Source organism: Triticum urartu, chromosome 3 (assembly GCF_003073215.2).
Source record: "Triticum urartu cultivar G1812 chromosome 3, Tu2.1, whole genome shotgun sequence".
NCBI classification, from domain to species: domain Eukaryota; kingdom Viridiplantae; phylum Streptophyta; class Magnoliopsida; order Poales; family Poaceae; genus Triticum; species Triticum urartu.
In genome coordinates this window covers 268,184,728-268,328,906 of record NC_053024.1, presented here as the reverse complement: position 1 = coordinate 268,328,906, position 144,179 = coordinate 268,184,728, and positions in this window count along the sequence as shown.

The following is a 144,179-nucleotide window of genomic DNA, read 5'->3' as shown; positions in this document are numbered from 1 at the left end:
GCGCGACAGCCTCGGCGTCATCAACCCGCCTCTCAAGAGAAATCAGCTCAGCACGGGCGGAGGCCAAGTCCGCCTGCGCCGTGACCAGGGCGGCGGCGTGGCCTCCTCACGCCTCTCCGCCTCATCTGACCTGGGCCGGAGAGCGGCGGTCCTGCCCGCTGCCATAGTTCCCGCAAGCTTTAGCTTCAAGGCGTGCTGACCTTCAAAATCCGCGCGAACCTCGGCCACCCGGCGGTCGACTTCCTCCTGGACTCGGGCCTCGCGAGCCCCGACGGCATCCTTCGCTTCGGCAACTTGACGCTCCCTCATCTCCAGTTGCTCAAGCTCGAGGCTGCGCTCCACGGCTTCCAGAGCCAGCGCCTCTTCCGCTTTCGAACCTCATCTTCCTCGGCAGGCGTCCCCCTTAGTGTCTCGAGGGCGGCCTTGTGCGCCTCCACTTGCTGCTCGAGGGATGCACTCCAGTCGTGGAGCTCCCACGCGTGCTTCTCTGCAGCCTCATGACGGCGGTCAGCTTCACGAGCCTCCTCCAGAGCTCGGGAGCAGGCTTCACGGGAGGCTGCAAAGGACGCCTCGTCCTTCGTATTGTCCAGTTTACGCTGGTGTCTCCCGAGGTTGATGGCCACCTTCAGCTTGTGCCGCTCCTCCGCCAATCGAAGACCCTTGGCCTCAAGGCGTGCGTCGACACCCTCAAGTTCTGCGCCAAGTTGGTCCATCGCGCCCATCGCCTCCTGGAAGAGCTCGTGACGAACGACGCTCCGCCCACGCTCGAACTCAAGCGCACGACCCATCTCGCCCTCTGCTACATGGGCTGTGGGCGACGCCCAGCATGGATCGTCTACTCTCGGCAGGGTGCTGGGGGCTGGCGCGGCCCCTGGCGCCGACCGGCCCTCGCGAGGGGCCCAAACTGGGCAGGTCCCGCTGCTTGAAGAAGACCCCGGGAATGGGGACAACCAGCTGCCGACCATGACCAGGGGAGGAGCCCTTGGCACGCCTGCTGCGCTCCGAGCAAGGCCGCGAAGAAAGGACGACGAAGGCCCAAGCTCGGGGCGCCTTGATGATGAACCGACCGCCACGACTGACACCACGCCATATGCGGCGCCCGAACCTGCGGCACTGGAGCTTGGTGGGTGCGACGGGATGAGAGGGAGCTCCTTCTCAGGATTCTTCACGGCCTCAGCAGAAGGGGTCCTGAGGGGACAATCGTCAGGGAAGGAAGGCGGCACATAGAAGATCACCAAGATAAGATACTTACTCCTCAACAGCAATGTACTTTCGTTGCTTCAACGGCCCGAATGTACCGCTGCTGCTTGGAGATCCTTTCCTCTTGCGGAGCTCCTCGAAGTCCAAGCAAAGCCAGCCGAAGCACTGAACGTGGCGGACAGTGTGGGTAGTAGCCGGGGAAGTGCTCAAGAGGACAGCGTCAGGGGTGCCTGGCTGCACAGAAGGGCCGAGCGCCGTCTCACCATGACCTCCCGAGGCCTCCGAAGTTTCGGCCTTGGGAGTCGCATGCTGCATCGCCTCAGCTACCAGCGACCCAGGATCACCGGATCCTGAGGATGATGCCTCAGGAGCCCCGGGCGGCATCTGCACATCAGCGCTCGAGCCGCCACCCTCTGGTGGCGCTTGTCCCCCCATGCCCACATTCAGGACGAGCTCGACAACAACAACCAAGATGGGAACCACGCTGGCAGGGTTCTCACAGGATCCCACCAGGCCGTCCGGATGCAGCCCCCACTCTTCGAAGGAAGGCATGCCAGCAGCGAATTCGGGTCTGTTCCTGCATCGGTAGAGAAGACAGTTCTTCCCAGGCAAGTCGTCCGGCAAAGAGACACCTGTCAGGACCTTGAGCACCGTTTGCCGCGCCCCATGGGGGAGCCCGGACTCCTGAAGCCTCATGTGGTCCTGATTGTTGAGCAAGGTCCACATCAGACGAGAATGGCGTTGATGTGGAGCGACCCGGCGCTTGATGAACTCCTTCTCCACCATCGGCGCGGTCATGCCGCGGTTCTTCAACATCCTTAGCCTGAACTAGACAGGGGCAAGACGGGGGCTCGCGAGCCTCTCATGGCCCCACCCAGAGTGGGGAACGGCGGGCCCTGACGGGGCCTGGAGCACAGGGCTAAGCACACCGGCATCGACAAATACCCATCGTGTCCGAAACTCGCGCGTCGATGGACGACGCTCGAAGTCGATCCCCGCGCCAGTCGTCACAGCCACGGCCTAGAAGCTTACGTACCCCGAGCTTTGCCGGGGATCAGTCAGATGCAGCGAGAAGAAGTGGCGGAGAAGGGCCACGGAGGGAGCAATGCCCACCGCGTTGTGCATCGCCATCGACGAGTAAGTACCTTGCCTGGGGCCGCGCCAGCCCCCAGCCCCCAACAGGGAGATGGCGCGCCACTTGATGCTCCACCCGCAGCCCCCGAGGTGGAGGACGAGATGGGGCGAGCATTCAAGGTCGAGCGTGGGCGCAGCGTGGTCCGCCACGAACTCTTCCAGGAGGTGATGGGCGCGATGAACCGCCTTGGTGAAGAGCTTGCTGGCGTCGACTCTCGTCTTGAGGCCAAAGGTCTTCGGTTGGTGGAGGAGCGGCGTAAGCTGCGAGTGGCCATCAACCTTGGCCGTTATCACCGCGACCTCGAGAACGCGGAGGCAGAGGCGTCCCTCAAGATTGCCAATGAGGCCCGCTCGTGAGCTTTGGAGGAAGCTCACGAGGCCGATCGCCGCCGCGAGGCTGCGGAGGAGCGCGCGTGGGAGCTCCAGGCCTGGAGCGCGTCCCTTGAGCAGCAAGTCAAGGCGCGCGGGGCCGCCCTTGCGTCGATGAGGGTGATGCCTGCGGAGGAAGAGGAGGTCCGGCGGCGCGAGGAGACGCTGGCCCTGGAGGCCGTGGAGCGCAGCCTCGAGCTCGAACGACTGGAGACAAGGGAGCGTCAAGTCGCTCAAGCTAAATATGCCGTCGGGGCCTGCGAGGCTAGAGTCGAAGAAGAGATCAATCGCCGGGTTGCCGTGGTTCGTGCTGATTTGGAGGGCAGGTATGGCTTGAGGCTGGAGATCGCTAGATAGGAGGGCGCGGGCAGGGCTGCCGCCCTCAGGCCCAAGTTGGACGAGGCCGAGAGGAGTGTTGAGGCCACAACCGCCGCCCTGGTTATGGCACAGGCAGACCTGGCCTCTACCCGCACCGAGTTGCTTTCCCTTCGGAGAAGAATTGACAACGCCGAGGCCATCGCTCGGTAAAACAGAGAGGAAGTGCTCCAACACCGAACGCTGGAGCACGAGCATGCTCCTATGCTTCAAGACCTTCGGAACAAGGCCAACACCGCCCTGGGATATATCTGCGACGAGAATGCCCCGACCCCTCACTCAAGTGACTACGCCAGCCACCTGACCTTCTTCACCAAGGTGGTGACGCGCCTGGAGGCTCAATCTTCCAGAGCTCGGCATCTTGTGGAGGAGAGGGGTCGTGGCCTGCTTCAGCGCGCCTTCTCCCGTGTATTGAGCCACCTTCTGGACGCCGACCCTAACTTCGACTTTGATGCCGCCATTGCTCCTGTGCCCATTGCCGTCCGGGGCGACTTGGCGCGATGGGTAGAGGATCATCTTGACGCGTTGGTCAGGGCCTTCACCTCGGAGAACGATGGGGTCATGGTCGTCGCAGACGAAGGTGACGTGGTCAATGACAGCGATGGGGGCGGCGACGATTCCGACGAAGGTGATGACGATGCGAGCAACGCGTCGACAGACGACGTAGCGAGCGATATCTCTTGCTGATCCCATATTCTCCTATTGTTTTATTCTGCATGCAAAACTCGGGCGTGGCCCTTGGAAAACTTGTGAGAGCATTTTGAGAGGGGGAGCCCCTCGTGTAAGCAAATCGCAGTTTTTTAGTTTCCTATGCGATGTGGGTATGTGTCCTCGTGAGCTCGTGAAGATAGGGGTGAATTTCCCGACGTGAATTACCTTAGTCAGCACTTGCTTAGGGCTGGGTCGTGAGGCGATGAGTTCCTGAGAATCCTGCGGAGCTTATCGCCCTGTTTGAAGGGGGGCCCGCAAGGGGTGAGCACCAGGCGTAGTGCTAGCGCGTGCTCTGCGCGGTCTGGCTCGCGAGGAGCTTTGCGAGGGAGAGGCGACGGACATGATCCCAAACCAAACAAGATCCAGAAGGCGAAAAATGGCTCGAACGAGAAAAGGCACCCCCCGCGCGCAATGATAAAAATTCAGCTTCAACTTAAGTCTAGAATCAGAAAGCAAAGCGACAGAAAGAGAGATCCAAAGCAAAAGGACGCGTCCCGCACCTAGTCTAGTCTTCAAGTCTTCAAGTCTTCTCACCAGCGCGGAGCTAAGTGCTGTCCACTAGGCGTGGGAGGGAGCCCCACGGCCTGAGGCCGGCGCTCCTGAGACTCCGGGCCGTGTACAGCCCCAACTCATTATTACGTGAGAGTGTCACGGGCGGCGAGCTTCATAGGCACCGAGCCTTCTTCGCAGGTACCGGCCTTGCTTCATATCGCCAGACGAGGGCCCCACCTTGCGCCACTCTTGACCTCCTTTGAGCCGATCGGAGACCAGGACGACACAAAGGAGGGAAAGAGGACGCCAGTGGTTTCCTCGGCGACCACGGGTCCTCTACCGGGGGAAGGGTCGTTGAAGCCACCCCGGCAGAGGGCCTACCTTCGGTTGTCCCCTAGTTTTGCGTGCCTTTGGGAGGGGCCTTATTCCTGGCTCCCTCTCGGTGGCCCCCAGCGTGTCTCCCTTGTTGAGACGGGTGCCGCCGTGCCAGGGTCGTCGATCGGTGCTGCAACCCGATTCATCTGTATCCCATGGTTAGCATAAGCCTGTTCCTGAGAGTATAGCGGTAGCCTGTAGTTGCCGTCGCCGGCGCGATCGCTGTGGTTCTCCGCTGGCTCTTGGAAGGTTTCAACTCATAGTGCTCCTTCTCCCCAATCTTCTCCAATGAATGAGCCAATGTCGTCCTCTGGTGTGTACCCTTGGTCCATCATGCGAGGCACGTAGGCTTCCGGGGCCGTCACCCCAAACACCTCGTCGTGGTGCCCCACGCTCCATGTTGCTCCGCCCATGATGGCGTCCTGGGGATGATGATATGGCATCCGGCCGGGATCATGGGGGGTGAAGGTTGCGCTCGTGCTTGTCGAGGGCGGCATGGGGGGGGGGGGGGGGGGGGGGGGGGGGGGGGGGGTTGGAGCCCCCTATGCCGCCAGCCGTGCTGATGTTGTTGAAGCCCCCGGGCATAGTCGATGGCGCGCAGATGTGGTGAGGCTCGCCGCGCGACCTTGCATTGGCCTGGGGGAGTTGATAGCTGAAGGGTGGCGCTCCCGACGCCGCTGCGTACAGCAGTTCAGCAACACGCTCAAGCAGCGTGTCCCGGCCGCTCTCCATCAGCCTGCATCGCAGCAGCTCCCTTTCCACTGTGAGTGCCGCCCGCATGTTCGCTTGCTCCCGCCGTGGGTGCGGCGCCGTTGAAGCGGCGTGACTCGCTGCTCTCGCCGCGGCTCGTGCTTGCCGCGGGGTGAGGGTGGATGATGACTGGCCGCGCTGTCCACGCCCGGCGGAGCTTGGTGGCGCCCGCGCCGCCTGGGGTGCGAGTTTGAGATCTTCATGGCAGGCGGCATCGTCCGGGCCGGCCAGGCTGCCCAGCGGTCGGACCCGGCTCTTGGGTCGCCAGACATCGTTGGCGCTGAACGTCGGAGAGCTGATTGGCGGAGAAGAGGCTCCGACGCACCCCTACCTGGCGCGCCAAATGTCGGATGTGGGGTTCCGCCCTTAATGTTCGAACACTGGGGTGCCCGCGAAGACTTTCCCTCCTACCAATCTACGCTCTAACTCGCTAGGATCTTGCGGACGAACTCGACAAACTCGCAACATAGAAAGACACAGGGTTTATATTGGTTCGGGCCAGCATTGTGGTATAATACCCTACTCCAGTGTGGTGGTGGTGGATTGCCTCTTGGGCTGATGATGGATAGTACAAAGGAAGAACTGCCTCCTGAGGTTGAGGTGTTCTTGTGAGTATGAACTTGTGTGTCTCTTCTCTCTAGCCTCTCCTCTAGCTAAGATGATGTTCCCCCCATCCACTGTGGTGGCTAGTCCTATTTATAGAGGCCCTGGTCCTCTTCCGAAATACCAAGCGGTAAGGGAGCCAACAATGGCGGGCTAATTTGAAGGGGGACAGCTAGTACAAGCTATCCTAACAAAAGTAGTCTTCGCCTGCACAAAGCTCTGGTGGTGACGCTGCTTTGGGCTCCACGATGACCTCTGTCTTGCAGTCTATGGTCTTGGTCTTGTTGCACCGGAATGGCAACCTTTGCCTGATGCATCGGTACTCCGCGGTTGCGCTTGACCCTTTTGTACCAAAGAGGAAACAAGGACGCTGTGTGCGCTGGCGCCCGCCTGGTGCCGATCGTCATGGCTCACGTCACGAGAGCCTCGTGAGGTTTGCCTTGCCTTGATATCTCCGGTCCTCGTGAGCCTGCCTAGCTAGGCCACTCCAGAGGAGGTCTTGCGTCGTCCGCCTCATGAGGCTTGGCACCTCGCGAGGGTCTTGGATGCTTTGTTGGTGAAGACGGGTCATACGGCCTGCTGGCTCAGCCACGCCGCGGGCCGCAGGCAGGCAAGTCTGTGGACCCCCGTTCCCAGAACACCGACAGTCGGCAACTGATTCCGATCCTCACGCACACAAGCTCACCAAACACAAGAACACCTCGACCTCAGGAGGCTGTTCTTCCCTCTATATTGTTCATCATTAGCCCAAGAGGCAATCCACCACCACCACACTGGAGTAGGGTGTTACACCACAACGGTGGCCTGAACCAGTATAAATCTTGTGTATTTCTATGTTGAGAGTTCGTCGTGTTCCTCTGGGAAATCTTAGAGAGCTAGGCCGTGGATCGATAGGGAGAAAACCTTCGCACGCACCCCAGTGTTCAAACCTCAAGGGTCTGCCGGAACCCCAGATCCGACATTTGGCGCGCTGGGTAGGGGTGCGCCGGAGACTCTTCCCCACCAATCAACCCGTCGAAGCTCTGTGGCCCAGATGTCCGGCGACCCAAGGGCCGACTCCAACCAATGGGCAGTCTGGCCAGCCCGGGCGGCGCCACCTGCCCATGAAGATCTCAACCCCGCGCTCGAGGCAGCGCAAACGCTGCGGGGCGCGGGCGGCACGGCCAGGCGTTATCCACCCCACTCCACGACAAGCGCGAGCCATTGCAATGGCCGCAAGCCACGCCACAGCAACGGCGCCACACACCCGACGGGAGCAGGAGAACATACGGGCCGCGCTCACGGTGGCACGGGAGTTGCTGCGGTGCCGGCTGATGGAGAGCGGACGCGACGAACTGTTGGAACGTGTCGATGAGCTGCTAGATGCGGCGGCATCAGGAGTACTGCCTTTCTACTACCTGGTTTCGTCCCAAGTCGCTAATGGACCTCATGACGGGCCAGGCCGCGGCCGCGCGCCCTCGGGAGCGCCCGGGGGCTTCGCCATCACCAGGGCGGCCGGCAGCGCCGGGGGCCCTGTTGCCCCCGCGCCGCCTCTGAAGAGCATGGGCACGAGCGTTGCCCCCCATGGCCCCAGAGAGGCGTCGCGCTATCACCCTCAGGACGCCGCGCTGGGTCAAGCGACGTGGAGCATGGGGCACTACGGCGAGGTGTTTGGGGTGACAGCCCCGGAAGCCTATGTGCCCCGCATGATGGACCAGGAGTACATGTCGGACGGTGACCCCGGCTCGTGAGAGGAGGATGCATTGGGAGCTGAAGCCTTCCAAGAGCCGCTGGAGATCCCCGCCAACCGTGTCGTCGACAACAGATACATGGTACCACTAGTCCCTCAGGAGCAAGCTTATGCTAATCATGAGTCATAGATGAACCAGGCTATGGCACCAAATGGTAGCTCCGACACGGCGATGCCTGCCTCGACAGGAGAAACCCACTGGGCCTGCACGGAAGGGGGCAGGAGCAAGGCCCTTCCCTGAGTCGCGGGGAGCAAGGCAACACCCGAAGGTAGGCCCTCTACCGGGGTGGCGACCGCGACCTTTCCCCCGGCAAAGGACCCGTGGTCGCCAAGGGCGCCGCAGGCGTGCCCTCTACCCTCGCTGGGCCGTCCAGGCTTCCGGTCGTCCTAGCGGCGGTAGAGGGTGGCGCAAGGCGGGGCCCTCACCTGGCGATATGAAGCAAGGCCGGTTCCTGTGAAGCAAGGCCCTGTGCCTGTGAAGATCGCTGCCCGTGACACTCTCACATAATAATGAGTGGGTCTGTACACGCTCCGGAGTCTCCGGAGAGCCGCCCTCGGGCCTCGGGGGCTCCCTCCCATGCCTAGTGGTAGCACTTAGCTCCGCGCTGGTGAGAAGATGTCGAAGACTAGACTAGGCGCCAGACATGGCCATTTGCTTTGGATCTCTTTTCTGTAACCTTGCCTTCTGGATTTGGATTTAACTTGAAGTCAATTTTTTATTTGATGCACGCGGGGGGATGCCTTTTCTCGTTCGAGTTATTTCTCACAGTCTCGTTCTTGCCTTATTTTGGAGTTCGTGCCAGTCGCTCCCCCCTCACGGGCCCCTCGTGAGCCAGGCTGAGCATGAAGCACATGAACCACACGTGTGTCGAGCCATGGCGGCCGCTTACTTGTCACACGGCCCTCTCGGGCACGGCGACAGACGCATCAGGGGTTCCTCAAGAGCCTACAATCCCTCAGGCCAGTTTGGGCTTACGAAAGCTAAGGTAAAACCGTAACGAGACCCTTGTCCCAGCGTGCTAAAGCTCATGAAAACGCAAACTCATTTTAGCGGGAAAGGATAAAAACTACTATTGTTTACATTAGAGATGTCAATGGGGCCCCATACCCGCCAAACCCATGGGGATTTCATCTATTAGGGGGTGGGGATGGGCGAAAAAAATCCCCATGGGGATATTTACAAAACTAATTTATTCCCCATAGGGTACAACGGGGATGGGGATGATATCCTATTCCCCAGACCCAATACCCATCGGGGACCAGGTTAGTAACTGTGACACAGCGGTCAACCTTAAAATATTCACAAACAAACTTGCGAAAACAAAAAAAGCTCTGAAAAAACCTTAAACCTATCTCACGTCCTCACCTCAGCTGCCACCATGACCAAGAAGTAAGTACGACCTAGATAGGCATTAGCAAGACAAGGACAACACCATTTATTTATGTTGATTATAGGGTGTCATATTATGTATATGAGTATTTGTTTATGGGGATGGGGACCCTAATGGGGCCCCGTTCCCCAGTGGGGCATGGGTATGGGGAAATTTCATCCCCAATCATGTAAATGGGGATGGGGATGGGATGATAGGGAATAGATGGGGATGGGGATGTTGTAGGTATCCCCATAGGGGATTGTCCCCATTGACATCCCTAGTTTACATGAGGGGCTCCCCTCTCAAAATGCTCTTACAGTCTTCTAGGGCCACGCCCAAGTTTTTACAGGATAAATAATAGGGAAGCAGGGAATCAGCCGGATACGTCTCTCGCCGCATCCCCCATGTCATCTTCAGACGCGCTGCTGGCATCGCTATCACCATCGCTCGCGTTGCCTCCGCCTTCGCCGGTGTCGATGACGCCATCATCAACCACTTCGCCTGCATCCGCCGCAACCACAACCCCGTCATCGTCAGAAGTGATGGCCACGACCAGCGCATCCACGTGGTCTTCAACCCACCGTGCCAAGTTGCCCCGGATGGCTTTCGGCACGGGAGCGATAGCTGCATCAAAATCGAAGTCAAGGTCAATGTTCCAGAGGTGGCTGAAGACGCGGGAGAATGTGCGCTCGAGCAGATTGTGACTTCTCTCCTCCACGAGCTGGCAAGCCCTGTTAGACCGGGCTTCCAGGCGCGTCACCATGTTGGTGAAGAAGGTCAGGTGACTGGCGTAGTCATCCGAGTGGGGAGGCGGTGCATTCTCGTCACAGATGAAGCCCAGGGTGGCATTAGCCCTACTCCGGAGACCCTGAAGCATGGGGGCGTGCTCGCGCTTCAACGTCCACCGTTGAAGGACATCCTCCCTGTTTTGCCGCGCGACGGCCTCGACGTCGTCAACCCGCCTCTGAAGAGAAAGCAGCTTGGCATGGGTGGAGGCCAAGTCCACCTGCGCCATGACCAGGGCGGCGGCCGTGGCCTCCTCACGCCTCTCCGCCTCATCTAACCTGGGCCGGAGAGCGGCGTTCCTGCCCACTGCCACAGTTCCCGCAAGCTTTAGCTTCAAGGTGTGCTGACCTTCAAGATCCGCGCGAACCTCGGCCACCCGACGGTCGACTTCCTCCTGGACTCGAGCCTCGCGAGACCCAACGGCATCCTCCGCTTGGGCAACTTGACGCTCCCTCGTCTCCAGTTGCTCAAGCTCGAGGCTGCGCTCCACGGCTTCCAGAGCCAGCGCCTCTTCTCGCTTCCGGACCTCATCTTCCTCGGTAGGCGTCCCCCTTAGAGCCGCGAGGGTGGCCTTGTGCGCCTCCACTTGCTGCTCGAGGGACGCACTCCAGGTGTGGAGCTCCCACGCGTGCTTCTCCACAGCCTCATGATGGCGGTCAGCTTCACGAGCCTCCTCCAGAGCTCGGGAGCAGGCTTCACGGGAGGCCGCAAGGGAGGCGTCGGCCTTCGCATTGTCCAGTTTACGCTGGTGGATCCCGAGGTTGATGACCACCTTCAACTTGCGCCGCTCCTCCGCCAATCGAAGACCCTCGGCCTCAAGGCGCGCGTCGACACCCTCAAGTTCTTCGCCAAGTCAGTCCATCGTGCCCATCGCCTCCTGGAAGAGCTCGTGACGAACGACGCTCCGCCCGCGCTCGAACTCAAGCGCACAGCCCATCTCACCCTCTGCTACAGGGGTTGTGGGCGATGCCCGGCGTGGAGCACCTTCTCTCGGCAGGGGGCTGCGGGCTGGCGCGGCCCCTGGCGCCGACCGGCCCTCGCGATGGGCCCAAACCAGGCAGGTCCTGCTGCTTGAAGAAGACCCCGGGAACGGGGACAACCAGCTGCCAAACTTGACCAGGGGAGGAGCCCTTGGCACGCTTGCTGCGCTCCGAGCAAGGCCACGAAGAAAGGACGACGAAGGCCCAAGATCGGGGCGCCTTGATGACGAACCGACCCCCACGACTGACCCCATGCAATATGCGGCGCTCGAACCTACAACACTGGAGCTTGGCGGGTGCGACGGGATGAGAGGGAGCTTCTTCTCAGGAGGCTTCATGGCCTCGGCAGAAGGGGTCCTGAGGGGACAATCGTTAGGGAAGGAAGGCGGCACACAGAAGATCACAAAGATAAGATACTTACTTGTCAACGGCAATGTACTATCGTCGCTTCAATGTCTCGAAGGTATCGCTGCCACTTGGAGATCCTTTCCTCTTGTGGAACTCCTCGAAGTCCAGGCAAAGCCGGCCGAAGCACTGAACGTGGCGGCCAGTGTGGGTAGTAGTTGGGGAAGTGCTCAAGAGGACAGCTTCAGGGGTGCCTGGCTGCACAGAACGGCCGGGCGCCGTCTCACCACGACCTCCCGAGGCCTCCGGAGTTTCGGCCTTGGGAGCCGCGTGCTGCGTCGCCTCAGCTACCGGCGACCCAGGATCACAGGATCCTGAGGACGATGCCTCAGGAGCCCCGGGCGGCGTCTGCACATCAGTGCTCGAGCCGCCAGCCTCTGGTGGCGCTTGTCCCCATGCGCCCACATTCGGGACGAGCTCGACAACAGGAACCAAGATGGGAACCACGCTAGCAGGGTTCTCACGGGATCCCACCAGGCCATCCGGACGCAGCCCCCACTCTTCGAAGGAAGGCATGCCAGCAGCGAATTTGGCTTTCTTCCTGCATCGGTAGAGCAGACAGTTCTTCCCAGGCAAGTCATCCGGCAAAGAGACACCTGTTAGGACCTTGAGCATTGTTTATCACGCCCCAAGGGGGAGCCCGGACTCCTGAAGCCTCATGTGGTCCTGACTGTTGAGCAAGGTCCACATCGGATGAGAATGGCGTTGAAGCGGAGTGACCCGGCGCTTGATGAACTCCTTCACCACCATTGGCGCGGTCACGCCGTGGAACATCCTTAGCCTGAACCAGACAGGGGCAAGATGGGGGCTCGCCAGCCTCTCGTGGCCCCACCCAGAGTAGGGAACGGCGGGCCCTGACGGGGCCTGGAATAGAGGGCTGAGCACACCGGCGTCGACGAATACCCATCGTGTCCAAAACTCGCGCGTCGATGGACGAAGCTCAAAGTCGATCCCCACGCCAGCCGTCACAGCCACGTCCTGGAAGCTTACGTACCCCGAGCTTTGCCGGGGATCAGTCAGATGAAGTGAGAAGAAGTGGCGGAGAAGGGCCACGGAGGGAGCAATGCCCACGGAGGGTGCCGGGGATCAGTCACACACGAAGGCGAAGACAGCGAGGAGAGTCATGGATTCGGGGTCGAGATGCAGCACATGGATCTGGTAATGTTCGAGCACCGCTTTGAAGAAGGTAGAGAAGGGGGGGTCAGGCCTGCCCAGAGGACATCAATGAAGATTGGGACCTCGGTGACTGCCTGAGCAATACGAGCACGAGACGCAGGCCAAGCCACCGTCTCCCCCCACTCATTGAAACTGGTGGCGAGCACGGGGGCACCTTGTCCATGGCCTCGTCGTTGAGCACCAAGGACCGGCCGACTGCAGGCTCGGCGGCTGGAGGCGAACCAGGCGAGGACAGAGGCTTCTTCCCCTTGTCTGCTTGTTTCGATGCCATGGCAGCGAAGCAGGTGGCATGCAGCTCAGATTGGAGAGGAGGAGCAGAGTCTCGAGGAAGCAAAAGGACCAAGGGAGCAAGGCTTGCGCATTATGAGAATAACTGTGTGGGTTGCGAGAGCCGCATAGCCAGGCGGGTTCAAAGGCAGCGTGGTGAAGCGGAGATGCCCACGTCCAATCAACCGCCACGCGTCAACCGAGGCCGCATGCTTTGGGGGCCCGCGGCGCTCTGCGCTTGACCCTTTCGCTTCGCCTCGAATCCAAGCCCGAGTGCGCCTCGGGCCCGGGGGCTACTGTCGGCGTTCTGGGAACGGGGGTCCACAGACATGCCTGCCTGCGGCCCACGGCGTGGCTGGGCTGGCAGGTTCATACGACCCATCTTCATCGACAAGACATTCAAGACCCTCGCGAGGCGCCAAGCCTCAAGAGGTGGACGACACCAAGACCTCCCTGAGGGGCGGCCTCACCAGGCTGGCTGCCGAGGAGCGGAGATATCTATGCAAGATGCACCTCGCGAGGTGTTGGGAAACGTAGTATTTCAAAATTTTCCTACGATCACGCAAGATCTATCTAGGAGAAGCATTGCAACGAGTGGGGAGAGTGTGTCCACGTACCCTTGTAGACCGAAAGCGGAAGCGTTAAGTAACGCGGTTGATGTAGTCGAACGTCTTCGCGATCCAACCGATCAAGTACCGAACGCACGGCACCTCCGCGATCCGCACACGTTTAGCTCGATGACGTCCCTCGAACTCTAGATCCAGCTGAGGCCATGGGGGAGTTTTGTCAGCGTGACGGCATGTTGACGGTGATTATGATGTTACCGACGCAGGGCTTCGCCTAAGCACTACGATAATATGATCGAGGTGGAAATCTCTGGAGGGGGCACCGCACACGGCTAAGATCAACTTGTGTGTCTATGGGGTGCCCCCTCCCCCGTATATAAAGGAGTGGAGGAGGGGAGGGCGGCCTCCTAGGGCGCTCCCCAAGGGTTGATTCCTACTCCTACTAGGAGTAGGGTTCCCCCCTTTCCTAGTCCAACTAGGAGGGGGGAGGAAGGGGAAGAGGGAGACAAGGAAAAGGGGGGGCCGACCCCCTTCCCCAATTCGGATTGGGCTTGGGGGGTGTGCCCCACCACTTGGCCGCCTCTTCCTCTCTTCTACTATGGCCCATGAAGGCCCATTAACTCCCCGGGGGGGGGTCCGGTAACCCCCCGGTACTCCAGTAAATACTCGATACACCTCGGAACCATTCCGGTGTCTGAATATAGTCATCCAGTATATCAATCTTCATTTCTCGACCTCGACCATCTCGAGACTCCTCGTCATGTCCGGGATCTCATTCAGGACTCCAAAATACCTTCTGTACATCAAAACACATAAAGCCAAAATACCGATCATCATCGAACATTAAGCGTGCGGACCCTACGGGTTCGAGAACTATGTAGACATGACCGAGACTCATCTCTGGTCAATAACCAATAGTGGAACCTGGATGCTCATATTGGTTCCTACATATTCTATGAAGATCTTTATCGGTCAAACCGCATAATAACATATGTTGTTCCCTTTCTCATCGATATGTTACTTGCCCGAGATTCGGTCATCGGTATCATCATACCTTGTTCAATCTCGTTACCGGCAAGTCTAATTACTCGCTCCGTAATGCAACATCCTGTAACTAACTCATTGGTCACATTGGTTGCAAGGCTTATAGTGTTGTGCATTACCGAGAGGGCCCAGAGATACCTCTCCGACAATCGGAGTGACAAATCCTAATCTTGATTTATGCCAACTCAACAAACACCATCGGAGACACCTGTAGAGCATCTTTATAATCACCCAGTTACGTTGTGATGTTTGAAAGCACACTAAGTGTTCCTCCGGTATTCGGGAGTTGCATAATCTCATGGTCATAGGAACGTGTATAAGTTATGGAGAAAGCAATAGCAATAAACTAAATGATCATAGTGCTAAGCTAACGAATGGGTCATGTCAATCACAACATTCTCTAATGATGTGATCCCATTGACAACTGATGTCTACTACACAACCTTCTTCTTGCAGACGTTGTTGGGCCTCCAAGTGCAGAGGTTTGTAGGACAGCAGCAAATTTCCCTCAAGTGGATGACCTAAGATTTATCAATCCGTGGGAGGCGTCAGATGAAGATGGTCTCTCTCAAACAACCCTGCAACCAAATAACAAAGATTCTATTGTGTCCCCAACACACCCAATGCAATGGTAAATTGTATAGGTGCACTAGTTCGATGAAGAGATGGTGATACAAGTGCAATATGGATGGTAGATATAGGTTTTTGTAATCTGAAAATATAAAAACAGCAAGGTAACTAATGATAAAAGTGAGCACAAACGGTATTGCAATGCTAGGAAACAAGGCCTAGGGTCCATACTTTCCCTAGTGCAAGTTCTCTCAACAATAATAACATAATTGGATCATATAACTATCCCTGAACATGCAACAAAGAGTCACTCCAAAGTCACTAATAGCGGAGAACAAACGAAGAGATTATTGTAGGGTACGAAACCACCTCAAAGTTATTCTTTTTGATCGATCTATTCAAGAGTCCGTAGTAAAATAACACGAAGCTATTCTTTCCGTTCAATCTATCCTAGAGTTGGTACTAGAATAACACCTTAAGACACAAATCAACCAAAACCCTAATGTCACCTAGATACTCCAATGTCCCCTCAAGTATCCGTGGGTATGATTATACGATATGCATCACACAATCTTCGATATTTGGGTTTTGTTTGGCCAACTTGATCTATCATCGGTGCGCGTCGGTCCTAAACAAATGATTTTTAACCCCTTTCCGCGATGGCACTTTGAAGCGTCGCCAAGTGAGTGCGTGCGATAAGGTGTCCCTCCCACACCGCCCAGAAATCATCGGGGATAGGCCCTCCTAGGACCCAGGCCGGGGCCATGTGCGGTCGGGCGAGGCATCGAAACCCTATCATTTCCGTAGGTATGTACATCCCACACGGTAATCCGAGAAAATCATTTCCGTAGGTATGTACATCCCACACGGTGAATCCCAGAAAATCATTTCCGTTCATATGTATATCACACATAGTCAATCCAAGGAATACATTTTTGTTCTTATGTACATCCCACACAGTCAATCAAGGGAAAACGTTTCTGTTCGGATGTACATCCCACATGGTTTTATGTATACACTCGCGTGTGAAAGGTGTAACTATCACACACGGTCTGCCTTGGTTAACTGTTTGCTTTCATTAACTACATCACACACGATTTGATGTAGAAAACTGTGTGGCATTGGGCTAACCATCACAAGTGCTTTTACTGCCAGAACCATTTGCAAAGTTCCATGACCATCTGTTCTCTTTTTATTTTTTCCTGTAATTTATTATTATAATTCAAAATTTTGAAACACGAAATGTGCAATTCAAATTCTCGGCACAATGGTTCAACAACGAATCCTTAAATAAAGTTGCGAGTACAATATGTTCAGTAATTACTGAATTAGGCAGCAATTAACTATGATGAACCACAGTATTTAAAGGTGGTAAAGGTGAAGATACAAGTGTATATCATTTTGACTACCGACAGTGTTGAAGAAGCGGAATTCCCATAATGTGCCTTCCTGCATGCCATAAGCACGAACCACTTTTGTCCAACCCCTTGTGACGATCACCCGCCCATCCTTCACCGCCTTCAGGAAGACTTCTAGAGCATTATCATGGTAGCATGAATTATATACTTTAACCTTAGTTGCCTCCGCTCCGGTCATGTAGTTTGCAAGGTAATCATCAGTAAGTAGCTTTGGAAACCCCTGAAAAGAGAAAACTATTACATACTGAGGTCTAATAGAGTAATTGAAGGAAATATGCCCTAGAGGCAATAATAAAGTTATTATTTATTTCCTTATATCATGATAAATGTTTATTATTCATGCTAGAATTGTATTAACCGGAGACATGATACATGTGTGAATACATAGACAAACAGAGTGTCACTAGTATGCCTCTACTTGACTAGCTCGCTGATCAAAGATGGTTATGTTTCCTAGCCATAGACAAATGAGTTGTCATTTGATTAACGGGATCACATCATTAGGAGAATGATGTGATTGACTTGACCCATTCCGTTAGCTTAGCACTTGATTGTTTAGTACGTTGCTATTGCTTTCTTCATGACTTATACATGTTCCTATGACTATGAGATTATGCAACTCCCGTTTACTGGAGGAACACTTTGTGTGCTACCAAATGTCACAAGTAACTAGGTGATTATAAAGGTGCTCTACAGGTGTCTCTGAAGGTACTTGTTGGGTTGGCGTATTTCGACATTAGGATTTGTCACTCCGATTGTCGGAGACGTATCTCTGTGCCCACTCGGTAATACACATCACTTAAGCCTTGCAAGCATTGCAACTAATGAGTTAGTTGCGGGATGATGTATTACGGAACGAGTAAAGAGACTTGCCGGTAATGATATTGAACTAGGTATTGAGATACCGACGATCGAATCTCGGGCAAGTAACATACCGATGACAAAGAGAAAAACGTATGTTGTTATGCGGTTTGACCGATAGAATATGTAGGAGCCAATATGAGCATCCAGGTTCCGCTATTGGTTATTGATCTGAGACGTGTCTCAGTCATATCTACATAGTTCTCGAACCCGTAGGGTCCGCACGCTTAAAGTTCGATGATGGTTATATATTGAGTTTATGTGTTTTGATGTACCGAAGGTAGTTCGGAGTCTCGAATGTGATCACGGACATAACGAGGAGTCTCGAAATGGTCGAGATGTAAAGATCGATATATTGGACGACTTGTTCGGACACCGGAATGGTTTCATGGAGTTTCAGGCATATACCGGAGTACCGGGGGGTTAACGGACCCCCCCGGGAGACTAATGGGCCTATTTGGCCCTAGTGGTGAAGAGGCGGGGCGACCAAAGGGCAGCCGCGCGCCCCCTTCCCCCCAGTCCGAATTGGACAAGGAGGGGGGGCAGCGCCCCCCTTTCCTTTCCCCCTCTCTCTCCTTCCCTCTCCTCTCCTACTCCCACATGGAAGGGGGGAGTCCTACTCCCGGTGGGAGTAGGACTCCTCATGGGGCGCACCTAGGGTGGCCGGCCCCTCCCCCTCCTCCACTCCTTTATATACGGGGAGGGAGGCACCCCTTGGAGACACAACAATTGATCTCTTGGATCTCTTAGCCATGTGCGGTGCCCCCCTCCACCATAATCCACCTCGATAATATCGTAGCAGTGCTTAGACGAAGCCCTGCATCGGTAGAACATCATCATCGTCACCACGCCATCATGCTAACGGAAGTCTCCCTCAAAGCTCGGCTAGATCGGAGTTCGAGGGATGTCATCGAGTTGAACGTGTGCAGAACTCGGAGGTTCCATGCGTTCGGTACTTGATCGGTTGGATCGTGAAGACGTACAACTACATCAACCGCGTTGTGCTAACGCTTCCGCTTTCAGTCTACGAGGGTACGTGGACATACTCTCCCCTCTCATTGCTATGCATCACCATGATCTTGCGTGTGCGTAGGAATTTTTTTGAAATTACTATGTTCCCCAACAGTGGCATCCGAGCCAGTTTTTATGCGTTGATATTATATGCAAGAGTAGAACACAAGTGAGTTGTGGGCGATAAAAGTCATACTACTTACCAGCATGTCATACTTTGGTTCGGTGGTATTGTTGGATGAAGCGGCCCGGACCGACATTACGCGTACGCTTACGCGAGACTGGTTCTACCGACGTGCTTTGCACACAGGTAGCTGGCGGGTGTCAGGTTCTCCAACTTTAGTTGAACCGAGTGTGACTACGCCCGGTCCTTGAGAAGGTTAAAACATCACTAACTTGACGAACTATCGTTGTGGTTTTGATGCGTAGGTTAGAACGGTTCTTGCTCAGCCCATAGCAGCCACGTAAAACTTGCAACAACAAAGTAGAGGACGTCTAACTTGTTTTTCCAGCGCATGTTGTGATGTGATATGGTCAAGACATGATGCTATATTTTATTTTATGAGATGATCATGTTTTGTAACTGTGTTATCGGCAACTGGCAGGAGCCATATGGTTGTCGCTTTATTGTATGCAATGCAATCGCCCTGTATTTGCTTTACTTTATCACTAAGCGGTAGCGATAGTCTTAGAAGCAATAGTTGGCGAGACGACAACGATGCTACGATGGAGATCAAGGTGTCGCTCCGGTGACGATGGTGATCATGATGGTGCTTCGGAGATGGAGATCACAAGCACAAGATGATGATGGCCATATCATATCACTTATATTGATAGCATGTGATGTTTATCTTTTATGCATCTTATTTTTCTTTGATTGACGCATTATAAGATGATCTCTCACTAAATTTGAAGATAAAAGTGTTCTCCCTGAGTATGCACCGTTGCCAAAGTTCGTCGTGCACAGACACCACGTGATGATTGGGTGTGATAAGCTCTACGTCCATCTACAACGGGTGCAAGACAGTTTTGCACACGCAGAATACTCAGGTTAAACTTGATGAGCCTAGCATATGTAGATATGGCCTCGGAACAATGAGACCGAAAGGTCGAGCGTGAATCATATAGTAGATATGATCAACATAGTGATGTTCACCATTGAAAACTACTCCATTTCACGTGATGATCGGTTATGGTTTAGTTGATTTGGATCACGTGATCACTTAGATGATTAGAGGGATGTCTATCTAAGTGGGAGTTCTTAAGTAATATCATTAATTGAACTTAAATTTATCATGAACTTAGTACCTGATAGTATTTTGCATGTCTATGTTTGTTGTAGATAGATGGCTCATGCTGTTGTTCCGTTGAATTTTAATGCGTTTCTTGAGAAAGCAAAGTTGAAAGATGATGGTAGCAATTACACGGACTGGGTCCGTAACTTGAGGATTATCCTCATTGCTGCACAGAAGAATTGCATCCTAGAAGCACCGCTAGGTGCCAAACCTGCTGCAGGAGCAATACCAGATGTTATGCACGTCTTGCAGAGGAAAGCTGATGACTACTCGATAGTTCAGTGTGCCATGCTTTACGACTTAGAACTGGGACTTCAACGACGTTTTGAACGTCATGGAGCATATGAGATGTTCCAGGAGTTGAAGTTAATATTTCAAGCAAATGCCCGGATAGAGAGATATGAAGTCTCCAATAAGTTCTACATATGCAAGATGGAGGAGAATAGTTCTGTCAGTGAGCATATACTCAGAATGTCTCGGTATAACAATCACTTGATTCAACTGGGAGTTAATCTTCCGGATGATAGCGTCATTGACAGAATTCTTCAATCACTGCCACCAAGCTACAAGAGCTTCGTGATGAACTATAACATGCAAGGGATGGATAAGACAATTCCCGAGCTCTTCGCAATGCTAAAGGCTGCGGAGGTAGAAATCAAGAAGGAGCATCAAGTGTTGATGGTCAATAAGACCACCAGTTTCAAGAAAAAGGGCAAAGGGAAGAAGAAGGGGAACTTCAAGAAGAACAGCAAACAAGTTGCTGCTCAAGAGAAGAAACCAAAGTCTGGACCTAAGCCTGAGACTGAGTGCTTCTACTGCAAGCAGACTGGTCACTAGAAGCGGAACTATCCCAAGTATTTGGCAGATAAGAAGGATGGCAAGGTGAACAAAGGTATATGTGATATACATGTTATTGATGTGTACCTAACCAGAGCTCGCAGTAGCACCTGGGTATTTGATACTACTTCTGTTGCTAATATTTGCAACTCAAAACAGGGACTATAGATTAAGTGAACACTGGTTAAGGACGAGGTGACGATGCGCATTGGAAATGGTTCCAAAGTCGATGTGATCGCCGTCGGCACGCTACCTCTACATCTACCTTCGAGATTAGTTTTAGACCTAAATAATTGTTATTTGGCCAGCATTGAGCATGAACATTATATCTGAATCTTGTTTGATGCGAGACGGTTATTCATTTGAATATGAGAATAATGGTTGTTCTATTTATATGAGTAATATCTTTTATGGTCATGCACCCTTGAAGAGTGGTCATTTTTTGATGAATCTCGATAGTAGTGATACACATATTCATAATGTTGAAGCCAAAAGATGCAGAGTTGATAATGATAGTGCAACTTATTTGTGGCACTGCCCTTTGGGTCATATTGGTGTAAAGTGCATGAAGAAACTCCATACTGATGGACTTTTGGAATCACTTGATTATGAATCACTTGGTACTTGCGAACCATGCCTTATGGGCAAGATGACTAAAACACCATTCTCTGGAACTATGGAGCGAGCAACTGATTTGTTGGAGATCATACATACTGATGTATGTGGTCCAATGAATGTTGAGGCTCGCGGCGGGTATCGTTATTTTCTCACCTTCACAGATGATTTAAGCAGATATGGGTATATCTACTTAATGAAACATAAGTCTGAAACATTTGAAAAGTTCAAAGAATTTTAGAGTGAAGTTGAAAATCATCGTAACAAGAAAGTAAAGTTTCTACGATCTGATTGTGGAGGAGAATATTTGAGTTATGAGTTTGGTCTACATTTGAAAGAATGCAGAATAGTTTCGCAACTCACGCCACCCGGAACACCATAGTGTAATGGTGTGTCCGAACATCGTAATCGTACTTTACTAGATATGGTGCGATCTATGATGTCTCTTACTGATTTACCGCTATCATTTTGGGGTTATGCTTTAGAGACGGCCGCATTCACGTTAAATAGGGCACCATGAAAATCCGTTGAGACGACACCTTATGAACTATGGTTTGGCAAGAAACCAAAGTTGTCATTTCTTAAAGTTTGGGGTTGCGATGCTTATGTGAAAAATATTCAACCTGATAAGCTCGAACCCAAATCGGAGAAATGTGTCTTCATAGGATACCCAAAGGAAACTGTTGGGTACACCTTCTATCATAGATCCGAAGGCAAGACATTCGTTGCTAAGAATGGATCCTTTCTAGAGAAGGAGTTTCTCTCGAAAGAAGTGAGTGGGAGGAAAGTAGAACTTGATGAGGTAACAGTACCTGCTCCCTTATTGGAAAGTAGTTCATCATAGAAAACGGTTCATGTGACGTCTACACCAATTAGTGAGGAAGTTAATGATGATGATCATGAAACTTCAGATCAAGTTGTTACTGAACCTCGTAGGTCAACCAGAGTAAGATCCGCACCAGAGTGGTACGGTAGTCCTATTCTGGAGGTTATGTTACTAGACCATGATGAACCTACGAACTATGAAGAAGCGATGGTGAGCCCAAATTCCGCAAAATGGCTGGAGGCCATGAAATCTGAGATGGGATCCATGTATGAGAACAAAGTGTGGCTTTGGTTGACTTGCCAGATGATCGGCAAGCCATCGAGAATAAATGGATCTTCAAAAATAAGACGGACGCTGACGGTAATGTTACTGTCTATAAAGCTCGACTTGTTGCAAAAGGTTTTTAACAAGTTCAAGGGATTGACTACGATGAGACCTTCTCACCCGTAGCGATGCTTAAGTCTGTCTGAATGATGTTAGAAATTGTCACATTTTATGATTATGAAATTTGGAAAATGGATGTCAAAACTGCATTCCTGAATGGATTTCTAGAAGAAGAGTTGTATATGATGCAACCGGAAGGTTTTGTCGATCGAAAGGGAGCTAACAAAGTGTGCAAGCTCCAGCGATCCATTTATGGACTGGTGCAAGCCTCTCGGAGTTGGAATAAATGTTTTGATAGTGTGGTCAAAGCATATGGTTTTATACAGACTTTTGGAGAAGCCTGTATTTACAAGAAAGTGAGTGGGAGCTCTGTAGCATTTCTGATATTACATGTGGATGACATATTGTTGATTGGAAATGATATAAAATTTCTGGATAGCATAAAAGGATATTTGAATGAGAGTTTTTCAATGAAAGACCTCGGTGAAGCTGCTTATATATTGGGCACCAAGATCTATAGAGATAGATCGAGACGCTTAATTGGACTTTCACAAAGCACATACCTTGACAAAGTTGTGAAGAAGTTCAAAATGGATCAAGCAAAGAAAGGGTTCTTGCCTGTGTTACAAGGTGTGAAGTTGAGTAAGACTCAATGCCCGACCACTGCAGAAGATAGAGAGAAAATGAAAGATGTTCCCTATGCTTCAGCGATAGGCTCTATCATGTATGCAGTGCTATGTAGCAGACCTGATGTGTGCCTTGCTATTAGTTTAGCAGGGAGGTACCAAAGTAATCCAGGAGTGGATCACTGGATGGCGGTCAAGAACATCCTGAAATACCTGAAAAGGACGAAGGATATGTTTCTCATTTATGGAGGTGACAAAGAGCTCGTCGTAAATGGTTACGTCGATGCAAGCTTTGACACTGATCCGGACGATTCTAAATCGCAAACCGAATATGTGTTTTTGTTAAACGGTGGAGCTGTCAGTTGGTGCAGTTCTAAACAAAGCGTTGTAGCGGGATCTACATGTGAAGTGGAGTACATAGCTGCTTCGGAAGCAGCAAATGAAGGAGTCTGGATGAAGGAGTTCATATCCGATCTAGGTGTCATACCTAGTGCATCGGGTCGAGTGAAAATCTTTTGTGACAATACTGGTGTGCAATTGCTTTGGCTAAGTTATCCAGATTTGACAAGAGAACCAAACACATCAAGAGACGCTTCAACTCCATGCGGGATCAAGTCCAGGTGGGAGACATAGAGATTTGCAAGATACATATGGATCTGAATGTTGCAGACCCGTTGACTAAGCCTCTTCCACGAGCAAAACATGATCAGCACCAAGGCTCCATGCGTGTTAGAATCATTACTTTGTAATCTAGATTATTGACTCTAGTGCAAGTGGGAAACTGAAGAAATATGCCCTAGAGGCAATAATAACGTTATTATTTATTTCCTTATATCATGATAAATGTTTATTATTCATGCTAGAATTGTATTAACCGGAAACATGATACATGTGTGAATACATAGACAAACATAGTGTCACTAGTATGCTTCTACTTGACTAGCTCATTGATCGAAGATGGTTATGTTTCCTAGCCAGAGACAAAGAGTTGTCATTTGATTAACGGGATCACATCATTAGGAGAATGATGTGATTGACTTGACCCATTCCGTTAGCTTAGCACCTGATCATTTAGTATGTTGCTATTGCTTTCTTCATGACTTATACATGTTCCTATGACTATGAGATTATGCAACTCCTGTTTACCGGAGGAACACTTTGTGTGCTACCAAACATCACAACGTAATTGGGTGATTATAAAGGTGCTCTACAGGTGTCTCCGAAGGTACTTGTTGGTTGGCGTATTTCGAGATTAGGATTTGTCACTCCGATTGTCGGAGAGGTATCTCTGGGCCCACTCGTTAATACACATCACTTAAGCCTTGCAAGCATTGCAACTAATGAGTTAGTTGCGGGATGATGTATTATGGAACGAGTAAAGAGACTTGACGGTAATGAGATTGAACTAGGTATTGAGATACCGACGATCGAATCTCGGGCAAGTAACATACCGATAACAAAGGGAACAACGTATGTTGTTACGCGGTTTGACCGATAAAGATCTTCTTAGAATATGTAGGAGCCAATATGAGCATCCAGGCTCCGCTAGTGGTTATTGGCCGGAGAGTTGTATCAGTCATGTCTACATAGTTCTTGAACCTATAGGGTCTGCACGCTTAAAGTTCAATGACGGTTATATTATGAGTTTATGTGTTTTGATGTACCGAAGGTAGTTCGGAGTCCCGGATGTGATGACGGACATAACGAGGAGTCTCGAAATGGTCGAGACGTATAGATCGATATATTGGACGACTATGTTCGGACACCGGAATGGTTTCGGGGAGTTTCGGGCATATACCGGAGTACCGGGGGGTTACCGGACCCCCCCCCCCGGGAGACTAATGGGCCTATTGGGCCCTAGTGGAGAAGAGGAGGGGCGACCAAAGGGCAGTCGCGCGCCCCCTTCCCCCCAGTACGAATTGGACAAGGAGGGGGGCGGCGCCCCCCTTTCCTTTCCCCCTCTCTCTCCTTCTCTCTCCTCTCCTACTCCCACATGGAAGGGTGGAGTCCTACTCCCAGTGGGAGTATGACTCCTCATGGGGCGCGCCTAGGGTGGCCGGCCCCTCCCCCTCGTTCACTCCTTTATATACGGGGAGGGAGGCACCCCTTGGAGACACAACAATTGATCTCTTGGATCCTCTAGAGTCGACCTGCAGGCATGCAAGCTTGAGTATTCTATAGTCTCACCTAAATAGCTTGGCGTAATCATGGTCATAGCTGTTTCCTGTGTGAAATTGTTATCCGCTCACAATTCCACACAACATACGAGCCGGAAGCATAAAGTGTAAAGCCTGGGGTGCCTAATGAGTGAGCTAACTCACATTACTAGAGGTAGAGGCACCTCTAGAACACACAAGTTGATCCACGTGATCTATTCCTTAGCCGTGTGCGGTGCCCCCAGCCACCATAGTCCTCGATAATACTGTAGCGGATGTTTAGGCGAAGCCCTGCTGCTGTAGTACATCAAGATCGTCACCACGCCCCGTGCTGACGGAACTCTTCCCTGACACTTTGCTGGATCGGAGTCCGGGGATCGTCATCGAGCTGAACGTGTGCTCGAACTCGGAGGTGCCGTAGTTTCGGTGCTTGATCGGTTGGATCGTGAAGACGTACGACTACTTCCTCTACGTCGTGTCAGCGCTTCCGCAGTCGGTCTGCGTTGGGTACATAGACAACACTCTCCCCTCTCGTTGCTATGCATCACATGATTTTGCGTGTGCGTAGGAATTTTTTTTGAAATTACTACGAAACCCAACAACAACACCGCACGCCAACTTTCATCCCATTCCGAGAACATTTTCCGGCCACTTATAAAATAATATTTCGGAGGTGCCGCGGGCGCGTGCGAGTGTGTCTGGGCTCAGAACGGACAACGGAGAGAGCTAGGAGGACCCGAACGGATGCAAGTTTTGAAAACATGATGATGCAATGCACATGATGACATGATAAGATGCAACACGCAAGCAAATGACATGGCAACATTGGCGAATAACTAGAAGACACCTGGCGCATCGGTCTCGGGGCGTTACAACCTAATCCTAAACCTAACCCTCTTCCCTGCCCGATCCCATCTCTCCCTCTCCCTCGTCTCCACCCCGCCGCCAGAGAGACCCGATCGATCCCCATCTCCCTCCAGCGCCCGACCTCCTTCCTCCGTCAGCTCCGCCCCGCGGCTTCTCTCCCTCCTGCCCCGCCTCCTTCTCCCACCAGCGCCGGCACGCCTGCAGCTGCCATGGATCCCGCAGAACCAGGCCACGGCCCCGCACCATCTCGTGGACCGTGCCCCGCGCCACCGCTTCTCCGCCTCGTCCGGAGCTCCAAGTCCGCCGGCCACCGGTGCTGCTGCCAGCTGCCGCCCCGTCACCACGCGGTTCTCCTCGCTGCACCTCCTCGAGCTGGAGCCTCCACCTCCGTCCCCATGGCGCTGTGGCCCCGTCGCTTCCCCGCCTCTCTCCGCGCCAGGGACTCGAGCCCTCCACGCGCGTCACCGCCTTGCTGCCTTCCCCACCATCGGCTTGCTACCTCGCCGGACCTCCTCCGCCTCCAAGGTCGCCGCTGCTCTGGCCGCAACCACCTTCGGCCTTCAACCCCGACGCCCGACTCGGCCATCTTCGGTTGCTGCCCCGCTGGCCTCGTCGCCCTCTTGTCATTGCCAAGACGTGGCAACCAGGGAAGCCCAAGGCCGCCTTCGTGGTTTTCGCCAAGTTCGTCCACCGCCAAACGAGTCGGAGATCCATCGATGCATCTCCGTGTGGAACCTGACAAGTACCCCTGGTTTCCCCAAGAAACACACCGCAAGCGCCAAGTACCTCTACCGACGACTCCGAACATCTACAAAATGTGTACCACTATGCGGGATTCCCCAGACGCCAAGTTCAACGATACGTCAAGTTCCTCGCCATGACCCTGAACATCTACAGAAACTCGTGCAACTTTGAACGTGAATGACTACCGTTGACCCCAAATTACTCGGATTCATCAAGTTCCTCTTCGAAACATGTACCACTACCGTCCGTGGATGAATGCTTGTGATGTGTTGTATGAAATGCTCGCGTTTGCACCGTGCCCGACGTGTTGCTTGCATGTTCCCCGTTGCCATGCCATGGTCTCGTGGGAACCCGGTATCCGGGATCACCCCACCATCCATGCATGACATGCTCCCGTCACATTTCCTTCTGCACCGGTATCTCCATGAGCTACCGGAACTGGTATGTTGTTGTGGCATCATTTTCGGATTCGTTGCCGTGGCACCCCTTTCGTTTCTGCCACGATGACAAATGCTTCGTAAAATGCTCTTATCAACATTTTCATAAATATTGCACAAAACTTGCAAATGTCATCCGCGTCATGATAACAACATCAAGAATGTTTAAATTGTTGTTTGCTTCATTTGCTAAATGACATGAGGATTTACCGGAATTGTTGTTTGATGTTTCCGACCTCATTTAAAATGCCTAAATATGTAGTTTACTTTTGCCTCACCTCTTGCCATGTTTAATAACATTTAATATTGTTGGGTACATAAACGGGAGAGAACTAAATAAATGAATGTGGTGTTTCTTCAATATACAACTTTTTGCATATTGAGCTCCACCTAACTTGTAGTTTTGTTTGTGCACTTTTCCATGCCATGTTTCATTAAATCGGACATGCATCATACTTGTTTGTGCATCATGCCATCTTTATGCTTGTGTGTTTACCATGTTGCTTGGTTCTTTCTGGGTTGCTTCTCTCATTAGCTTCGGTTTCGTTCCGGAGTTGTGAGGATTCATTCGACTATGTCCGTTTGTCTCCTTCATGGACTCGTTCTTCTTCCTTGCGGGATTTCAGGCAAGATGACCATACCCCCGATATCACTGCTATCTTTGCTTGCTAGTTGTTCGTTCGATCGCTATGTCGCACTACCTACCACTTATCTATATCATGCCTCCCATATTGCCATGTCAAGCCTCTAACCCTCCTTTCCTAGCAAACCGTTGTTTGGCTATGCTATCGCTTTTGCTCAGCCCCTCTTATAGCGTTGTTAGTTGCAGGTGAAGATGGAGTTTGTTCCATGTTTGGAACATGGATATGTTGGGATATCACAATATCTCTTATTTTAATTAATGCATCTATATACTTGGTAAAGGGTGGAAGGCTCGGCCTTATGCCTGGTGTTTTGTTCCACTCTTGCCGCCCTAGTTTCCTTCATACCAGTGTTATGTTCCTTGATTTTGCGTTCCTTACACGGTTGGGTGTTATGGGGACCCCTTGATAGTTCGCTTTGAATAAAACTCCTCCAGCAAGGCCCAACCTTGGTTTTACCATTTGCTTCACCACCACCTACTTTTCCCTTGGGAGTCGCGCTCCTGAGGGTCATCTTTATTTTAACCCCCCCGGCCAGTGCTTCTCTAAGTGTTGGTCCGAACTAGAGTCCTTTGCAGCGTGACCACAGGGAAACTTGAGGGCTGGTCTTAGTTGTACGGAGCGCTCATCCAGTGTTGCCCTGAGAATGAGATATTTGCACCTCCTATCGGGATGTCGGCACATCGGGTGGCTTTGCTGGTCTTGTTTTACCATTGTCGAAATGTCTTGTAACTGGGATTCCGAGTCTGATCGGGTCTTCCTGGGAGAATGAATATCCTTCCTTGACCGTGAGAGCTTGTGATGGGATAAGTTGGGACACCCCTGTAGGGTTTGAACTCTCGAAAGCCATGCCCGCGGTTATGGGCAGATGGGAATTTGTTAATTTCCGGTTGTAGAGAACTTGACACTTAACTTAATTAAAATGAATCAACCGCGTGTGTAGCCGTGATGGTCTCTTTCTGGCGGAGTCCAGGAAGTGAACACGGTTTTGGAGTTATGTTTGAACGTAAGTAGTTTCATGATCACTTCTTGATCACTTCTAGTTCACGACTGTTGCTTTGCTTCTCCTCTCGCTCTTATTTGTGTATGTTAGCCACCATATATGCTTAGTGCTTGCTGCAGCTCCACCTCACTACCTTTTTCCTACCCGTAAGCTTAAATAGTCTTGATCTCGCGGGTGTGAGATTGCTGAGTCATCGTGGCTCAGAAATACTTCCAAACAGTTGCAGGTGCCGATGATACTAGTGCAGATGATGCAACTGAGCTCAAGTGGGAGCTCGATGAAGATCGTGTTCGTTGTGTCGTTCCGTTTCCTTTTGATCAGTAGTGGAGCCCAGTTGGGATGATCGGGGATCTAGCATTTGGGGTTGTCTTCTTTTACTTTGGTTCCGTAGTCGGACCTTGATTGTATTCTGGATGATGTATGTTTAACTTGTATTTTTGTGAAGTGGCGATTGTAAGCCAACTTTTTATCCCTTTCTTATTTAGTACATGGGATTGTGTGAAGATTACCCCTCTTGCGACAAACCTACCATGTGGCTATGCCTCTAAGTCGTGCCCCGACACGTGGGAGATATAGCCGCATTGTGGGTGTTACAAGTTGGTAATCAGAGCCATCCCCGACTTAGGAGCCCCCTGCTTGATTGAATCGCTGATGTTGTTGAGTCTAGAACAAATTTTTTGAGTCTTAGGATTATATATATCGGAGAGTAGGATTCTTTTTACTCCTCAGTCCCTTCGTCGCTCTGGTGAGGCCTCCTGACGTAGAAATTTTGACTCTTCTCTCCTCAAATTTCACGATTTTTTTAGGATCACGCTGGTATCTTGGAATCGTTCCGATGGTTTTGTGATGAGAACATTGTTCTTGGTGCCTCCTGACATTTAGGGGTTGTGGCAGTGTCCCGGGGAGTTGAGCTCCGAGGTGTTGTCGTCACAATTTTATCGTTGCAGTTCTGGAATACCTGAGTTCGCCGACATCGAAAATCTCTTTTATGCAGTTGTTGGTGAGATAACCTCGATGCCACCCAGTACTGGGGCGGGAGTTTGGGAGTATTGCCATAACTCGTATAATGGATGCTTTTCGAAGGTTGAGGTAAATGATTTCCGAAGGTTTCTTGGTTATGTGTTGAAGGATGGATACAGCTAGATGTAGGATTTGCTAGTTTTGGGTGAGATATTATGCTTCCCCTCTATCCGCAACACCTGATTGCATAACCAGAAAGTTTCGGGAGTTTATAAGTGGGAATTCAAGTATACCGTAGGATGTCTTTCCAACAAACACATGATACGATATGGGATCTACCATATGTTTGTTTCTGGCTTATTCTACAAGCAAATCCTTTGTTTTGTTTTTCAGTTGTGGTATTCGAGTTGCTTCGAAGTCAAATGTTGATTCCATACCTTTCCTAAGCGGTGTTCTCATATTCCTATGTGAATACAAATCCTTCTTGATCATCAAGATTTTCATGTCAATTCTTTCAACCGGTGCGATTCTCTTCAAGGTGATCCTACATTTTTCCTATTCGCAAGATCCAATCTCAGTTTTCGTCAACTGTATTTGTTTCATCCGTATCCAAGTTACCTTTGTTTTCCCGCCCTCCCACCCTGGTTTCTTCAAGGACTCAGATTACTTAATCAAGTATCCATTTTATTCATGTGAAGTCTCTTCATTCTTTTAAATCAATGTTCTTATCCGGTGGTTCTCAGGAAGATACTAAGGGAGCTTCAAGTTCACCATTCTTCGTTCTATTTCTTTTCCGGTGGATTCAATTCAAGCTTTGTCGATCATATCCTCTCCTTGTTTCAAATGTTTTCTCATGCCGATGCACCTCTTAATCATTCACCTCTCGCTATTCTATTGTTCTGGAGTGCTGAAGATATCTCAAAAGATTCGGGTTTCCATTCCTAATTCCATTCAAGTTATTTCGTGGTTGTCACCTTATTCAAGCCATTTAATTCAACCAGCGCATTATCCCTTTCAAATCGTCAACAGTGTTTCTCTTGAGTGGGCCCTAACCCACAGGTCTTTTCCCAGGATCTTACCTGACTCTTCTAATTTTTTTCCAGAGTTATTTTCAGATTCATTTCAAAGTTTGACGTAAGAATGAATTGTCATCAGTCAAATGTATTTCTCCAAGATCTTTCAATTTCTTTTTATCGTTGGTTCAGTCTTTCTAATTTTCATCCTGGAGTATCTCAACAATTCATGATGGTGTTTCTCATCGTCATTCTCTACATTTGAAGACCGAAGAAGAGTTTCTCTCAAATCTTGGTCCGTTCTCTCGAAGATGCGTAGTTCAAGCTTGATGCCATCTTCTCATAATTATTTCTGATTATGAGAATTCTTTTCACCCATCCGGAGCAATTCAGGAGTCATTTTAGTTTGATTCTCTGAAGCCCATCATCTCAGAATTATTCATTCCAGCTTTCAGCTCTCGTTCTCCAAATCTTACCGGTGCATCATTCAAGTATTCTCTAATCAGCTCAAGATATCTATTCGTTCTCATGCTTCTAAATTCCTCCAAGTATCTTCATTCATTTTCCAATTCTTCTTGATGAATTCTGCCTTTGCTTCGTTCGTTTTCAAATTCTTATGGCGGTTTGTTTAAGATTCCTCTTCCTATGTTCTCATATCAATTCATTTCGTTCTTTCCAATCCTACCGGTAGATCGTTGAAGACCTTTCTCAACTTTGCGCTATATCTCTCTTAATCCTTTCTATGAGAATAAGTAGTATGCCAAGTCTGTTGCTTGTCATCTATTTAAATTGGTGAAGGATAAGCATAATGTAATTCTTATTCTTGTTTCATCGAGTATATTCAACTCCTTATTCCGGAGGCTAATCAAATTCTCGTTTTCAATTGTTTCATCTTTTCTTTTACTGGAGTTCCAAGCTCTCATCATCACGAAGATCCATCTAATCATTGCAAGGCCTCAACCTTATCCTTTTCATCCTTCATTTCGTTTGATCATTCTTTTATTACCGGAGTTCTTCATGGAGGTTCTACATGGTGGTTCATCAAGGATTTAATTCCTTCTCAGAGTGTTCATCGAGATTCTTTTCAGAGGAGCTCAAGTATTTTTCATCTTGCATTCTGAAGTGCAATTCTTTCTACCTTATCTTTTGAGGTGGTGTTATGTCACTCTTGACAATTTCCCTTCGTTTGTCATGTTTCAACAGTGTCAAGAATGAGATAGTTATACCCATCAATTCCTTCGAGCATGAGCTCTTCTCAATCATACAATCTCTTCATTGGAGTTATCTTGGGTTATATTTCACCTAAAGCCTTCCCTAAGGAATGTTACTATTGTGGTGCTTATCAACAATCCAAGTTTTCCTCCTATTCTCACGATGAAAGAAGTTTTCATGTCTTCATTGCTCTCAAGCAAGCAATTGATTCCATGAGTGGCTGAATTTCACCTCAAATTTTGAGTTGTCTTCCATAAGCCCACGTCAAGTTTATCCTTTCGTTGATGTTAATCCAACAACTCCGTTGTAACCTTTCTTGGAAGGGTGCTTTCCAAGCTCAATTGTGGAAGAAGTTGTCCTTTTCTTCTTCATTCGATTATTCCAATGATACATCTTCTATTATTTCTTCCAGAGGCATTGTGATGTTGCTTTCTTCACCCATCATCCCATTTTTGTCAAAAGATCATGTTCTTTCCTTTTGCTTATCCATTCAACCGGAGTGTCATGACCTCTTTTCAAGTTCTTCCCATTCTGTCAAGTTTTGCCTTCCTTCTCAACCGGAGCGCTATCTGAAATCTTTCTTACCCCTTGCGCCATTCTTTCGATAGTTTCGGAGGCATCATCTTGTCAAGTTCATGTCCAATTCCTTCCATTTACAGTGGGAGTGTTGTCCAAATAATATCATTCTTATTCCTTCTCTATCTTGTTTAACCAGAGTGTTGTGTCTATGATTCCACTTCTAACCGGACTCTCATCCAAGTTCTTTCATTTTGCCAAGCTCATATTCTTTAACTTCCTTTTCCAACCAGAGTGTTGTCGTAATTGATCCTTAACGTTCCTTGTGCATCTCGTTTCTACCGATGTGCTTGCATCTACTTCTTGTCCATTGTAACCCTTTTTCTTATGTCTTTCGACCCACAAGGTTCCCGTAATGTTCCTTGTTCCTTTTTTATAACGGAGTGTTTTCGAATTTGTTCATCTTCGTTGTATTCTTTCTTTCAAATTGGTTAACCTCTCAAGGTTCATTGGTTTCAATCTTTTGTCAAGAAGCAACTTAGTTTACCTCTCATCTTCCTTTTCTGCTTCTCTCTGGTGCCATCCTAGATATCGGGACGAGATCTTCTTGTAGTGGTGGAGTGTTGTGACGCCCCAAGTTCGACGCGCCAGGTGTCTTCCAGTTATTCGCTATTGTTGCCATGTCATTAGCTTGTGTGTTGAATCTTGTCATGTCATCATGTGCATTACATCATCATGTTTTCAAAACTTGCACCCGTCCCGGTCTCCTCGTTCTCTCCGTTGTCCGTTCTGAGCCAAGACACACTTGCACGCGCCCGCGGCACGTCCGAAATAGTATTTTATAAGTGGCCGAAATTTTTTCTCGGAATGGGTTGAAAGTTGGCATGCGGTGTTTTTATGTTGTAGGTAGGCCGCCTGCCAAGTTTCATCGCATTCGGAGTTCGTTTGGTGCCCCAACGGATAACTATAGCGGCAGTATAGCCGGTCTATCGTCGGACGTTTCCAGTCTCCGGAAATAGTCGCTGGGTCTCTCTCGCTTCTCTCCTCTGAGCCTCGCCACAGCCCAACCTAACCATCCTCACATCCGGAGCCGTCTGATTGTTATCGGAGGGCCCTGAAACCCCTCCTAACCATCTGACCCCTCCTTGCATCAGTGCATCGACCCCCTCGCGCGCGTCCGGAAGTTGTCCGAACCCGAACCGGGGAGTCGTCACCGTTGGGTCCGGATCATCCCCAAACATCTACAAAACATCTCCGTTTTTTATTTGGACTCCCTAGCTATTTATTAGCGATCATCCGATTGCGATCGGAGGGACGAGGTAGCCCCTAACCTAATATGTGATGTATATATTCGTCCACTCCAAGTCCATTTTGGACAACCCTAAAATTCTTCCCTTGTCCCATCACGCCGCCGCCACTAGCTCCACCTGGTCTCTCCTTCCACCTCGGGATCTTCCCAGCTCCAAATCCTCCCGCAGCCAACCATCTCCCTCGTTTTCAGTACGGCCCAATCCATTGATCCACCCGCACCCCGCTGCACCCCGTGCCCTCGTTCCCGAGCTCCATCGAGAGCAGCTGGAGCCCCCGCAAGCCACTGCTTCGCCTCGCTGTCCTCATCGTTGGCCCTCGCAAGCGTCGCCCCGATCCAGGCCAGTGCCCCGCTTCCCTCTCCTTCCTTCTCCCCATCTTGTTTCTCCTCCTCCTCTCATGGCTCTCTCTCCCGTGGATCGCAGGAACCCCGTCGCCCACTGTTCGTCACCTTCCACCACGGATCCACGCAATCTTCGACCAGATCCATCGAGTCCCGCCGCCTCCTGCCGTTTTCCCGCACCATCAGAGGTCCTATCAGTCTCCGCCGCCTCGCCTGCTCCTTCAAGTTCCGTCGCGCCACCCTGTTCCTTCCTGCTCATGCAAGGGAACGAGGAGAACGACGACACCGTGCCCCTGCCTCGCATTGACCAGCCTTGCCACGTGGACCGCACCGTGCGTGGGCGTCCTTGCCTCCCCAAGGCCCAGCACCCCTTCGCGGCCTGCCAGCCTCTCCACCAGCTGGGGCTCAGCCCGATGTGAGCAGCCGCCGCCCCTGTGCATTGTTGGGCCGGCCTCTGTCTTGGCCCGTTCATGTTTTTTCCCAGATCTACGATTTTCCTAATATTGCAGAGAACGCTGTTTTACAAAAAAACCCAAGCATTATGCATTTTATAACCCACAAACGGTGCATCATATTGAAACAAACTTAATATGAAAAATGCTAAGAATTTTATGTATATAAATAATTTGCTACTTTCAACCATGTTTAAAATGTTTAAAATGTTGTTTGTTTAATTTTTGGTTCTATGCCATGTTAAAATGCTTTAATTCATAACTAAATAATGGTAGCTCCAAACTTAATAAACTTTATATGTAAATGTGGTAGAAAAATGCCTAGTTTAACATGGTGTACTTGTTTTGCATGTTTAAAAACTTTAAAATTATGTTTAGGGCAGAACAGTACCAAAACTAAAATATGCACGTGAGGGTTTTTTCCGGACTTGTTGTTTGTTATTCCCGGCCTCATTTAAATTTGACTAGATAGTTAGTTTACTTATGTTTCACCTCTTGCCTGGTTTAACAACATTTAATATTGATGAGTACATAAACAAGATCGAACTAAATAACTTGAATGTGGTGTTCCGTCAATATCCAACTCGTTGCATATTGAGCTCCACTTAATTTGTAGGATTGCTGGTGCACTTTGCCATGCCATGCCTCATTAAACCAGACATGCATCATACTTGGTTGTGCATCATGCCATGTTCATGTGATGGTTGCTTACTATGTTTTTTTCTGGTGTTGCTTCTTTGGGTTAGTTCCGATAACGTCGCATTTGTGAGGATTCGTTCGACTTCGCCCATTTGTCTTCTTCATGGACTCGTTCTTCTTCCTTGAAGGATTTCAGGCAAGATGACCATACCCTCGAAATCACTTCTATCTTTTCTTGCTAGTTGCTTGATCTATTGCTATGCCGCGATACCTACCACCTGCTATATCATGCCTCCCATATTGCCATGTCAAGCCTCTAACCCTCCTTTCCTAGCAAATCGTTGTTTGGCTATGTTATCGCTTTTGCTCAACCCCTCTTATAGTGTTGTTAGTTGCAGGTGAAGATGGAGTTTGTTCCATGTTTGGAACATGGATATGTTGGGATATCACAATATCTCTTATTTTAATTAATGCATCTATATACTTGGTAAAGGGTGGAAGGCTTGGCCTTATGCCTGGTGATTTGTTCCACTCTTGCCACCCTAGTTTCTGTCATACCGGTGTTATGTTCCTTGATTTTGCGTTCCTTACACGGTTGGTGTTATGGGGACCCCTTGATAGTTCGCTTTGAATAAAACTCCTCCAGCAAGGCCCAACCTTGGTTTTACCATTTGCCTCACCACCACCTACTTTTCCCTTGGGAGTCGTGCTCCCAAGGGTCATCTTTATTTTAACCCCCCGGGCCAGTGCTTCTCTAAGTGTTGGTCCGAACTAGAGTCCTTTGCAGCGCCACCTTAGGGAAACTTGAGGGCTGGTCTTAGTTGTACGGAGCGCTCATCCGGTGTTGCCCTGAGAACGAGATATGTGCAGCTCCTATCGGGATGTCGGCACATCGGGTGGCTTTGCTGGTCTTGTTTTACCATTGTTGAAATGTCTTGTAACCGGGATTCCGAGTCTGATCGGTTCTTCCTGGGAGAACGAATATCCTTCGTTGACCTTGAGAGCTTGTGATGGGCTAAGTTGGGACACCCCTGTAGGGTTTGAACTTTCGAATGCCATGCCCGCGGTTATGGGAAGATGGGAATTTGTTAATGTCCGGTTGTAGAGAACTTGACACTTAACTTAATTAAAATGAATCAACCGCGTGCGTAGCCATGATGGTCTCTTTCCGGCAGAGTCCGGGAAGTGAACACGGTTTTGGAGTTATGTTTGAACGTAACTAGTTTCATGATCACTTCTTGATCACTTCTAGTTCACGACTGTTGCTTTGCTTCTCTTCTCGCTCTTATTTGTGTATGTTAGCCACCATATATGCTTAGTGCTTGCTAAAGCTCCACCTCACTACCTTTTTCCTACCCGTAAGCTTAAATAGTCTTGATCTCGCGGGTGTGAGATTGCTGAGTCATCGTGGCTCAGAAATACTTCCAAACAGTTGCAGGTGCCGATGATACTAGTGCAGATGATGCAACTGAGCTCAAGTGGGAGCTCGATGAAGATCGTGTTCGTTGTGTCGTTCCGTTTCCTTTTGATCAGTAGTGGAGCCCAGTTGGGACGATTGGGGATCTAGCATTTGGGGTTGTCTTCTTTTACTTTGGTTCCATAGTCGGACCTTGATTGTATTCTGGATGATGTATGTTTAACTTGTATTTTTGTGAAGTGGCGATTGTAAGCCAACTCTTTATCCCTTTCTTATTCAGTACATGGGATTGTGTAAAGACCCCTCTTGAGACAAACCTACCATGAGGCTATGCCTCTAAGTCGTGCCCCGACGCGAGGGAGATATAGCCGCATTGTGGGTGTTACATCTGGGCTCATCATCGCTTCCTCATAGTTCGTACGTTCATCATGGTCAAGTAACATGACCTCCAAAACAGGATTACCATACCACTCTGGTACGGATCTTGCTCTGGTTGACCTATGAGGTTCGGTAGTAACTTGATCAGAAGTTTCATGATCATCATCATTAACTTCCTCACTAATTGGTGTAGGAATCACTGGAATTGATTTCTGTGATGAACTACTTTCCAATAAGGGAGAAGGTACAGTTACCTCATCAAGTTCTACTCTCCTCCTACTCACTTCTTTCGAGAGAAACTCCTTCTCTAGAAAGGATCCATTCTTAGCAACGAACATCTTGCCTTCAGATCTGTTATAGAAGGTGTACCCAATAGTTTCCTTTGGGTATCCTATGAAGACACATTTCTCCGATTTGGGTTCGAGCTTATCAGGTTGAAGCTTTTTCACATAAGCATCGCAGCCCCAAACTTTAAGAAATGACAACTTGGGTTTCTTGCCAAACCACAGTTCATATGGTGTCGTCTCAACGAATTTTGATGGTGCCCTATTTAACGCGAATGCAACTTTCTCTAAAGCATAACCCCAAAACGATAGCTATAAATCAGTAAGAGACATCATAGATCACACCATATCTAATAAAGTGCGGTTACGACGTTCGGACAAACCATTGTGCTGTGGTGTTCCAGGTGGTGTGAGTTGCGAGACTATTCAGCATTGTTTCAAATGAAGACCAAACTCATAACTCAAATATTCACCTCCACGATAAGATCGTTGAAACTTAATTTTCTTGTTACAATGATTTTCCACTTCACTATGAAATTCTTTGAACTTTTCAAATGTTTCAAACTTATGTCTCATCAAGTTGATATACCCATATCTGCTCAAATCATCTGTGAAGGTCAGAAAATAGCGATACCCGCCACGAGCATCAACACTCATCGGACCGCATACATCAGTATGTATTATTTCCAATAAGTCTGTTGCTTGTTCCATTATTCAGGAGAACGGAGTCTTAGTCAAGTGATTCATAATCAAGTGATTCTAAAGAGCCCATCAACATGAAGTTTCTTCATGTGCTTTACACCAATATGACCTAAACGTCAGTGCCACAAATAAGTTGCACTATCATTATTAAACTTATATCTTTTGGCTTCAATACTATGAATATGTGTATCACTACTATCGAGATTTAATAAAAACTAGGACTGATGCACGTGCATTGCAACGGGACAGAAAATTGTCACTCACTAAAATTTAGTAAGCATTGTATAGAACTTCATCCATCAGAACTTCATAACAAGTAAGAAGAAAACCACTCAGGTTCTTTGCTTATCGCACTTCACAAACACGGTACATGCCACACACAATAAATGAGTATATGACTGATTTGTGCACCATATACAAGTCATACATAATCACAGTTCCTATGAAAATTACTACATATGCGAAAACCCTCTATATCTACATCATTATTCTATCTATGTAAAAAAATATACAACAATGATCACCATGTACAATATGGCCATACAACAATCTGCACCTCTTTCTTCTACCATATTCTATCTATCTCGGTCAACTGTACAAAAAATACGTACAACAAAATATAGGTCAGTTTTATCTACACAACAATTTGTACGCACAGTCATATTTATCTATCTTCTATTCCTGCAAGTATGTAGTTATGCACATACTTTTCTTCATACAATAGCAGAAGGTCGCATTATATTCATACAACAATGGCAACATAGAGCAGCCTCCTCTCTACTATTTGATTTTTCATCAGCTTTCCACAGCATGTTTAGCAGCTTCTGCTTAGTGTAATCTAAAAATTATTTGGAGAGAAATACAGCTTCATCGGAAAGCGAAATAATAGATATACAAAGAGGGATATTCTTTTTATTGAGCAACAAAAAGAAAAGTTATCCTGACAGAAAAAATGCCAACAAATTTACTTGCTGACACGTTTGCAGCGGTACGATCCCACGGAATAGATATTGTTCAAGTAAGGTCATTGCTGGAAGGTTTATCCACAAAATATCTGACATCAGATCCTCACTTGTGAGTAAATTAAGAAGCTTGTCACTACCACAGAGAAACTAAGTTGTCAACATCAAAGAGTTTCCTTTTCACTTTCCTAATCAACCATCCAAACAAATCAAAAGTAAATCTATAAATTTCATTGAACTAACCAAACACTGATAGGTCAAGTAGTTGAAACAATAATCTCTTTATGTCATAGATATCCAACATATATGCTTCTATCGTTGATGCCTAAGGTCATGAACCATGATGGATGTCCGATTTGACAGTGCCACAGATTAGAAAGAAAATCTTGCTAGAATGAATATTGTAATCTTACGCCATGTAAAATTACTTTATGCAAAACCTCCTCTCATAACTTGATAATTTTAAATGAATAATCTCATCTTTGTATTAGTTTGTTGGAATTCTGAAGATTGGGGCTAATTTCTAAGATCTTGAAATTGTCTCAAATGACATGGTGCGCATGTGAAAAAGCAACATATATTTGCTAATTTGGTTTAACAAAAACTGTAAGCTATGCCAATCATGCTAAACAACGCATGCTTTGATGCGATTAGACATTGAGCTCTGGCCTCTAGAAAAAAACCGAGTTGCCCCAAACATATACCATACAGGCAACCTCATTAAGTGATATGCCACATAATTAATAAGAAAATTAATATGAACAACCTAAGCCAACATGCCGTAACTAAATTAAGTATGAGACAAAATTAATACTGCTGTCAAGGGCCTATATTTCGTAGTTGATTGGCTGGAAATTCATGATTTTATTTCTTACTAGCCAATGGTTTTCTTACTGCACAAAATGCATCCCATATGAAAATGAATACCGAATCCAGATAGAGCTCCAGTTGACAACAACTTGCATCTGCTCTTTTGTGCCTCTTTGTTGGCTACAACATTACAAAATATCTATGTGTATCCTACTACAGTACATATGAATAGAAACAACTCAACTTGTCATGTGTTGAGAATAAATAAGGATGTAATACCTAACAAGTAGGTGGAATAGCTTGCCGCTCATTGCACGCCTTTCATGAGGCAAGAATAGCAAGAAAAATAGTTTCGAAACTCCGAAACAACAACTGCCGTATGCCTTTTCAAAACACCATCGAATAATGTGCATGAAAAAAGAAGTTCAAAAGATCAGGCGATACTCAACTGGACCCAGCAAAAGCTAATTACTTATACAATATAGTGGATCTGTTCTAATGGCTATATAGTAGCAGAGGTAATTAGGCAGCAAGATAGTTATTACTGTACCTGGAATTAATGTTGGATGAGGTCCACCGCAGGCTGCATCAGCTGTTCTGTATCCGTTGTTGCCGCCGTTGAGACGGTGTTGATTCCTTGCAGTGATGGCTTGCTGATATAAATCCCCTATTTTCCAAGAAAGAAGATTGTAGACACTGACTGATGATCATACCTTGCAGTGAGAGAAGTACTTGTTCATCTCCTCGCACTTGCAATAGGAAGCTTCTCAATATTCTCAGGTTTTCTCAAGCACTATATGAGGCTGTGAGCTATGAAAAACAATACTATGAAACATCAACAACGCTAGTCACTGTCAACACTTATCAATCAACAATATCCACTTTAAATGCAGGCGACGCATCCCAATTCTGTAAAAAACATCTTAACTGAGGAACTCGGCTGGTTGTGCTACAAGAGGAACCTGCTCGCAATCTTCATCAGTAATTTCTGCTGCAAAGTCAATCACTTACCTACTATCGCATATGCATTCCAACAAACACTGGCTGTGCACCACCCAAACAATCATGACAGCTAGCTTTACACCATCGGAGTGGCATGATGCATGGAACAGGAACGGTCATAGATGCGAGCGATCCGGTGATTTGTTCCCATAGCAGAGACATCCGAGACCACGCCTATGCGGGGCCTGTGTGTCCGGTGCCGACTGAGGCAAAGCAGTATGGAAGTGAGGGCCACACTAGTCTAAGTCGTCCCACCTCCTTCTCTTCTCTCCATCTCACCTCCTCTCTCTCCCTCGTCTCTTCTTCCCAGGAGGCCAAGCTGCCAGGTGTCACAAACAATTTTCATCAGACAAAAGCAAAGTAGTTGTACAGTATGTAAAATATGGCAAAAGGTGTGTGCACACTGAAGTAACTATCATCAAGTTTCAAGTTATGTAAATTCGCATCACAACTGTTTATTCATGAATTTTCAATCTTGGAAAACCGATTGTCCTATTCATCTCGGACTTGAACAAAGGTTGTTAGACAGAGGTTTCAAATGTTATTTAATTCACTATGACTTCAACACTCTAAATTTGCTTACACATGAAATGAACTTGAAACAACATCCAACATGATAGAAACACAAACAATACATCAATGATTTGGACTATGATACTTGAGATAAATTATACGAGTATTTGATCAATAGCAGATTATTGGAGGATGCAAAGTTTTACTTGCCTATGAGTGGGCATAGGAGCGAATGGTGAGGAATTTCAATGGCGTCGAGGTACCAAATTTTTGCAGCGCCAGGCCGCCACTATATTACTTGTGGAAGCCTCGCAGATAGAGGTGGCGCCTGACCCGCTTCAAACAATGGGGTACAACTCCTTTGCTAAATTAACCACTGTTAGATAAATTCATGTACTGGGAATTTACATGATGGATTGATGCTAGGTCAGAACTTGGAAACCGAGCCTCAATGGTTGGAGAGGAACACTGTCATGAGAGTTGGACATGTTTGATTAGATCGTACCTACTAAATAAACCATCATCAAATAAAATCATGTACTGGAATATACATGTTGGATTTCTAAATTTGAAAACTGAGTTTCAAAGGTTGGAGATGAACATGAGGACAGCTGGACACATTTGATTGGATCATACATACTAATCAACCACCATTGAATAAAAATCCTAGTACTGGTCTTCTCCTTTTATTCCAGATTAACGTGGGGATGCTTTGGAGTGGGTAATCATCATAGATATGGAGATAAACAAAAAGTGTGCAACTGATTCCAATTTACAGAATGTTCTAAAGTATCTAATGACAAATAACTGCAGGGACCTGGAAAATAGAAAATCAAGTTAATAAAAGTTATCTACATATAAGTTGTAATTTTATTTAATAATTGAAGTCTTGATTTAGTGAGACAAACTACAATGGCCCTAACACTCGGCTTGAACTACACTAATTATGATTTATGAATGAACAAAGATCAATTCCAATTGTCTAGCCGTGAAAGACCATCTCTACTTTTGTAGTGCTCTAGCTCTAGAAAAGCATTCCATCATAGTTGTACTGATTCTCGTTAGTAACAGCAAAAGCTAATCCCAACCGAAGAGTATAATATAGTTGCTGGGAACCTGCTAGTACACATCCCAACCGGATCGAGCGTTGCCCGGGGTAGGCCGGCTGGACGCAGAGGTGGCTGGGGTAGACCTTGGCGCTTGTGCTCGATGCGCTGGAGGCGCATCTCCCTCGAGCACATGACGAGGAGGCAGGGGACGAGCTACATGAGCTCCATTTGGAGGTCATGGCAGGTTGGGCGGCGCTGGATCGGGTAGAGGAGGTGGAGGGCGCACGGATCCGGGAAGGAGGCACCGGATCTGGCCGGTGGAGGTCCTGTGGTGGCGTTCGAACGTCCAAGGTGAGCTCGAGGATTGGGCATCCATGGTGCTGTCGCTAAGCTCCTAGAGAGAAGGAGAGGCAAGGAGATTAGATAGAGATAGGAAAGAGAAAATGCAGGGGAGCGGCGTTGTGACGTAGGTGGGTCGCCGCCGGTGACACCGTTCACCGGACGATGGGCGAGGAGGCCGGCGCGGAGGCGCACGGGAGGAGGAGTTCAGGGTCGGGAGCTCTGCGGGCGCTGGTGGTGGCAGCGTATGTGCGGCGGCACTCGGGCCTGGGCGGGCCGGATCTGGGCTCGAAGCATTTTTCTCACTTTAAAAAGGACCACGGGTTGAATATCGAAAACTACAGGGACTTTTCTACAGATTGACGATGACAGATGACCAAACGTAATAGCTAGTTTATTAGTAGGTAAAGATAGACCACTCATGAAGGGTGCATGACCATAAAAGATATTACTCATATAAATAGAACAACCATTATTCTCTGATTTAAATGAATAACCGTATCGCATCAAACAAGATTCAAATATAATGTTCATGCTTAACGCTGGCACCAAATAACAATTATTCAGGTCTAATACTAATCCCAAAGGTAGATGTAGAGGTAGCGTGCCGACCGCGATCACGTTGAGTTTGGAACCATTTCCCACGCACATCGTCACCTCGTCCTTAGCCATTCTTGGCTTAATCCGTAGCCCCTGTTTCGAGTTACAAATATGGGCAACAGAACCAGTATCAAATACCCAGGCGCTACTGCGAGCATTAGTAAGGTACACATCAATAACATGCATATCGAATATGCCTGTCACATTGCCATCCTTCTTATCCGCCAAATACTTGGGGCAGTTCCGCTTCCAGTGACCAGTCCCTTTGTAGTAGAAGCACTCAGTCTCAGGCTTAGGTCCAGACTTGGGCTTCTTCACTTGAGCAGCAACTTGTTTGCCATTCTTCTTGAAGTTCCCCTTCTTCCCTTTGCCCTTCTTCTTGAAACTAGTGGTCTTGTTGACCATCAACACTTGATGCTCCTTCTTGATTTCTACCTCTGCAGCCTTTAGCATTGCGAAGAGCTCAGGAATTGTTTATCCATCCCTTGCATATTATAGTTCATCATGAAGCTTTTGTAGCTTGGTGGCACTGACCGAAGAACTCTGTCAATGACACTATCATTAGGAAGATTAACTCCCAGTTGAGTCAAGTGGTTGTGGTACCCAGGCATTCTGAGTATATGTTCACTAACAGAACTATTCTGCTCCATCTTGCAACTATAGAACTTATTGCAGACTTCATATCTCTCAATTCGGGCATTTGCTTGAAATATTAACTTCAACTCCTGGAACATCTCATATGCTCCATGATGTTTAAAACGTCGTTGAAGTCCCGATTCTAAGCCATAAAGCATGGCACACTGAACTATCGAGTAGTCATCAGCTTTGCTCTGCCAGACGTTCATAACATCCGGTGTTGCTCCTGCAGTGGGCTTTGCACCTAGCGGTGCTTCCAGGACGTAATTCTTCTATGCAGCAATGAGGATAATCCTCAAGTTACGGATCCAGTCCATGTAGTTGCTATCATCATCTTTCAACTTAGCTTTCTCTAGGAACAGTAGCACGGTCCATTTATCTACAACAACATAGACATGCAAAATACTATCAGGTACTAAGTTCATGATAAATTAAAGTTCAATTAATCATATTACTTAAGAACTCCCACTTAGATAGACATACCTCTAGTCCTCTAAATGATCACATGATCCATATCAACTAAACCATGTCCAATCATCACGTGAGATGAAGAAGTTTTCAATGGTGAACATCACTATGTTGATCATATCTACTATATGATTCACGCTTGACCTTTCGGTCTCAATGTTCCGAGGCCATATCTACATATGCTAGGTTCATCAAGCTTAACCTGAGTATTCTACTTGTGCAAAACTGCCTTGCACATGTTGTATGTGAATGTAGAGCTTATCACACCTGATCATCACGTGGTGTCTCAGCACGACGAACTGTAGCAACGGTGTATACTCAGGGAGAACACTTATACCTTGAAATTTAGTGAGAGATCATCTTATAATGCTACCGCTGTACTAAGCAAAATAAGATGCATAAAAGATAAACATCAAATGCAATCAATATAAGTGATATGATATGGCCATCATCATCTTGTGCCTTTGATCTCCATCTCCAAAGCACCGCATGATCACCATTGTCACCGGCTTGACACCTTGATCTCCATCGTAGCATCGTTGTCATCTCGCCAACTATTGCTTCTACGACTATCGCTACTGCTTAGTGATAAAGTAAAGCAATTACATGGCGATTTCATTTCATACAATAAAGTGACAACCATATGGCTCCTGCCAGTTGCCGATAACTTTGTTACAAAACATGATCATCTCATACAACAATTTATATAATCACGTCTTGACCATATCACATCACAACATGCCCTGAAAAAACAAGTTAGACGTCCTCTACTTTGTCGTTGCAAGTTTTACGTGGCTGCTACGGGCTTAGCAAGAACCGTTCTTACCTACGCATAAAAAACCACAACGATTTTTCATCAAGTGTGTTGTTTTCACCTTCAACAAGGACCGGGCGTAGTCACACTCGATTCAACTAAAGTTGGAGAAACAGACACCCACTAGCCACCTGTGTGCGAAGCACGTTGGTAGAACCAGTCTCGTGAACTCGGTCATGTAATGTCGGTATGGGCCGCTTCATCCAATAATACTGCCGAATCAAAGTATGACATGCTGGTAAGTAGTATGACTATTATCACCCACAACTCTTTGTGTTCTACTCGTGCATATAACATCTACACATAGACCTGGCTCGGATGCCACTATGGGGGAATGCAGTATTTCAAAAAAATCCTACGATCACGCAAGATCTATCTAGGAGATGCATAGCAACAAGAGGGGAAGAGTGTGTCTACGTACCCACGTAGACCGAAAGTGGAAGTGTTTTAGTAATGCGGTTGATGTAGTCGAACGTCTTCACGATCCAACCAATCAAGTACCAAACACACGGCACCTCCGTGATCTGCACACGTTAAGCTCGGTGACATCCCTCATACTCTTGATCTAGCTGAGGCCGAGGGTGAGTTTCGTCAGCACGATGGCGTGTTGACGGTGATGATGAATTTACCGATGGAGGGCTTCGCCTAAGCACTACGACAATATGACCGAGGTGTAAAACTATGGAGGGGGGCACCACACATGGCTAAAGATCAACTTATGTGTATATGGGGTGCCCCCCTCCCCCATATATAAAGGAGGGGAGGAGGAGGCCGGCCCCAAGGGGTGTGCCCAAGGGGGGGGGGAATCCTACTCCAAGTAGGAATCGGTCCCCCCTTTCCTAGTCCAAGTAGGAGAAGAAGGAAGGAGAGGGAGAGGGAAAGAGGGGCCGCACCCCCCTCCCCTAGTCCTATTTGGACTCCCCTTGGGGGAAGTGCCACCTCTTGGCTTCTTCCCTCTATCTCCCCTAAGGCCCACTAAGGCCCATTACTTCCCCAGGTGGTTCCGGTAACCCCTCTGGCACTCCGGTTTTATCCGAAACTATCCAGAACACTTTCGAGACTCCTAGTCACGTCTGTGACCTCACCCGGGACTCTGAACAATCTTCGGTACATCAAATCACATAACTCATAATACAAATCGTCATTGAACGTTAAGCGTGCGGACCCTACGGGTTCGAGAACTATGTAGACATGACCGAGACTCATCTCTGGTCAATAACCAATAGCAGAACCTAGATGCTCATATTGGTTCCTACATATTCTACAAAGATCTTTATCGATCAAACCGCATAACAACATACGTTGTTCCCTTTGTCATCGGTATGTTACTTGCCCGAGATTCGATCATCGGTATCATCATACCTAGTTCAATCTCGTCACCAGAAAGTCTCTTTACCCGTTCCATAATGCATCATCCCGAAACTAACTCATTAGTCACATTGCTTGCAAGCCTTATAGTGATGTGCATTATCGAGTGGGCCCAGAGACACCTATCCGACAATCGGAGTGACAAATCCTAATCTCGATCTATGCCAACTCAACAAACACCATCGAAGACACCTGTAGAGGATCTTTATAATCACCCAGTTACGTTGTGACGTTTGATAGCACACTAAGTGTTCCTCCGGTATTCGGGAGTTGCATAATCTCATAGTCATAGGAACAGGTATAAGTTATTAAGAAAGCAATAGCAATAAACTAAACGATCATAGTGCTAAGCAAACGGATGGGTCTAGTCCATCACATCATTCTCTAATGATGTGTTCCCGTTCATAAAATGACAACACATGTCCATGGCTAGGAAACTTAACCATCTTTGATTAACGAGCTAGTCAAGTAGAGGCATACTAGGGACACCCTGTTTATCTATGTATTCACACATGTACTAAGTTTCCGGTTAATACAGTTCTAGCATGAATAATAAACATTTATCATGATATAAGGAAATACGAATAACAACTTTATTATTTCCTCTAGAGCATATTTCCTTCAACTAGTGCCCTTACTCAGGTTAACTTGCTCCTCATACTTGTTCTAGCTATCACTCTGATCATACATTTCTGACACTGCAAACTGAGAGCTGATCCTGTGAATAGATGTAGATGAGGTAGAGTGGATGAGCATCACAAAGTGCAGAGATTTTGCAAAACAAAGTCAAAAAACTTAGTTTTAGTTTTCCACAGAAAGCATTTCGGAGCTACCAATTTGTTAAACTCGGTGCCACCGAAGCAATATTGGAGTCTGAACTAGAGAGATCGGTCAGACCGAGACATAGTTCGGTGAGTCTGAGATTGCTAGGGTTTCACAGAGAGTTGAACTCGGTCGCACCGATTTGCAAGTTTCGGTCAGACCAAAAGTTACAAGTGCAATGGCCTAAGACAAATCGGTGAGACCGATTTCTACAACTCGGTCGGTCCGAGATGAGTTCGGCAGAAACCTAACCCTAAATTTTCGAATCAAATCTAATCTAAAGGGAGCTTTTGCTGGATAGGATAATCTCATCTGTGGTAATAATCATGGCATTGACTTTGTGCTAAGAATCGGAGGAAAAGATTGCATAAAGCATGGAACTCATACCCTAACTTGGCGACGAGCTCGCTACGGCGGCAACGACGGTGAAGATTCCCGTTGATTGCGGAGAAGACCAGCGGCGTGAGGTCGCTGGAGATGAGGAGATGATCCGGAGACGCGAATCGGCAGATCAGGACATACGTGGGCGAAGAGGTTTTGGAGGAATTTCCAAAATTTGGCCCATGTGTATTTATATCCTGACCCTGTCGGTGTGACCAAATGGAACAACTTGGTGGCACCGAGATGCAGAATTGCAAGCGGTTACTGCAACTCGGTGTGACCGAATGGTTATAATCGGTTGCACCGAGATTTAAAACCTAGATCACCGAAAGGGATGAATCGGTCAGACCAAAATACACAGAGAGGTTTTGGAAGTTTAAGTCTATGACGAATTGGTGACTCCGAGTGCTCCTCACCCAGAGGGTTCAAATCTAACTTGATCAAACTTTGTGATGTATCATGAATAGAGTTTGAGACGAGAAAAGCATATATAGCTAGAGGAAGTTCTTAGGCATTCTTGTCCATCCATTTGGCAAAAGAAAAAAGACCAAACGATCAAAATAACAAATGGATGTCCTTGAATGGGAAAAATATGCAATCAACATGCTCACACAATAAAATGGCAAATGAAATATGTGGCAAAGCATGCACAAACACTCTAGCATCTATCAAGCAATTGACAATGACTAGGTCATCTATATATGAGTATATTGACTGAGGAGTCAAATGAGAACATTTGATCGTAGGTCATACTCATCGTTTAAGCGCAAGTGGGGTTACGACTTTTACATAAAGCATTGTTGTGTTCACATCATTTAGAGTTGCTTTAGCTCAATTCTTAGAGTAAAGCCCCCCCTAGATGTGATATCCCCCCTAAGAGGGATGAACTAACCTTGGGTTTTGTCGATGATGACTTCATGTAGATATTGAAGATGTGGATGCTCAATGTTGATTGAGATCATTTGGAGCAATCCATTGCAGTGAGTTGCACTTTCAATACCTACATGGGTGAGTCCCACAAGGAACAAACAAGGATATCCATAGAAATAGAGTGAAGTACACACAAGATGATGTCCATGAAAGCATTAGGTTACCTTGTCCCTTGTCTTACCAACAAGAGGGTTTGTGACTCCTTGAACTAGTGCAAGATGTGGAAGTTGTTTGCACTTGTTCTCATCAAAATGATATGAGTGAAGTATGTTGGCCGAGTCACCCTCAAGAACTCTCTAGTTCTTCTTCTTCGGGATCCACATCAACTTGATGGGAATCCTTGGAGTTGTAGTCGTACTTGATGAAGTAGAACTTGATGTAGTCTTGGGAACCCACTTGACCAAGGCCTTGGGAGCTTCTTCAAATGCATCAATCTCCTCTTGAAGCTTGTCCTTGCCTTTTTTCTTGTGGTCTTGTGGTGGAAGATCATCTTGAGCTTGTGTTCCTTTGAAGGAAGTAGGATCATACTTTTCTTATTGAGGAACAAACTTCATCTTGGGGTATTGATCTTCTTCCCACTCAACTCCATTGGCATTGAACATTCGTTCAAAACCAACACCTTGATTCTTCTGGTGCCTTCCTTGCTTGCATACAGTTTCCTCAAATTGCTTAGTTCCGGCAAAGCACTTCTAAACACATTTCTCTATAATTACCTTTAATAAGCTATTTTCTTGCTCAAGTTTAACTTGGCTAAGAGAATCATTAGTGGAATCAAGAGAACTACTAGAGGCAACAATATTGGATTTAGCATGATTATTGCTACTACTAGATGGAGAATATTTCTTACTCTTGTTGCTAGATTTTACTTGTGGCATGTAAGTAGACAAGAGTAAACGGTTGGCAATGTAAGAAGAACTTTTCTTAAAAGATCTTCATTGATTGCTTTTAAGAACCCGTGCTCTTGCTCTAGGTTGAGCTTTTCAAATCATAGCTTCTCATGAGTCTTTAAAGCTCTCGATGATCTTCCAAGGTAGTTTCATGAGCTAATGATGTCGCTTGAAGCTACATCAGTATTTCCCCAAAGAGGAAGGGATGATGCAGCACAGCGGCGGTGGGTATTTCCCTCAGATATGAAACCAAGGTTATCGAAACAGTATGAGAACCAAGCAACACAACGTAAACAACCCCTGCACACAAATAACAACACATCGCAACCCGACGTGTTAAAGGGGTTGTTAATCACTTTCGGGTAACGTCGCCAGAAACGGCGTGTGACGGGAGATAAAGTTGTGATAGATTGAAATAATAGGTTGCAAATAGAATAAAGTGCAGCAAAGTATTTTCGTATATTTGGTTTAGTAGATCTGAAAATAAAGGAAAATAAAAAGGTAGATCGCAAAGGCAAATATATGAGAAAGAAGACCCGGGGCTGTATGTTTCACTAGTGGCCTCTCTCGATAAAAATAGCAAACGGCGGGTTAACAAATTACTGTTGGGCAATTGATAGAACCTCAAATAATTATGACGATATCTAGGCAATGATCATTACATAGGGATCATGTCTAAGATTAGTATACCGACTCCTGTCTGCATCTACTACTATTACTCCACACATCGACCCTATCTAGCATGCATCTAGTGTATTAAGTTCATGGAAAAACAGAGTAATGCAATAAGAACGATGACATGATGTAGACGAGATCCGTGTATCTATATGTCGGTAGATATAGATCTCGTCTTTTTATCCTTAGTAGCAACGATACATACGTGTCGGTTCCCTTTCTGTCACTGGGATCAAGCACCGTAAGATCGAACCCACTACCGAGCACCTCTTCCCATTGCAAGATTGTCGGATCTCGGGTTTCGGCAAAACCCTCAAGGTTCTAACACTGGGGGTGCGCGTGAAGATCTCCCCCTACCAACTCACGCCCTCAACCTCGCCACAATCTCTAAGGCAACTCGACGAACTCGCAACACAAGGGACACAAGATTTATACTAGTTCGGGCCACCGTTGTGGTGTAATACCCTACTCCAGTGTGGTGTGGTGGATTACCTCTTGGGCCGATGATGAACAGTACAAGGGGAAGAACAGCCTCTTGAGGTGAGGTGTTCTTGTGCTCGGTGGGTGCGAGGCTAAGGATGGAATGGCTCCGATCCAAGATGAGGTCGATCCCCTCGATATGGTGGTGGCTAGTCCTATTTATAGAGGCCCTGGTCCTCTCCTTAAATAGTGAGCGGGAAGGGAGCCAACAACGGCCAATTTGAAAGGGGACAACTAGTACAAGTTATCCTGACGAAAGCAGTCTTCGCCTGCCAAAGGCTCTGGTGGTGACGCCGCCTTGGGCTCCATGGTGACCTCCGTCTCGCGGTCCTGCTGGTCTTGGTCTCATTGCACCGATATGGAAACCTTTGCTTGACGCCTCGGTACTCTTCGTCTGCGCTTGTCTCCTTAGCACCAGAGAGGAAACAAGGACACTGTGCGCGCTGGCGCCCGCCTGGCACCCGCCTGGTCTCAGCCGTCATGGCTCACGTCATTGGAACCTCGCGAGGTTTGCCCGGCCTCGATCTCTCCGCACCTCGCGAGCCAGCCTGGTGAGGACACTCCTGAGGAGGTCTTGTGTCGTCCCCCTCCCGAGGCTTGGCCCCTCGCGTGGGTCTTGAATGCTTGTTGGTGAAGATGGGCTGTACGGGCCCGCTCGCAGAGCCACGCCTTGGGCCACAGGCAGGCAAGTCTGGGGACCCCCATTCCCAGAACGCCGACAGTAGCCCCCGGGCCGAAGGCGCGCTCGGGCTTGGCTTCGAGGCGAAGCCAAAGGGCAAGTGTGGAACGCCGTGGGCCCCAATAGCCTGCGGCCTTGGTCGAGGCGTGGCAGTTGATTGGACGTGGGCGTCTCAGCTTCCCCACGTCGCCTCGGCAACTGCCCGATTCGACGAGTCCCTGCTGCATGAAAGGAAAAAACCATCATTACCTGTGATCGTGGGGGCCGCTGGTTGGCCTTCTTCTGCTATAAATGGGGAGGGGGGCAGAGCCCCCATCGCCCATCTCTTCCCATTCCGCTCGCTTCTCCCCCTTTGCTCCATCGCTAGTTGCGACGCTAATGGCACCATCGAAGAGGTTCTCTGCCGCGGAGAAAGGGAAGGCTCCTCGCGAGGGGCCCAGCTCTCCAGTGCCCAAGCATGGACGCGACCGTCCCCGCAAGCACACCGCGACCCTCGTCGCGGCCCCCCGCAGCCGCGACGGTGCCGCTTCATGTGGCAGGGGTCGCTCCGGTCGTGGCAGTCCTGTTAATGAAGGGAGACGTGTCGTGGTCACGCGACCTCCCCTGCCGCGCTTCCACTCGGCGGAGGTGCTGCCGGAGTTTGTTGTCTGGTCAGAGAACCCGGCCGACAACTGGCATCAGCTCCCGCGCTTCTTCGCCGACGAGCTGCCAGCCCCAGGTCCAGGCGGGCTTTGGCTACAAGCGGATGGCTGCTGCAGCAGGGCTTCCTGGGTCGCGGTTGAGGTCTCTATCTCGGACAACATAGCCCTGGCCCGTGGCTGGCACACGTTTTCCCGCGCACACGGCCTGGGCCGGCGGTGCACCCTCCATTGAAAGTACGACGGTGACGCGACCCTCTACGTGAGGGTGTTTGGGGAAGATGGTCGCCGCGCTGGGTGCTTCCCTGAGGTCAACAACGGCGAGGAGGTGCTTGGCCTTGGCGATGGTCTTGATGAGGATGAGGGCGAACCCGCCCTTCGGGCCGACCACGTCTCGTCCAGCTACGGCGGCTCTTCCTCCGGCGACAGCTCTAGCAGCGGTGGTTACGACCAGCCGCCACGCTGCCATGCCCGCTTCGAAGGCGGCAGTGGGTCGTCTCATCGCAGCACCTCCGTGAAGCGCGAGGAGGGGTCTGGCTGAGCTCGGGACGGCGCCAAGAGCCTGCCCTCGCGGATCCCTATAGGGGCACGCGCCACTTTTATTCCGTTCTTCCCTTCATTCATGTATTAAGAAAGAAGCCAGTATGGGCCCCTAAGGGGCGTGCAACGAACTATGATTCCTCGATTATTATGCTATGTTTATCGCTCCTGTGCTATGTCGCAACATCTTCGTTTTATGTAGGGATAACTTAGCTTGACTTGCTCGGAGTAGTCTCCTCCTCACGAGGCACTTGCTCCCTGGTGCCTGCCGAGGCCTCCGTGGCCTGGTAGGCGCTTAGGAACTGCAAAAAATTCTTTAAGAGGCTTATCGTTCACCCGAGCCTTGGTCACAAGCGCCGCTGGCCTTGACCGAGTGCTTTGTATCATGGTACCCGAGGGGCACAGATTAGGAGAGGTGCGCCAGCTTGTGGGCTCGAATGAGGGTGCCTCGCGAAAAGCAGACGAAAGGCAGAAAAGGAGAAACGCTCACGAGGGCACCCGTCCAGCCCCCTCGCGAGGAATGCGAGAGAGAGTACAGGCTAAAGTGAAGATGGAAACAGAGGCAGAAGGCGATGTAACCAAATCAGCGAAGAACACCAGAAGCAAACTTCAATTAAAAGAGGGGGAGCCAACTACGGAAAGCAAATGAAAAGCCGCGTCTGGCACCTAGTCTAGTCTTCATGTCTTCTCACCAGCGCGGAGCTAAGTGCTGCCACTAGGACGTGGTAGGGAGACCCCGAGGCCCGAGGGCGGCACTCCTGAGACTCCGGGGCATGTACAACCCCACTCATTATTATGTGAGAGTGTCACAAGCGGAGACCTTCATAGGCATGGGGCCTTGCTTCACAGGCGTTGGGCCTTGCTTCATGGGTAGAACTTTTGGAGGTGCTGGATGTTCCAGGCGTTCTGGATGGGTACCCCGTCCTGTGTCTCCAGGCGCGCGGCGCCAGGCCTGGAGACATGGACAACCTTGAACGGGCCCTCCCACATGGGTGAGAGCTTGTGCAGCCCTTCCTTGGAGAGCACCCGCCTCAGGACGAGGTCACCCACCTCGAGCATCCTGGAGCGGACACTGCGACAGTGGTACCACCGTAGCGCCTGCTGGTATCTTGCCGCCCGTAGTGCATCTTCGCGGCGGCGTTCCTCCCACAGCACGAGGTCCATCCCCCGCGTGGCGTCCTGTTGCGTCTCATCAAACGCCAGGACCCGTGCAGAGCGATGCTTGACCTCGTGAGGGAGGACCGCTTCTGCTCCGTAGACGAGGAAGAACGGGGTCTCCCCCGTGGGCTTGGTGGAGGTGGTGCGGATAGACCACAACACGGACTGCAGCTCATCGTGCAAGCCCCTACCACAGGCTTCGAGATTCTTCTTGAAGGTCCTAGTCTTGAGGCCTCTCAGGACCTCCGCGTTGGCGCGTTCAGCTTGGCCATTGCTCCGGGGGTGCGCCACTGAAGCATAGCAAATCTGCGTTCCAAGGTTAGCACAGTACGTTCTGAAGAGATTACTGGTGAACTGCGAACCATTATCAGTGATGATGCGGTTAGGGACCCCAAAACGGCTCACGAGGCTCTTGATGAACTTGACCGCAGAGCCAGCTCGGATGGCGCGGACGGCTTCCACATCCGCCCACTTGGTGAACTTGTCAATGGAAACGTAGAGGTATCAGAAGCCCCCCGACGCTCGAGGGAACGGGCCCAGGATGTCCAGTCCCCAGACTGCGAACGACCACGAGAGTGGAATGGTCTGGAGGCCCTGAGCAGGCTGATGGATATGCTTGGCATGGAACTGGTAGGCCGCACAGGACCTCACCAGCTCAGCTGCGTCGTTGAGCGCCATAGGCCAGTAGAACCCGCTGCGGAATGCCTTGCCGACGAGGGTTCGTGACGACGACTGGTGCCTGCAGTGCCCGCCGTGTATGTCGGCTAGCAGCTCTTTCCCCTGTTCCCTGGAGATGCAACGCAATGAAATGTCATTTGGCCGCTTCCTGTATAACTCACCGTCCTGGATGCAGTATCTCGTGGCTTGGCGGGCCACACGCTTTGCGTCTTCCTCTTTCTCCGGCAGCGTCCCTTGCGTCAGGTATTCCTTGAATTCCTTGGTCCAGCATCCCTCCTGGGCTCGAGCGCCAAGAGCAGACGCGCTCCCGAAGTCGGGCCGTAGGCTAGGGCTCCCGCGGCAGGTGGCTGCGGGAGCTCCTCCCGAGGCTGCGCTTTCCTTGAAAGCGGTGGTGTCACTGATGGTTGAAGAGCCGGTCCTCGAAGACTCCAGGCTCTTGGGGCTGTCGCTTGGATGCCCTTCTGGCGATGTCGTCGGCTTCCTTCTTGGTTCCCCGGGGCTCATGATGCAATTCCAAGCCCATGAATTGCTTCTCCATCTTGCGTACTTCCGCGAGGTATGCCTCCATATATTCGTCCTTCGACTCGTATACCTTGTTGGAGAAGTTGATGAGGAGCTGCGAGTCACCCCTGATGGTGAGACACTTCACCCCCAGTGCCGCCGCAGCCTTCAGGCCGGCTATGAGGCCTTCGTACTCTGCAATGTTTTTGGAGACCTTCTCGCCTTGCTGAAAGCAGAGCTGCACGGCATAGTAGAGCTTGTCCTGAGTGGGCAAGATGAGCATTGCTCCAGCCCCCGCACCTTGGCGTGCGAAGGCACCATCCAAATACATGACCCAACCATAGGGCGCCTCGCTTCCCGGCGAGAGGGACCAGTCCTCGCCTATTTCAAGCGCCGGGGCGTCCGTCCATTCTGCCACGAAATCGGCGAGCGCGGCTCCCTTGATGACCCTGGTGGTGCTGAACTCCAACTAGAATGCCTGCAGCTCGATGTTCCACTCGGCGGCCCTCCCGGCGGAGTTGGGGCTCCTGAGCACCCTCTCCAGTGGGTAGGCTGAGACGACCTTGATGGTGTGGCCTTGTAAGTAGTGCCGCAGCTTACGTGAGGCCACCAGGAGCGCGAGTAGGAGTTTCTGAGGCATGGGGTACCGTGCTCTTGCATCCCGCAACAGCGTGCTGGCGAAGTATACTGGGTGCTCGATGAGGGTAGGCGCGCTGATGAGGCTTGCGCCTTTCGGGAGTTGGGGTGCCTCCTGAGGTGGTGGAGCCCCCAATGCTTGATCGCTTGTCGGGGCCTTTGCGGGTTCGGGGGCGTCGTCATGCTGAGCTTGATCCTCTGATGTCGCTGTTGCAGCCCTTCCGGCACCCTCCTGGTCTTGCGTCGTCTCTGCTGGTGGCGTCGCTCAGTGCGTTGCGCCCTTGGCTTGGTGTTCTTCCTGAACCGCCACTAGAGCCGCGCTAGCAGAGTGGGGAGTGGCAGCAAGATAAATCACTAGGGGCTCGAGAGGTCGCAGAGCCACCATCACTGGAGGGCTGGTCAGGTATATCTTGAGGTCTTGAAATGCTCGGTCAGCCTCCGGGGTCCACTCGAATGGGCCCTTCTTCTTCATTAGCTTGAAGAAGGGTAGGGCGCGTTCTCCCAGCTTGGAAATGAAGCGTCCCAACGCAGTCACCCGTCCAGCAAGCTTCTGCATTTCCTTAAGGGTTTGCGGTGGACTCATGTCTTCAATGGCCTTGACCTTCTCTGGGTTTGCCTCGATCCCCCTGTGGGACACGAGGAAGCCCAGCAGCTTGCCGGAAGGGATGCAAAACATGCACTTCTCCGGGTTGAGTCGCAAGTCCACCTGGCGGAGGCTTTGAAAGGTCTCCTCCAGGTCTTGGATAAAGGTCCTTGTCGGGTGGTAGGTGCGACATATGCCAACGGGTGGCTTATCATTGTGGGAGCCAGTAAGACATCGCCGGTGCCTGGAAATGGGATGAGGCGAAAACATGCACGCCGGTGAATCTTACCCAGCTTCGGGGCTCTCCATGGAGATAACACCCCTACTGCTGCTCTGTGGGGCCTCCACATGATCACTAGACGAACAAGGGGCTACACGATGCTGCTGGAGCTGTTTGGTGTGAGGAGGAAAAAGGGCACGGCTCGCTCTCTTCTTCTCCTTATGTGGTGTCTAAAACTAACAGGGATCCCCCTTGCATGGGTGCCCCGGGGGGTTTATATAGGCCTACCCCCCAGGGTTACAATGGTAATCCGGCTGGGCGTGGGGCCCAGCCGTCTGTGTCTACACTCGCCGGCTTCTGCGCCGGCTGCTGGGTCCCGCCGGCTGCCGGCTCCTTGGCCGACAGGGTGACCCCACTGTCCAGGGCCTTGTCGGCGGCTGGTTACTGTTGCTCAATCCTGGTGACGAGGGCTTCGCCGAGGTGGGCGTGGCTACAGTGCCGCCGTCCGGCGGGTGATCGCTGTAGCCTCACCGCGTCTTGTCTCCTTAATGGGGCGTCTCCTTCGAGGGAGGTGGCTAGCCGGCTGTGGGGAGCCGGCTCTGTCTTGGGTCGACTGGGGGAGGCCTGGCCGCCTTCGGGTGTCTCTCTGCCCGAAGGGGCCCACCGCCTGAGGGCCGCGCTGGCAGCCCGTCATGGCTGACATCAGGGTCAACATGGCAACAGTGGCGCGCCGGACGGGTCATGGCCACCCGTACGGCGCACTATGCCAAGCGTGCTCCGGGATTCGGGGGTGGCAGGCTTTACTGTAGCCACACCCTGTCACATCGCCGTTATGTGGATGCAGACTCCAAGGGTGCAATCTTGACTGCTTTGTGGGAGCCAGCTTCTTGGAGCCGGCCTTCTCGCGGCCGGCTTCTCGAAGCCGGCCCTCCCGAGGCTTCCTTCATGAGGGCTGGAGTCGGATCGTCTTCCGATAGCCGGCCTGGGAGACAGCCGGCGAGAGGAAGAGGGCCCCAGGTCTTGGATCCTTGAGGGCCGGATCGGCTCGTAATTTTTCCAGAAAGGCCAGGGGGAGCCGGCTTGGCTACCCGTGGTCATATACTCCAACAGTCCTCGCCTCCCGAGACTTCACCACGATGTCGTCGACGTAGGCTTCATCGTTCCTCTTGAGCTGCCGACCCATGGCTATGTGCATGAGCCGCTGGAATGTTGCGCCTGCGTTGCGCATCCCGAAAGGCATGCAAGTGTAGCAGTACACCCCACACAGGGTCAGGAAGGCTGTCTTCTCCACATCTTCTACCGCCATCTTGATTTGGTGATATTCTGAGAACGCATCCAGGAAGCACAACAAGTCGCACTCGGTCGTGGAGTCGACGATCTAGTCGATGCGTGGAAGAGGGAACGGATCTTTAGGGCATGCCTTGTTGAGGTTGGTGAAGTCGACGCACATTCTCTCCTTCCCGTCTTTCTTGGGCACGACGACGGGGTTTGCTAGCCACTCGGGGTACCGAACCTCGCGAATGACACCCGCAGCCTCCAACTTGCGGGTCTCTTGGACGATGAAAGCTTGCTTGTCCGTGGACTGTTGCCTTACCCTCTACTTTACAGGGCGTACATCGGGGCACACCTTCAGGTGGTGCTCTATCACCCCTCTTGGGACCCCTGCTAGCTGATCGGGCTCCCAAGCAAACACTTCCTTGTTTGCGCGCAAGAACTTCACCAGCGCCTCCTCCTAATCAAGCTCAAGGTTGGCACCTATGGTAGAGGTTGCCCAGGAGGACCCGTCCTCCTCGACTGGCACTTGCTTGGTTTCTGCCTTCTCTTGAGTGAAAAACTGCTTCTTCTTGGTTGGTGCGGCTCCCTTGGCCTTGGAGGTATCCGCGTTGGCGGGCTGCGCTATCGTGGCGGTCTTGAGTGCGAGCTTGAGTGTCATCAAGGCTTCCTTGGTTCCCCCAACTACTGTGAGGACACCCTCTCTCCCGGGCATCTTCATGAGGTTGTAGGCCGAATGGGTCGCTGCCATGAACTGAGCCAGGGCCGAGTACCCGAGGATGGCGTTGTACGGGAGGCCGATGTGGGCGATGTCAAAGTCGACCAGCTCAGTGCGGTAGTTGTCACGCGTGCCGAAGGTCACGGGGAGGCGGATCTGCCCCAGGGAGCGGTCAGAGCCTCCACCAACCCCTGAGAAAGGCTTGCAAGGGCGAAGCCGCTCGAGCGGTACATGAAGAAGGCTGAAGGCCTCGATGGAGAGCACGTTGAGGCCGGCGCCTCCGTCGATGAGCGTCTTGGTGATGGACATGTGGCAGATGGTGGGCGTGCAAAGCATTGGGAGCGCACCCGAGCCAACGGTGGAGACAGCATGATCCCCTGAGTCGAAGGTGAGGTCGGCCTCGGGCACAGCCCAGCCCGGCGGAGCCCCCGGGCGCTTGGAAGTGGCGCCGATCTGGCGAAAGAACGGCTTGGCATGACGATCCGAGGGTGGTGCTTGTGAGCCGCCAAGGAGGGTCGCAACCGCGTGGTGCATCGGCGCTGTGTAGAGCGCAGCGAAGAGGCCGCGCAACTCCTTCACTACAAAAAAAGACACATCCATGACATTTTGGGCCGAACGAAATTTTTTCTGTCATATTTATGATACTTCTATGAAGATAATTGTGACAAAACCCAGTATCATCATAGATGTGGTGGGGTCCTACTTCTATGACAAAAAATCATGACAGAAAATGGGCTTTTGTCCTGGGCGGGCCGGAGACGCAGCTGCATGACATCCTTTGGGCCGTCCATGACGGAAAAAACCGTGGTAGAAGCCAGGGCGCAGAAAATATCGGGGAGTCCCCGGTTACGGTGGGTGGTCGGGGGCCGAGCGATGCACGTTTCTCTGGTACGTACGCGCGTGTGTGCGAGGCGTTGGGTTCTAACTGAACCCGAGTGAGGCATTGGGCTCTAACTGAACCCGAGCGATTGCACTGCAGGCTACGCATTATTGAACCCGAGCGATCGATTGATGCCTGTTAACTGAACCCGGTCGAGCGATTCATTCACTACTGCTGCTAACTGAAGCCGATCGATGCTTCCTCTAGATGAACAGTGAGCGTTGTGGGGGGGGGGGGGTTGGATGAACAGTTCCCGGTGGGGGTGGATGAACATGACCCCGTGGTGTTGCCTCTGGATGAACAGTACCACGATCGATCGAGCCGGTTGGGGCTGGATGAACAGGACCCCGTGGAGGGCAGGATGAACATGACCACCCCGCGGAGGGCAGGATGAACAGTAGACGGTGGAGGGCAGGATGAACAGTAGCATGTGGAGGGGTAGTTGAACAGGAGCCCGTGGAGAGGGCTGGTTGAACAGTAGCCGGTGGAGTAGCGCGCGGTGGAGGCTGAATGATAGGAGCCCGTGGATGAACAGTCGCATGTGGAGGCTGGAGGAGGTCGACGGTGGATGAACAGTAGCCCGTGGAGGCTGGAGGGGGTCGACGGTGGAGATGAACAGTATCCCGTGGAGTCCCATTTTGCAGTACACCACACCACTCCCGATGAACAGGACCCCCGTTTCGACCGTAGCGCTCCAACACAAGTCCGTTTCCTCCGTTTTGCGGTACGCCACACCCCTCCCGATCAACAGGACCCCCGTTTCGACCGTAGGAGGTCCGTTTCCTCCGTTTTGTGGTACGCCAGACCCCTCCCGATGAACAGGATCCCGTTTCGAACGTGGCCGGTCGAACACAAGGCCGTTTCCTCCGTTCTGCGGTATGCCAGGCCTCGTTTCCATCGGCTGTTCCGTCCAAGCCCTCCCGATGAACACGATGACGCATTCTGTTCCGACTCAGTCGGTTGGCTCCCCATGAACACAACGATGACGCTGTTTCTCTGTTCTGACCCAGCGATGTACACGAGCCCTGGCCGTATGTATGCGCGAGTAGGCATTCGAGACCCTGCCCGTATGTACGTACGTGGCCGTATTTTCTTTCTTGCAAACTGGCCGATGTACGTACATGTACATGCTACGTGCGCGCCTCTACGACGACATGTGCGCGCCTCTACATCGACCAGTATGTACGTACACGTTCGCGACCAGAATGACAACGCTACGTACGCTTCGACCTGGTGGGTCCCGACTGTCAGGCACTTCCTTGCGTGCGAAGATGTAGCTGGTGGGTCCCAGCTGTCAGGGGGGCGAATCGTTTTTTTGCCCGAACGCACTTCCTTGCGTGTGAAGATGTAGCTGGTGGGTCCCAGTAGTCAGGGGGAAACGTTTTTTTGCGAAATACGGTGGCCCGTCCGGTGGGTCCCCGCTGTTAGGTGGAGGAATAATTATTTTGCGCGTAATAAGGAGGCACTTCCTTGCTGCGGCCGTGGACCCAGCTGTCAGCCTCTCCACGTACAGTCCACGTCCAATGGAAGCCGTTCCTTGACCACATTGACCACGCCGCGCCGAGAGCACCAGGGCGGTTGACAACGGCGAGGCCCAGGAAGGGGACGACGCGGAGCCGGGGAAGGCGCGGTAGTGGAAGCCCGCGCGGAGAGGAGTACGAGGGTTCAGTGGTTCGGCTGTGGTGTGAGGCTGCCGTCGCCGCAGGGCCTGGCCAGCGGTGGGAATAGTAGGGGGCGGTGAGGCCTCCGCGGCAGCACAACCGGCCACGGGAGGCAGGAGCATGCGGCACGACCAGCGCTGCTTTGGGCTGCTGGAGCAGGAAGACCAGAGGTTGAATAAGCACAACGACCATTGGATGGACATCGTACGGTCACTAGAGCTAGAATCATTCATATTGGTAGGCCCACAAGTCAGCCTCCCACCAAGGTGGGTCCCAACTAGCAGGGGGAGTATTCACTTTTTTGTGCGTAATAAGGAGGCACCTCTGGTGGGTCTGAGCTGACAGCGGGGGGAACATTTTTTTCACGAAATACGTTGGTCCGTCCGGTGGGTCCCAGCAGTCAAGGGGGAAACGTTTTTTTCGCCAAATACGATGGCCCGTCCGGTGGGTCCCTGCTGTCAGGTGGAGGAATAATTATTTTCCGCGTAATAAGGAGGCATTTCCTTGCGGCTGCCGTGGACCCTACTGTCAGCCTCTCCACGTACAGTACTCTCCCGATGGAAGCCGTTCCTTGACCATGTTGACCATGCCGCGCCGAGAGCACCAGGGCGGTGGAAGATGGCGAGGCCTAGGAAGGGGACGACGCGGAGCCGGGGAAGACGCGGAGTGGATGCCCACGCGGAGAGGAGTACGAGGGTTCACTGGTTTGCTGCGGTGTGAGGCTGCCGTTGCCGCAGAATAACAGGGGGTGTGGGTGAGTAGAGGGATGGCCTGGCTAGTGGTGGGAGTAGTAGGGGGCAGTGAGGCCTCCGCCGCATCACAGCCGGCCACGGGAGGCAGGAGCACGAGGAATGACCGACGCTGGTTTGGGCGGCTGGAGCAAGAAGACCAGAGGTTGAAGAAGCCCTACGGCCTTTGGATGGACATCGTATGGTCACTGGAGCTAGAATCGTGCATATTCACTAAGTTGACAAAGCCCTCCGTCCCCTTCAACTTAGTAGGCCCACAAGTCAGCCTGCCACTATACTGGGTCCCAACTAGTAGGGGGAGTATTCATTTTTTGTGCGTAATAAGGAGGTACTTCCTTGCATGCGAAGATATAGCTGGTGGGTCCAAGCTGTCAGCGGCGGTAACGTTTTTTCGTGAAATACAAAGACCCTTTCGGTGGGTCCCAGATGCCAGGTGGAGGAATCATTATTTTGCGCGTAATAAGGAGGCATTTCCCTGCGTGCGGCCATGGACCCAGCTGTCAGCCTCTCCACATACAGTCCACTTCAGATGCATGTCAGTCGTTGACCACGTTGACTAGGCCCTGCCAAGAGCACCAGGGCGGTGGACGATGGCAAGGCCTAGGAAGGGAACGACATGGAGGCAGGGAAGACTCGGCAGTTGTTTCCCACGGGGAGGGGAGTACGACTGTACGAGGGTTTGCTGGTTCGTCTGCCATCGCCGGAGAATAACAACGGGTGTGGGTGAGTAGAGGGATGTCTAGGCCAGCGATGGGAGTATGGTGGGGCGGTGAGGCCTGCACGGCAGCACAGCCGGCCGTGGGAAGGAGAGAGCAGGCAGTCCCGCCGGCACTTGTTTGAGCGGATGGAGCAGGAAGAGCAGAGATTGAAGAAGCAGACGGCCGTTGGATGGACATCCAACAGTCACTGCTTGTGCGTCAACCTTTTCTTTAGGAGAGCCTCAAATCTGTGGAAAACATCATACAACCCATCTGCCATTATTTCTAACAATTTACAGCCCATTTGCTAATTCTTAAGGTTTTTTTCGAGCCCATATTCTCTTTGTTAGCATTACAGCCCATATTGTGGCCACGGTTAAAAAATTGTACGAAATTTTGCATATTTCGGTGTGGTCCGAACAATTTTTAATCCCGAAATTTAGAGTCACATTCAAACTGATTTAAAAAATAAATGTATATCAAGATATAATCCAACAAATTGTCCACACATAAAAATCAATGCAATTTAAAATCTCGAAATAAAAAAAATAAATTTGAAACTAATTGCCGGTTTGATGTGATTTAAAAATGTACAACCCATTTCTCATTACTGATAGGCCATTTTCTCGGCCAGCCGAATGAAGCTCTCCTCGTCTTGAAAGATTTGCAGCCCAACAGGCCTGACAAAGCGACATAATTGGAAAATCACAAAAAAACTGGGTTGTGGCCGTGGACCCAGCTGTCAGCTTCTCCACGTACAGTACTCTTCCGATGGAAGTCGGTCGTTGACCACATTGACCATGCCGTGCCGAGAGTACCAAGGCGGTGGACGACGGCGAAGCCTAGGAAGGGGACGATGCGGAGCCAGGGAAGACGCGGCAGTGGATGCCCACACTGAGAGGAGTACGAGGGTTCACTGGTTCGGCTGCGGTGTGAGGCTGCCATCGCCGTAGAATAACAGGGGGGTGTGGGTGAGTAGAGGGATGGCCTGGCCAATGGCAGGAGTAGTAGGGGGCGGTGTGGCCTCCGCGACATCACAGTCGGCCACGGGAGGCAGGAGCACGCGGCACGACCGACGCTGGTTTGGGCGGCTGGAGCAAGAAGACCAGAGGTTGAAGAAGCACTACTGCCATTGGATGAACATTGTATGGTAACTGGAGCTAGAATCGTTCATATTGACTAAGTTGACAAAGCCCTCCATCCCTGTCAACTTGGTAGGCCCACAAGTCAGCCTCCCACGATGCTGGGTTCTAGCTGGCAGGGGGAGTATTCATTTTTTGTGCATAATAAGGAGGCACTTCCTTGCATGCGAAGATAGCTGGTGGGTCTGACCTGTCTACGGGGGGAACATTTTTTTCGTGAAATATAGAGGCCCTTCCAGTGGGTCCCAGATGTCAGGTGGAGGAATCAAAGACTTGAGAAGGCGTACAGAACAAGCTAGTGTACCAGTAAAGAGACGTTGCTGAGTTTTAGAAAAAAGAGAGACGTGCTCCTGTAGCTGGTTCAAATACAAACCTAGACTATGACTATATATGGTGCTATACTACTCTGCAAGTAATGAAACTGATATATTCAACGTTCACTTCTCCTCTTCTCTACTTACTCTCCCTAGCATCAGAAGCTCTGGCCGCAGCAACCATGTCCTTTGGCTGCTCGTCCACCTGCTCTTCAGCAGGCAACAACCAAATATGCGCCAAGTCACCACCCGTACCATCGCCTGTGGGTCTCATCACACCCCCACCAGTACGTGCACCGCAGCCGGTTGCTCATCGCAACCCGCTGTCGTTGGTGTGGTGCCGCTGCAAATCACGCAGAGTCATCCGTCTCGTCTCAACCACAATCCTCAACCCTGGCCGAGTCTTCTACAAATGCCCTAATCATGGGGTTATAATATGTTTAAGTGTTGTTCTGCTGCTTTCAGTTGCTGATTTTTTAATAGTTTGGTCGAGGGTCTTCCAATTTGATTCGTGCAGAAAAGGGAAGATTCGTGTGATTTGTATTTCTGGGAAGTTGCTGATTCGGGGGAGTGCAACTACGCTGATTATTTGGTTAGCCGAGGAATCCCAATACCACCAGGTTGGGGTGTTCGACAAGTACCTGAAGGAACGTCAGAAGAGGAAGATGGAGAGCAGAAGGTTAAAGATGCAGTTTCTCTGATCATGGCCAAGCAACAGCTACTGAACGACCTTGATAACAATATGGAGACGAAAGAGCTTGTGAAGATAATGGGCAAAATCGATGTGCTCTGTAGGATGATTGTCTCTTTATTTGCAGTCTATGTAGCACTCCTGATGTATTCAGTGGCTATGATATGAGCACTTTGCTGAAACTAGTAATGAATGAAACCTGTGTAGCAGGCTGGGCGTAGTGTTGTGAACATCTAATGATTTCTATTAACGGAAATCAGGGGGTATCCCCTTTTGCTCATAAATAAATAAATAGCAGAGGCCCTTTTGGTAATAAATAAATAAATTAGCAAAGGACCTATCGGGTCAGCTTTGTTCTCATTCGAAGGCGTCGAGCAAATTGCAGTCCAATAGCAAACTATATCATCAAATTCAAGTTTCACAGCCAAATATGAGTACAACTAAACAACAATGTCATCATGTTTTAGTCGTCATACAATCACCAAACACAAATCAGCATACATAACAAGTGATGTTCTCACAGGAAAATACTAAACAACATGTTCATCAGATTTCAGTTGTCATAGCAAACACAATTTCACATAGTAGATAAAAAATGTCTTCTGACAGGCAAATATGACAAAAGCAATGTAATCATCATCCGCAGCAGCAGCGTCAACATCTTCGCCATGTGTATCAGTCTGAATCGTAATTCCCCACGGCATCATCTTCTTCTTCGTCCTCAAACGTTGGCTTCTTCTTGATCAACTCTTGTATGCCCATAGCACGACATGAAATCTTTTCACCGGCGTCATTGACGTGATGGTTCTCAAAGATATTAGGAACATCTATTTTATCTTGTACATCAGGAGCAGTGTAAGCATCATCTTGTTGTGCAACTTCATTAAACGAATTCCTCTGCTCAAACCTTTGCACTACTCTCCAGTCATCGCTACGTGCAAATGTGTCTTCCAAGACAAATGTCTGTGTTGCTTGATTTGCCAAAATAAAAGGCTCCTTGGTCTGGTACGCCCACCTTGACATTGATGGATTTGAAATAATCATCAGCTCTGGGTTTTGCGATCCTGGAAAACAGGTTATACCAACGACAGCACAACAAAACCACACATCGATGATCCTCGAAACTGGAGATATACTGCAACTGAACAATGTCTGTTATGTTAGCATACATTTCAGTTGTCTCTTTGCCATACGTATCCGTGCTAATGATGGCACTGTTTTGTGTCTTCTTGCCTTTGTCTCGTGCAAGGGTGTTTTAGCGCACATCTCCAACAACGCAAGATTCATAATGTCTTACCCGAGTATCAGGACCCATTGCTAGTGAGTAAAGGACATCATCAACTGCCTGCCCATCCTCCCGCATCTTCTTAACCTATGGTTAGAAAATAGACAAGCTGATCATCTTATGTACTCGATATATTAAAAAACCGACAGTGCAATTCAAAAGCTTACATGGCTCTTGAACCATTTCGCAAATCCTGCCATAACCAGTTTGTCAATGTTTCTTGGATTTTGCGGCAGTAACTCCTTTTTGTAGATGCTACACAACATAGTGATCGCGTCAAACATCTAAATATATGAGAATGTGCTGCAAGTTTAGTAGATTACGATGTATAAGCTGCAGTACTTAGCACTTACTTGATATAAGGTAGTATCTCAGGATAGTTATTCAACACATACGAAACCATTTTGTCCAAATCTTTAGGTTTGTCCTCTTGTCGACTCTTCCCTGTAACTTGAGCAGAATAATCGAAAACATTGAGCCCGGGATTGTCTTCATCCATGTCTTTGCTAAGCTGATTAGCTGTTTCAATGTATTTTGAGCAAAATGTCAACGCTTCTGTAGCAATGTAGGACTCTTCAATGGAACCCTCCGGTCTAGCTCTATTCCTAACATAGCCCTTGAAAGTGCCTAGCCGCCTTTCAATAGGGTACATCTAGCCATACTGTACTGGACCTCTAAGTAGTGCATCATCAGGTAGATGAACAACCAAATGCACCATCACATCAAAGAAGGCTGGAGGATATATCTTCTCAAGGTCGCATAGGATAGTTGGTATCTTGTCTCTAAGACGCTCCAAAGCATCTATCCTGATATTTCTACTGCAGAGTTCCCTGAAGAATTGTCCCAACTCTGCAACTGCTCTGTATAAGTCAGGGCGGCCCAATCCTCTAAGGATAACAAGTAAAACCCTTTGAAGTAGTACGTGGCAGACATGAGTTTTCAACCCTTGTACCTTGTCTCCATCTGCACTGACTCTCATTTCAGGGTTGGAAGCAAATCCATGTGGGAATCTCACACGCAACAGGACCTTGCAGAATTCTTTTCTTTTTACCTTGTCCAAGACATACACAGTTGGTGCCATATCCCGTGGTTTACCTTCATCTTGCATGTGCGAATCCTGTCTGATACCCAGGTGTGCCAAATCAATCCTAGATTTTATGGTATCTTTCGTCTTGCCTTCAATATTAAGAAGTGTGCCGATAATGATGTCACATATATTTTTCTCGATGTGCATCACATCAAGATTATGCCGCAGATCCAAATCTTTCCAATACTCCAAGTCCCACAAAGTGGACCTACGGGTAAACAATAATCTCTCTTCTGCCCTGCCACGCTTCCTTTTCCCGCTACCATTATTAGGATGGTTTCCTGGTGTAATATGCCTGACCTTCTCTAATTTCACTTGCAAATCATCGGAGGTGAGCCTCTTTGGCGCATCACGGTTTTCATGCTTTGCATTGAACACATGTCTTTGGTATTTTCTAGGATGCGGCTTGTCCTTGGCAAGGAAACAACGGTGTCCAATGTAACAGATCTTGCTAAGTATTGCGTATGACAGCGGACTCCTGTCACAACGAACACATGCATTGTAACCATGTGCCGGATAATCATGGATGCACTAAATTATAACAGCACCCCGAAAGAAATCAGCTGGTGGGCTGCTATACAGGTCTCGAGTGAGAACACCCCTCCATAGCTGTTGAAGTTCCTCCACAAGAGGCTCGATGAACAAATCAAAATCCTTTGCAGGACTTTTTGGACCTAGGATGAGCAAGGCCATCATGTAGTTTGATTCTTTGGTGCAGACATTTGGAGGCATGTTATAAGGGATAACAAGCACTGGCAACATGCTATATGTGGCACTCTGGTCAAATGGGTTAAATCCATCTGAAGCTAAGCCAAGTCTAATGTTTCTCGGGTCAGCAGCAAACTTTTCGTGCTTCTAATTGAAGCTTTTCCACTCACTACCATGTGATGGATGGCTCATTACATTCTGATCTATGTACTCCTGGTTCCTAGAATGCCACAGTACATCCTCTCTTGTTTCAGCATCATGAAACAACCTCTGCAATCTTGGTGTAATCGGAAAATGTCTCAGAACATTATGAGGAATCCTCTTCATAGCATCGCCATCTTTCCATCTTGATGACTTGCATTTCGGGCATTCACTTAAGTTGGCATAATCCTTCCGGAACAGAACACAATTATTCATACAAACATGGATCATACCATATCCAATTCCAACTGCACGAAGGAAATTCTTCATTTTTACTGTAGGTGTGTGGCAGCTCAGACGCATCTGGGAAAGCTTTGCGGAAAGTAGCCAACATCGCATCGAATGATTTGTTGGTCATCCGCTCAGATGTCTTCACCTCAAGAAAGGTGACCATAGCTGAGAATACTGACAACTTATTTCCTGGGGTGACAACCACATTGCATTGTTCCAACATGCGGGCCCATTGTTTTTCTTCTGCAGGTGAAAGTTCACGAAATGCATGAGCATTTCGTAGCATTGTTTCAATGTTGGTCAAACTCACTGGCTCCGGCACCACCTCCTCCTCCTCCTCTTCCACCTGAGCATCAGGCAGATCAAGATGGTGATCTGTTGCTTCCACGTAGTCAATAACATTGACGTTCACAGCTTCACCATGATGAACCCACCTAGTATATGTGACCGACATCCCATACAAGTGTAGATGATATTGCACAGTTGACTGGGGTCTTGTAACTGAATTCATACAACTGCTACACGGGAAGAGCACATTTGATTTCGGACCACCGTACTCAGCTCTGATAAAGTTCATGAAGTTTTCAACCTCCTCGACATATGCAGTGGAGAATCTTCGAGCAAAAGTTATCCAAGTCCTGTGCATCTGTTAGACATACAAATTAGTTCTTCTACTAGATATTACAGGAAAAACATATATGCTTTTTTATGAAGTCCAGAAGAAAATACCTAGGTCGATGTCTAAAGCTATGACAAGATATTTGGACAAGCAGATCTAAGTAACGAAATATGTGAAAAGCTAATTCAGCAAACAGATTTGAGTGGTAAATTATGGCAGGCTATTTCAGCAGTCAATGAGGCCGAGCACATAGCCATCGAACTATCGAAGGCCATCGCAACAACAAAGATCGAGTATAAAACGGTGTATAGCTATTTCACCTAACAGATTGGCTACTAGACCATGGCAATCTACGTCACAATAAATATATGGCAGGATATTTTAGCAACTAATCGGCCTTGGCATGCCATCTCAGCTAAGCAGATTGAGTGCAGAACAGGGCAAGGAAGCTTCTTAAGCAGAGCATATTGACTGTAAACTACTTCGACAAACAGTGAGATTAATAGCGTCTATCAGCTAACATTCAGCGCTACACCGACATGCACAGGGCCTCAGTCTAGAATGTGCATATCGTGGGAGAAGCTGACCGCCGTGCGTCTCCACACGAACGTCGCCAGCGGTGGCGGTGCTGACCGCCGTGCGCCTCCACAAGAACGTCGCCAGCGGTGGCGGCGCGGCTAGAGGACGGCAGTCTACGAGAGCGTACTATGGGAGCGAGAGGATCGCCGTGCGTCCCCTTGACGAAACGCGGCGCCGATGTATCGGCGTGGCGGGGAGGGCGGCTTTGGCGAAGAAAATGGAGTGGAGGGGGATGGGGGGTTTGGGGAATATTATTGGCTAGTTGGCCGAAGGGCGGTTGAATCTAGGATTTAGGGGGAATTTTTGGGTGGGGGGAGGATTTTCGCGCGGTGGGCAGGGGGAGTTTGGCGCATGGTCGGTTTCTCCAAGTGTAGTCCCACGTGTCAGTGAAGAGGCAAGCCGAAGCGCTTTCCGTTTGTGTGAGCCGTGTGCAGGACCGAACGTGTGTGGGGTGCAATGCGACCGCGATAGGGGTGATGTGAGTGTAAAGCCTTTTTTTCCTTTTAAACTAGGTGCTTCGCCCCCTCAAAAGAAACTTGTTGCTTCGCGCGATCCATCGATACTACTACTAGTAATCCGGTAATCCCGACTAAAACGGCGCGGTCGGGTCTTTTCCCGCGTGATATGCTGGGAGGTTGGCTTGGTTGGGTTTTTTTAGGACGAGTAATGGTGCACCTACGTAGTCCCAGTTACGTAATTAACATAATGTGAAACGTGTGAGCTGTTGATTGTAGATTGGGGGGAGGGAGGGGCCCACCACCATGAAAATAAGGGGAGGAGAGAGAGAGAGGCAATTTACGTTAATCCTTTCGTAGGTTCCCGTAGATGTAGAAAAATGTGAAATGCATGAATGTGCATTTGTAGATAAGGCCTTCCCTTGTTCATCCTTTTCTCCCACAAGATCTTGATCTTTCGTGCAACGCACGGGCATCTTGCTAGTACTCCTACAATATACTATATTATTGTGAAAGTTCATATACATCGGCCGAGATTAATGCAACCACGGCAGATTTTCATTACATTTTGAACTTTTATAGGACAGAAAATAAAAGAAACCCGACCCTAAACCTATTCTACGGCGGCGGCCGACGTCCTCCATCTGCGATCTCCATGTACGGGGGCGGGGTTCAAGACCCGTGAAGTGAAGGTGTGGTCTCCAGCGAGGAAAAGTAGAACACGGGAGACGGACCGGCCAGTTGGCACAGCATGCCCAGCCGCCTCCCATGCCCTACTCATCCTTGGAGGAGTCCCCGACCTCGGCGGTGCCGGACGTTGGACGGCGGCAAGTAGGACGCATGGCTGACGGTGCTCCCATCGTCGGCCACCAGCGTGGCCACCGCTTGTGCTGCGACTTGAGCGAGGGTGGCGACCTCGAGCTCCATCCCCGAAGACATGCTCTCCTGCAGAGCGTTCGCGCTTGCGGTCCTGGCAGATGTGGTGCCAGGTAGGAGGACGATGCGCTATGGTGTGGAGGTTAGCTGGGTGTTGCCACTTTAAGTAGCGCATTCCGGTGAGGCCAAGCGTCCTGGTGCGTCATTAAGTCGTCGGAGTTGGTTCCTTGGGCACCGAGCCTCTTAACGACGGCATACGGACGGACGGCATGAATGCGGGGGCAGCTGGCGCCGGCTGGGAATGCACCACGCGATGGCGCGAGGGACGAGGATTTTTGGTGTGCCAGGGTAGTCAGCTGTAGTCGTCGCAACGTTGGAGATGCCCTTTACTCACATGTGATCGACGCATGTCATTGAAAAAGCAAGACGACCTGGCATGGCCTCAGGTCCTGAGGATGCAGTTGGCTGCGCTACACCACTCCGCGGACGCGTCCCGGCACCCCGTGCATCCTCGACGAGCCGGGTGTTGGGGTGTGTTTGGATAGTGCCCAAAGTGCACCTTACCAAAATTTTGGTCATGACCCAAAGATTGGTCTTTGTTTGGATGGTTGCCATTTTTTTAGGTTTTGATCATGACCCAAAAATGGATGGTTGCCATTTTTTGGCATGCCAATGAACTCTAGCCAACTCTAGTTCATTTTTCTTGCCGATGTCGGCCAAATCATGGGCAACCAAAACCTCAACCAAAATTTTGGCTACCCAATGATTTGATGGGGCAACCTTGGGCACAAACTGAACATATTGTTGATCGTGCCACAACACTAACGCCACCCTCGGCACACTGAAACCGACCATGTCTAGCGACGATGAGCGTGTCGCTCATCGCGACCGCCGTGTCCAGAGGCGGTGCTAGAGCTGCGCCACATTGTTGGCCCCCATGACCCACATGAACGGTTGCCGGTGGCGAGGAGGTCGTGGGCCAGCTCCTCCATTGGACTAGTTTGCGCTACGTCGTCCCAACAGGTGTGCCCCACATGTCAGTTTCCCTGTTTTCCCGGCCATATTCGAGCGTCAGTGCTCTGCGTTGCGCATTAGGCCTTTCACTATGTAGGCCAAGCGAGACAACTTATTGTTTATTGGAGCCGTTCAAGAATAATCATGTGGCGTTTGCTTATTTCTCATTCTTGTCCAACCCTCTTCTCCATCGATCATGTCACCCTTCGGTCGAGTCCAACCTCCTGCATGCCTCATTTGAACATTCCGTAGAGTATCATTCGCATGTGGGCCTAGACCATGATTGAATTTCCAATGTTTATTTGTAATTTGTCCGACATGCATACAAAAAAACGGTTCATTTGAAGTTTCACTTTGCCTCCACTACGTGTCGCTTCGCGTCTTAGTTTTGACATCCCATTCGGTTCATGCCCCGACACATGTTGACAAGATCGATTGATGTTCAGAGATCAATTGTGTGTCGTGCAAGGAGATAAAGGCTTGGTCTGTTTCTATGATAGAAATGACCCGTGGGGGGTCTGTGGGGATCAGAGGGAGTATATTGTACATTCAGAAGCGAAACAAACGTATTGTACCCACCCTAGTCCTCTTTCAACCGATCTCCGGACCCCGAGATGAAATCAAGAGAGAACGAGTGGGGGCATGTGTGATACCTAAGGCGGATTCAAAATTTTGAATCGGTTATCATAGCATCCGCAAATCATATATAAAGGCTATTCAATGTTCGTTTCGTTTTTGAACGTACAATATACTCCCTCCTATCCTTTCTAGTTTACATATAAGTTTTATGTGTAGTCAAAGTATCTCTACTTTGATAAAAAAAAGTATCAACATTCAACAACGCCCAATCAATATTGTTAGATTCGTATGTACTCCTAGATTTGTACTCGAGATGATTTCCAATTTTATTTCAACCACGTGAATGTGCTTGTTCTCGCGCATGCTCTTCCTACTAGGATTTCGCCACGTATAGCCAGTCCAATAGTAACTTTTTTAAGCTCCCTGTCCAATAGTACTAGTGGAGTACTGACAACATCTGTACTAGAGTATGTAGTGCTCATAGTTGTACGCCCTCCTTCCAGATGTGGAAAAGTAAGGGGAGTGAGCTCTCATGCAAGAGCCTAGCTATATACGCATTCCTAGTTAAATACGTACAATAAATATGAAGAAAGAGATGGAGAGGATATGGAAAAAAGTACTAATACAATAGCCAGCCTTATAATTTTTTTGCAGGAAATAGCCAACCTTATAGCCCACACTACCGTATGAGTGCATATAATAGATGATGGCTATAGATGACATGGAAGTTCCTTATAGCCATCGACTGGCTATATTATTAACCATGCTCTAATGCATTTTTCAAAACCGCATTTGACTATTAACAAGATTAATAGTACATGAGATGTATAATGTGAAAATTATATCATTGGAAGCTCCTTTCACATATGTATCCCTGCCTTACCCTCCCTTTCGGTCACTTACTCGTGGACCCCATGCTTGCTAGGCCCCGCATGTCAGTTACTCAATGGGTTCGGCCACGTCAGGGGATCCTCATCCGTAGTATACTCCCTTTGTTTTTATTTACTCCGCATAAAATGACGCGGGTGGGGGAGGGGGAGGGACATCGGTTTGCTCTCAACTGCGGTCCCACAAGCGAGCGAAAACGCAAGACGAAGCGCTTTCCATTCGGTGAGCGACGTGGAGGGTCCAGCATGCCAGGCTGCAACACGAACGCGACAAGAGCGATGTATAATCAAAACTGATTGACCGGTCGTCACTGGAACCACTATTCACACCAGAACCTTCGCTGCTCGGCCTACGCCAACCACTGCCCTAATACCACACCTAATCTCCAGCCCCTTCCCCCACCTTTCGATCCCCTAGCCTGCATCAAGCATCCCCTAGTTCGCCGGAAAGCCATGGTGTGCCGCAAGATCACATACTACAAGATGCTGACGCCGGAGCACCGCGCAGAAATCGCGGCGGCGGTCGGCGCCAGAGACCCCCGTTCCTAAGCTCGCTTTGCGGCGAGCCAATCCCTGAGTTCTCTGGAGCCAAGCTACGAGGAGGAGGAAGCCGATCCAATGTTCATGGCAGAGGTCGTGACGCAGAAGGCCCCCAATGGGTATGAGATGATGGACGTCGACTTCGTGCCAGCGTCTGAGTCCCCCATGGTGCAGGCGGACCAGCGGTTCAACCTGGTGATACTAAAGGAGGAGTGGGAGGCAGAGGCTCAACTCGACGTGGAGCGCGCGCATGCCGCAGCCATTGAGGCTCTCCTGCAGGCGAAACTGGATGTCGTGGATGTGAACCGGGCGGCGGAGGCTCAACTTGGGGCGGAGCGCGCGGATGCCGCTGCCATCGAGGCCCTCCTGCAGGCGGAACCAGACGTCCTAGACTTGAACCGGGCGGCAGAGGCTCAACTCAACACGGAGCGCGCAGATGCCGCTCTCATCGAGGCCCTCCTGCAGGCGGAACCGGACGTCCTGGATTTGAACCGGGCGGCGGAGGCTCGACTCGACGCGCAGCGCGCGGATGCCGCTGCCATTGAGCCCCTCCTGCAGGCGGAACCGGACATCCTCGACTTGAACCGGGTGGTGATCTCGTCCATGCAGAGCGCTCGCACGCTCCGCGTGAATGAGTAGCTGGAGGTCGAGGACAACCACGGTGCGGAGACACACGTCGGCAGCTCTGGCTGGTTCGCGCCGGCAGCCAAAGACGACGAGTCCGTCTTGTTCCACGAGCAGTGATAGTTTTTCTTTATGTTGTTGTTTTTATGCATCTTTTGCTGTTAGTAAAAACATATATTGTTATGCAAGTCGCCTGACTTGGGTCAGTCTACCATTTCAGGTGGTTGGATGAATATCCTACGTCTCCTAACCCTTCTTCCTCACGTCTTCTTCTTCCCCAACAGACCACCGCACGGGCCGTACAGATACTCCCCAACATGTGGTTGGATAAACATACTCTATGAAAGAAAATTATGTGTCGGCGGTAGGATGGCTGAGTTTGGTTTGTTCACATGCGACAGCACGTGTCAGTGAGGGTGCGTTCCCTTGGTTGGGTTTGCGGCGTGCAGGAGCGACCGTGCATGTGAGGGTGCGGTGCGACCGCGGCGTGCAGGAGCGACCGTGTGAGGGTGCGGTGCGACCACGACAGCCGTCCGCAAGTGTACCTCCTTTTCATTTTGAAAACTTTAGGCAAGCTTGGCAAAAATGTGTGGCGAAGTATGGCAATGCAAGGCCTAGACCCAAACAGGATAAGTACGTAGTACTACGTACTAGGAGTACTAGTGTTAAAAAAGAAAGGCGGGGTTTTCCTTCGCGGGATTAATTGATATAAATCCTCGTTTCACGTGTCAATTAATGCGTATTTTTTTCTCCAAAGCCCAAAGAGCTAACCATCTCACTCCTCATCGCTTGATTAATGCAGCGCCATGCAAACCAACATTCTCACTTCTGAAGGAAATATGCCCTAGAGGTAATAATAAAGTTATTATCTATTTCCTTATATCATGATAAATGTTTATTATTCATGCTAGAATTGTATTAACCGGAAACATCATACTTGTGTGAATACATAGACAAACAAAGTGTCACTAGTATGCCTCTACTTGACTAGCTCGTTAATTGAAGATGGTTATGTTTCCTAACCATAGACATGAGTTGTCATTTGATTAACGGGATCACATCATTAGGAGAATGATGTGATTGACATGACCCATTCCATTAGCTTAGCACCCGATCGTTTAGTATGTTGCTATTGCTTTCTTCATGACTTATACATGTTCCTATGACTATGAGATTATGCAACTCCCGTTTACTAGAGGAACACTTTGTGTGCTACCAAACATCACAACGTGACTGGGTGATTATAAAGGTGCTCTACGGGTGTCTCCAAAGGTACATGTTGGGTTGGCGTATTTCAAGATTAGGATTTGTCGCTCCGATTGTCGGAGAGGTATCTCTGGGCCTTTTGGTAATACACGTCACTTAAGCCTTGCAAGCAATCCAACTAATAAGTTAGTTGCAAGATGATGTATTACGGAACGAGTAAAGAGACTTGCCGGTAACGAGATTGAACTAGGTATTGAGATACCAACGATCGAATCTCCGGCAAGTAACATACCGATGACAAAGGGAACAACGCATGTTGTTATGCGGTCTGACCGATAAAGATCTTCGTAGAATATGTAGGAGCCAATATGAGCATCCAGGTTCCGCTATTGGTTATTGACCGGAGACATGTCTCGGTCCTGTCTACATTGTTCTCGAACCCGTAGGGTCTGCACGCTTAACGTTACGATGACCGTTTCATTATGAGTTTATATATTTTGATGTACCGAAGGTTGTTCGGAGTCCCGGATGTGATCACCGACTTGACGAGGAGTCTCGAAATGGTCGAGACATAAAGATCGATATATTGGATGACTATATTTGGACACCGGAAAGGTTCCGGTTAAGATTGGGACAATACCGGATCACCGGGAGGTTATCGGAACCCCCCGGGAGGTATATGGGCCTTATTGGGCCTTAGTGGAAAGGAGGGGAAAGGAGCAAGGGAGGGGGCACCCCCCCAAGCCCAATCCGAATTGGGAGGGGGGCCGGCCCCCCTTTCCTTCCTCCCTCCTTCCTCTTCCTTCCCTCTCCTACTCCTAATAGGAAAAAGGGGAGTCCTACTCCCGGTGGGAGTTGGACTCCCCCCTTGGGCGCGCCACCCTCCTTGGCCGGCCCCCTCCTCCACTCCTTTATATACGGGGGCAGGGGGGCACCCCAGAGACACAACAATTGATCATTGATCTCTTAGCCGTGTGCGGTGCCCCCCTCCACCATAATCCTCGATAATATTGTAGCGGTGCTTAGGCGAAGCCCTGCGATGGTAGAACATCAAGATCGTCACCACGCCGTCGTGCTGACGGAACTCATCCCCGACACTTTGCTGGATTGGAGTCCGGGGATCGTCATCGAGCTGAACATGTGCAAACACTCGGAGGTGCCGTAGTTTCGGTGCTAGATCGGTCGGGCCGTGAAGATGTACGACTACATCAACCGCGTTGTTATAACGCTTCCGCTTCCGGTCTACGAGGGTACATAGACAACACTCTCCCCTCTCATTGCTGTGCATAACCATGATCTTGCGTGTGCATAAGATTTTTTTTGAAATTACTACGTTCCCCAACAACTTCTGCATGCATGCAGGGGATATTAATGTCCTTGGTTGCTAGTACGAGGCAAACCCCATCAATTTTGCCTCGATTAGTGTTAGTGGCCTTTTGCAAATTGTAATTTTGATATACTAGCCTTGTGTACAAAACAATGGAGGTAGTAACTATATTTGACTTCCTTCCCCATTGCGGTTGTCGGATCACGGGTTCTGGCAGACCCTTAAGGTTCGAACACTGGGGTGCGCGCGGAGATCACGCCTTCTACCTCCCCGTCTCGCAAAGATCTAGACTACTAAAAGAACTGCACGAGGGACACAAGATTTATACTGGTTCGGGCCACCGTTGTGGTGTAATACCCTACTGAAGTGTGTGGTTGGTGGATTGCCACTTGGGGCTGACGACGATGAACAATACAAGGAAGAACAGCCTCGCGAGGGTCTGTTCTTGGCTGGGGCGATGAACTGCTAGGAGGTGTTCAGTCACCCTTCTCTCTCTCTCTCTCTGGTTTCGATCCCCTCTTCTCTCCATGCCTCTACCTTGGGGGTGGCTAGTCCTATTTATAGGCAAAGGCCCTGGGCCTGTTCCCAAATATTGAGCGGGAAGGGAGACAACAATGGCGGGCTAATTTGAAGGGGAACATCTAGTACACTTATCCTGACTAAAGTTGGTCTTCGCCTGCCAAAGGCTCTATGGTGACGCCGTGCTGGGCTCCATGGTGACCTCCTTCTCGTAGTCCTCCTGGTCTTGGTCTCGTTGCACCGAAATGGCAACCTTTGCTTGATGCCTCGGTACTCCGCGGCTGCGCTTGCCCCCTTTGCACCAAAGAGGAAAGAAGGACGCTGCACGCGCTGGCGCCCGCCTGGCGCCCTGAGTCGTCATGGCTGGCGTCATGGGCACCTCGCGAGGTACCCCGCCTTGATCTCTCCGCCTCCTCGCGAGCCAGCCTGATGAGGCTGCGCCTGAGGATGTGCCGTGTCGTCCGCCCCGCGAGGCTTGGCCCCTCGCGAGGGTCTTGAGTCTTGTGTTGGTGAAGACGGGCCGCGCTGGGCCCCCATTTGAGCCACGCCGCAGGCCGCAGGCAGGCAAGTCTGGGGACCCCCATTCCCAGAACGCTGACAGTAGCCCCCGGGCCCAAGGCGCGCATGGACTTGGCCGTGCCGAGAGGCGAAAGGGCAAGGGCGAAGCGCCGTGGGCCCTAACAGCCTGCGGCCTTGGGCGCCGCGTGGCGGTTGATTGGACGTGGGCGTCTCCACTTCCCCACGACGCTTTGGTGACCGCACGAATTGGACAAGTCCCCTTCCAGTCCATTCCTCCTGGCTTCTCCTTCTTCCCGATCCTTGCTCCGTCTTGCTGCGATGGCTCCGATCCGCCGGTTCTCTGCAGCGGAGAAGGGAAAGGCTCCTCGAGAGGGGCCAGACCCGCTCCCGCCGAAAAAACGGCTCGCCCTTTGCAGCCGGGACGAGGAGAACCGTCAGGTGGTGGCGAGGCCCTGGTGCGAGCGGGCTCCGCCGGGGTTCCCGCTTCCCTTGTATGCCCACGTCGAGGGTGCCGACGGTGTCGATGCCGATCTTCGCGGTCGGCGCCGTCGTAGGCGTCGTCGGGTCACGAAGGCGTGGGTTGTTCCTCCTGGAGTCCATGCCGAGGGCTCCTCCCAAGAGTCCATGCTCCACGTCGCCATTCCTCTCCAGTCCTGGATCCGTCTGCCTCCCTTCTTCGCCTCCATCATCCCTCCAGGAGGGCCCCTGGAGCTTTGGCTGCAGCACGCCGGCTGCAGCGCCCTCGCAACTGAGGCAGAGGTCGTGGTCGCTGCCCCGGGCGAGGTCTACATGTCCCGCGGCTGGAGAGAGATTGCCCGGGTTTGCAGGGAAAGGGGCGTCTTCGCGGTCCACTTGGAGTACGATGGCGCTGCGGTGATGTTCTTCAAGGTCTTCGACGCGAACGGGCGCCGGCTGGAGTGTTGCCCCGGGAGAGGTGGCCAGGACCTTGCCCTGGTGAGGGCTAGGCCCGTCGACCGCTCCCTTGGCGGAGGTGCCGGAGGGTCCAGCGACTCCGGCGAAATCTTCGCGACTCCGGAGACGAGCGACGACAGCTACGAGCCCCCGAGTCGGCGCCGTTCGCGGAGCAGGGCGGGCTCGTCTGGCCGCCGCCGACCCTGATCTGGATGGGGTTGGCGCCAGCGCCTGACGGCCCATTGTTGATGATGGCATCTTTTGCAGGAGCTCGTGTAGTTAGTATCCCTTAGGATCCGTTCCCTGCGAGGAATCAAAATGCGCCCCACGGGGGCTTGTAAGGTGCCTGTAGTCCCGTTTGTTAATACATAACCTTTACTGCAGAACTGTGTGAGTTGCTGATTCCGTCTTAGCTCAGTTCTCCCTTTCGAACCTCGCGAGGGCTTGGTGCTCTGCGCCGACAGGTCCCAGTCCCAAGGCGGCGTCAGCCGTCGCTGGTATGCCAGGTCGCGATGCCGTGGTCAAGGCCAGGAGGTGAGCGACCCGGGGTCCGGTAAGAGCCCCTGAGTCGCGATGCTCAGGAGGTCCCCTTTGGCGCCCAAGCAGCCGTCGCTTGGTGAGAAAGGGAAGCAACGTCGCTAGTACAGAATTGCTTTAGGTGCGGTGGTAGTGCCACGATAGCCAGTGCTTTGGGTGGTGACTTATCTTGAGAACCGGGGATCGCCCCCAACGAATCGTCGGGTCCGTGGGGTAGATGGGACGGAGCTGCTCGGCGAGGTCCTCACGCGCCCCTTCTCCCTCGCCTTTGCTCCCCTTTCTGCTCTACGTCCTCGGGTCCCGGCCCTCGAGCTGGTCTCAGCCGTCGCTGGTATGCCAGGTCGCGATGCCGTGGACAAGGCCAGAGGGTGAGGGCTGGAGAGCCAGTAGGAGCCCTGAGTCGCGATGCTCAGGCGCCCCCCCTTTAACGTGCAAGCGGTTCGCGAGGGCGAGGGTGAAGGGAACTCCGTGAGGGCCTTGGCTAGTGCAGTTCCCTCCAAGGATCCTGTAGATTCATCACAGAAAGAAGATGGGGTTGCCATGGCAGTCATTAGTCGATCGTCAGTCGCTCAAGAGCTCGCTGGTTGGAGCAGGTGAGGTGTATCAGGGCACTCGTGAGCCAGCGCGGGACTCACGAGGCCCTACCTCTAGGTGGGCTGCGCCTGGCTCTGGGCCGTATCTTGAGATGTGTCCCTGCAAAATTTGGTTAGATGCCGGTACTCTACGTCCTCGGGTCCCGGCTCTCGAGCTTGTCTCAGCCGTTGCTGGTATGCCAGGTCGCGATGCCGTGGACAAGGCTAGAGGGTGAGGGCTGGAGAGACAGTAAGAGCCCTGAGTCGCGATGCTCAGGCACCCCCCCTTTAACGTGCAAGTGGTCGACATGGAGAAGAAGGGATGCCCCGGACGGGCATCAAGTAATCAAGCGTGATAGGCCAATGCATAGTTGGAAATAAACGCGAGGGAGATACACGCCGCTGGGCCTAGCCCGAGCGGCTTGGGGATGATGCAGCCCGAGGGGCGCCCCCAACAAGGCAAACTAACGACCGGAAAATAAAAGGGGATACACGCCGCAGGGACGGACCCACGCGGCCTGGGAGTGATGCAACCCTGGGAGGGCGCTCCCAGCCGGGAATGAAGCTTGAAAGATTTCACCTGGGGATGTCGTCGGCGAAGTGGCGTTGGTGCAGCAGACTTGGTGGGCTACGGAAGCCGATCCTCACGAGCCCCCAGGCCCCGGGGCCTCGGGAGGCTCCGGAGGCACTGGTGGGTCCTCGCGAGCTGCCTCCATCTCCGCCAGGGCCGCGAAACGCCTGTCTTCCTGAGCCTCCATGATGCCCCTCATGAGGCGCTGGTACGCCGCAGCCATGCTCGGCAGGCCGTACGGCATGCGAACATAGCTGTGGGGTGGACCCCCGCAGCACCCCACTTGCAAGGGCCAGAGGCGCTCCGTCGTGGCGATCTGATTGAGCCCTGGTACGTCGATGCAGACGCACAGCCCACCATCCTCGCCTAGATGTGGAGCCACAGCTGGTGGACAACGGCAACCTCTCATGATCCTTGACTCCTGTAGTTCTTGAATGGCCTTGTTAACGAACTCCTGCTGGTCTGACCTTCCTTGCCTGGCTCCTTCTTGAGGGAAACGTGCTTCGAAGCACGCCTCCACATGGTGCCCAAGCGCCTCCCTCGTGACCCTGGCTAGGTCGGTGGCCCTCCAGGTGAGAGCCCCCGAGCCCTGCCTAAGGAGGGCGCCGGGCACGCTTTCCTATGCGATAGAAGGGGGGTCCCTCTAGGCAGACACGGGCCCTGAAGGGCCTGCCTCCTGAGGGGCTGAGCCTGACGACGTCTTCTTCTTCTTGGGGGTGGTCTCAGGAAGCCTCCTACTTCCGCGATCTGGGTCTTCTAGCGACGCGGCCTGAAAGGCTCGCTCCAGGGAACACACTGCATCCTTCTCTTCACAGGGCACCGTGATGACGCCGCCACTTCCTGGCATCTTGAGGACGTTGTAGCCATGGTGAGTTACGGCCATGAACTTGGCCAGTGCTGGGTACCCGAGGATGGCGTTGTACGGCAGGCGGATGTGGGCGACATCGAAGTCGATGAGCTCGGTGCGGTAGTTGCTGTGGGCCCCGAAGGTGACAGGGAGGCGGACCTGCCCGATCGGGACTGTGGAACCGTCGGTGACTCCGGAGAAAGGCTTGGTTGGCTGAAGCTGGTCATAGGGCACTTGGAGGTTGTTGAATGTTTCCACGGACAGGACGTTGAGCCCTGCCCCTCCGTCGATGAGGGTCCTGGTGACCAGCACGTTGCTGATGACTGGGGAGCAAAGCATCGGGAGGACTCCGACCGTGGCCGCGCACTTGAGCTGGTCTGCTGAGCTAAACGTGATGGCGCACGCCGACCACCTGAGGGGGCGCGTTGCTTCGAGCTTGGGGAGAACTGCATTCACTTCGCGGGTAAACTGCTTGAAGATACATTGAGAGGCTGGGGCTTGAGCTCCGCCCAGGATGCAGGCGATTGCGCGCAGCTCTTGGAAGCCCCCAGCCCCCTCGTCTTGATGGCGGTCTTCGTTCCCCCTTGGCTGAGGCGGCAGCGGAGGTAGGCCTGCGTTGCCATGAGGGCGATCCTGACGAGGCTGATCCCTCCAGTCCCCCTCGCGAGGCAGGTCCCGCCAGCGGTCCTCGCGAGGGTGGTCGCGCCACCCCTGGCGTGGGCCGCGATCTTCCCAGCGTCCTGGGTTTCTTCCTCCTCCTCGGCCATAGCCACGGTCAGCACGGTCAGGGCGACGGCCGATCCTTCCTTCTCGCACGGCGCGGAGTTCTTGACATTCGTTGGTGTTGTGGGTGTGGAGGTCATGGTACACACAGTACCGGCTACCCCTGGAGGATTCGGGCAGATCCTTGCCCCGCTTGGTGTCTGGTTCTGCTGCGAGTACAACAGCCCCCTTGCGCTTCACGTCCTTGGCCTTGGGCTTCTTCTCTTCTGGGTCCGCGGCAGGCAGCTCGAGGAGGGAGAGACGTCCCTCCTCAGCCCTGGCGCACTTGGTCGCCAAGTTGAACAGCTCCAGGGAGGTGCAGAGGTCTTCATGCATCGCCAGCTCCTCCTTCATATTGATGTCGCGCACGCCATCGGAGAAGGCCGAGATGATGGCCTCCTCGGACACCTTGGGGATCTTGAGGCGTGCACTGTTGAAGCGCTGGATATACTTTTGCAGGGTCTCCCCAGGTTGTTGCTTGATGCGGCGCATGTCGCTCACGGCGGGTGGCCGGTCGCGAGTACCTTGGAAGTTGGCGATGAAGCGGGTGCGCATCTGGTCCCAGGAGGAGATCGTGCCCGGAGCCAGATTTAGGAGCCAGGTGCGAGCTCCTTCCTTCAGCGCCATGGGGAACCAGTTCTCCATGACCTTCTCGTCCCCGCTAGCAGCTTCGATGCCCAGCTCATAGAGCTGGAGGAACTCTGCAGGGTCAGTTGTGCCGTCGTAGCGAGGAGGTAGGTCTGGCTTGAACTTGCCGGGCCACGCGACGCTACGCAGCTCGGTGGTGTAGGCACGGCAGCCTGTAGTGGCCACGAAAGGCTTCGGCTGGAGGAGAGCTCGGACTTGAGGGTCCCCACACGCTGCAGCTAGGAGCAGCGCGGGGACTTGACGTGCCGGAGCTGGAGCAGGGTCTCGGCGAGCCGGAGCTGGAAGCGCCCGGGCAGCTCCTTGCGGGCGAGGGACTTCCTGGCAGCTCCGTTCTTGCTGTGCTAGCACCTGGCGGAGCGGGTTCCGCCCAAGGGCCACGCGCCTTGGAGCCATGGCGTCTTCTTGGAGAGGAGGCGGCTGGTACGCCCCCGGAGCTTCATTGCCCGCGCGGGGTGGGGTGCGGCGCAGCGGAGCGGACAGCACAGGAGAGCCCCCTGCGGTGCGGACGAGCTCGGCGACGCGGTCGAGCCACTCCTCGTAGACGTCGTCGACGGGGCGGTAACGTAGGAGCTCGTTTGCCGCGAGGAGTGCAGCTCGAGCCTCCATGGGTGCGCGGAGCGTGCGGGACGAAGAACCAGCGGGCGTGAGTGATGGAGTAGCAGTGTGGCCATCTTGCCGCACGGAGGGATGCTGGGACGACGCCTGCTGCTCGTTCCCCGCTGGGCCGGTGGTGGCGTTGACGGCGGGCGACGGGGAACGACGAGGACGGCTGCCAACGGGCGCCGTCTGGGCGACGCGAGAAGCGATGGCGGCCCGGTGCTCGGCGCGGGCCCGACGAGAGTCAGACATGGATGCGACGGTCGGAGGAGAGCGGGGCGGTGGAAGACAGATTCCGGCGCACCCCTACCTGGCGCGCCAAATGTCGGATCACGGGTTCCGGCAGACCCTTAAGGTTCGAACACTGGGGTGCGCGCGGAGATCACGCCTTCTACCTCCCCGTCTCGCAAAGATCTAGACTACTAAAAGAACTGCACAAGGGACACAAGATTTATACTGGTTTGGGCCACCGTTGTGGTGTAATACCCTACTCTAGTGTGTGGTTGGTGGATTGCCTCTTGGGGCTGACGATGATGAACAATACAAGGAAGAACAGCCTCGCGAGGGTCTGTTCTTGGCTGGGGCGATGAACTGCTAGGAGGTGTTCAGTCACCCTTCTCTCTCTCTCTCTGGTTTCGATCCCCTCTTCTCTCCATGCCTCTACCCTGGGGGTGGCTAGTCCTATTTATAGGCAAAGGCCCTGGGCCTCTTCCCAAATATTGAGCGGGAAGGGAGCCAACAATGGCGGGCTAATTTGAAGGGGAACATCTAGTACACTTATCCTGACTAAAGTTGGTCTTCGCCTGCCAAAGACTCTGTGGTGACGCCGTGCTGGGCTCCATGGTGACCTCCGTCTCGTAGTCCTCCTGGTCTTGGTCTTGTTGCACCGAAATGGCAACCTTTGCTTGATGCCTTGGTACTCCGCGGCTGCGCTTGCCCCCTTTGCACCAAAGTGGAAAGAAGGACGCTGCGCGCGCTGGCGCCCGCCTGGCGCCCTGAGTCGTCAGGGCTGGCGTCATGGGCACCTCGCGAGGTACCCCGCCTTGATCTCTCCGCCTCCTCGCGAGCCAGCCTGATGAGGCTGCGCCTGAGGATGTGCCATGTCGTCCGCCCCGCGAGGCTTGGCCCCTCGCGAGGGTCTTGAGTCTTGTGTTGGTGAAGATGGGCCGCGCTGGGCCCCCATTTGAGCCACGCCGCAGGCCGCAGGCAGGCAAGTCTGGGGACCCCCGTTCCCAGAACACCGACAGCGGTGATGTCGATGATATCTCGAATGTTGTGGTTTGGCGAAGTGCGTTCGACGGAGAACACCATTGAGGGAGACCACGGTAAGTCGTTCGCAAGTGCCGCCTGCAAGCCGAGAAAACCGCCTTATTTGCATCCAGGAAGTCCGTTGAACCAAAGGACGCGTAAATGTACTAGTACTACTCGTACACAATAGCGTCGTCCGTCCAGCTTAGTGCGGTGAGATGGTTTCTTGAAGAAGACGATGGAGAAGCGGAGTCAGCGAAGAGTGAAATGATGGTTGCTTTGTCCGTGCTTTGTGATTTGACACCTCACTGCTTTGTGATTTGTGATAGAAGGGACAGGGGAGTAGACTCTGTCCTCTATACTGTACATGCGTCCAAGCACGGGAGAAAGAGGAGAGACATTACATTTTTCTATTCCTTCAATCAATCAATCAGGGAGCTTCGGTTCCATACTTTTGGCTTTGGCAACACCATCCACAATGGTTCCCACGATGCCAAGCTATTTTCACATTTGGCTACACATTGTGGATGCCCTTAACTGTACCACTTGGTTTTGCTCCTGTGTGCTATCTATACAAATCTCAATTATATTGATCTAAATAATTATAGAATCAAGATTAGTAAAAAGGAGGTGATTTTGCCGCGCGGATGGCGGGGGAGGTTTCTTATTTTTAGGGGACGTTGTCCTGGCGGTTTGCTAACATGCGGTCCCACGTGTCAGTGCTTTACCAAGCCAACCCGCTTCCCACATGAGGCAGAACAATGACAGAAGCAACACGTGGTTAACTTGAAGAAGATGAGGGAGAAGCGGATTCAACAACGAGTGAAATGATGGGTACTTCGTCCCTCCAACTTCTTTTTTTAGAATTATTACTTCGTCCGTCCAACTTAACCACAGGAAATGTGCAACTTTCTGATTTGATGCCTCATTGCTCATTACTATGCCGGCGCCATGACTGGGTGCTTCACCCCGGCTGCTCTGCACTGTATTCCGGTATGGCATGTGGAACCGGTAGCATAATGCCCCACATGTCGGCGAAAGGGACTAGAAGATTTATGAAAGCGAGCGCTGCACTCTTACGATGGAGGAGTACACGACACGACGGCCTAGTGAACTGTCAGTTGTACTGTATATAGTACTATAGTTTTGCTGTTTCGCACGATCCATCGATACAAACCCGATTAAACAGGAAAGGGTGGGATTTTTCCCGCGCGGTATATGATATTGGCCATACATTTCAAAGGCAATTTTATTGTATGAAAACTGAATAATTAAGTAACAATATGATATCTAGTAAAACTAAAAACACATATGATTTATTGTGTTAGAGTATAGTAGTAGTAGTAGTGCTGTATTGCATAGTTGTTAGATGTAACATGCGAGAACGTGTAGAGATGTAGTTTTGGAGGGCCTATAGAGAGAAAAGCGTAATACGTTCACCGAACTTCAGAATAAGCTGATTACGGTCACTATATACGTTTTGCGGTGATTATACGGTCACTTGCTCACGGTTCAGCATCGGATTGCACTCTGTTGACCGGCCAGATAGTCTGCGTGGCACCATGTTGACTAGTTAAATTGACCACGTTCCTTGTGGGTCCCACCTGTCAGTTCACATAGGGAAAAGGTCAGATAAACACAAATTTACGCAGGCGCAACAAGACTCCACCCCGTGCGCGGGAATCACCTGGTTGTGTATGTGTCTGTCAGGGCCTGATGTGTGCGCATGCACGTGTAGGTTGAGCACTTGAGCGTGAGAGTGTGTGTTGGTTGTGTGGTGTACTGGTGTGTGCATGCATGCGTGCGTGTGTGTGTGCGAGTGTTGCGTGCGTGCGTGGCTGCGTGTGTACGTGTGAGTGTTGCGTGCGTGCGTGGGTGCATGCGTTCGTGTGAGTGTTGCATGCTTGTAGTTCGTGTGCATGCGTGCATGTGTGTATAATCACCACACCAGCTCCTCTGTGTTACTGGAGATGGCTTAGTATACCAATACAAGGCCACCATGTCCGCTGTGCCCGCGGTCATGACTTCGAACCACCGTCCAATATTTTTTTGTCATTTGTTTTCATTCTTACTAGCAAGATGCCCGTGCGTTGCACGTAACATCAAGATGCATCTGTATGACTAGTTTATCTTGTGAGAGAAAAGGATGAATGAGGGAAGGCCTTATTTGCAAATGTGGAGATGTGTGTGGGTACCTTTTTGCAAAATTGTCATAGTTTCTTTCCTATCCGTCAGATATAAATCAGACTACCTATATTGCAGGATGGCAGGCACACCATCTTCACTAACTCTATTTTTTATAAGAGTGTATTTTATCCCTACTCTTATAAAAAGGATAGTTGGTGATGATTGTGTGCCCGCCATCCTACAATATAGGCCGTCCGATCTATATCTGACGGATAGGAAGGAAACTATGGCAATTTTGCAAAAATATACCCACACCCCTCTCCACACTTGCAAATAAGGCCTTCCCTTGTTCATCCTTTTCTCCCACAAGATAAACTACTCATACAAATGCATCTTGATGTTCCGTGCAACGCATGTGCATCTTTCTAGTATTTTATAAGAGTGTAGATGTAGAGTAGATACAAGCCGACAGGTGGGCCCGATGGTAGTGAGATAATGTGATGCAACACTAGAGGTGCCACATGGAGCGTTTAACTGGTCAACTAGTCGTGTCTTGAGCAAACACTAGAGGTGAGCCCGTGACTGTATAATAACCACAAAACATAAATGGTGACTGTAATGAGTGGATTCTAAAGTCCAATGTACGTATCGTGCTTTCTCTTCAAATACAATGATCGTCACTGTATATATATCGCGAGAGAAAGACGAAACATGCGTGAATGTGCTGGGGGCTTACTTTTAGAGGACCTAGAGATAGTTTGTGTGCGTACGTGAAAGGGGCGTAGAGGGGGGGTATGCGATGGAGAGAAAGATGCTCATCGTTTCTCTTTATTATGACTAACTTTATATATAGTATAAAAATATACAAATTCATAGTGCAGAATAAATATCATTGTGGGCACCATGCAATGCAAGCGTTCATACTCCTCCATATAACTTTGTAATGTTGTATATATGTAGAAATTCTAGAACATTTTTTGGCCACACTTTATTCAAAAGGAATGTTGTATGCGAAATAAATGTGAAGAGAGGGCTTTTTAGATCAATGGGGTACGTGATGCAACATGTGTGAATGTGTAGTTGATGCATTTGGTAGGTCCTAGAGAGGTATGTGTGTGTATTACGTATTCGAGAGAGGCATGGATAGAGGGGCCGACAGGGGGGCGTGGAAGAGATAGCACGAGAAATGAGAGTGGTCTAGAGAGACAGAGACGAATATGACGTCATGTCGAGAGATTCCCTTGAGTGTGTATATGCAAGGGGGGAGTGGATAGAGGCAGCAGGAGAATATTTTTGTGTGTGGTGTTGTCTGTGTTGGTATGTGTGGGTGTGAGAAGATAACAAGACATGGGGGCAGAAGGTGTGTCACCGCGTGAGGTCTGGTGGGTCGAGGTGAGGCCCTTCGTTCAGTTCCGTCCTGCGCCACATTGGTCAGCCCATGATGCATTTAGGGAGACCCATGGATGACTAGTCGTACAAGACAAAGATAACATAATTGTGAAGAACTCTATGTCCACTGACAAAGCCGCCTAGGATTTGTAACCCTAGGTTCTCGGAATAAGGTAACCCCTTTATCTCTGATATTACTATTCATCCAACCTAACTTTAAGGGGCATCCTACAGAATGCTCTGCTAGAATCATACTCGTCGATTAGGAAGAGAGGTGTGAGACAATGCGTGAGAGACAGGCCTAAAGATAATGTGCGTACAGGAGGCTGGTAGGCAGGCCTATGTATATAGAAAGGGTCGATGGGGATTGTGCGTGTGTATGCTTGCGAGAGGAAGAGTGCTTGTGATAAAGGTTAGTGGAAACAGTCATAAATGGTTATGAGAGGGAGGGAGGGTTATATCGAGAGCATGTGTGTGAGAAAGACACCTCGAGAGAGAGTGTGTGAGCATGTGTGAGAGACCACCGATGGAGAGTGAAACTACATGTACAAGACTGCTGTACACAATGATTAAAGATATAAATTGTATCCAAATATTAGGATGGGATCATGATATTTGCAATTCGCGTAAGGAACGGTCATCGATCCATCAGACATCTAGATTCCATCGAATTTGAGCATGTCTATGTTATTATTCGACAAAATTGATCCACATAGTTAGTTTTTTGAACTCCAGACAATGCATCGCTTTAGAAATCGAATATAAACGTGAGTATAGTTCATGTTGTGTGTCTAAAGCACATTATACATACGAAAGTTACACAATGAACATTATAAATAGCTACCTATGAACTAGCATACATTTGAATTCAACTTAAGGTGGTTTAAAAAATCGAATTCAACATGAAGTCCATTCAATTATTTGAATTTGATATCATGGCATTTGTAAATCATACCTAAATTATGGGGGAACCAATATTTGCTCTAATTTTGTACATAACAGCATATGTAGTCGTGTACAAAATAGATTCTAATTTAGCTCCTCCATTCCAAAATAATCGTAGTTATAGGATTTTCAAGTGTCAAAATTTCAAAAAGAAGCGGGTAATTTAATGAGGTTTTCAAACATACAAGGTCAAATTTAATGTTTTCTATTTAGGTCAATCCTTAAAGTTTAAGAGTACTCTAAACGTTAATGCTTGTGCTTCAAAATTTCGAACGAAGCGCCAAAAGAGCCTCTACTCGCCCGAAACCGCGGGAGACCAATGTTTGGTAGTACAAGGAAATTACTTTTCTAATAACTCCGACCCGTGAAAACTACCGGCCCGACGTACAAAGGTCTAAACCGGGGTAGGTTTGTAGCTTCATCTATACGCCACGCAACTGCCTCCGAAAAACATTCATACACAATGGCCGCCTAAGCACACATGCGCGCGGCCGAAATCACTCCCGCCTACTATTTGGGACACCTGGGATTACCATCCTACCCCCGACCTGTAGTAGGTCCGAAATTTAAGAGGGGGCAAAGTTTGTACTTTCCCCAAATTTCAAACAAGCGTGTCCCATCTTCTGTTCAAAAAAGCCAAAAACAAGCGCGTCCCAGACCGAAACATGGTTCTCCCCCCTCCCCCCGCCCACCCATCCGATTCCCCATTCATACTCTGTGGGCGCAAAAACTACCTCTCCACCAACCGCGAAACCCTGGCGTCCTCCGTCCGCCACCCCATTCCACCCATCAACCGCCGCCCTCCTCCATCACGCCGGAGCCGATACCCCGACGTCGTCGTCCACCGTAACCTCAACCGCAACACCCTCCACGGCTAGTAGTTGAAGCCGAGGCCGAGTCGTCCGTACCCGAGCCAGTTCAACCAGCCGTCCTACGCCTCACCGCTGCCGCTCCAACTTCGCCACCCTCCACCGGACCAGAGTTGTTCTTGCTACGCCGTCCTTCGCCGCCTCGGATCTGCTTCCCCTCCGCCGACATACGGCCACGGCAACACAGTCAACAATTTGGCCATGGGTTCGTCCAAGCCTGCACCCTACAGAACATCGGTTTCCCCAGCAAAAAGAAGAAGATCGGCGCGACATGTGGAGGCGACCACACCGGCAACCGAAAATGGTACTCCTCTTCCCTTATTCATGCAAATATTACGTGTCTGCTTGCACGGTATTCATCCCACAGAAGACACTAGTTGACCACTTCTTGATACTAGATGTTCCTAGTAACTCGCGATGCACAAGGTTTCTCCTCATATACAATTTCACCTTAGCTAGAGGTCCGTCGCCCCCAGAATTTCAATTCCAGGTCAGTTGATTCCCAATTAATGGAAGCATTCCCCGGCGTAACAGACGTTAGTCCGCCTATTACACCGGGGAAGCAGCGCCTCGGTGTTTATCTTAGGGGCGTGTGGGGCCTAGAGCTACTGGCGCCTGATCTGGAGGTCGGCCGGGATTAAAGGGATGGCCTGGGGGCGCTGCCAAGCATGGTGATGGTGTGAGGTCGAGGGGAGGGCGGGGCGGCGGAGGCAGGGGTCTGGGCCGGTGGTCGCTGGCGGTTCGAGAAAGATCGTCAACAGTGACTGGCGGGAGGTAGACGAAGGCCATCTGTCCGTTCCTTATAGATCAGACAGTTCATTAAAAAAATCGACCGACCTATTTATTTTCAGTCGACTGTTATCTTGATATGACCACATGTGGTGCTGTGCTAGAGGAGTACCTGCATTTCCTGTGCTCATATATTACAAAATCATATGGAGTAGAATCTAATTTTGTTTGCCATGCAATGTTGTAGAGCTATCATATGTCTCCTGTCATTTATTTTCCAGCCACCTGGTATCTGCTACTTTTACAGTGCACTAGTTCTGCACACACTTCACCCATACTCTCCCTATTGTGTTGGTATGCAAGGGTATTTCATAGTCTACCTCGAGAGAAGCAGAAAAGAAAAGAGAGAAGTTGCTCCAGCTTTGCGGGTAAGCATGGCACATTACAACGCTATAAAGGGTGCAATGTCAGCAGATGGAGACGGTAAACGTAGCTCTGGAGTTGATGACCTCAATCGTAATGAACCACCATCCTAGGTGCTTGCTTTAACTTCGCGGTATCATATGTGGTTGCATGTTCCACATGGTGTCTAGCTTGTATTCAAAAGGCCAAAGTCGGTCATTATTAAGATAAGGAAAGATATTTTTTACATGAACCACCATCCCGTGAGCACCAGAAGACAAATAGCTAGTCAGGGCACTGGCCGAGCCAGTGACAAGCCCAGCAAAGAGAAGCATCACCTAGAAGCCAACTAAAAAGCCGCGATGGTGGCGAAGCAGCCTGCCTCCCACCAGGATCTCAGGTCCTAGATGATCATGCTCACCACTCCAGCTGAATGTCTTGCTTGTATTGCTTCCAATTTGGTTAAATTGCATCTGCTTAGCTTACACATTATACCTTTGAATATGACATGCCTTTCTGTTTTTGGTACATACTAGTACATCTGTGTATTAACCATGTTCTTACATCAAACTAATGTTCTTGTGTATCCCTCATGAATCACTTATGATGAGGCAGTCAGGCAAGTGGATTACTCCTCATTTAAAGAATGCAGCGTCAGCCTCCCAACATGATTCTCAAGAAACATCAAGGCTAGATGAAGATAGTGAACGTAGCTCTGTAGTTGATTACCGCATTTCCCCTACACTAGCATCGTAGGTGCTTGCTCTAACTTGGTAGCGTGATATGTGGTTGCATGTTGCATATGGTCTCTAGATTGTAATTCTTCCAATCTGGTTAAACTGCATGTGCTATTCTGCTTAGCTTATACATTATACATGTTAATGTGACATGCCTTCTTGTATTTAGTACATAGTACATCTGTCTATTAAGCATGTCCTCACATAAAACTATTGTTTTTTTGTATCCCGCATAAATCAATATGACGAGACACCTTCAGTATACGCAGTGTGATATTAGTTGCATCTTTGATATGATTTATAGCATGCGCTGCTTCTAATTTGTTGAAATGCCATTTATGATGGTACACTTTTAACTTGCTAGAGTCATATTGGTTGCATCTTTCATGTGGTGTCTAGCTTGCATTGCTTCTTATTTGGTGAAATGGTTTCCGCTTAGTTTACACAAACAGTTGTGAATATGCCATGCCGTCCTATTTTTCGTATTATTCCATCCTGGAATCATGTGTTTGCCTTACATCAATGTAGTGATTGTCAGTATCGTGCACGAATGAGTTCTGAAGAGTGAATTTTATTGCTTTTTCTTGTCGGTTTTACTTGACAATTCAAAATCAATAAAGCGGAAGGAAGTTAGCAAGGCAGCGGATGAAGGTGCTCCTTCCAAATGGAAGGCCTCTACAGATTCTACTCCTCCATCCCCCCAAGATGATTTCCAAGACAACACATGCATAGACACTCAATGTAGCTGTGTTGGTGATGAGCACCTCTCCCCTAGTGCACCATCACAGGTGCTCCCTCTAACTTGGCACTGTTATATGTGGTTGCATGTTATGTATGATGTCTAGCTTGTATTTCTTCTAATTTTGTTGAATTCCATCTGCTTACTTTACACATTATACTTGTGAGTAAGACACGTGTTCCTGTTCCTAGAACATACAATATCTGTCTATCACACCATGTTATTACATCAAAGTACATTTGTTCTGAAGAACTAAATTTTTATTCGTTTTTCTTGTTGGCTTGACTTAACATGGCATAGAGAAAGAGGAAGCAAGACAGAACGACACGGAAAGGGAAGTGGAACAATCCCGCAGATTCTGCTGGTACTGATGGTGTAATAAAGGTCAAAGTCCAGCGGAAAATTGTACCGACAGGGTATCCCATGCTACACGAGCTGCAGAACAAGCCAAAAAGAAACAAATAGCTGCCACCAAACAAGCAGAGACAACCCTAGTTGTTGCAACACCTTCCACAGTACCACCAGCTGCACGATTTACTCGTTCGTCAACTCAGCTAGCAGCACGTTCTCAAGCTGCCTTGCCACCTGACACTACTTCCGAAGCACTCTTGACACAAGATGAGTTGGCAAGATCAGATGAACTTTTTGAGCTTCAACAGTAAGAAGGTAATTGCCGGAGTCAAGTTATAGTTGCATGCTTCTTTATATGTAGTCTCACAGTTTGATGTACACTAACACTTCCTATGTTTGTTGTTGGACTAGCACCTAGGCGCAAGAGGAAACAATCATCAGGGATAATGCTCGATAGGTTAACTAAATCTAGAGGAGGAAGAATGGAGATCCGTTTTGAGGTAGGTTTAAAAGGCCACGTGATGCTACAGAGTCAGCCAAGTTAGTATCAGAGGCAGTGGTTGCTGTTAGGTGTCATGTACGTATCCTCCCAACATGGATTCAGTACATGAATGACAAAGACGAAACCCATTTCAACACCTTCCTTGACCATTTATCTGTAAGTATGGTTATGTATGGAAACTATTAATGTCGTCTTGCTCTGTCCAATACTTTCTAGGTTGCTCATAATGAGACTCCCATAATTTTCAACAGATGAGGTTCAAGTTGGATAGCCAAGATGATGCAACCAGACAAGCTTGCATCCATGTTTTCAAGTCTGCTCTGCGACAGTATCGGTATAACTTGAGGAAAACTCACTTTGAAGGCAAGGCTAATAGTGAACTTGCCCAAACATCTCCAGTGGAAAATATATCTGATGAAGACTGGAGAGGCCTCATTAAACACTGGTTCGATCCGAAGTATCAGGTACATTATATATATGTGATCAGATCACATGTTGAAGTCCTATTTACGCATGTGCCACACAAATCTATCTTCTTGTAGGTGAACTGTTCAAAGAACAAGGCCAACCATACAAAAGTTAAATTCCAACAGATGACATGATCTCATAGCTATATTGCACACTGCGAGGCTCTTGTATTTAGCTGTTGTTTCACTCTTTTCGCTGTACCATATTATCAGATCTATATTGACTTGTTCCAAATGCAGAGGAAATCCCGCAAGGACCAAAAAGTACATGAACCAAATGCTGTCGAAATCTTCAAGGACTGTCACACCAGCAAGAAGAAGGGCATGACTACACCAGTCAAAGCCGCTGTTGTAAGTCCTTAATCCTCAAGCCTTTTAACTACTACTTACTCTGACTTGTGCCTTGAACTGCATGGTTTGCAGCCAATGTCTATTACTCTTTTCAATTTTATACACAATTGTCTTAGCGTACCATTGCACCTTACAAGGTTTAAAAGAGAGGAGTGATGTTCCTTTGATCCTGACCTGTAATCTAGATCCGTGCTGGACTTGCCCACACAATGTTATAATTGCCTGTTTGTCTGTTCTTAGTTGTTTTGTGATATGAATGATGTCATGCTATGCTTACCGTATTATAAACTTCATCTCTTTATCCTTAGCCCTCAATACAATGTGAAGAAATAGACAATACATTAGCGATGGTACATGGTCATATGTTTGGAACCTGGTTTTATTATGTACTTTGCAATAAAATACAACTATTATTTTACATGGGTTCACCAGAATTAGTTCTGTATATAGACCAAAGCTATTTTGTTTGGTTTTGCTGCCTCCTTATATCTTCTGTTCTGGTTCTACTAATGTAAAACCACAACTTTTCAGCGAGCTATGGAAAAAATGGTGGAACCGCCACCTTCTGAAGGTGGCGAGGCAACTATAACCGCAATGTCAGTTCTTGCTGTAGTGGGTCAGTACCTGTCCACTAATAGTGCCAAAAGCACGTTCCTGCGTAATACTGGCTTGGTTGTTAAGGCAATCTCGTCCAAACTGCCTCATGATCAGGATGTGCAAGCTCAAAACAATGTTGTATCTGCGCTCCAGACACAAGTCCATTCCATAACAGAGACCCTTTGTGAAACAAGGAGAGACATTGTTCGATGTTGTCAAGATATGCATGGTTTTGAAACCAGACTATCAGACATTTGCTATGTTGTTTAGGAGTCTAGGAGAACTGAAGGCGAAGGTTATGGTGCTCCATCGGACAATACAGCATGAAAACATAACAGTTAGGTCAAATGAACTGAGCTTCTGAACTTCTGGTGGTGCATTTATCTGCTAGACTGTTAACTTTTATGCCAACCTTCCTTTTGTTTATAGTTGTAATTTGTTTTGGTGCGATACAAAATTTGTTCTTAACATGCAGCCACCGGCTGAAGAAAACAGCAAGCCATTTTTGTATAGTGTAGGGTGTTCCCTATATTTTCACTGGTGGCGAACTTTGATACCCACCAGTTGTAGTTAACATGGGCCTCCTATGGGCCGTAGAAACAATGGGCCTTCTAAGGGCCGTAGAAAAAATGGGCCTTCTATGTGGCATAGAAATAATGGGCCTTATACAGGCCGTAGACACAATGGGCCTTCTATGGGCCGTATCATCAATGGGCCTTCTATGGGCTTATGATCGGTTGGCCAAACATGGCCGTAAATGGGCTAGAGTTGAAATCTTCCATTCATGGGCCGACCATAACGGGCCGTCGTTAATCGGCCGTATTTTGATGGCGCTATGAAAATGACCCAACGTATTAACGGGCCACAAATGGGCCGACTGTAACCATGGGCTGAATTTGGCCCACAAGCAGAAAATGACAGTAACGGGCCGTAAGTAAACGAATGTGGAAATGAGCCCAAGAATAAATGGTCCCCAAGAAGGCCGAAAGATAACATGGGATGGAAACAGCCCAACAGAATAATGGGCCGTTAATGGGTATAAAGTGATACATTGTTCATTACGGGCCAGTTTCACCACGTGCCATTAATGGGTATAAAGTGATACACTGTTCATTACGGGCTAGTTTTACCACGGGCCGTTAATGGGCCGAGAGTAATATGGGCCTCATACAGGCCGAAAGACGTCATGGGCCATACATGGCCCAGAAGTTAAAACAGGTTGGAATTATATTGGATGGCCCAGATGACGCTACCGGGCCTACTTCGGATAGGCCGCAAACGAGCCCTAGGTTAGCGGGCTGTAAATGGGCTATATGCAAACAGGCCGTTAACAGGCTTGCCGTGGGCCGGCCCACCACCTTTTGACCAAGTCAAACGGGCTGGCCTTTACAGAGGAATGGGCCTCTGTTGGGCCGTGCCATGTGTCGACGTATCATAGGTGCTTTGGGTCCAATGAGTGGATGACATCTGTCCCAACGGTGAGCTGACACGTGTTTCCTCCAGCCAATGATGATTTTACATGTGGAAAATCCCCATTGGTCGGGGTTGTTAACGGGTTATCGGATCCAAAACCGGACCCGATAGCTTAACGACATTCCGTTACGGTGGATGCCACATGTCGGTCACCCTTGATGAAAGCACTTCTGTGACGTGCGATTTATCGTCATGGAAGTGGACACTTCCATGATGATAATTTTGGTAATGTCATGGAACACTTCTACGACAGCACAAGTATGACTATCTTGATTCTGTCATAAATTTGTCATGGATGTACATGCATGACAGAAAACGTGACCTACTATGACAAACACGTATCATCACGGAAGTGTAGTGCTTCCAGGATGCCACCGTGGATCTGGGGAGGTTGAGCAGCCAGGCACGCGGTGCGCCAGTGAGGGCCATGGGAACCCAGTTGTCCATGACCTTGTCGTCCCCCCCGGCCTTAAGGACAGCCTCCTGATACGCCAGTAGGAAAGTGGAAGGGTCTGCCGCGCCGTCGTAGCGCGGCGACATCTCCGGCTTGAACTTGGGTGGCCACTACACCTGCCGCAAGGTGGGAGCAAGGGCTTGGAGCCCCCAAGCGTCATTGTGGGCACCCGTAGATCCAGCCATAAGGGCAGCGCGAGCCATGGAGATTGGGCGTGAAGATGGTGGAGCATGAATCGATCGGAGGAAAACTCCGGGGCACCCCTACATGGCGTGCCAAATGTCGGATCTCGGGTTCCAGCAAAACCCTCAAGGTTCGAACACTGGGGTGCACAAGAAGATCTGCCCCTACCAACTCACGCCCTCAACCTCGCCACGATCTCTAAGGCTAACTCGATGAACTCGCAACACAAGGGACACAAGATTTATACTGGTTTGGGCCACCGTTGTTGTGTAATACCCTACTCCAGTGTGGTGTGGTGGATTGCCTCTTGGGCTGATGATGAACAGTACAAGGGGAAGAACAGCCTCTTGAGGTGAGGTGTTCTTATGCTTGGTGGGTGCGAGGCTAAGGATGGAATGGCTGCGATACAAGATGAGGTTGATCCCCTCGCTATGGTGGTGGCTAGTCCTATTTATAGAGGCCCTGGTCCTCTCCCCAAATATTGAGTGGGAAGGGAGCCAACAACGGCCAATTTGAAAGGGGACAACTAGCACAAGTTACCCTGACAAAAGCAGTCTTCGCCTGCCAAAGGCTCTGGAGGTGACGCCGCCTTGGCTTCATGGTGACCTCCGTCTCGACGTCGTGCTGGTCTTGGTCTCGTTGCACCGATATGGAAACCTTTGCTTGATGCCTCGGTACTCTTCGTCTGCACTTGCCTCCTTAGAACCAAAGAGGAAACAAGGACACTGTGCGCGCTGGCGCCCGCCTAGTCTCAGTCGTCATGGCTCACATCATTGGAACCTCGCGAGGTTTGCCTAGCCTCGATCTCTTCGCCCCTCGCGAACCAGCCTGGTGAGGCTGCTCCTGAGGAGGTCTTGTGTCGTCCCCCTCGCGAGGCTTGGCCCCTCGCGAGGGTCTTGAATGCTTGTTTGTGAAGATGGGCCATACGGGCCCGCTCGTAGATCCACGCCGTGGGCCGCAGGCACGCAAGTCTGGAGACCCCCGTTCCCAGAACGCCGACAAAGATAAATAGATCAAGTTGGCCAGACAAAACCCAAATATTGGAGAAGAAATACGAGGCTATAAGAGATCATGCATAAAATATATCAAAGAAACTCAAATACTTTCATGGATAGAAAAAGATAGATCTGATCATATAATCAAAGTTAATCGATCCCAACAAACACACCGCAAAAGGGTTACATCATATGGATCTCCAAGAGACCATTGTATTGAGAGTCAAGAGAGAGAGAGAGATGAAGCCATCTAGCTACTAACTATGGACACAAAGGTCTACAAAGAACTACTCATGCATCATCAGAGAGGCACCAATGTAAGTGGTGAACCCCTTCGTGATGGTGTATATATTGAATCTGGTGGTTCTGGACTCTATGGCGGTTGGATGAATATTTCGTCGACTCCCATAGGGTTTTGGGAATATTTGGGCATTTATAGAGCAAAGAGGCGGTCCGGGGGCACCCAAGGTGGGCACAACCCACCAGGGCACGCCTGGGCCTCCTGGCGTGCCCTGGTGGGTTGTCCCCTCCTCTGGACCCCCTGTCGGATGTGGGGTTCTGGCAAACCCTTAAGGTTCGAACACTGGGGTGCGCGCGAAGTCTTTTCCTCCCACCAATCTACGCCCTAGCTCGTTAAGATCTCGCGGACGAACTCGATGAACTCGCAACACGGAAAGACACAAGATTTATACTGGTTCGGGCCACCGTTGTGGTGTAATACCCTACTCAAGTGTGGTGGTGGTGGATTGCCTCTTGGGCTGATGATGAAGAACAGCCTCCTGAGATTGCCTTTGAGCCTGGGTGGCAGACCGTAGGATGATCACACGGGTACTCCGGGATATCCTAGGACAACACTAGATTCTCGAGGTGCCCACAAGAAATCCACCCAGATGTGTATTAAAGTTGCCACCTTAAGTTGAACCATTAATTAACAACTCACATCTGTCATGGATACACTCAAACCCAATCCACGTCTACGAGCATAGCATGGCAATATAAGTGTAACGTAGAAGTAACTCCCAGGTGTTTGATAATAAAATAGGTAAGAGGTTCTACCTCAGCAACTACTTCCCAAACCCACAAGTTAAACACTTCTTAATCATGCAATGTTTGAGGATTGGAACTAATGCATAAAAACTGGGTGATAGAGGGGTATGGTCAAAGTGTTACTTGCCTTGCTGACGATCCGCAAAACCTAGAGACTCGTAGTAGCATGCTTCGCACTCCGGGTGTTCTATCACAAACAAACAATAGCATACATAAGCAATCAAGCAAAGATGCACGGGTAAATCTCAAATAAGAAGATCTAACCAGAAAGTTCAACTGAAGAACTCCGGTTTGCAGAAAGAATCAAATCAAACGGAGCAACGAAACTCAAACTACGAAAGAAACAAGATCCATTTACTAATCTTGACTAAAGTCAAATTTTACAGTATGAAAATCTTGTTCAAGTTGGTTAAACAGAAAGAGGGCTTCAAGACGAAGACCTAGGTGCTTGAATCGCCTGATTCCGATAAATGAGCGAAAAGATAAACGAAAACGAAAATCACGGCAGAAACCCTGATCGAAAATAATCGTGGAAAAACCATGGAAAAAGAAAAACTGACGAACATGATAATGAACAAACGGTCGAGAAGCTATAAGTGATCAAGAAGTGATCCTGAAAACTACCTACGTTCAAACATAACACAAGACCGTGTTCACTTCCCGCACTCCGCTGAAAAGAGACCATCACGGCTACACACGCGGTTGATTCATTTTAATTAAGTTAAGTGTCAAGTTCTCTACAACCGGATATTAACAAATTCCCATCTGCCACATAACCGTGGGCATGACTCTCGAAAGTTTATACCCTGCAGGGGGTGTCCCAACTTAGCCCATCACAAGCTCTCACAGTCAACGAAGGATATTCCTTCTCCCGGGAAGACCCGATCAGTCTCGGAATCCCGGTTACAAGACATTTCGACAATGGTAAAACAAGACCAGCAAAGCCACCCGATGTGCCAACAAATCCCGATAGGAGTCGCACGTATATCGTTCTAAGAGCACACTGGATGAACACTACTTACGACAACCGACGATAACCCAAGTTGCCTAGGGGCGGCACCGCAAGTGGCTCTGTTTTGGACCAACACTCAGAGGAGCACTGGCCCGGGAGTTAAAATAAAGATGACCCTTGAGTCTGCAGAACCCAAGGGAAAAGGCTTAGGTGGCAAATGTAAAACTAAGGTTGGGCCTTGCTGGAGGAGTTTTATTCAAAGTGAACTGTCAAGGGGTTCACATAACACCCAACCGCGTAATGAACGCAAAATCAAGGAACATAACACCGGTATGACGGAAACTAAGGTGGCAAGAGTGGAACAAAACACCAGGCCTAAGGCCGAGCCTTCCACCCTTTACCAAGTATATAGATGCATTAATTAAATAAGAGATATTGTGATATCCCAACAAAATCCATGTTCCAACATGGAACAAACTTCAACTTCACCTGCAACTAGCAACGCTATAAGAGGGGCTGAGCAAAAGCGGTAACATAGTCAAACAACGGTTTGTTAGGAAGGTGGGTTAGAGGCTTGACATTGCAATATGGGAGGCATGATATAACAAGTGGTAGGTAGCGTGACATAGCGATAGAGCGAACAACTACCAAGCAAAGATAGAAGTGATTTTGAGGGTATGGTCATCTTGCCTGAGATCTCGCAAGGAAGAAGAATGAGTCCATGAACAAGACAAACGGACATAGTCGAACGAATCCTCACAACTCCGGAACAAAACCAAAGCTAACAAGAGAAGCAACCCGGAAAGAAGCAAGCAACATAGTAAACACATAAGCATAAGCATGGCATGATGCACAACCAAGTATGATGCATGTCCTGTTTAAATATGCATGGCATGGCAAAGTGCACAAACAAAACTACAAGTTTAAGTTGAGCTCAATATGCAACGAGTTGCATATTGACGAAACAGCACATTCGATTATTTAGTTCCCACATGGAAAGAGATGAAACATAAGTAAGCTACATAGTTGGGCATTATAAATGAGGCTGGAAACAACAAATAACCATTTTGGTAAGTCCCCACATGTCATTTAGCAATTGAAGCAAACAACAATTTAAACATTCTTGATGTTGTTATCACGATGCGGATGACATGTTCAAGTTTTAAGCAATTTTATGAAAATGTTGACACGAGCATATAATGAAGCATTTGTCATCGTGGCGGAAACGAAAGGGGTGCCACGGCAATGAATCCGAAAATGATGCCACGACAACATATCGGTTCCGGTAGCTCATGGAGATACCGGTGCAAAAGGAAATGTGACGGGAGCGGAATAACTAGAGATGGTGGGGTGATCCCGGTTACCGGGTTCCCATGGGTCGACGGGGGTGCCAAGCGAGGGAAACAACTAATGTTCACGAGCGGATACAACTTCCAAACATGCATCTCATACAACACATGCGCTCGTTCACGGGCGGTCGTCTCGGAGTTATACCTTCGAAGCGTGAAAACGAGACGGTTCAGGTTTGGTGCAAAGTAGAGGAAGTAGACATTCTCGGGACGTTCATAGTGGAAGTAGTGGTACTATCGGTCATCGGTGATCATCGGGACAGTAGTGGAAGTAGTCGTTCTCGTGACGGTCTTGTCGGATCCACAGCAAGGGTACAGGTACATCTCATAGTGGAACTTGACGGGTCCAAGGGCTCCGGGGGTCGACGGTAGTGTCGTGGTACTAGGCGTCTTGTCAAACCCACGTGATGGTATTTATTCACTCGACGGTCTTCGGCGACGGTATTCGTACACGGTTTGTAGTCGTACACAATCTGTAGTTGTTCGGGGTCGTCACCGTTCATAGTCGATATATTTGAACTTGAGAAAAATCGTCGATGTCGTGGTACTTGGTATCTTGGCGCCCTCTTGGGCTTGACATAGACGAAACGGAACGCGGCGATTGGTACTCGGTGTTCAGCGAGAGCAACATAGGGGACTTGGGCGACGCTGGGCATCGAGAAGAGGAGTGTGCTCGCTCGGGCATGGAGCTGGCCACGGTCAATGAAGGGGCGTGCGAGCGGGCGGATCTGGCAAGCCGCAGCACTGCTCGTCCTCCTTGGTTGAGGCCGAGGCGAAACGGGGCATGGCGAGCAGATAGCGAGGCAAGGGAGCTCGGGGCGGCTGCGAGCTTTCAGGAGCGATGCAAGGGAGCATGCGCGCTTGGAGAGAAGCATGGCAAGGGAGCTCACAGAGGGCGGCGGAGGAGGCCGCAGAGGGCTTGCCAGCGAGAAGGCCGGGAGGGGCTGCGCTGGGGAACTGCTGGTCATCGGGGCTTGGAGCACCGGTGATAGAGGACGACGAGGTGCAGGAGGGGAAGGCGTGGTCGCGGCCTGGCGCTGCAGAGGGAGGCACGCGGGAGGGGCCGAGCGGTGCGGCTCCTGGCGTGGTAGGGGCGTTGGAGGAGGTCGGGCGGCGGCTCCTGCTGGCGTGAAGGCAGAGAGGTGCGGGGCAACGTGGCCATGGCCGGAGCAAGACAGTCAGGGCAGCGCAATCAGAGGAAACTGGCACGGGGATCTCCTCCCCTGTGCGCGAGCGAGGAGATGGAGAGAGATGGGGATCGGCGCGCTGACGGCGCTGAGGGGGGGAGCAAGAGGGAGAGACCGATAGGATGGGTCTGGGCCTAGGGTTAGAGCTGGGCGCTGTTGGGCCTTAGGCGCAGATGGCCCAGGGGAGGTTGGGCCGATTGGGTAGGTGCAGGAGGTTGGGAGGCCCAGCTGTGCTGGCTTCTCTCCTCTCTCTCTCTCTCTATTTGATTTTCCTCAGACAGAAAATAAAATAGGAATGTGCCGGGATATAGGGGAGGTCTCTGACAAAGAGGAAAAATATTATGGGGGTCCAAGATTTATGTAATATTTGAATAAATTGCTCGGGCATTTTTAAAGGTAGAAAATTAAACCAAGTTTGAATCAACTTCAAACTTGATGCAATTTTGAACCCAACCAAAACAACGTCAAATGAGATGAAATTTGGCAGAGCGGTTGAAGGCATGGTCGAGAATTTATAGGAAAATAATGAACATTAATAGAGAAGGGGAATGTGGCACTTGCAAAAGAAAGGAAATAGAAGGAAAGGAGAAGGAGATGATGCATGGGACAAGGGCATAGGCAAGCAACCAAATCTAACATGGTGCAAGCTCAACAAGATGAAACTCACAATGCACATGATGAGCATGATGACATGATGCAATGAAAAAATAAATAGAGCAAGCACAAATGAAACACACGGAGGTCACGAAAATAAGGAAGTCTTCTAGAGCGTCAGTCTCGGGGCGTTACAACACTCCACCACTACAAGAGGATCTCGTCCCAAGATCTAGGATGGCACCGGAGAGAAGCGAGAGAGGAAAAGGTAAAACAAAGTTGCTTCTGGTGCAAACGAGTGAAACCAAAGAACCTTGAGAGGTTGAAAAAATTGAAAGAAAGAATACAACGAAGATGAATAAAGTTGAAAACACTCCGTTAGAAAAGAGGAACAAGGAATATTACGAGAACCTTGTAGGTTAAAAAACATAAGTAAAATGTTACAATGGACAAGAAGTACATGCAAGCACTCTGGTAGAAACGAGATGTACAAGGAACGATAAAGATCAATTACGACAACACTCCGGTTGGAAATGGAGGGCATAGAATATGAACTTTGACAAGATGAGAGGATGCTTGATGAAATCAACAACACACTGCCTCCGGAACTATTGAAAGAATGGCACAAGGGGTAAGAAAGATTTCAGACAGCACTCCGGTTGAGAAGGGAGGCAAAACTTGATAGAATGGGAAGAACTTGAAAAGAGGGCAAGAAACTCCAGTTGAATGGCTAAGCAAAGGGAAGAACATGATCTTTGCCCAAAAATGGGATGATGGGTCGAAGCGTGCAACATCACAATGCCTCCAGAAAAAAAGATAGAACGGATTGAAAGTAACGAAGAAGAAAACAACATCTTCTACCTCGAATGAAATTGAAAGCATCCTTCCATAGAGGATTGGATGGAGTTGTTGGGAAATGAACAATGAAAAGAATAAACTTGTAGTGGGCTTATGGAAAACAAATCAAAACCAAGGTGAAATTATGCCACTAACGGAATCAATTGCTTGCTTGAGAGCAACGAAGAGATGAAAACCTCCTTCGTCGCGAGAATAGGAGGAAACTTGGATTATTGATAAGCACCACAATAGGAACATTCCTTAGGGAAGGCTTTAGGTGAAAGATAACCCAATATAACTCCAATGAAGAGATTGATGGATTTAAAATACCTCATTCTTGACAACACGTGAATCGCGAAACAAGAATGGAAATTGTCAAGAAAAGATATAGCACCACCTCAAAAGATAAGGTAGAAAGAATCGCACTTTGGAATGCACGATGAAGAATACTTGAACTACTCAAAACAAACATGTGTTGAGCACCATGTTTAATTTTGAGTAAAGCTTGGCGGATCATAACTTCGAGAGAAATCTTGAAGAACAATTGAAGAATGAAAAGAACCTTGACGAACCAACATGTAGCCACCATCAAGAACTCCGGTAATAAGGATGATAAAAGAAAGACAAGTTGAAAACACAAGGTGAAGCCTTGCAATAATTTATATGGAGCTTTGCGACGACATAACCACGAAAACTTGGAACTCCAGAAAAGGAAAATATGCAACATTAGCACCGAGAATTACTTCATCATGAACAAACTCCGAAGGAAGGGATTAAACACTTGGATGAAACAACAATAAGAATTACGTTATGCGTATCCTTCACCAATTTAAATTGATGACAAGCAGCGGGTTTGGCATACTACTTATTCCCGTTGAAAAGGATTGATGAGAGATATAGCGCAGACTTGAATAAGGTCTTGATGGATCCACCAGTGGGGTTTGGAAACAACGAATGAATTGATATGAGAACATAGGAAGAGGAATCTTGAACAAACCACCGTAAGAATTGAAAACGAGCGAAGTAAAGGGATGAATCACCGGTAAGAATTCGAGAATGAGAGCTGAAAGCTGAGAATGAATGACGAGACATCAATTTAGAATAATTGGAGAACAAAGCTGAAAACTTAGAACGAGGAAATCTTCTGAATTGATGGCCTCCGGAGAATCAAACTAAAAAGTTGAAAAGAATTTTCAAAATAGAAAACAATTATGAGAGGATGGCATCAAGCTAGAACCATGAATCTTCACGAGAACGAAGCAAGATTTAAGAAAAACTCTTCTTCAGTTTTCAAAAGCAGAGAATGACGACGAGATACGGCACCATGAATTATTGAGGCACTCCGGAATCAAGAATAGAAAGGTTGAGCCAATGATGAAAAGAATTTGAAAAATCTTGAAGAAAGAGATATGACTGATGACAAACCATTCTTACGTCAAACATGGGAAAAATTTAAGAGTAGCTCCAGCAAAGAAGAGTCAGGTAAGATCCTGGGGAAAGACCTATGGGTTAGGGCCCACTCAAAAGATACACCATTGAATAATTTAAAAGAGAGATTGCGTCGGTTCAATTAAATGGCTTGAATGAGATAAGAACCTCGAAATAGGTTGAACGGATCTTGAATGAAAAGACAAACCTTCTGAGATATCTTCAGCGCTCCAGAACAAAAGAATAGCGTGAAGTTAATGATTAAGAGGTGCACCGGCATGAGAAAGCATTTGAAACGAGGAAAATATATGATCGACAAAGCTTGAATTGAATCCACCGTAGAATAAAAGAATTAAGAATAATGAGATTGAAGCTTCCTTAGCATCTTCATGAGAATCACCGGGTAAGAACATTGAAGGAAAAGGATGAAGAGTCTTCACATGAATGAAATTGATACTTGATTAAGAAATCTGAGTCCTTGAAGAAAAAGGGTGGGAGGGCGGAAAAACAAAATCCGCTTGGGACGGATGAAACAAACACCGTTGCGAAGAACTGATAACTGATATAGCAGAAATTGAAAGGATATGATTAACTTGAAGAGAAGCACAGCGGTTGAAAATGATTGATATGACAATCTCGATATATAAGAAGGATTAGTGTTCACATAGGAATATGAGAACACCACTTAGGAAAGGTATGGATTCAACACTTGACATTGAAGCAACTCAAATATCACAACTCAAAATAAAACAAAGGATTTGGCTTGCAGAATAAGCCGGAACAAACGTATGATAGATCCCATATCGTATCATGTGTCTGTTGGAAATATATTCTAGGAGCTACTTGAATTCCCACTTATAAACTCCCGAAACTTTCTGGTTATGCAATCAGGTGTTGGGGATACAGGGGAAGCATGACATCTCACCCAAACTAGCAATTCCTACATCCAGCTGTATCCATCCTTCAACACATAACCAAGAAACCTTCGGAAATCCTGTACCTCAACCTTCGAAAAGCATCCGTTATACGAGTTATGGCAGTACTCCCGAACTCCCGCCCTAGTACTGGGTGGCATTGAGGTTATCTCACCAACAACTGCATAAAAGAGATTTTCGATGTCGGTGAACTCAGGTATTCCGGAACTGCAACAATAAAATTGCGACGACAACACCTCGGAGCTCAACTCCCCGGGACACTGCAACAACCCCCAAATGTCAGGAGGCACCAAGAACAATGTTCTCGTCACAAGACTATCAGAACGATTCCAAGATACTCGCGTGATCCTAATTTTTTTTGTGAAATTCGAGGAGAGAAAAGTCAAAACTTCCACGCCAGGAGGCCTCACCAGAGCGATGAAGGGACTGGGGAGTAAAAAGAATCCTACTCTCTGATATATATAATCCTAAGACTCAAAACATTTTGTTCTAGACTCAACAACGTCAGCAATTCGATCAAGCAGGGGGCTCCTAAGTCGGGGATGGCTCTGATTACCAACTTGTAACACCCACGATGCGGTTATATCTCCCACGTCTCGAGGAACGACTTAGAGGCATAACCGCATGATGGTTTAGTCGCAAGTGGGGTAATCTTCACACAATCCCATATACTGAGTAAGAATGGGATAAAGAGTTGGCTTACAATCGCAATATCACACAAATAACAAGTTAAACATACATCATCCAAAGTACAATCAAGGTCCGACTACGGAACCTAAATAAAAGAATACAACCCCAAATGCTAGATCCCCGATCGTCCCAACTAGGCTCCACTACTGATCAACCGAAAAAGACACAAAACAACGAACTAGATCTTCATCGAGCTCCCACTTGAGCTGGGTTGCGTCACCTGCACTGGTATCATTGGCACCTGCAACTGTTCGGAAATATCTGTGAGTCACGACTACTCAGCAATCTCACACCCGCGAGATCAAGACTATTTAAGCTTATGGGTAGGATAAGGTAATGAGGTGTAGCTGCAGCAAGCACTAAGCATATATGGTGGCTAACATACGCAAATAAGAGCGAGAAGAGAAGCAACTCAAATGGCCCAGAAGCTAGAAGTGATCAAGAAGTGATCCTGAAAACTACCTATGTTCAAACATAACACAAGACCATGTTCACTTCCCGGACTCCGCCGAAAAGGGACCATCACGGCTACACACGTGGTTGATTCATTTTAATTAAGTTAAGTGTCAAGTTCTCTACAACCGGATATTAACAATTTCCCATCTGCCACATAACCGTGGGCACGGCTCTCGAAAGTTTATACCCTGCAGGGGGTGTCCCAACTTAGCCCATCACAAGCTCTCACGGTCAACGAAGGATATTCCTTCTCCCGGGAAGACCCGATCAGTCTCGGAATCCTGGTTACAAGACATTTCGACAATGGTAGAACAAGACCAGCAAAGCCGCCGATGTGCTGACAAATCCTGATAGGAGTCGCCCGTATCTCGTTCTCATGGCACACCGGATGAACACTACGTATGGCAACCGACGATACCCCAAGTTGCCTAGGGGCCGCACCGCAAGTGGCTCTGTTTTGGACCAACACTCAGAGGAGCATTGGCCCGGGGGTTAAAATAAAGATGACCCTTGAGTCTGCAGAACCCAAGGGAAAAGGCTTAGGTGGCAAATGTCAAACCAAGGTTGGGCCTTGCTGGACGAGTTTTATTCAAAGCGAACTGTCAAGGGGTTCCCATAACACCCAACCGCGTAAGGACCACAAAATCAAGGAACATAACACTGGTATGACGAAAACTAAGGAGGCAAGAGTGGAACAAAACACCATGCCTAAGGCCGAGCCTTCCACCCTTTACCAAGTATATAGATGCATTAAGTAAATAAGAGATATTGTGATATCCCAACAAAATCCATGTTCCAACATGGAACAAACTTCAACTTCTCCTGCAACTAGCAATGCTATAAGAGGGGCTGAGCAAAAGCGGTAACATAGCCAAACAACGGTTTGCCATGAAGGTGGGTTAGAGGCTTGACATGGCAATGTGGGAGGCATGATATAACAAGTGGTAGGTAGCGTGACATAGTGATAGAGCGAACAACTAGCAACCAAAGATAGAAGTGATTTCGAGGGTATGGTCATCTTGCATGAGATCCCGCAAGGAAGAAGAACAAGTCCATGAAGAAGGCAAACGGACGTAGTCGAACGAATCCTCACAACTCCGGAACGAAACCGAAGCTAACGAGAGAAGCAACCGGAAAGAAGCAAGCAACATAGGAAACACGCAAGCATAAGCATGGCATGATGCACAACCAAGTATGATGCATGTCCAGTTTAAATATGCATGGCATGGCAAAGTGCACAAACAAAACTACAAGTTTAAGTGTTGCTCAATATGCAACTTGCATATTGACGAAAGACCACATTCGATTATTTAGTTCTCTCCCGTTTATGTACCCAACAATATTAAATGTTTTTAAACATGGCAAGAGATGAAACATAAGTAAGCTACACAGTTGGGCATTTTAAATGAGGAAGAAACAACAAATAATCATTCCGGTAAGTCCCCACATGTCATTTAGCAATTGAAGCAAACAACAATTAAACATTCTTGATGTTGTTATCATGATGCGGATGACATGTTCAAGTTTTAAGCAATTGTATGAAAATGTTGACATGAGCATATTACGAAGCATTTGTCATCGTGGCGGAAAAGAAAGGGGTGCCACGGCAACAAATCCGAAATGATGCCACGGCAACATATCGTTTCTGGTAGCTCATGGAGATACCGGTGCAAAAGGAAAAGTGATGGGAGTGGAATAACTAGAGATGGTGGGGTGATCCCGGTTACCGGGTTCCCACGGGTCGACGGCGGTGCCAAGCGAGGGAAACAACTAACGTTCACGGGCGGATACAACATCCAAACATGCATCTCATACAACACATGCATTCATTCACGGGCGGTCGTCTCGGAGTTATACCTTCGAAGCTTGCAAATGGGGTGGTTCGGATTCGGTGCAAAGTAGAGGAAGTAGATGTTCTCGGGATTGTTCGTAATGGAAGTAGTGGTACTATCGGTCATCGGTGATCATCGGGACAGTAGTGGAAGTAGTCATTCTCGCGACGGGCTTGTCGGATCCACGTCGACGGTAGAGGTACATCTCGTAGTGGAACTTGACGGGTCCGAGGGATCCAGGGATCGACGGTAGTGTCGTGGTACTCGACGTCTTGTCGAACCCACGTGATGGTATTTATTCACTCGACGGTCTTTGGCGACGGTAGTCTTACACGATTTGTAGTCGTACACTCTCCGTAGATGTTCGGGGTCGTCACCGTTCATAGTCGATGTAGTTGAACTTGAGAATCATCGATGTCGTGATACTTGGTATCTTGACGCTCTCTTGGGCTTGACATTGACGAAACGGAACGCGACAATTGGTACTCGGTGTTCAGCGATAGCAACATAGGGGACTTGGGCGACGCTGGACATCAAGAAGAGGAGTGTGCTTGCTCGGGCATGGAGCTGGCCACGGTCAACGAAGGGGCGTGCATGCGGGCGGATCTGGCAGGAAGCAGCACTACTCGTCCTCCTTAGTTGAGGCCCAGGCGAAATGGGGCATGGTGAGCAGACAGCGAGGGAACGGAGCTCAGGGCGGCTGCGAGCGTTCAGGAGCGATGCAGGGGTGCATGCTTGCTTGGAGAGAAGCCTGGCAGGGGAGCGGACGGAGGGGGACAGAGGATGCCGCAGAGGGCTTGCCAGCAAGAAGGCCGGGAGGGGCGGCGCTGGGGAACTGCTGGTCATCGGGGCATGGCGCGCCGGCGGCAGAGGACGACGAGGTACAGGAGGGGAAGGCATGGTCGTGGCCTGGCACTGCAAAGGAAGGCGCGCGGGAGGGGCCGAGCGGTGTGGCTCTAGGCGAGGCAGCGGCGTTGGAGTAGGTCGCGCGGCGGCTCCTGCTGGCGCGAAGGCGGAGAGGTGCGGGGCGACGTGGCCATGGCCGGAGCAAGACAGTCAGGGCGGCACGATAGGAGTAAACTGGCGCGGGGATCTCCTCCCCTTTGCGCGAGCGAGGAGATGGAAAGAGATGGGGATCGGCGCGCTGACGGCGCTGAGGGGGGAGCAAGAGGGAGAGACCGAGAGGATGGGTCTGGGCCTAGGGTTGGAGCTGGGCACTGCTGGGCCTTAGGCACAGATGGCCCAGGGGAGGTTGGGCCGATTGGGCAGGTGCAGGAAGTTGGGAGGCCCAGCTGGGCTGGCTTCTCTCCTCTCTCTCTCTCTCTCTCTCTTTATTTGATTTTCCTCAGACAGAAAATAAAACGGGAATGTGCCGGGATATAGGGGAGGTCTCTGGCAAAGAGGAAAAATATTACGGGGGTCCAAGATTTATGTAATATTTGAATAAATTGCTCGGGGCATTTTTAAAGGTAGAAAATTAAACCAAGTTTCAATCAAGTTCAAACTTGATGCAATTTTGAACCAAACCAAAACAACGTCAAATGAGATGAAATTTGACAGAGAGGTTGAAGGCATGGTCGAGAATTTATAGGAAAATAATGAACATTAATAGAGAAGGGGAATGTTGCACTTGCGAAAGAAAGGAAATAGAAGGAAAGGAGAAGGAGATGATGCATGGGACAAAGGCATAGGGAAGCAACCAAATCTAACATGGTGCAAGGTCAACAAGATGAAACTCACAATGCACATGATGAGCATGATGACATGATGCAATGAAAAAATAAATAGAGCAAGCACAAATGAAACACACAAAGGTCACAAAAATAAGGAAGTCTTCTGGAGCGTCGGTCTCGGGGCGTTACAACACTCCACCACTACATTAGGATCTCGTCCCGAGATCTAGGATGGAACCGGAGAGAAGCAGGAGAGGAAAAGGTAAAACAAAGTTGCTTCTTGTGCAAACGAGTGAAACCAAAGAACCTTGAGAGGTTGAACAAATTGAAAGAAAGAATACAACGAAGATGAATCAACTTGAAAACACTCCGTTAGAAAAGAGAAACAAGGAATATTACGAGAACCTTGTAGGTTGAAAAACATAAGAAAAATGTTACAATGGACAAGAACTACATGCAAGCACTCCGATAGAAAACGAGATGTACAAGGAATGATAAAGATCAATTACGACAACACTCCGGATGGAAATGGAAGGCATAGAATATGAACTTTGACAAGCTGAGAGGATACTTGATGAAATCAACAACACACTGCCTCTGGAACTATTGAAAAAAATGGCACAAGGGGTAAGAAAGATTTCAGATAGCACTCCGGGTGAGAAGGGAGGCAAAACTTGATAGAATGGGAAGAACTTGAAAAGAGGGCACGACACTTTGGTTGAATGGATAAGCAAAGGAAAGAATAGGATCTTTGCCCAAAAATGGGATGATGGGTCGAAGCGTGCAACATCACAATGCCTACGGAACAAAAGATAGAACGGATTGAAAGTAACGAAGAAGAAAACAACATCTTCTACCTCGAACGAATTTGAAAGCATCCTTACATAGAGGATTGGATGGAGTTGTTGGGAAATGATCAATGAAAAGAATAAACTTGTAGTGGGCTTATGGAAAACAACTCAAAACTGAGGTGAAATTCTGCCACTAACGGAATCAATTGCTTGCTTGAGAGCAACGAAGAGATGAAAACCTCTTTCGTCGCGAGAATAGGAGGAAACTTGGATTATTGATAAGCACCACAATAGCAACATTCCTTAGGGAAGGCTTTAGGTGAAATATAACCCAAGATAACTCCAATGAAGAGATTGATGTATTTAAAATACCTTATTCTTGACAACACGTGAATCGCGAAACAAGAATGGAAATTGTCAAGAAAAGATATAGCACCACCTCAAAAGATAAGGTATGAAGAATCGCACTTTGGAATGCACGATGAAGAATACTTGAACTCCTCAAAACAAACATGTGTTGAGCACCATGTTTAATTTTGAGTAAAGCTTGGCGGATCGTAACTTCGAGAGAAATCTTGAAGAACAATTGAAGAATGAAAAGAATCCTTGACGAACCAACATGTAGCCACCATGAAGAACTCCGGTAATAAGGATGATAAAAGGAAGAGAAGTTGAAAACACAAGGTGAAGCCTTGCAATAATTTAAATGGAGCTTTGCGACGATATAACCACGAAAACTTGGAACTCCAGAAAAGGAAAAGATGGAACACTAGCACCGAGAATTACTTCATCATGAACAAACTCCAAAGGAAGGGATTAAACACTTGGATGAAACAATAATAAGAATTACGTTATGCGTATCCTTCACCAGTTGAAATTGATGACAAGAAGTGGATTTGGCATACTACTTATTCCCGTTGAAAAGGATTCATGAGAGATATAGCGCAGACTTGAATAAGGTCTTGATGGATCCACCGATGGGGTTTGGAAACAACGAATGAATTGATATGAGAACATAGGAAGAGGAATCTTGAACAAACCACCGTAAGAATTGAAAACGAATGAAGTAAAGGGATGAATCACCGGTAAGAATTCGAGAATGAGAGCTGAAAGCTGAGAATGAATGACGAGACATCAATGTAGAATAATTGGAGAACAAAGCTGAAAACTTAGAACGAGGAAATCTTCTGAAATGATGGCCTCTGGAGAATCAAACTAAAAACCCTCCTGAATTGCTCCGGATGGTTGAAAAGAATTTTCACAATGGAAAACAATTATGAGAGGATGGCATCAAGCTAGAACCATGAATCTTCACGAGAACGGAGCAAGATTTAAGAGAAACTCTTCTTTGGTTTTCAAATGCAGAGAATGATGACAAGATACGGCACCATGAATTATTGAGGCACTCCGGAATCAAGAATAGAAAGGTTGAGCCAACGATGAAAAGAATTTGAAAAATATTGAAGAAAGACATATGAGTGATGACAAACCATTCTTATAGCAAACTTGGGAAAGAATTTAAGAGTAGCTCCGGAAAAGAAGAGTCAGGTAAGATCCTGGAAAAAGACCTATGGGTTAGGGCCCACTCAAAAGATACACCATTGAACAATTTAAAAGAGAGATTGCGCCGGTTGAATTAAATGGCTTGAATGAGATAACAACCTCGAAATAGGTTGAACGGATCTTGAATGAAAAGATGAACCTTCTGAGATATCTTCAGCGCTCCAGACCAAAAGAATAGCAAGAAGTGAATGATTAAGAGGTACACCGGCATGAGAAAGCATTGACACGAGGAAAAGATATGATCGACAAAGCTTGAATTGAATCCACCATAGAAGAAAAAAATGAAGAATAATGAGCTTGAAGCTTCCTTAGCATCTTCAGGAGAATTACCGGGTAAGAACATTGAAGGAAAAGGATGAAGAGTCTTCACATGAATGAAATTGATACTTGATTAAGAAATCTGAGTCCTTGAAGAAAAAGGGTGGGAGGGCGGAAAAACAAAAGCAACTTAAGACAGATGAAACAAGCACCATTGCGAAGAACTGATAACTGATCTAGTAGAAATTGAAAGGATATGATTAACTTGAAGAGAAGCACTGTGGTTGAAAATGATTGATATGACAATCTTGATAAATAAGAAGGATTAGTATTCACATAGGCATATGAGAACACCGCTTAGGAAAGGTATGGATTCAACACTTGACATTGAAGCAACTCAAATACCACAAGTCAAAACAAAAACAAAGGATTTGGCTTGCAGAATAAGCCGGAACAAACGTATGATAGATCCCATATCGTATCATGTGTCTGTTGGAAATATACTCTAGGAGCTACTTGAATTCCCACTTATAAACTCCCGAAACTTTCTGGTTATGCAATCAGGTGTTGGGGATACAGGGGAAGCATAATATCTCACCCAAACTAGCAATTCCTACATCCAGCTGTATCCATCCTTCAACACATAACCAAGAAACCTTCGGAAATCGTGTACCTCAACCTTCGAAATGCATCTGTTCTACGAGTTATGGCAATACTCCTGAATTCCCGCCCTAGTACCGGGTGCCGTCGAGGTTATCTCACCAACAACTGCATAAAAGAGATTTTCGATGTCGGCGAACTCTGGTATTCAGGATCTGCAACAATAAAATTGTGATGAAAACACCTCGGAGCTCAACTCCCCGGGATACTGCCACAACCCCTAAATGTCAGGAGGCACCAAGAACAATGTTCTCGTCACAAGACTATCGGAACGATTCCAAGATACCCGCGTGATCCTAATTTTTTTTCGTGAAATTTGAGGAGAGAAAAGTCAAAACTTTTACATCAGGAGGCCTCACCAGAGTGAGGAAGGGAATAAGGAGTAAAAAGAATCCTACTCTCCGATATATATAATCCTAAGACTCAAAACATTTTGTTCTAGACTCAACAACGTCAGCGATTCGATCAAGCAGGGGGCTCCTAAGTCGGGGATGGCTCCGATTACCAACTTGTAACACCCACGATGCGGCTATATCTCCCACGTGTCAAGGAACGACTTAGAGGCATAACTGCATGGTGGTTTAGTCGCAAGTGGGGTAATCTTCACACAATCCCATATACTGAGTAAGAATGGAATAAAGAGTTGGCTTACAATCGCCACTTCACACAAATAACAAGTTAAACATACATCATCCAGAGGACAATCAAGGTCCGACTACCGAACCAAAATAAAAGAAGACAACCCCAAATGCTAGATCCCCGATCATCCCAACTGGGCTCCACTACTGATCAACCGGAAAAGACACAAAACAACGACCAAGATCTTCATCGAGCTCCCACTTGAGCTAGGTTGCGTCACCTGCACTGGTATCATCGGCACCTACAACTGTTTGGAAGTATCTGTGAGTCACAACGACTCAGCAATCTCACACCCGCTAGATCAAGACTATTTAAGCTTATGGGTAGGATAAGTTTAACGCCCTCGATGCGGCTATATCTCCCACGTGTCGAAGCACGACTTAGAGGCATAACTGCATTGAAAGCAATGTCGCAAGTGAGGTAATCTTCACACAACCCATGTAATACATAAGCGAAAAGATACATAGTTGGCTTACACTCGCCACTTCACACACTTACATGAATAAAGCATTACATCATCCAAATACAATCAAGGCCCGACTACGGAGCCAAAATAAAAGAAGACTACCCCAAATGCTACACAGATCCCCGATCGACCCCAACTGGGCTCCACTACTGATCAATTAGAACGAAACAACACCAAAGGACAAGATCTTCATCGAGCTCCTCCTTGAGCTTGGTTGCGTCACCTGCACGAGCTCATCGGCACCTGCAAGATGGTTTTGGAAGTATCTATGAGTCACGGGGACTCAGCAATCTCACACCCTCGCGATCAAGACTATTTAAGCTTATAGGTAAGGTAAAGGTATGAGGTGGAGCTGCAGCAAGCGACTAGCTTATATGGTGGCTAACATACGCAAATGAGAGCGAGAAGAGAAGGCAAAGCACGGTCGAACAACTATGATCAAGAAGTGATCCTAGAACAACCTACGTCAAGCATAACTCCAACACCGTGTTCACTTCCCGGACTCCGCCGGAAAGAGACCATCACGGTTACACACGCGGTTGATGTATTTTAATTAGGATCAACTTCAGGTTTTCTACAACCGTACATTAACAAATTCCCATCTTCCCATAACCGTGGGCATGACTTTCGAAAGTTCAAATCCCTGCAGGGGTGTCCCAACTTAGCTCATCACAAGCTCTCACGGTCAACTAAGGATATTCCTTCTCCCAAGACAATCCGATCAGGCTCGGCATCCAGGTTACAAGACATCCTCGACAATGGTAAAACAAGTCCAGCAACACCGCTCGAATGTGCCGAAAAATCCCGATAGGAGCTGCACATATCTCGTTCTCAGGGCACACTCAGATCAGACATCTTACGAGTAAAACCAACCCTCAGGTTGCCCCGAGGTGGCCCCGCAGTCTACTCGGTCGGACCAACACTCAGAGGAGCACTGGCCCGGGGGGGTTAAATAAAGATGACCCTTGAGTCTGCAGAACCCAAGGGAAAGAAAAGGCTAGGTGGCGAATGGTAAAACCAATGTTGGGCATTACTGGAGGAGTTTTATTCAAGGCGAACTGTCAAGGGGTTCCCATTATAACCCAACCGCGTAAGGAACGCAAAATCCGGGAACATAACACCGATATGACGGAAACTAGGGCGGCAAGAGTGGAACAAAACACCAGGCATAAGGCCGAGCCTTCCACCCTTTACCAAGTATATAGATGCATTAATTAAATAAGAGATATTGTGATATCCCAACAAAATATCCATGTTGCAACATGGAACAAGCTCCAATCTTCACCTGCAACTAACAACGCTATAAGAGGGGCTGAGCAAAGCGGTAACATATCCAAACAACGGTTTGCTAGGACAAGGTGGGTTAGAGGCTTGGTTCAACAATATAGGAGGCATGATAAGCAAGTGGTAGGTATCACAGCATAGGCATAGCAAAAGAGCGAGCAACTAGCAAGCAAAGATAGAAGTGATTTTGAGGGTATGGTCATCTTGCCTGAGATCCCGCAAGGAAGAAGAACGAGTCCATGAAGAAGACAAACGAACGTAGTCGAACGGGTCCTCACAAACGCGACGTTACCGGATTACCGAGAAGAAAAACACCAGAAAGAAAGCAAACAACATAGTAAACAACCACCACATAAGCATGGCACGATGCGCAAACAAGTATGATGCATGTCCGGTTTAATGAGGCATGGCATGGCAAAGTGCACAAGCAATTCTACAAATTAAGTGGAGCTCATTATGCAATGGAGTTGCATATTGAAGAAAACACCACATGACTTATTTAGTTCTCTCTCATTTATGTACCCAACAAGATTAAATGTTGTTAGCATGGCAAGAGGTGAAGCATGATGAAACTATCTAATATAGGCAAGTTTAAATGAGGCCGGAACAACAAAACAACATGTCTGGGAACTCCTCATATGCATATATTAGGTTTGGTACTGATCTGCCCTAAACCAAATTTTATAGTTGTTAAACATGCAAATTGGTGCCACCATGTTAAACTAGGCATTTTTCCACCCCATTTACATATAAAGTTTATTACATTCTGAGTTACGGTTATTTAGTTATGAATTAAATCATTTTAACAAGTTATTTAAGCAAATTTAAAAAAACAACATCTTAAACATTTTAAACATAGATGAAAGTTGCATATTATTAAACTATATGAAAATCTAAGCAAGTTTCATATTAAGTTTGTTTTAATCCGATGCACGGTTCGAGAGTTATTATATGCATGAAGAAAAGGGGCTTTTCTGTGCAACTGTCTTTCATTGGAAATTAGACAAATTCGCAGCAGGGAAAAACACTACATGGGCCGAAACTGAGCAGAGGTCCAACAGAATAGAAAAAAAGGAGGCGCTAGTGGTGGCCTCACCATGGGCCTCGTCCCGGTTCAGTGGAGGAGGAGGTAGGCTCCGAAGGGGCAAACTGGGCCTGGAGGCGCGGGATGCGGCCCACGCGGTCGCTCGCACGCTCGACCCAGCAACGTAGGCAGCAGCGGGAGAAGCAGGGGCGCAGGTCAACGCACGCGGCGCGACGCGGCAGGAGCTCCGGCGAGGCGGTCTCGGCGGGGACCGATCAGAACGGGACTGGGGCGGCGGGATTCGGCAGATCTGGGCACGGGGATGGAGCTCCAGCGGCGCGACGGGAAGCTTCGGGCAGCCATGGCGTAGGGTGCTCTCCTATGTTGAGAGACAGAGAGCGAAGCATGAGGGAGGGAGAGAGAAACGGCAGTGAAGAAGAAAGAGAGAAAGGAAGGAGGCAGAGGAGCTGCGGCTTGGTACAACGAGCGAAGAAAGAGGAATGGGCGCTGGGATCTCCGATGGTTGCTGCTGCTTGCGGCGGCACCTGAGGCAAGCCCCTTGGGCATGAGCAGGAGGGAGGAGTGGCGCTGGTGCGAGCTTGGAGGCTAGCGAGGTGTTCGTCTCCTCGAACACGATGAGGAGGAGGCGGCGCGTGTGGTCGAAGACGACAGGAAGAAGCCTGGCTCCATGGGGCTTGAGGACGCTGCTGGAGAGGTGGAGTGATGGATCAGTGGTGGTTGGCCAAAGGGGATCTGGGAGGATCCCAAGGTGGGAGGAGGTGGTTGTGGTCTCGGTGGTTGGCTGAGAGGTGGAGGGCATCGGTTGGGCAGGGAACAAATCGAGGAGGGACAAACTGGCGGCGGCGGTGGAGGGATTTGGTGGATGGGACAAGTGGCTAGATTTTAGGGTTAGGTAGGCTGAATATATAGTAGGTGAAATCTTGGTTAGGTGCAACTGGTCCCTTCGATCTGAATTGGACGGTCGCAGAAAAAATATGTTAGGAAGTCCAATTAACAAAACGGAGACGTTTTGTAGATGTTTGGGGATGATCCGGACACAACGGTGACGACTGCCCGGGTCGGGTCCGGGACAGATTTCGGACGCGCGCGGGACGAGGTCGCAGGCTGACGAGAGAGGTTAGGTAGGGCCTGGCGGTGAGAGGTAGTGCAGCAAAGGTCTGAGAAGAGAGAAGAGGAGAGGCCCGACGACTGTTTCCGGAGACCAAAAACGTCCGACGATAGACCGGCTATACTGCCGCTATAGTTAATCGTTGGGGCGTCAAACGAACTCCAAATGCGATGAAACTTGACAGGCGGTCTATCTACACTATAATAAGACCACACGTCAACTTTCATCCCATCCCGAGAACATTTTCCGGCCACTTATAAAATAATATTTCGGACATGCCGCGGGAGCGTACAAGTGTGGTTGGGCTCAGAACGGACAACGGAGAGAACTCGGAGAACCCGGACGAATGTGAGTTTTTTTTAAAAACATGATGATGCAATGCACATGATGACATGATAAGATGCAACATGCAAGAAAATGACATGGCAACAACAGCGAATAACAGGAAGACACCTGGCACATCGGTCTCGGGGCGTCACAATAAGGTAATGAGGTGGAGCTGCACCAAGCACTAAGCATATATGGTGGCTAACATACGCAAATAAGAGCGAGAAGAGAAGAAACGCAAACGGTCGAGAAGCTAGAAGTGATGAATAAGTGATCCTGAAAACTATCTACGTTCAAACATAACACAAGACCATGTTCACTTCCCGGACTCCGCCGAAAAGAGACCATCACGGCTACACACACGGTTGATTCATTTTAATTAAGTTAAGTGTCAAGTTCTCTACAACCGGATATTAACAAATTCCCATCTGCCACATAACCGCGGGCACGGCTCTCGAAAGTTTATACCCTGCAGGGGGTGTCCCAACTTAGCCCATCACAATCTCTCACAGTCAATGAAAGATATTCCTTCTCCCGGGAAGACCCGATCAGTCTCAGAATCCCAGTTACAAGACATTTCGACAATGGTAAAACAAGACCAGCAAAGCCGCCTGATGTGTCGTAAAATCCCGATAGGAGTCGCACATATTTCGTTCTCATGGCACACCGGATGAACACTACATATGGCAACCGATGATACCCCAAGTTGCCTAGGCGTGGCACCGCAAGTGGCTCTGTTTTGGACCAACACACAAAGGAGCACTGGCCCGGGGGTTAAAATAAAGATGACCCTTGAGTCTGCAAAACACAAGGGAAAAGGCTTAGGTGGCAAATGTAAAACCAAGGTTGGGCCTTGCTGGAGGAGTTTTATTCAAAGCAAACTGTCAAGGGGTTCCCATAACACCCAACCGTGTAAGGAACGCAAAATCAAGGAACATAACATCGGTATGACAGAAACTAAGGCGGCAAGAGTGCTAAAAAACACCAGGCCTTAGGCCGAGCCTTCCACCCTTTACCAAGTATATAGATGCATTAATTAAATAAGTGATACTGTGGTATCTCAACAAAATCCATGTTCCAACATGGAACAAACTTCAACTTCACCTGCAACTAGCAACGCTATAAGAGGGGCTGAGCAAAAGTGGTAACATACCCAAACAACGGTTTGCTAGGAAGGTGGGTTAGAGGCTTGACATGGCAATATGGGAGGCATGACATAACAAGTGGTAGGTACCGCGACATAGCGATAGAGAGAACAACTAGCAAGCAAAGATAGAAGTGATTTCGAGGGTATGGTTATCTTGCCTGAGATCCCACAAGGAAGAAGAACGAGTCCATGAAGAAGACAAACGGGCGTAGTCGAACAAATCCTCACAACCCCGGAACGAAACCGAAGCTAACGAGAGAAGCAACCTGGAAATAAGCAAGCAACACAGTAAACACACAAGCATAATCATGGCATGATGCACAACGAAGTATGATGCATGTCTAGTTTAAATATGCATGGCATGGCAAAGTGCACAAACAAAACTACAAGTTTAAGTGGAGCTCAATATGCAACGAGTTGCATATTGACGAAACAGCACATTTGATTATTTAGTTCTCTCCCGTTTATGTACCCAACAATATTAAATGTTGTTAAACATGGCAAGAGATGAAACATAAGTAAGCTACACAGTTGGGCATTTTAAATGAGGTCGGAAACAACAGATAACCATTCCGGTAAGTCCCCACATGTCATTTAGCAATTGAAGCAAACAACAATTCAAACATTCTTGATGGTGTTATCATGATGCGGATGACATGTTCAAGTTTTAAGCAATTTTATGAAAATGTTGACATGACCATATTATGAAGCATTTGTCATCATGGCAGAAACTAAAGGGGTGGCACGGCAACAAATCCGAAAATGATGCCACGACAACATATCGGTTCCAGTAGCTCATGGAAAAGTGACTGGAGCGGAATAACTAGAGATAGTGGGGTGATCCCGGTTACCGGGTTCCCACGGGTCGACGGCGGTGCCAAGCAAGGGAAACAACTAACGTTCACGGGCGGATACAACAACCAAACATACATCTCATACAACACATGCATTCGTTCACGAGCGGTCATCTCGGAGTTATACCTTTGAAGCGTGCAAGCGGGACGGTTCGGGTTCGCTGCAAAGTAGAGGAAGTAGATGTTCTCGGGACGTTCTTAGTGGAAGTAGTGGTACTATCGGTCATCGGTGATCATCGGGACAGTAGTGGAAGTAGTCGTTCTCGCGACGGTCTTGTCGGATCCACGACGAGGGTAGAGGTACATCTCGTAGTGGAACTTGACGGGTCCGAGGGCTTCGGGGGTCGACGGTAGTGTCATGGTACTCGGCGTCTTGTCGAACCCACGTGATGGTATTTATTCACTCGACGGTCTTTAGCGACGGTGGTCGTACACTCTCCGTAGATGTTCAAGGTCGTCACCGTTCGTAGTCGATGTAGTTGAACTTGAGAATCGTCCACGTCGTGGTACTTGGTATCTTGGCGTCCTCTTGGGCTTGACATCGATGAAACGGAACGCGACGATTGGTACTCGGTGTTCAGCGATAGCAACATAGGGGACTTGGGCGACGCTGGGCATCGAGAAGAGGAGTGTGCTCGCTCGGGCATGGAGTTGGCCACGGTCAATGAAGGGGCGTGCGTGTGGGCGAATCTAGCAGGCAGCAGCACTCTCGTCCTCCTCGGTTGAGGCCGAGGCGAAACGGGGCCTGGCGAGCAGACAGCGAGGCAAGGGAGCTTGGGGCGGCTGCGAGCGTTCAGGAGCGATGAAGGGGTACAGGTGCGCTTGGAGAGAAGCCCAAAAGGGGAGCTGGCGGAGGGGGATGGAGGAGGCCACAGAGGGCTTGCCGGCGAGAAGGCCGGGAGGGGCGGCACTGGGGAACTGCTAGTCATCGGGACTTGGCGCGCCGGCGACAGAGGACGACAAGGTGCAGGAGGGGAAGGCGTGGTCGCGGCCTGGCGCTGCAGAGGGAGGCGCACGGGAGGGGCCGAGCGGTGCGGCTCCAGGCGAGGCAACGACGTTGGAGGAGGTCGGGCGGTGGCTCCTGCTAGCGTGAAGGCGGAGAGGTGCGGGGCGACGTGGCCATGGCCGGAGCAAGACAGTCAGGGCGGCGCGATCGGAGGAAACTGGTGCGGGGATCTCCTCCCCTGTGCGCGAGCGAGGAGATGGAGAGAGATGGGGATCGGCGCGGACGGCGCTGAGGGGGGATCAAGAGGGAGAGACCGAGAGGATGGGTCTGGGCCTAGGGTTAGAGCTGGGCCCTGCTGGGCCTTAGGCGCAGATGGCCCAGGGGAGGTTGGGCCGATTGGGCAGGTGCAGGAGGTTGGGAGGCCCAGCTGGGCTGGCTTCTCTCCTCTCTCTCTCTCTCTCTCTCTTTATTTGATTTTCCTCAGATAGAAAATAAAACAGGAATGTGCCGGGATATAGGGGAGGTCTCTGACAAAGAGGAAAAATATTATGGGGGTCCAGGATTTATGTAATATTTGAATAAATTGCTTGGGGCATTTTTAAAGGTAGCAAATTAAACCAAGTTTGAATCAACTTCAAACTTGATGCAATTCTGAACCCAACCAAAACAACGTCAAATGAGATGAAATTTGGCAGAGAGATTGAAGGCATGGTCGAGAATTTATAGGAAAAGAATGAACATTAATAGAGAAGGGGAATGTGACACTTGCAAAAGAAAGGAAATAGAAGGAAAGGAGAAGGAGATGATGCGTGGGACAAAGGCATAGGCAAGCAACTAAATCTAACATGGTGCAAGCTCAACAAGATGAAACTCACAATGCACATGATGAGCATGATGACATGATGCAATGCAAAAATAAAAAAAGCAAGCCCAAATGAAACACATGGAGGTCACAAAAATGAGGAAGTCTTCTGGAGCGTCGTTCTCGGGGCGTTACAACTCCGGCGGGTGGCGGCTGGGTGACGGCGGCAAGCGGTAGCGGCGGCTCGCGGCGGGCGGGGATGGCGGCTAGGGTTTGGGGCACGGGTGGGCTGCGGTGGCGGGACGGGCTGTAGGGGGGTCGGCGGCTTATAAGGCCGGCCAGGTCGAAGTCCTGGTCGGACACGGCCCGGTAAGGTGGTAAATTTTTTTTAAAAATATTTCGACGCGCACAAAAACGACGAAAAGAAATACTAAACGGACTCAAAAAATCCAGAAATAAATTTTCCCCGTCCTCTAAAAACATAGCGGATAAAGTGAACATTTATTTGGGCCTCTAATGCAATTTTTGAAAAACGCATATTTTTCCCAATTCAAATAAAATAGCGATAAAACCCCAAATAAAAAATATAAATTGATTTTAATATTTTTCATCCAACATTTCATTTATTTTGGAGAAGTCATATTATCTCCTCTCATATAATTTTAATATGAAATATTTTCAAAGATAAAAATAATTAAAACCAAAGTGATCCTTGTTTTGATATTTGAGAAAAGTTCAAATATGAGAACTAGGAAAATCCCCAACTCTCTCCGAGGGTCCTTGAGTTGCTTAGGATTTCGAGGATCGCAAAATGAAATGCAATAAAGTATGATATGCATGAATGACCTATGCATAACATTCCAAATTGAAAATTTGGGATGTTACAAACCTACCCTCCTTAAGATGAATCTCGCCCTTGAGATTCGGGTTGGCTAGAAAATAGGTGGGGGTGATCTTTGCGTAGATCATCCTCTCTTTCCCAGGTGGCTTCATCCTCGGTATGGTGGCTCCACTAAAGTTTGCAAAACTTGATAACCTTGCTGTGAGTAACTCCACTGGCAAATTGAGAATCCTGACTGGTTTCTCCTCATATGTCAAATCACTGTCTAATTGAATTGCTTCCAAGGGCACTGTATCTCTTTGAGGAATATCGGCCATCTCAGCATGGCACTTCTTCAACTGGGAAACGTGAAACACATCATGTACTCCTGACAGTCCTTCAGGTAAATCCAACTTGTAGGCAACCTCTCCCGTGGGTTCCAAAACACGGTACGACCCTACAAATCTCGGGACTAACTTTCCCTTAACTCCAAAACGCTTAACTGCTCGCAGAGGTGACACTTGTAGATATACTCTGTCTCCGATTTCATAGGCTACCTCCTTGCGTTTTGAGTCAGCATAACTCTACTACCTAGACTGAGCTACTTTCAGCCTATCTCGAATCAGCTTAACCTTCTCTTCAGATTCTTTGATCAAATCCGATCCAAACAAGTGACGGTCTCCAACTTCATCCCACATCAACGTTGTTCTGCACCTTCTTCCGTACATGGCTTCAAACGGTGCCATCTTCAAACTGGCCTGGTAGCTGTTGTTGTACGAGAACTCCGCGCAGGGTAAATTATCATCCCAACTAGACCCATAGTCTAGCGCACAAGCTCTCAACATGTCCTCCAGAATCTGATTGACTCTCTCAGTCTGTCCATCTGTCTGTGGATGAAAGGCTGTACTGAACTCTAGCCTGCTTCCCAAAGTCTGGTGCAACTGATGCCAAAACTTTGAAGTAAACTGTGTTCCTCTATCTGATATGATGGTCCTCGGAACTCCATGCAGACATACGATCCTGGTCATGTATATCTTGGCCAACTTCGCACTTGTATAAGTAGTTTTCACTGGGATAAAGTGAGCTACTTTGGTCAAGCGGTCCACTAATACCCAGATAGAATCATATCCCAATCGGGTCCTGGGTAGTCCGGTGATAAAATCCATGCCAAGCTTATCCCACTTCCATTCGGGTATCAGCATAGGCTGCAGTAATCCTGCTGGCTTCTGATGTTCTGCCTTCACTCTCTGACATACATCACATACGGCTACATACTCGGCAATATCCTTCTTCATTCCAGTCCACCAGAAACGCTCCTTCAAATCCAAATACATCTTGGTGTTTCCGGGGTGTATCGAGTATGGTGAGTCATGAGCTTCCAATAATATCAACTTCCTGATCTCTGCATTGTTGGGCACAAATATATGGTCCTCAAACCACAAGGTGTCGTGCTCATCCTCACAAAAACCTTTGGCTTTGCCTTCACTCATCTTCTCCTTTATCTCAGCAATTTCTTTGTCATCTTTCTGGGATTCTCGAATATTTCCCAACAATGTCGACTGAACTTCCATGGTTGTAACAAAACCTCTAGGAACAATCTCTAAACGTAGCTCCCTGAAATCTTCTGCTAACTCCCTTGGCAAACCTCCTGCTACTAAGGTATTGTCATAACTCTTCCGGCTCAAAGCGTCTGCTACGACATTGGCCTTTCCTGGATGATAATGCAAATTCATATCATAATCCTTTATAAGCTCCAACCATCTCCTTTGCCTGAGGTTCAACTCCTTCTGTGTGAAAATGTACTTCAAACTCTTATGATCCGTGTACACATCACAATGGTTCCCAATAAGAAAATGTCTCCAGGTTTTGAGTGCATGCACTACCGCTGCCAACTCCAAGTCATGTGTGGCATAATTTAACTCATGCGTTCGAATTTGTCGTGAGGCATACGAAACAACTCTTCCGTCTTGCATAAGTACTCCTCCAAGTCCTAAGCGAGATGCGTCACAATACACTTGGAAATCCTTGCGTATATCCGGCAGAATCAGCACTGGGGCTGTAGTCAGACGTTTCTTCTACTCCTGGAAACTGGCCTCACATTCTTCTGTCCATTTGAACCTGGTGTCCTTCTTCAGCAACTCCGTCATGGGCTTCACAATTTTAGAGAAATTCTCAATAAATCTCCGGTAATATCCTGCTAGTCCAAGAAAATTGCGGATCTCTCCAACTAAAGTGGGTGCCAACCACTCCGTGACAGACTAAACCTTGGTAGGATACACTGCTATACCCTCTCCTGATATAACATGTCCAAGAAATCCAACTTCCTTCAACCAAAACTCGCATTTGCTGAACTTGGCATACAACTGATGTTCTCTGGGTTTTCCGAGAACTAAACGCAAATGCTCCTTGTGTTCCTCTTCATTCTTCGAGTATACTAAAATATCATCAATGAACACCACGACAAACTTATCCAAGAACTCCATGAACACCTTATTCATCATACTCATGAAATAGGTAGGGGCGTTAGTCAATCCAAATGACATAACCGTATACTCATATAGCCCATACCTTGTGGTGAAAGATGTCTTAGGTATATCCTTTTCTCGAATGTTCAGCTGGTGGTAACATGATCGCAGGTCGATCTTCGAAAACACTTTAGCTCCTTGCAGCTGGTCAAACAGATCATTGATCATCGGCAGTGGGTACTTGTCCTTGATTGTCACTTCATTCAATGCCCGATAATCAACAACCATTCTCAGAGACTTATCCTTCTTCTCAACCAATAGCACTGGGGCTCCCCATGGTGATGAACTCCGTTGGATGTAACCTTTCTCCAATAACTCCATAATCTGTTTCTTGATCTCCTCCAGATCATTCGCGGGCATCCGGTATGGTATCTTAGATATAGGCCCGGTGCCTGGCAACAGCTCTATCAAAAACGCGATGTCTCGATCTGGCGGCATGCCTGGTAACTCCTCTGGAAATATATCTGGGTAATCCTTCACAACAGGCACTTCCTCCCGAACAACTCCCATGAGAGAATTTACTTGGGTTCTCCTTGGCGCATGCCTGGATACATACTTCATCCTTTTTCCCTCCGGGGTGGTAAGCAGAATTGACTTACTGGCGCAATCGATGTTTCCTCCATACATCGACAGCCAATCCATTCCTAGTACCACATCCAATCCTTGCGACTCTAGAATTATCAAGCCAGAGGGGAAAACATGACTACCTATGGTTAATGGCATCTGAAAACATCCACTGCTTGTGATATACTCAGCTCCGGGTGAGGTTACTAGCATAGGTGTCCTAAGAACTTTAGTGGGCAACTTATACTTATCCACAAATCCCCTTGATATGTATGAATGCGATGCACCAGTATCAAAAAGAACGATTGCAGTAAATGACTTAACTAAAAACTTACCGATAACTGCATCTGGTTGCTCTTCAACCTCCTCCAGGTTCACTTGGTTCACTTGTCCTTTATTAAATGGATTGGGCTTCTTTCCAGAGCTCCCATTACCATTTCCGTTCTTTGCTTCAGGGAACTCAGTGGCATAGTGTCCAGTCTTCCCGCACTTGAAAAAGTAACGTGGCTTAGGTCCCTCTTGGCGGGTGTGGCTGGATTGGAGCGGTTCTGATTGCTGCTTGCTCCATTCCCATTCCCATTCTTTGGGCCATTATGATTATGAGAACTTCCTCCATTGTGAGTGTGGCCTCCATGGTTATGGGTAAGCCCTCCCGAGTTCGGGGTAAAGCGGGGCTTCTGCTGAGCTCCTGAATTGTACTTCCCTTGTCCATATTTCCTCTTACGGCTCTCTATCTGCTGCTGCTTCCCTTCGATCATGAGAGCTTTATCTATGAACTCCTGGTAGTTGTTAAATTTTGCCAGCATTAACTACATACTCATCTCATCATTCAGCCCTTCCATAAACTTCTCCTGCTTCGCGGCATCTGTGGCCACATCATCTGGGGCATAGCGGTATAACTTACTAAACCCATCCACGTACTTCCCCACAGTACGGTTCCCTTGGTGTAAGTTGCGAAACTCACACTTCTTCATGCTCATAGATCTAGTTGAGACGTGGGCTGTGCGGAATGCTTGCTGAAACTGCTCCGAAGTGACATTGACTATAGGAAAAGTGGCTGTGTAATTCTCCCACCATGAGGCCGCTGGTCCATCCAATTGGTGTGTGGCAAAACGCACCTTCTCAGCATCTCTGCAACCTACGGTGGTCAACTCTCTTCCAATCCTGCACAACCAATCATCAACAACTATTGGCTTGGTGCTACTGGAAAACACCAGCGGCTGCAACCTCAGAAAATGGGCTAAGTTGTCAACTGGAGGTGGTGGTGGTGGGTTGTTGTTGTTGTTGTTGTTGTTGTTGCCTTGGTTCTGAACTAACAACTGCATCAAGGCATTCTGCTACTGGATCAACTGAGTGAGCTCCGGTGGGAAAGCAAAACCGGGGTCACGTCTCGAAGGCATCTGATGGCTTTAGCGGGAGGAGATTAGAATAGAATGAGGTCTAATGAGAAAGCACTACCCATATGCACATGAGACAAACGCAATCATATCATATCACTCAATCAATCAAGCAAGGGCATACAATCGATCAAACTATTGTTACAGTGCTCGGACTACTAATATTTACATGGCGGAATACTACTAATAGTATGGTGGTCTATTAGAAATTTTGATCGGTGGAAGACTCCATGATATCCGCTCCAGCTTCGTCTTCATAGTCATCATCACTACTATCAGGGTCGGAGTCGGTGTCGTCGAGGATGATGTAGTCTTCAGAACGAATCGCCTTAGGTTCGTCGTCTTCTAATCCTGGCGCGGGGTCTCCCATGAAAACTCCTAGCTTCCTTGTCATGTCGTCATTCCTCTCCACAAGTATCATCATTTCCTCCTCATATCCATCACGTGTAGACTTAAGCTCCTCTTCTAGCTCTGTGATCCTGGTCATCGCCTTCTTCAAATCTATCATGCTTGTGCACATCTGGTTCTCCTAGCGACGAATGTGATGGTTTAATTCCTGGACGAATGCTGCAATGGACCTGTCCTTCCTGGTGCTGATCATCTCCCATTGCTCATCTCGACGCCCACATATCTGGTAGATAGTTTCCTTAAGCTCCTTATGGTAAACTTTGCCGATGCGTCCTATAGCAATGTGGGCTGCCATACTCTTGCCTAGACTCCAGGTTCGTGCATCAAAGGAAAACTCTATGGGTTTAGTGACTGGCGTGAACGTCCTTCCTGGAACTTGAACTCGAATCATCCAGTGCTCCTCTTCTGGTAAAGTGGCGGTATAGGACCCGGTGAAGCTTGGTATTCCAATGTTCAGGTACCTAGTGACTTCCTTCAAGGGTCGTCCAAAAGGTGTGTCTTCATCCGGTTGTGCAAACTTGTTCCTCGAGTCCACCATCCTAAAGAGTAGAAAATGGAGAGGAGTCAGAAATGAGTAGAGAAGAGTGGCCTATGGCTTTTCTTAGTGGTCGTGTCCTACATTCAGTGTGTGCTATGATAGCATCTTGTAGCGACCCGACCTCAAACGGTCAAGTCTCTGCGCTTTAGTGTCATCCCTGGATCGGTAATGCTGACACACACAGTACTCAAAGGATTTATAACAAAGTAGCAATCACACACTTATTACATCGAATGTCTCACGAGAGAACTTATTACAATAAATATGGCTTAAGGCCATCTAATACGATAACAACGGAAGGCTTGGAAGATAAAGTGAGTCCATCAACTCCAACGGCATAGCTGAGTGCATGACAACGGCCTAACGAACCTTACTCCTCGTCTGAAAAGTCTGCAACATGATATGTTGCAGCCCGAAAACGGGTCAGCACATGGAATATGCTGGCAATGTAACACAGTAGAGTAATGAACAAATAAATGCTATCACTACATGCATATATGGCTAGTGGAGGCTCTATGGTTAATATGTTTTGCGAAAAGCCAATTTTTCCCTACAACAAAGGAATATATTTTATTTAACTATCATGGTAGTTGAAAGATCATTGAGAAGGTTCCTCCAACTCAATACCAATTAAAAGTAATTATCAACCCAACAAATTAATTTAGAGTGATGAGATCCATATGGTAATCCAAGAACCAGATACTCAAGCTGTCCATAACCGGGGACACGGCTAACCATGATTAGTTTGTACACTCTGCAGAGGTTTGTGCACTTTTCCCCACAACACTCGATCTCCTCCGTTGGATTTCTCGCACTACATGGTGTTTGAGAAACAGATGACCGAGACACAGTCTTTCAGAAACACTAACTCTTTACTCTGGGTGGACAGTTACACCTACTTTCCCCTACATCTGCTAGCCCACCACTGAAAGAGGTCATGCAACATACTCAACTATGATAGAGCCCATAATAGCTTGTGGCTGCACACGGAAGTTTCTAGCATGAATAATCTTATGATCCCTTTGAGCCTGGGTGGCGGACCGTAGGATGATCACATGGGTACTCCGGGATATCCTAGGACAACAGTGGATTCTCTAGGTGCCCACAAGCAATCCACACAGATGTGTATTAAAGTTGCCACCTTAAGTTGAACCATTAATTAACAACTCACATCTGTCATGGATACACTCAAACCCAATCCACGTCTACGAGCATAGCATGGCAATATAAGCATAACGTAGAAGTAACTCCCAGGGGTTTGATAACAAAAAAGGTAATAGGTTCTACCTCAGCAACTACTTCCCAAACCCACAAGTTAAAAACTTACTAATATGCAATGTTTGAGGATTGGAACTAATGCATAAAAACTGGGTGATAGAGGGGTATGATCGAAGTGTTACTTGCCTTGCTGATGATCCGCAAAACCTAGAGACTCGTAGTAGCACGCTTCGCACTCTGTGTGTTCTATCACAAACAAACAATAGCATACATAAGCAATCAAGCAAAGATGCACGGTTAAATCTCAAATAAGAAGATCTAACCAGAAAGTTCAACTGAAGAACTCCAGTTTGCAGAAAGAATCAAATCAAACGGAGCAACGAAACTCAAACTACGAAAGAAACAAGATCCATTTACTAATCTGGACTAAAGTCAAATTTTACAGTATCAAAATCTTGTTCAAGTTGGTTGAACAGAAGGAGGGCTTCGAGACGAAGACCTAGTCCCTTGAATCGCCTGATTCCGATAAACGAGCGAAAAGATAAACTCAAACGAAAATCAGGGCAGAAATCATGATCGGAAATAATCGCGAAAAAACCCTGGAAAAAGAAAAAACTAACTAACAGGCTAACGAACGAACGTTCGCTGTCCGTGACTAACGGATGAACGGCGTTCGTTAAAATGAACTTATGAACGAACGTCCACAAAATAAATAAACCGACGAAAAAACCGAACCGATCTAATCTAAAAAAACGAATTTGATTTTTGAAATAAAACCGATCGGTTTTTTAGAAAAACCGGCGGCTACCTCGGCGTTCATGACGATGACAACGGCTACTCCGGTGGCGGCGGGCGACTCCGGTGGTGGCGGGTGGCGGTGGGGCGATGGCGGCAAGCGGCAGCGGCGGCGGCGGGAGGCGGCGGCTCGTGGCGGGCGGGGCTGGCGGCTAGGGTTTGGGGCGCGGGTGGGCTGCGGCAGCAGGACGGGCAGTAGGGGGGTCGCGGGGGTGTCTTATAAGGCCGGCCGGGTCGAAGTCCAGGTCGAACACGACCCGGTAAGGCGGTAATTTTTTTTGAAATATTCCGACACGCAGAAAAACGAAGAAAAGAAATACTAAACGGACTCCAAAAATCCCAAAATAAATTTTCCCCATCCCCTAAAAGCATTGCGGACAAAGTGAACATTTACTTGAGCCTCTAATGCATGTTTTGAAAAACGCATATTTTTCCTAATTCAAATAAAATAGCGATAAAACCCCAAATAAAAATTATAAATTGATTTTAATAGTTTTCCTCCAACATTTCATTTATTTTGGAGAAATCATATTATCTCCTCTCATATAAATTTAACATGAAATATTTTCGGTGAGAAAAATAATTAAAACCAAAGTGATCCTTGTTTCGATATTTGAGAAAAGTTCAAATATGAGAACTAGGAAAATCCCCAACTCTCTCCGAGGGTCCTTGAGTTGCTTAGGATTTCGAGGATCGCAAAACGAAATGCAATAAAGTATGATATGCACGAATGACCTATGTATAACATTCCAAATTGAAAATTTGGGATGTTACAGCCCTGGTGGGTTGTCCCCTCCTCGGGACTCCCCCCAGGTGCAACCAGGGCCCAATATCTTCCATCTGGTCCATAAAAAAATCTCCATAAAGTTTCGTGGCATTTGGACTCCGTTTGATATTGATTTTCTGCGATGTAAAAAACATGGAAAAACAGCAACTGACAGTTGGCACTATGTCAATAGGTTGGTACCAAAACATAATATAAAATGACAATAAAATGATTATAAAACATCCAAGATTGATAATATAACAGCATGGAACAATCAAAAATTATAGATATGTTGGATACGTATCAGCATCCCCAAGCTTAACTCCTACTCGTCCTCGAGTAGGTAAGTGATAAAAACAGAATGTTTGATGTGGAGTGTTGTTCATCATGTCATATCATATTCTTTTCTTTATAGCATGGACATTTGGACTTTTATGTGATTCAAAGCAATAGTCTAGTTTTGACATAATAATTTAGATACTCAAGCATATCAACAAGCAACCATGTCTTTCAAAATATCAACGCTAAAATAAGTTATCCCTAGCCCATCATGCTCAAACATTGATCCATTCATGAAACACACTCGAATATTAACTAGACCCAATACTTAAGCATGATCATATTGCCTCCTAGTTGGTGCTTTTATAAGCGAACATGGAGGCTCAAAATAAAAATTGCATGAAGTAAAGATAGGCCCTTCGCAGAGGGAAGTAGGGATTTGTAGAGGTGCCACAGCTCAAAGCGAAAAAATTTGAGATAAAAACATTTTGGGAGGTGTATCCATCCCACCAACGAAAATGACTTAGAGTTCCCAATACTTTCCATGCATAGATATATCATAGGCGGTTCCCAAACAGAAAATAAAGTTTAGTCCTTTTTCCACCATAACTTTCACTTTCCATGGCTAACCATATGCACGGGTACCCTACATACCAACACTTTCCAAGAAATTTATTATTTGACAACATAAAGTAAAGTCATTTATTTTTGCATTTCGGGACTGGGCATCCCTAATACCTTTGCCTTACTCTCGTGCAATGACAAGTGAATAAACACTCATCTTGAGAATAACACATCTAGCATGGAAAATATTAGCCACCCCTCACCGCTCCGCGAGCGAAACAAACACACAAAAGAGAAGTTTATTTTGAAAATTAGATATGGAACATGAAAAATTGCTTAGAATGGCAAAAGAATACCGCATATAGGTAGATATAGTGGACTCATGTGGCAAAACCGGTTTAAAGGATTTTGGATGCACAAGTAGAGGTCATACTTAGTGCAAAATGAAGGCTAGCAAAAGATTGGGAAGTGACCAACCAAGAAATGAATAATCTCATAAGCAAGCATTAAGCATAATTAACACCGAATAATGCACTACAAGTAGGATATAGTTTCATTGCATGATTATTGACTTTTGTGCGTGCATAGGGAATCACAAAACTTAACACTAATGTTCCTACTAAAGCATAATTACTCATCAAGATGACTCACATATCACAACATCATATCTCAAAAATATTACAAAGAATAAAGATTATTTTGTCCAATGATCTTCATGACATTTTTTTCTTTATCCTTCTTGGATATCTATCACTTTGGGACTAATTCTCATGTGTTGCTTTTCATAAGCTCAAACAAATATAAGTGAAGATCATGAGCATAACAAATTTTCTTTCTCTCAAAATAATTTAAGCGAAGCAAGAGAGAATTTCTTCAAAATTTTACTAACTCTCAAATAAATCTAAGTGAAGCAAGAGAGAATTTCTTCAAAAACAAAGCACATTGTGCTCAAAGAGATATAAGTGAAGCACTAGAGCAAGTCCTAGCTCATAAAAAATTTAAGTGAAGCATAGAGAGCAATTCTAACAAGTCAAAATATAATTTTTGCTCTCTCAAATAGGTGTTTCCAGCAAGGATTGATGACTTAAAACACAAAATAAAACAAGCAAAGACACATATCATACAAGACGCTCCAAGCAAAACACATATCATGTGACGAATAAAAATATAGTCTCGAGTAAAATACCGATAGTTGTTGGAAGAAAGAGGGGATGCCACTCGGGGGAATCCCCAAACTTAGTTGGTTGATCATTCTTGGATAATAGCTTGGTATTCCGGGGCATCCCCAATCTTAGGCTCTTACATCCTTCCTTCATCCATCGTAAGATAACCCAAAACTTGAAAACTTCAATCACACAAAACTCAACAAAGCCTTCATGAGATCCGTTAGTATAAGAATAATAAATCACTACTATAAGTGTTGTATCAAACCAATTCATATTTTGTTTTTGTATTATATCTACTGAATTCCAACTTTTCTATGGCAAACACTCATCAAAGAAAACCATAGAGCCATCAAAATAAGCACACAACACAAAGAGAACAGAATCTGTCAAAACAGAGCAGTCTGTAGCAATCTGACTATTTCGAATACTTTTGTAACTCCAAAAATTCTGAAAACTTAGGACGGCCTGACAAATTTGTATATTGATCTACTGCAATTGGAATGGGTATTTTATCGCTCTCTGGTAAAAAAGAAAATTAATTTCGTGAGAGTAAAAGTTTCTGTTTTTTTCAGCAAGATCAGACAACTATTGCCCAAGAAGATCCTAAAGGCTTTACTTGGCACAAACACTAATGAAAACACAAAAAACACAATCATAACAGTAGCATAATTTTGCTAACACACAAAAAACAGGAAGCAAAAAAATAAATTTTATTCATTGGGTTGCCTCCCAACAAGCGCTATAGTTTTACGCCCTTAGCTAGGCATAAAGCAAGGATCTAAATTTTGTCATGTTTGTCCAACTCTCCAATCAAACACTTAGAATCCTTCAAAGATTTAGCATAGAGACTTTCAATAACAACACTACTAGGAACAAATTCAAAGATTTCATTCTTGCAAAAGGATCTCTTATCAGTTCAACAAAATCAGGGTGGATACTAATCATCTTAAGATCTCCTTTATTGCTATCACTAGAAGTTGCACCCTTGTTTCTGGGTCTCCTATTCTTTACGGGAGTTTCCTCAATAATTTCAGTGGTAGTAAAAGCCATTCATTTATCGATCCGAGACGGACTTTCTTCTATTCTTTCATGTACTAAGCTACCCCTCTCTTTTAACAACTTAAAAATATCGCCCGCTTTTGACCCAAGATTAGTAGCAAAATTATGCATAATTTTTATGTATAATTTCCATATGATCTTTAGTGAGCATTTTATTTTCGATAGCATCTAGTCTTTCCATAACATGCTCAAGAGTCAAAATTGTTTCATTAACCATAAGAGGTGGTGAGCCCACTAAATTTCCCATAGAATTAAGAGCATCAAAAGGAGGACTCGTTAAGAAATTTCCACCGATAATCGTATCAAGGACGAATCTATACCAAGTGGTGATGCCAACATAAAAACAACGTGGAAGCACAATGGTAGATTGCTTATAGATAGATCTATTATGAGCATTGCAAATTCTATACCAAGCATCTCTTAAAATTTCTCCTCCCCTTTATTTAAAGTTGAGAACCTCGTTCGCAGGAGTGCAAGCAATAGAGGAGGAATTATCCATAACGGCAAACAAGATCTCACACACAAAAACAGATCCAGCAAGAAAGCAGCGAACAGAAAAGAGAGGCGAACAAAAGGGATTTTTTTGTGAAGTGAGGGAGAGGAAAACGAGAGGCAAATGGCAAATAATTTATATTGCGAGGAGATGAGATTTGTGATTAGGAACCTGGTATATGTTGAAGATCCTCCCCGGCAACAGTGCCAGAAATTCCTTTTGATGTCGCTTGAAGCTACATCGGTATTTCCCCAAAGAGGAAGGGATGATGCAGCACAGCGGCGGTAGGTATTTCCCTCAGATATGAAACCAAGGTTATCGAACCAGTAGGAGAACCAAGCAACACAACGTAAACAGCCCCTGCACACAAATAACAACACCTCGCAACCCGACGTGTTAAAGGGGTTGTCAATCCCTTTCGGGTAACGGCGCCAGAAACGGCGTGTGACGGGAGATAAAGTTGTGATAGATTGAAATAGTAGATCGCAAATAAAATAAAGTGCAGTAAAGTATTTTTGTATTTTTGGTTTAGTAGATCTGAAAATAAAGGCAAATAAAAAGGTAGATCGCAAAGGCAAATATATGAGAAAGAAGACCCGGGGGCCGTAGGTTTCACTAGTGGCTTCTCACGAGAAAAATAGCAAACGGTGGGTAAAAAATTACTATTGGGCAATCGATAGAACCTCAAATAATTATGACGATATCCAGGCAATGATCGTTACATATGTATCACGTACAAGATTACTAGACCGACTCCTGCCTGCATTTACTACTATTACTCCACACATCAACCGCTATCTAGCATGCATCTAGTGTATTAAGTTCATGGAGAAATGGAGTAACGCAATAAGAACGATGACATGATGTAGATGAGATCCGTGTATCTATATGGAGGTAGATATAGTTATCATCTTTTTATCCTTAGTAGCAACGATACATACGTGTCGGTTCCCTTTCTGTCACTCGGATCAAGCACCGTAAGATCGAACCCACTACCGGGAACCTCCTCCCATTGCAAGATAAATAGATCAAGTTGGCTAGACAAAACCCAAATATCGGAGAAGAAATACGAGGCTATAAGAGACCATGCATAAAAGAGATCAAAGAAACTCAAATACTTACATGGATATAAAAAGATAGATCTGATCATAAACTCAAAGTTCATCGATCCCAACAAACACACTGCAAAAGAGTTACATCATATGGATCTCCAAGAGACCATTGTATTCAGAATCAAGAGAGAGAGAGAGAGAGAGAGAGATGAAGCCACCTAGCTACTAACTACGTACCCAAAGGTATACAAAGAACTACTCACGCATCATCGAAGAGGCACTAATGGAAGTGGTGAACGCCTCCGTGATGGTTTCTAGATTGGATCTGGTGGTTCTGGAGTCTGCGGTGTCTGGATGAATATTTCGTCGACTCCCAAGGGTTTTGGGAATATTTGGGTAGTTATAGAGCAAAGAGGCGGTCCAAGGGGCACTTGAGGTGGGCACAACCCACCAGGGCGCGCCTGGGCCTCCTGGCGCGCGCCGGTGGGTTGTCCCCTCCTCGGGACTCCCCCAGGTGCAACCAGGGTCCAATATCTTCCAGCTGGTCCATAAAAAATCTCCGTAAAGTTTCGTGGCATTTGGACTCCGTTTGATATTGATTTTCTGCGATGTAAAAAACATGGAAAAAACAACAACTAACAGTTGGCACTATGTCAATAGGTTGGTACCAAAACATAATATAAAATGATTATAAAACATCCAAGATTGATAATATAACAGCATGGAACAATCAAAAATTATAGATACATTGGAGACATATCAGCTAACTTAAGAGTGTTTAGTTCTTTAGTTAGACGCTCAATCACCTTCTTATCATCGCCATTCGTTTTATCTTGATTAGCATGATTAATAGCAAGTTCATCATAGTTTTCATCACTATAGTTGTCAACAAGTAAATCATCATCACCTAGCAATTCATCTTCATCACTATTGAAATCAACATACTCGGGGTGTGATTCCTTTGGGCCTTTAGCCATGAAGCATCTTCCAATTCCTTCATTTGGTGAGTCAAATATGTCATAGGAGTTGGTTGACACAAGTGCTAGACCGGTAACACCTTCATCTTGAGTATATTCGGAGTCGGAGTGATAACTTCTCTCAGAGTGGTGGTCAGAGTCGGAGCTGGGTACCCATTCACCAACAAGATCTTGATGTCTTCGTTTTGTGTAGCTCCTTGATGACTTGTCCTTCCTTTTCGAATCCTTGCTTCTGTGGGAGGTTCTTCATTCATATTGATCATCTCTACTTCTTCTCTCTCTTGGAGGTGATTCTTCTCTTCTACTTCTTCTTTTAGGCGAGTCTTCTCTTCTTTTGTAGGGAGCCGTACACTCATTGGAGTAGTGTCCGGGTCTTCCACATTTGTAGCAATTACGCTCATGACTAGAAGATCTTTTGTCATTGTAGGACCTTGACTTGGAACTTCTTTCTTTGCTTCTACTCTTGTAGTACTTGTTGAAGTTCTTCACCATTAGGCTCAATTCCTCATTGAAGACTTGTTTCTCACTTGATGATATAGGAGCATCACATGAGGCTTTGTAAGCACCACTAGACTTGTTGGGAAGCTCTTCTTTATCCTTGAGTGACATCTCATGAGCAACAATTCTACCAATGACTTCTGTTGGCTTGAGATCTTTGTAATTGGGCTACATTTGGATCAATGTGCACAAAGTTTCATCTTTTCCATCCAAGGCTCTTAGGATCTTCTTGATGATGAATCTATCGGTCATCTCTTCACTTTCTAAGCCGACAATCTCACTTGTGATGAGAGCAAGCCTAGAGTACATTTCAGCGACACCTTCACCATCCTTCATTTTGAACTTGTCAAGCTGACTTTGAAGCACATCCAATTTGGATTCCTTGACGGAGTCGGTTCCTTCGTGCATATCAATCAAAGTATCCCAAATTTCCTTTGCATTCTCAAGACGGTTGATTTTGTTGTATTCTTCAGAGCACAGTCTATTGAAGAGGATACCGCAAGCTTGAGCACTGTATTGCAGCATCTTCAATTCTTCCATGGTAGCTTGACAATTTGATTCTCTCCTATCGAAGAATTCACCTTGCAATCCAATACATAATAGCACAAATGGCGGGGTTATGTCCAAGAATATGCATTTTCATCTTATGCTTCCAACTAGCAAAATTAGTACCATCAAAGTAAGGACCTCTACGGTGGTAATTTCCCTCACTAGATGCCATACTCTCCTAGCTTGTGGAACCAAGTCTATGATCACCAAAGCTATGGAAATCAAGGCAAATGGAGACCAAATCTTAGATACCACTTGTAGGATCGAAAGTATGTCTAGAGGGGGGTGATTAGAGTACTTGACCAAATAAAAATATAGCCTTTTCCCAATTTTAAGTCTTGGCTTTTAGCAACTTACCACAAGTCAAGCAATCAACCTACACATGCAATTCTAAGAGTATAGCAGCGGAGTGTAAATCATTGCATATGAAGGTAAAGGGGAGGAGTTTGGAGGGAGCAAGCGCAATGTAGACACGGGGATTTTTGGCGTGGTTCCGATAGGTGGTGCTATCATACATCCATGTTGATGGAGACTTCAACCCACGAAGGGTAACGGCCGCGCGAGTCCACAGAGGGCTCCACCCACGAAGGGTCCACGAAGAAGCAACCTTGTCTATCCCACCATGGCCATCACCCACGAAGGACTTGCCTCACTTGGGTAGATCTTCACGAAGTAGGCGATCTCCTTGCCCTCGCAAACTCCTTGGTTCAACTCCACAATCTTGACGGAGGCTCCCAAGTGACACCTAAACAATCTAGGAGACACCACTCTCCAAAAGGTAATAGATGGTGTGTTGATGATGAGCTCCTTGCTCTCGTTCTTCAAATGATAGTCTCCCCAGCACTCAACTCTCTCTCACAGATTTGGATAAGGTGAAAAGATGATTTGAGTGGGAAGAAACTAGGGAAAGGCTAGAGATCAAAAATTCTTGTGGTTGATTTGGAATATCTTGGTCCCAACACATGAGTAGGTGGTTCTCTCTCAGAAAATGAATGCTGGAAGTGTAGGCACGTTCTGATGGATCTCTCCTCGAATGGAGGGAGGGTGGAGGGGTATATGTAGCCTCCACACAAAATCTAACCATGAGACACAATTTATCAAACTCGGTGGGACCAAATAGTGAAACTCGGTCAGACTGATTTAGTTCAAAATGTGAACGTTAGGATTTTCGGTGGGACCAACATGTCAACTCGGTGGGACCAATTTCATTAGGGTTAGGGCACAATGTAATCTCGGTGAGACCGAACACATGAACTCGGTGAGACCGATTTCTGTAAAAGGCAAACATAGAGTTGGTCAGACAAACTCGGTGGTGTCGGCGTTCTGGGAACGGGGGTCCCCAGACTTGCCTGCCTGCGGCCTGCGGCGTGGCTCAAAGGAGGCCCAGCATGGCCCATCTTCACCAACACAAGACTCAAGATCCTCGCGAGGCGGACGACACGGAGCTTCCTCAAGCACGGCCTCGTCAGGATGACTCGCGAGGAGGCGGAGAGATCAAGGAGGGGTACCTCGCGAGGTGCCCGTGACGCAAGCCATGACGACTCAGGGCGCCAGACGGGTGCCAGCGCGCGCAGCATCCTTCTTTCCTCTTTGGTGCAAAGGGGGCAAGCGCAGCCGCGGAGTACCGAGGCATCAGGAAAAGGTTGCCATTTCGGTGCAACGAGACCAAGACCAGGAGGACTACGAGATGGAGGTCACCGTGGAGCCCAGGACGGCGTCATCACCAGAGCTTTGCGCAGGCAAAGACCGCTTTTGTCAGGATAGTTGATACTTGCTATCCCCCTTCAAATTAGCACGCCATCGTTGGCACCCTTCTCGCTCAATATTTGGGAAGAGGACCAGGGCCTCTATAAATAGGACCAGCCACCCACATAGCGGGGGGGGGGGGGGGTCGGGTTCTGTTCGGGGTTGGGTTCTGTTCGGGGGTTGGGTTCTGTTCGGTCGGTTCAGTTCTGTTCAGTTCGGTCGGTAGGAAGCAGAGTAAGAGAGAGAGAGAGAGAAAGGTGGCTGAACTCCTCCTAGCAGTTCATCACCCCAGCCAAGAACAGACCCTCGCGAGGCTGTTCTTCCTTGTACTGTTCATCATCATCAGCCCCAGGAGGCAATCCACCAACCACACACTGGAGTAGGGTATTACACCACAACGGTGGCCCGAACCAGTATAAATCTTGTGTCTCTTGTGCAGTTCTTTTTGTAGTCTAGATCTTTGTGAGACGGAGAGGTAGAAGGCGTAATCTCCGTGCGCACCCCAGTGTTCAAACCTTAAGGGTCTACCGGAACCCAAAATCCGACATTTGGCGCGCCAGGTAGGGGTGCACCGGAATTCGTCGTCCAGCTCCCCGTTCTCCTCCGACCGTCGCATCCATGTCCGACGCTCGTCGGGCCCGCGCCGAGCGCCGGGCCGCCATCGCTTCTCGCGTCGCCCAGACGGCGCCCGTCGGCGGACGTCCTCGTCGTTCCCCGTTGCCCGCCATCAACGCCGCCACCGGCCCGGCGGGGGGTGAGCAGCAAGCGTCATCCCAGCATCCATCCGTGCGACAAGACGCCCGCACCGCTACTCCATCGCTCGCACCAGCTGGTTCTTCGTCCCGCGCGCTCCGCGCATCCATGGAGGCTCGAGCTGCGCTCCTCGCGGAAAACGAGCTCCTGCGCTACCGTCCCGTCGACGACGTCTACGAGGAGTGGCTCAACCGCGTCGCTGAGCTTGTCCGCGCCGCAGGGGGCTCTCCCGCGCCGTCCGTTCCTCTGTGCCACACCCCGCCCTGCGCGGGCAACAAAGCTCCGGAGGCGTACCAGCCGCCTCCTCTCCAAGAAGACGCTATGGCTCCAAGGCACGTGGCCCCTGGGCGGAACCCGCTCCGTCAGGTGCCAGCGCATCAAGAACGGAGCTGCCAAGAGATCCCACGCCCGCAAGGGGCTTCCCGGGCGCTCCCTGCTCCGGCACGCCGCGACCCTGCTCCAGCTCCCACACGCCAAGACCCCGCACTGCTCCTAGCTGCAGCGCGTGGGGACCCTCAAGACCAAGCTCTCCACCAGCCGAGGCCTTTCGTGGCCACCGCAGGCTGCCGTGCCTACACCACCGAGCTGCGTAGCATCGCGTGGCCCGGCAAGTTCAAGCCAGACCTGCCTCCTCGTTACGATGGCACGACTGACCCTGCAGAGTTCCTCCAGCTCTACGTGTTGGGCATCGAAGCTGCCAGCGGGGACGAAAAGGTCATGGCGAACTGGTTCCCCATGGTGCTCAAGGAAGGAGCTCGCACCTGGCTCCTGAATCTGGCTCCAGGCATGATCTCTTCCTGGGAACAGATGCGCACCCGCTTCATCGCCAACTTCCAAGGTACTCGCGACCGGCCACCCGTCGTGAGCAACATGTGCCGCATCAAGCAACAACCCGGAGAGACCCTGCAGAAGTACATCCAGCGCTTCAACAGCGCGCGCCTCAAGATCCCCAAGGTGTCCGAGGAGGCCATCATCTCGGCCTTCTCCGATGGTGTGCGTGACATCAAGATGAAGGAGGAGCTGGCGATGCATGAAGACCTATGCACCTCCCTGGAGCTGTTCAACTTGGCGACCAAGTGCGCCAGGGCTGAGGAGGGACGCCTCTCCCTCCTCGAGCTGCCTACCGTAGAACCAGAGGAGAAAAAGCCCAAGGCCAAGGACGTGAAGCGCAAGGGGGCTACCGTGCTCGCAGAAGAACCAGACACCAAGCGGGGCAAAGATCTGCCTGAGTCCTCCAGGGGCAGCCGGTACTGTGTGTACCACGACCTCCACACCCACAACACCAACAAATGCCAAGAACTCCGCGCCGTGCGGGAAGGAAGGATCGGCTGTTGTCCCGATCGCGCCGATCGGGGCTACGGCCGAGGAGGAGGAAGAAACGCAGGACGCTGGGAAGACCGTGGCCCGCGCCAAGGGTGGCGCGATCAGCCTCGCGAGGATCGCTGGCGAGACCTGCCTCGCGAGGGGGACTGGAGGGATCAGCCTCGTGAGGATCGCCCACAAGGCAACGCAGGCCTCCCTCCACTGCCGCCTCAGCCAAGGAGGAACGAGGACCGCCATCAAGACGAGGGGGCTGGGGGCTTCCAGGAGCCACGCGCGATCGCCTACATCCTGGGCGGAGCTCAAGCCCCAGCCTCCCAACGCCTCTTCAAGAAGTTCGCTCGCGAGGTGAACGCATCCCTCCCCAGGCTCGAAGCAACGCGCCCTCTCAGGTGGTCGGCGTGCGCCATCACATTCAGCTCAGCGGATCAACTCAAGTGTGCAGCCACAGCTGGCGTCCTCCCGATGCTCTGCTCCCCAGTCATCAGCAATGTACTGGTCACCAAGACTCTCATCGATGGTGGGGCAGGGCTCAACGTCCTGTCCGTGGAAACGTTCAACAATCTCCAAGTGCCCTATGACCAGCTTCAGCCAACCAAGCCCTTCTCCGGAATCACCGACGGCTCCACGGTCCCGATTGGGCAGGTCCGCCCCTGTCACCTTCGGGGCACGCGACAACTACCGCACCGAGCTCATCGACTTCGACGTCGCCCACATCCGCCTGCCGTACAACGCCATCCTCGGGTACCCAGCGCTGGCCATGTTCATGGCCGTGACTCACCATGGCTACAACGTCCTCAAGATGCCAGGGAGTGGCGGAGTCATCACGGTGCCCTGTGAAGAGAGGGATGCAGTGTGTTCCCTGGAGTGGGCCTTTCAGGCCGCGTCACTGGAAGACCCGGATCGCGGAAGCAGGAGGCTTCCCGAGACCACCCCCAAGAAGAAGAAGACATCATCCGGATAGGCCCCTCGGGAGGTAGACCCCTCAGGGCCCGCATCTATCCAGGGGGAGCCTCCTTCCATCGCATAGGAAAGCGCGCCCGGCGCCCTCCTCAGGCAGGGCTCGGGGGCTCTCCCCTGGAGGGCCACCGACCTGGCCAGGGTCACGAGGGAGGCGCTTGGGCACCACGTGGAGGTGTGTTTCGAAGCACGTTTCCCTCAAGAAGGAGCAAGGCAAGGAAGGTCAGTCCCGCAGGAGTTCGTCGACAAAGCCATTCAAGAACAACAGGAATCAAGGATCATGAGAGGTTGCCGCCGTCTACCGGCTGCGGCTCCCCATCCAGGCGAGGATGGTGGGCTGCGCGTCTGCGTTGATGTACCAGGGCTCAACCGAGCCGCTACGATGGAGCGCCTCTGGCCCTCGCGAGTGGGGCGCTGCCGGGGTCCGCCCCACAGCTACGTTCGCATGCCTTACGGCCTGCCGAGCGCGGTTGCTACGCGCCAGCGCCTCATGAGGGGCATCACGGAGGCTCAAGAAGACAGGCGTTCCGCGGCCCTGGCGGAGATGGAGGTGATTCGCAAAGAGCTACCAGCGCCTCCGGAGCCTCCCGAGGCCCCTGGGCCTGGGGGCTCGTGAGGATCGGCTTCCGCAGCCTCCCGAGTTTGCTGCACCAACACCCCTTCGCCCTCGACACCCTTAGGTGACATCTTACAAGTTTCATTTCCAGCTGGGAGCGCCCTCCGAGGGCCGCATCGTTCCCAGGCCGCATGGGTCCGTCCCTGCGGTATGTATCCCCTTTACTTTCATGTTGTTAGCTTGCTTTGTTGGGGGCGCCCCTCGGGCTGCATTATCCCCAAGTCGCTCGGGCCAGGCCCAGCGGCATGTATCTCCCTTGAGTTTATCTCCAGCTATGCATTCGCCCATCATGCTTGATTACTTGATGCCTGCCCACGTCACCTCTTCTTCTCCATGTCGACCACTTGCACGTTAAAGGGGGGGTACCTGAGCATCGCGACTCAGGGCTCTTACTGGCTCTCCATCCCTCACCCTCTGGCTACGTCCACGGCATCGTGACCTGGCATACCAGCGACGGCTGAGACAAGCTCGAGGGCCGGGACCCGAGGACGTAGAGTGCCGGCATCTAACCAAGTTTGCAGGAACACAGCCCAAGATAAGGCCCAGTGCCAGGTGCAACCCGCCTAGAGGTAGGGCCCCGTGAGTCCCGCGCTGGCTCACGGGTGCCCAGATACACCTCACCTAGCCCTATCGTGCCGGCCA